Consider the following 144,179-nt stretch of genomic DNA (forward strand, 5'->3'; position numbering starts at 1 on the left):
GCTCTCTAAACAAATCGGTAAATGACTGAAAAACAGCAAATGATGTCAGAACGTGTTGGAAATTGATGACGTCGCTTTGAATGATGCATACTGAACGCAAAAATAGGCTAGAGTTCAAATAAGTTTAAAAACATTGAAGTGCCCGTGTAACAGATGAGTTCTCGTCCGAAACCCTGATACTCCGAAAGAGATTGTCTAGTTTGTACACGAGGTGCGTCCAGTTTTCGCCCTGACCCTCTCTACTCTTTTGCACATGCTATGCGGGTGAAATGATGATACCATGCCAAGTTCCAACATTTTCAGAGTTCATTTTGTAGTGATTTTCAATTTCACCATCATTTAGCTCTCTAAACAAATCGGTAAATGACTGAAAACAGCAAATGATGTCAGAACGTGTTGGAAATTGATGACGTCGCTTCGAATGATGCATACTGAACGCAAAAATAGGCTGGAGTTCAAATAAGTTTAAAAAACATTGAAGTGCCCGGGTAACAGATGAGTTCTCGTCCGAAACCCTGATACTCCGAAAGAGATTGTCCAGTTTGTACACGAGGTGCGTCCAGTTTTCGCCGTGACCCTCTCTACTCTTTTGCACATGCTATGCGGGTGAAATGATGATACCATGCCAAGTTCCAACATTTTCAGAGTTCCTTTTGTAGTGATTTTCAATTTCACCATCATTTAGCTCTCTAAACAAATCGGTAAATGACTGAAAAACAGCAAATGATGTCAGAACGTGTTGGAAATTGATGACGTCGCTTCGAATGATGCATACTGAACGCAAAAATAGGTTGGAGTTCAAATAAGTTTAAAAAACATTGAAGTGCCCGTGTAACAGATGAGTTCTCGTCTGAAACCCTGATACTCCGAAAGAGATTGTCCAGTTTGTACACGAGGTGGGTCCAGTTTTCGCCGTGACCCTCTCTACTCTTTTGCACATGCTATGCGGGTGAAATGATGATACCATGCCAAGTTCCAACATTTTCAGAGTTCATTTTGTAGTGATTTTCAATTTCACCGTCATTTAGCTCTCTAAACAAATCGGTAAATGACTGAAAAACAGCAAATGATGTCAGAACGTGTTGGAAATTGATGACGTCGCTTTGAATGATGCATACTGAACACAAAAATAGGCTAGAGTTCAAATAAGTTTAAAAACATTGAAGTGCCCGTGTAACAGATGAGTTCTCGTCCGAAACCCTGATACTCCGAAAGAGATTGTCTAGTTTGTACACGAGGTGCGTCCAGTTTTCGCCCTGACCCTCTCTACTCTTTGCACATGCGATGTGGGTGAAATGGTGATACCATGCCAAGTTCCAACATTTTCAGAGTTCATTTTGTAGTGATTTTCAATTTCACCGTCATTTAGCTCTCTAAACAAATCGGTAAATGACTGAAAACAGCAAATGATGTCAGAACGTGTTGGAAAATGATGATGTCGCTTTGAATGATGCATACCGAACACAAAAATAGGCTGGAGTTCAAATAAGTTTAAAAAACATTGAAGTGCCCGGGTAAGAGATGAGTTCTCGTCCGAAACCCTGATACTCCGAAAGAGATTGTCCAGTTTGTACACGAGGTGCGTCCAGTTTTCGCCGTGACCCTCTCTACTCTTTTGCACATGCTATGCGGGTGAAATGATGATACCATGCCAAGTTCCAACATTTTCAGAGTTCATTTTGTAGTGATTTTCAATTTCACCATCATTTAATACTCTAAACAAATCGGTAAATGACTGAAAAACAGCCAATGATGTCAGAACGTGTTGGAAATCGATGACGTCGCTTCGAATGATGCATACTGAACGCAAAAATAGGCTGGAGTTCAAATAAGTTTAGAAAACATTGAAGTGCCCGTGTAACAGATGAGTTCTCGTCCGAAACCCTGATACTCCGAAAGAGATTGTCCAGTTTGTACACGAGGTGCGTCCAGTTTTCGCCGTGACCCTCTCTACTCTTTTGCACATGCTATGTGGGTGAAATGATGATACCATGCCAAGTTCCAACAATTTCAGAGTTCATTTTGTAGTGATTTTCAATTTCACCGTCATTTAGCTCTCTAAACAAATCGGTAAATGACTGAAAACAGCAAATGATGTCAGAACGTGTTGGAAATTGATGACGTCGCTTTGAATGATGCATACCGAACACAAAAATAGGCTGGAGTTCAAATAATTTTAAAAAACATTGAAGTGCCCGGGTAACAGATCAGTTCTCGTCCGAAACCCTGATAATCCGAAAGAGATTGTCCAGTTTGTACACGAGGTGCGTCCAGTTTTCACCGTGACCCTCTCTACTCTTTTGCACATGCTATGCGGGTGAAATGATAATACCATGCCAAGTTCCAACATTTTCAGAGTTCATTTTGTAGTGATTTTCAATTTCACCGTCATTTAGCTCTCTAAACAAATCGGTAAATGACTGAAAACAGCAAATGATGTCAGAACGTGTTGGAAATTGATGACATCGCTTTGAATGATGCATACCGAACGCAAAAATAGGCTGGAGTTCAAATAAGTTTAAAAACATTGAAGTGCCCGTGTAACAGATGAGTTCTCGTCCGAAACCCTGATACTCCGAAAGAGATTGTCTAGATTGTACACGAGGTGCGTCCAGTTTTCGCCGTGACCCTCTCTACTCTTTTGCACATGCTATGCGGGTGAAATGATGATACCATGCCAAGTTCCAACATTTTCAGAGTTCATTTTGTAGTGATTTTCAATTTCACCGTCATTTAGCTCTCTAAACAAATCGGTAAATTACTGAAAAACAGCAAATGATGTCAGAACGTGTTGGAAATTGATGACGTCGCTTTGAATGATGCATACTGAACGCAAAAATAGGCTAGAGTTCAAATAAGTTTAAAAACATTGAAGTGCCCGTGTAACAGATGAGTTCTCGTCCGAAACCCTGATACTCCGAAAGAGATTGTGCAGTTTGTACACGAGGTGCGTCCAGTTTTCGCCGTGACCCTCTCTACTCTTTTGCACATGCGATGTGGGTGTAATGATGATACCATGCCAAGTTCCAACATTTTCAGAGTTCATTTTGTAGTGATTTTCAATTTCACCGTCATTTAGCTCTCTAAACAAATCGGTAAAATGACTGAAAAACAGCAAATGATGTCAGAACGTGTTGGAAATTGATGACGTCGCTTTGAATGATGCATACTGAACGCAAAAATAGGCTGGAGTTCAAATAAGTTTAAAAAACATTGAAGTTCCCGTGTAACAGATGAGTTCTCGTCCGAAACCCTGATACTCCTAAAGAGGTTGTCCAGTTTGTACATGAGGTGCGTCCAGTTTTCGCTGTGACCCTCTATACTCTTTTGCACATGCGATGTGGGTGAAATGATGATACCATGCCAAGTTCCAACATTTTCAGAATTCATTTTGTAGTGATTTTCAATTTCACCGTCATTTAGCTCTCTAAACAAATCGGTAAATGACTGAAAACAGCAAATGAAGTCAGAACGTGTTGGAAATTGATGACGTCGCTTTGAATGATGCATACCGAACACAAAAATAGGCTGGAGTGGAAATAAGTTTAAAAAACATTGAAGTGCCCGGGTAACAGATGAGTTCTCGTCCGAAACCCTGATACTCCGAAAGAGATTGTCCAGTTGGTACACGAGGTTCGTCCAGTTTTTGCCGTGACCCTCTCTACTCTTTTGCACATGCTATGTGGGTGAAATGATGATACCATGCCAAGTTCCAACATTTTCAGAGTTCGTTTTGTAGTGATTTTCAATTTCACCATCATTTAGCTCTCTAAACAAAATCGGTAAATGACTGAAAAAGCAAATGATGTCAGAACGTGTTGGAAATTGATGACGTCGCTTTGAATGATGCATACTGAATGCAAAAATAGGCTGGAGTTCAAATAAGTTTAAAAAACATTGAAGTGCCCGTGTAACAGATGAGTTCTCGTCCGAAACCCTGATACTCCGAAAGAGATTGTGCAGTTTGTACACGAGGTGCGTCCAGTTTTCGCCGTGACCCTCTCTACTCTGTTGCACATGCGATGTGGGTGAAATGATGATACCATGCCAAGTTCCAACATTTTCAGAGTTCATTTTGTAGTGATTTTCAATTTCACCGTCATTTAGCTCTCTAAACAAATCGGTAAATGACTGAAAACAGCAAATGATGTCAGAACGTGTTGGAAATTGATGACGTCGCTTTGAATGATGCATACCGAACGCTAAAATAGGCTGGAGTTCAAATAAGTTTAAAAAACATTGAAGTGCCCGGGTACCAGATGAGTTCTCGTCCGAAACCCTGATACTCCGAAAGAGATTGTCCAGTTTGTACACGAGGTGCGTCCAGTTTTCGCCGTGACCCTCTCTACTCTTTTGCACATGCTATGCAGGTGAAATGATGATACCATGCCAAGTTCCAATATTTTCAGAGTTCATTTTGTAGTGATTTTCAATTTCACCGTCATTTAGCTCTCTAAACAAATCGGTAAATGACCGAAAAACAGCAAATGATGTCAGAACGTGTTGGAAATTGATGACGTCGCTTTGAATGATGCATACTGAATGCAAAAATAGGCTGGAGATCAAATAAGTTTAAAAACATTGAAGTGCCCGTGTAACAGATGAGTTCTCGTCCGAAACCCTGATACTCCGAAAGAGATTGTCCAGTTTGTACACGAGGTGCGTCCAGTTTTCGCCGTGACCCTCTCTACTCTTTTGCACATGCGATGTGGGTGTAATGATGATACCATGCCAAGTTCCAACATTTTCAGAGTTCATTTTGTAGTGATTTTCAATTTCACCGTCATTTAGCTCTCTAAACAAATCGGTAAAATGACTGAAAAACAGCAAATGATGTCAGAACGTGTTGGAAATTGATGACGTCGCTTTGAATGATGCATACTGAACGCAAAAATAGGCTGGAGTTCAAATAAGTTTAAAAAACATTGAAGTTCCCGTGTAACAGATGAGTTCTCGTCCGAAACCCTGATACTCCTAAAGAGGTTGTCCAGTTTGTACATGAGGTGCGTCCAGTTTTCGCTGTGACCCTCTATACTCTTTTGCACATGCGATGTGGGTGAAATGATGATACCATGCCAAGTTCCAACATTTTCAGAATTCATTTTGTAGTGATTTTCAATTTCACCGTCATTTAGCTCTCTAAACAAATCGGTAAATGACTGAAAACAGCAAATGAAGTCAGAACGTGTTGGAAATTGATGACGTCGCTTTGAATGATGCATACCGAACACAAAAATAGGCTGGAGTGGAAATAAGTTTAAAAAACATTGAAGTGCCCGGGTAACAGATGAGTTCTCGTCCGAAACCCTGATACTCCGAAAGAGATTGTCCAGTTGGTACACGAGGTTCGTCCAGTTTTTGCCGTGACCCTCTCTACTCTTTTGCACATGCTATGTGGGTGAAATGATGATACCATGCCAAGTTCCAACATTTTCAGAGTTCGTTTTGTAGTGATTTTCAATTTCACCATCATTTAGCTCTCTAAACAAAATCGGTAAATGACTGAAAAAGCAAATGATGTCAGAACGTGTTGGAAATTGATGACGTCGCTTTGAATGATGCATACTGAATGCAAAAATAGGCTGGAGTTCAAATAAGTTTAAAAAACATTGAAGTGCCCGTGTAACAGATGAGTTCTCGTCCGAAACCCTGATACTCCGAAAGAGATTGTGCAGTTTGTACACGAGGTGCGTCCAGTTTTCGCCGTGACCCTCTCTACTCTGTTGCACATGCGATGTGGGTGAAATGATGATACCATGCCAAGTTCCAACATTTTCAGAGTTCATTTTGTAGTGATTTTCAATTTCACCGTCATTTAGCTCTCTAAACAAATCGGTAAATGACTGAAAACAGCAAATGATGTCAGAACGTGTTGGAAATTGATGACGTCGCTTTGAATGATGCATACCGAACGCTAAAATAGGCTGGAGTTCAAATAAGTTTAAAAAACATTGAAGTGCCCGGGTACCAGATGAGTTCTCGTCCGAAACCCTGATACTCCGAAAGAGATTGTCCAGTTTGTACACGAGGTGCGTCCAGTTTTCGCCGTGACCCTCTCTACTCTTTTGCACATGCTATGCAGGTGAAATGATGATACCATGCCAAGTTCCAATATTTTCAGAGTTCATTTTGTAGTGATTTTCAATTTCACCGTCATTTAGCTCTCTAAACAAATCGGTAAATGACCGAAAAACAGCAAATGATGTCAGAACGTGTTGGAAATTGATGACGTCGCTTTGAATGATGCATACTGAATGCAAAAATAGGCTGGAGATCAAATAAGTTTAAAAACATTGAAGTGCCCGTGTAACAGATGAGTTCTCGTCCGAAACCCTGATACTCCGAAAGAGATTGTCCAGTTTGTACACGAGGTGCGTCCAGTTTTCGCCGTGACCCTCTCTACTCTTTTGCACATGCGATGAGGGTGAAATGATGATACCATGCCAAGTTCCAACATTTTCAGAATTCATTATGTAGTGATTTGCAATTTCACCGTCATTTAGCTCTCTAAACAAATCGGTAAATGACTGAAAAACAGCAAATGATGTCAGAACGTGTTGGAAATTGATGACGTCGCTTTGAATGATGCATACTGAACGCAAAAATAGGCTGGAGTTCAAATAAGTTTAAAAAACATTGAAGTGCCCGTGTAACAGATGAGTTCTCGTCCGAAACCCTGATACTCCGAAAGAGATTGTCCAGGTTGTACACGAGGTGCGTCCAGTTTTCGCCGTGACCCTCTCTACTCTTTTGCACATGCTATGCGGGTGAAATGATGATACCATGCCAAGTTCCAACATTTTTAGAGTTCATTTTGTAGTGATTTTCAATTTCACCGTCATTTAGCTCCCTAAACAAATCGGTAAATGACTGAAAAACAGCAAATGATGTCAGAACATGTTGGAAATTGATGACGTCGCTTTGAATGATGCATACTGAATGCAAAAATAGGCTGGAGATCAAATAAGTTTAAAAACATTGAAGTGCCCGTGTAACAGATGAGTTCTCGTCCGAAACCCTGATACTCCGAAAGAGATTGTCCAGTTTGTACACGAGGTGCGTCCAGTATTCGCCGTGACCCTCTCTACTCTTTTGCACATGCGATGTGGGTGAAATGATGATACCATGCCAAGTTCCAACATTTTTAGAGTTCATTTTGTAGTGATTTTCAATTTCACCGTCATTTAGCTCCCTAAACAAATCGGTAAATGACTGAAAACAGCAAATGATGTTAGAACGTGTTGGAAATTGATGACGTCGCTTTGAATGATGCATACCGAACACAAAAATAGGCTGGAGTTCAAATAAGTTTAAAAAACATTGAAGTGCCCGGGTAACAGATGAGTTCTCGTCCGAAACCCTGATACTCCGAAAGAGATTGTCCAGTTTGTACACGAGGTGCGTCCAGTTTTCGCCGTGACCCTCTCTACTCTTTTGCACATGCTATGCGGGTGAAATGATGATACCATGCCAAGTTCCAACATTTTCAGAGTTCATTTTGTAGTGAATTTCAATTTCACCATCATTTAGCTCTCTAAACAAATCGGTAAATGACTGAAAAACAGCAAATGATGTCAGAACGTGTTGGAAATTGATGACGTCACTTTGAATGATGCATACTGAACACAAAAATAGGCTCGAGTTCAAATAAGTTTAAAAAACATTGAAGTGCCCGGGTAACAGATGAGTTCTCGTCCGAAACCCTGATACTCCGAAAAAGATTGTCCAGTTTGTACACGAGGTGCGTCCAGTTTTCGCCGTGACCCTCTCTACTCTTTTGCACATGCTATGCGGGTGAAATGATGATACCATGCCAAGTTCCAACATTTTCAGAGATCATTTTGTAGTGAATTTCAATTTCACCATCATTTAGCTCTCTAAACAAATCGGTAAATGACTGAAAACAGCAAATGATGTCAGAATGTGTTGGAAATTGATGACGTCGCTTTGAATGATGCATACCGAACACAAAAATAGGCTCGAGTTCAAATAAGTTTAAAAAACATTGAAGTGCCCGGGTAACAGATGAGTTCTCATCCGAAACCCTGATACTCCGAAAGAGATTGTCCAGTTTGTACACGAGGTGTGTCCAGTTTTCGCCGTGACCCTCTCTACTCTTTTGCACATGCTATGTGGGTGAAATGATGATACCATCCAAAGTTCCATCATTTTCAGAGTTCATTTTGTAGTGATTTTCAATTTCACCATCATTTAGCTCTCTAAACAAATCGGTAAATGACTGAAAAACAGCAAATGATGTCAGAACGTGTTGGAAATTGATGACGTCGCTTTGAATGATGCATACCGAACACAAAAATAGGCTGGAGTTCAAATAAGTTTAAAAAACATTGAAGTGCCCGGGTAACAGATGAGTTCTCGTCCGAAACCCTGATACTCCGAAAGAGATTGTCCAGTTTGTACACGAGGTGCGTCCAGTTTTTACCGTGACCCTCTCTACTCTTTTGCACATGCTATGCGGGTGAAATGATCATACCATGCCAAGTTCCAACATTTTCAGAGTTCATTTTGTAGTGATTTTCAATTTCACCGTCATTTAGCTCTCTAAACAAATCGGTAAATGACTGAAAAAAGCAAATGATGTCAGAACGTGTTGGAAATTGATGACGTCGCTTTGAATGATGCATACCGAACGCAAAAATAGGCTGGAGTTCAAATAAGTTTTAAAAACATTGAAGTGCCCGTGTAACAGATGAGTTCACTTCCGAAACCCTGATACTCCGAAAGAGATTGTCCAGTTTGTACACGAGGTGCGTCCAGTTTTCGCCGTGACCCTCTCTACTCTTTTGCACATGCGATGAGGGTGAAATGATGATACCATGCCAAGTTCCAACATTTTCGGAATTCATTTTGTAGTGATTTGCAATTTCACCGTCATTTAGCTCTCTAAACAAATCGGTAAATGACTGAAAACAACAAATGATGTCAGAACGTGTTGGAAATTGATGACGTCGCTTTGAATGATGCATACCGAACACAAAAATAGGCTGGAGTTCAAATAAGTTTAAAAAACATTGAAGTGCCCGGGTAACAGATGAGTTCTCGTCCGAAACCCTGATACTCCGAAAGAGATTGTCCAGTTTGTACACGAGGTGCGTCCAGTTTTCGCCGTGACCCTCTCTACTCTTTTGCACATGCTATGCGGGTGAAATGATAATACCATGCCAAGTTCCAACATTTTCAGAGTTCATTTTGTAGTGAATTTCAATTTCACCATCATTTAGCTCTCTAAACAAATCGGTAAATGACTGAAAAACAGCGAATGATGTCAGAACGTGTTCAAAATTGATGACGTCGCTTTGAATGATGCATACTAAACGATAAAATAGGCTGGAGTTCAAATAAGTTTAAAAAACATTGAAGTGCCCGGGTAACAGATGATTTCTCGTCTGAAACCCTGATACTCCGAAAGAGATTGTCCAGTTTGTACACGAGGTGCGTCCAGTTTTCGCCGTGACCCTCTCTACTCTTTTGCACATGCTATGCGGGTGAAATGATGATACCATGCCAAGTTCCAACATTTTCAGAGTTCATTTTGTAGTGATTTTCAATTTCACCATCATTTAGCTCTCTAAACAAATCGGTAAATGACTGAAAAATAGCAAATGATGTCAGAACGTGTTGGAAATTGATGACGTCGCTTTGAATGATGCATACTGAACGCAAAAATAAGCTGGAGTTCAAATAAGTTTAAAAAACATTGAAGTGCCCGTGTAACAGATGAGTTCTCGTCTGAAACCCTGATACTCCGAAAGAGATTGTCCAGTTTGTACACGAGGTGCGTCCAGTTTTCGCCGTGACCCTCTCTACTCTTTTGCACATGCTATGCGGGTGAAATGATGATACCATGCCAAGTTCCAATATTTTCAGAGTTCATTTTGTAGTGATTTTCAATTTCACCATCATTTAGCTCTCTAAACAAATCGGTAAATGACTGAAAAACAGCAAATGATGTCAGAACGTGTTGGAAATTGATGACGTCGCTTTGAATGATGCATACTGAATGCTAAAATAGGCTGGAGATCAAATAAGTTTAAAAACATTGAAGTGCCCGTGTAACAGATGAGTTCTCGTCTGAAACCCTGATACTCCGAAAGAGATTGTCCAGTTTGTACACGAGGTGCGTCCAGTTTTCGCCGTGACCCTCTCTACTCTTTTGCACATGCGATGTGGGTGAAATGATGATACCATGCCAGGTTCCAACATTTTCGGAATTCATTTTGTAGTGATTTGCAATTTCACCGTCATTTAGCTCTCTAAACAAATCGGTAAATGACTGAAAACAACAAATGATGTCAGAACGTGTTGGAAATTGATGACGTCGCTTTGAATGATGCATACCGAACAAAAAAATAGGCTGGAGTTCAAATAAGTTTAAAAAACATTGAAGTGCCCGGGTAACAGATGAGTTCTCGTCCGAAACCCTGATACTCCGAAAGAGATTGTCTAGTTTGTACACGAGGTGCGTCCAGTTTTCGCCGTGACCCTCTCTACTCTTTTGCACATGCTATGCGGGTGAAATGATGATACCATGCCAAGTTCCAACATTTTCAGAGTTCATTTTGTAGTGATTTTCAATTTCACCATCATTTAGCTCTCTAAACAAATCGGTAAATGACTGAAAAATAGCAAATGATGTCAGAACGTGTTGGAAATTGATGACGTCGCTTTGAATGATGCATACTTAACGCAAAAATAGGCTGGAGTTCAAATAAGTTTAAAAAACATTGAAGTGCCCGTGTAACAGATGAGTTCTCGTCTGAAACCCTGACACTCCGAAAGAGATTGTCCAGTTTGTACACGAGGTGCGTCCAGTTTTCGCCGTGACCCTCTCTACTCTTTTGCACATGCTATGCGGGTGAAATGATGATACCATGCCAAGTTCCAATATTTTCAGAGTTCATTTTGTAGTGATTTTCAATTTCACCGTCATTTAGCTCTCTAAACAAATCGGTAAATGACTGAAAAACAGCAAATGATGTCAGAACGTGTTGGAAATTGATGACGTCGCTTTGAATGATGCATACTGAATGCAAAAATAGGCTGGAGATCAAATAAGTTTAAAAACATTGAAGTGCCCGTGTAACAGATGAGTTCTCGTCTGAAACCCTGATACTCCGAAAGAGATTGTCCAGTTTGTACACGAGGTGCGTCCAGTTTTCGCCGTGACCCTCTCTACTCTTTTGCACATGCGATGTGGGTGAAATGATGATACCATGCCAAGTTCCAACATTTTCAGAATTCATTTTGTAGTGATTTGCAATTTCACCGTCATTTAGCTCTCTAAACAAATCGGTAAATGACTGAAAACAACAAATGATGTCAGAACGTGTTGGAAATTGATGACGTCACTTTGAATGATGCATACCGAACCCAAAAATATGCTGGAGTTCAAATAAGTTTAAAAAACATTGAAGTGCCCGGGTAACAGATGAGTTCTCGTCCGAAACCCTGATACTCCGAAAAAGATTGTCCAGTTTGTACACGAGGTGCGTCCAGTTTTCAGCGTGACCCTCTCTACTCTTTTGCACATGCTATGCGGGTGAAATGATCATACCATGCCAAGTTCCAACATTTTCAGAGTTCATTTTGTAGTGATTTTCAATTTCACCATCATTTAGCTCTCTAAACAAATCGGTAAATGACTGAAAAAAAGCAAATGATGTCAGAACGTGTTGGAAATTGATGACGTCGCTTTGAATGATGCATACCGAACGCAAAAATAGGCTGGAGTTCAAATAAGTTTTAAAAACATTGAAGTGCCCGTGTAACAGATGAGTTCTGGTCCGAAACCCTGATACTTCGAAAGAGATTGTCCAGTTTGTACACGAGGTGCGTCCAATTTTCGCCGTGACCCTCTCTACTCTTTTGCACATGCTATGTGGGTGAAATGATGATACCATGCCAAGTTCCAACATTTTCAGAGTTCATTTTGTAGTGATTTTCAATATCACCGTCATTTGGCTCTCTAAACAAATCGGTAAATGACTGAAAACAGCAAATGATGTCAGAACGTGTTGGAAATTGATGACGTCGCTTTGAATGATGCATACTGAATGCAAAAATAGGCTGGAGATCAAATAAGTTTAAAAACATTGAAGTGCCCGTGTAACAGATGAGTTCTCGTCCGAAACCCTGATACTCCGAAAGAGATTGTCCAGTTTGTACACGAGGTGCGTCCAGTTTTCGCCGTGACCCCCTCTACTCTTTTGCACATGCGATGTGGGTGAAATGATGATACCATGCCAAGTTCCAACATTTTCAGAATTCATTTTGTAGTGATTTGCAATTTCACCGTCATTTGGCTCTCTAAACAAATCGGTAAATGACTGAAAACAACAAATGATGTCAGAACGTGTTGGAAATTGATGACGTCGCTTTGAATGATGCATACCGAACACAAAAATATGCTGGAGTTCAAATAAGTTTAAAAAACATTGAAGTGCCCGGGTAACAGATGAGTTCTCGTCCGAAACCCTGATACTCCGAAAAAGATTGTCCAGTTTGTACACGAGGTGCATCCAGTTTTCGCCGTGACCCTCTCTACTCTTTTGCACATGCTATGCGGGTGAAATGATGATACCATGCCAAGTTCCAACATTTTCAGAGTTCATTTTGTAGTGAATTTCAATTTCACCATCATTTAGCTCTCTAAACAAATCGGTAAATGACTGAAAAACAGCAAATGATGTCAGAACGTGTTGGAAATTGATGACGTCGCTTTGAATGATGCATACTGAACGCAAAAATAGGCTGGAGTTCAAATAAGTTTAAAAAACATTGAAGTGCCCGTGTAACAGATGAGTTCTCGTCCGAAACCCTGATACTCCGAAAGAGATTGTCCAGTTTGTACACGAGGTGCGTCCAGTTTTCGCCGTGACCCTCTCTACTCTTTTGCACATGCTATGCGGGTGAAATGATGATACCATGCCATGTTCCAACATTTTTAGAGTTCATTTTGTAGTGATTTTCAATTTCACCGTCATTTAGCTCTCTAAACAAATCGGTAAATGACTGAAAAACAGCAAATGATGTCAGAACATGTTGGAAATTGATGACGTCGCTTTGAATGATGCATACTGAATGCAAAAATAGGCTGGAGATCAAATAACTTTAAAAACATTGAAGTGCCCGTGTAACAGATGAGTTCTCGTCCGAAACCTTGATACTCCGAAAGAGATTGTCCAGTTTGTACACGAGGTGCGTCCAGTTTTCACCGTGACCCTCTCTACTCTTTTGCACATGCTATGCGGGTGAAATGATCATACCATGCCAAGTTCCAACATTTTCAGAGTTCATTTTGTAGTGATTTTCAATTTCACCATCATTTAGCTCTCTAAACAAATCGGTAAATGACTGAAAAAAAGCAAATGATGTCAGAACGTGTTGGAAATTGATGACGTCGCTTTGAATGATGCATACCGAACGCAAAAATAGGCTGGAGTTCAAATAAGTTTTAAAAACATTGAAGTGCCCGTGTAACAGATGAGTTCTCGTCCGAAACCCTGATACTTCGAAAGAGATTGTCCAGTTTGTACACGAGGTGCGTCCAGTTTTCGCCGTGACCCTCTCTACTCTTTTGCACATGCTATGTGGGTGAAATGATGATACCATGCCAAGTTCCAACATTTTCAGAGTTCATTTTGTAGTGATTTTCAATATCACCGTCATTTGGCTCTCTAAACAAATCGGTAAATGACTGAAAACAGCAAATGATGTCAGAACGTGTTGGAAATTGATGACGTCGCTTTGAATGATGCATACTGAATGCAAAAATAGGCTGGAGATCAAATAAGTTTAAAAACATTGAAGTGCCCGTGTAACAGATGAGTTCTCGTCCAAAACCCTGATACTCCGAAAGAGATTGTCCAGTTTGTACACGAGGTGCGTCCAGTTTTCGCCGTGACCCTCTCTACTCTTTTGCACATGCGATGTGGGTGAAATGATGATACCATGCCAAGTTCCAACATTTTCAGAATTCATTTTGTAGTGATTTGCAATTTCACCGTCATTTGGCTCTCTAAACAAATCGGTAAATTACTGAAAACAACAAATGATGTCAGAACGTGTTGGAAATTGATGACGTCGCTTTGAATGATGCATACCGAACACAAAAATATGCTGGAGTTCAAATAAGTTTAAAAAACATTGAAGTGCCCGGGTAACAGATGAGTTCTCGTCCGAAACCCTGATACTCCGAAAAAGATTGTCCAGTTTGTACACGAGGTGCGTCCAGTTTTCGCCGTGACCCTCTCTACTCTTTTGCACATGCTATGCGGGTGAAATGATGATACCATGCCAAGTTCCAACATTTTCAGAGTTCATTTTGTAGTGAATTTCAATTTCACCATCATTTAGCTCTCTAAACAAATCGGTAAATGACTGAAAAACAGCAAATGATGTCAGAACATGTTGGAAATTGATGACGTCGCTTTGAATGATGCATACTGAACGCAAAAATAGGCTGGAGTTCAAATAAGTTTAAAAAACATTGAAGTGCCCGTGTAACAGATGAGTTCTCGTCCGAAACCCTGATACTCCGAAAGAGATTGTCCAGTTTGTACACGAGGTGCGTCCAGTTTTCGCCGTGACCCTCTCTACTCTTTTGCACATGCTATGCGGGTGAAATGATGATACCATGCCATGTTCCAACATTTTTAGAGTTCATTTTGTAGTGATTTTCAATTTCACCGTCATTTAGCTCTCTAAACAAATCGGTAAATGACTGAAAAACAGCAAATGATGTCAGAACGTGTTGGAAATTGATGACGTCGCTTTGAATGATGCATACCGAATGCAAAAATAGGCTGGAGATCAAATAAGTTTAAAAACATTGAAGTGCCCGTGTAACAGATGAGTTCTCGTCCGAAACCCTGATACTCCGAAAGAGATTGTCCAGTTTGTACACGAGGTGCGTCCAGTTTTCACCGTGACCCTCTCTACTCTTTTGCACATGCTATGCGGGTGAAATGATCATACCATGCCAAGTTCCAACATTTTCAGAGTTCCTTTTGTAGTGATTTTCAATTTCACCATCATTTAGCTCTCTAAACAAATAGGTAAATGACTGAAAAAAAGCAAATGATGTCAGAACGTGTTGGAAATTGATGACGTCGCTTTGAATGATGCATACCGAATGCAAAAATAGGCTGGAGTTCAAATAAGTTTTAAAAACATTGAAGTGCCCGTGTAACAGATGAGTTCTCGTCGGAATCCCTGATACTCCGAAAGAGATTGTCCAGTTTGTACACGAGGTGCGTCCAGTTTTCGCCGTGACCCTCTCTACTCTTTTGCACATGCTATGTGGGTGAAATGATGATACCATGCCAAGTTCCAACATTTTCAGAGTTCATTTTGTAGTGATTTTTAATATCACCGTCATTTGGCTCTCTAAACAAATCGGTAAATGACTGAAAACAGCAAATGATGTCAGAACGTGTTGGAAATTGATGACGTCGCTTTGAATGATGCATACTGAATGCAAAAATAGGCTGGAGATCAAATAAGTTTAAAAACATTGAAGTGCCCGTGTAACAGATGAGCTCTCGTCCGAAACCCTGATACTCCGAAAGAGATTGTCCAGTTTGTACACGAGGTGCGTCCAGTTTTCGCCGTGACCCTCTCTACTCTTTTGCACATGCGATGTGGGTGAAATGATGATACCATGCCAAGTTCCAACATTTTTAGAATTCATTTTGTAGTGATTTGCAATTTCACCGTCACTTGGCTCTCTAAACAAATCGGTAAATGACTGAAAACAACAAATGATGTCAGAACGTGTTGGAAATTGATGACGTCGCTTTGAATGATGCATACCGAACACAAAAATATGCTGGAGTTCAAATAAGTTTAAAAAACATTGAAGTGCCCGGGTAATAGATGAGTCCTCGTCCGAAACCCTGATACTCCGAAAAAGATTGTCCAGTTTGTACACGAGGTGCGTCCAGTTTTCGCCGTGACCCTCTCTACTCTTTTGCACATGCTATGCGGGTGAAATGATGATACCATGCCAAGTTCCAACATTTTCAGAGTTCATTTTGTAGTGAATTTCAATTTCACCATCATTTAGCTCTCTAAACAAATCGGTAAATGACTGAAAAACAGCAAATGATGTCAGAACGTGTTGGAAATTGATGACGTCGCTTTGAATGATGCATACTGAACGCAAAATAAGCTGGAGTTCAAATAAGTTTAAAAAACATTGAAGTGCCCGTGTAACAGATGAGTTCTCGTCCGAAACCCTGATACTCCGAAAGAGATTGTCCAGTTTGTACACGAGGTGCGTCCAGTTTTCGCCGTGACCCTCTCTACTCTTTTGCACATGCTATGCGGGTGAAATGATGATACCATGCCAAGTTCCAACATTTTCAGAGTTCATTTTGTAGTGAATTTCAATTTCACCATCATTTAGCTCTCTAAACAAATCGGTAAATGACTGAAAAACAGCAAATGATGTCAGAACGTGTTGGAAATTGATGACGTCACTTTGAATGATGCATACTGAACGCAAAATAAGCTGGAGTTCAAATAAGTTTAAAAAACATTGAAGTGCCCGTGTAACAGATGAGTTCTCGTCCGAAACCCTGATACTCCGAAAGAGATTGTCCAGTTTGTACACGAGGTGCGGCCAGTTTTCGCCGTGACCCTCTCTACTCTTTTGCACACGCTATGCGGGTGAAATGATGATACCATGCCATGTTCCAACATTTTTAGAGTTCATTTTGTAGTGATTTTCAATTTCACCGTCATTTAGCTCTCTAAACAAATCGGTAAATGACTGAAAAACAGCAAATGATGTCAGAACATGTTGGAAATTGATGACGTCGCTTTGAATGATGCATACTGAATGCAAAAATAGGCTGGAGATCAAATAAGTTTAAAAACATTGAAGTGCCCGTGTAACAGATGAGTTCTCGTCCGAAACCCTGATACTCCGAAAGAGATTGTCCAGTTTGTACACGAGGTGCGTCCAGTTTTCGCCGTGACCCTCTCTACTCTTTTGCACATGCTATGCGGGTGAAATGATAATACCATGCCAAGTTCCAACATTTTCAGAGTTCATTTTGTAGTGAATTTCAATTTCACCATCATTTAGCTCTCTAAACAAATCGTTAAATGACTGAAAAACAGCAAATGATGTCAGAACGTGTTGGAAATTGATGACGTCGCTTTGAATGATGCATACTGAACGATAAAATAGGCTGGAGTTCAAATAAGTTTAAAAAACATTGAAGTGCCCGGGTAACAGATGATTTCTCGTCCGAAACCCTGATACTCCGAAAGAGATTGTCCAGTTTGTACACGAGGTGCGTCCAGTTTTCGCCGTGACCCTCTCTACTCTTTTGCACATGCTATGTGGGTGAAATGATGATACCATCCCAAGTTCCATCATTTTCAGAGTTCATTTTGTAGTGATTTTTAATTTCACCGTCATTTAGCTCTCTAAACAAATCGGTAAATGACTGAAAACAGCAAATGATGTCAGAACGTGTTGGAAATTGATGACGTCGCTTTGAATGATGCATACCAAACACAAAAATAGCCTGGAGTTCAAATAAGTTTAAAAAACATTGAAGTGCCCGGGTAACAGATGAGTTCTCGTCCGAAACCCTGATACTCCGAAAGAGATTGTCCAGTTTGTACACGAGGTGCGTCCAGTTTTCACCGTGACCCTCTCTACTCTTTTGCACATGCTATGCGGGTGAAATGATTATACCATGCCAAGTTCCAACATTTTCAGAGTTCATTTTGTAGTGATTTTCAATTTCACCATCATTTAGCTCTCTAAACAAATCGGTAAATGACTGAAAAAAGCAAATGATGTCAGAACGTGTTGGAAATTGATGACGTCGCTTTGAATGATGCATACCGAACGCAAAAATAAGCTGGAGTTCAAATAAGTTTTAAAAACATTGAAGTGCCCGTGTAACAGATGAGTTCTCGTCCGAAACCCTGATACTCCGAAAGAGATTGCCCAGTTTGTACACGAGGTGCGTCCAGTTTTCGCCGTGACCCTCTCTACTCTTTTGCACATGCTATGTGGGTGAAATGATGATACCATGCCAAGTTCCAACATTTTCAGAGTTCATTTTGTAGTGATTTTCAATATCACCGTCATTTGGCTCTCTAAACAAATCGGTAAATGACTGAAAAAAGCAAATGATGTCAGAACGTGTTGGAAATTGATGACGTCGCTTTGAATGATGCATACCGAACACAAAAATAGGCTGGAGTTCAAATAAGTTTAAAAAACATTGAAGTGCCCGGGTAACAGATGAGTTCTCGTCCGAAACCCGGATACTCCGAAAGAGATTGTCCAGTTTGTACACGAGGTGCGTCTAGTTTTCGCCGTGACCCTCTCTACTCTTTTGCACATGCTATGCGGGTGAAATGATGATACCATGCCAAGTTCCAACATTTTCAGAGTTCATTTTGTAGTGATTTTCAATTTCACCATCATTTAGCTCTCTAAACAAATCGGTAAATGACTGAAAAATAGCAAATGATGTCAGAACATGTTGGAAATTGATGACGTCGCTTTGAATGATGCATACTGAACGCAAAAATAGGCTGGAGTTCAAATAAGTTTAAAAAACATTGAAGTGCCCGTGTAACAGATGAGTTCTCGTCTGAAACCCTGATACTCCGAAAGAGATTGTCCAGTTTGTACACGAGGTGCGTCCAATTTTCGCCGTGACCCTCTCTACTCTTTTGCACATGCTATGCGGGTGAAATGATGATACCATGCCAAGTTCCAATATTTTCAGAGTTCATTTTGTAGTAATTTTCAATTTCACCGTCATTTAGCTCTCTAAACAAATCGGTAAATGACTGAAAAACAGCAAATGATGTCAGAACGTGTTGGAAATTGATGACGTCGCTTTGAATGATGCATACTGAATGCAAAAATAGGCTGGAGATCAAATAAGTTTAAAAACATTGAAGTGCCCGTGTAACAGATGAGTTCTCGTCCGAAACCCTGATACTCCGAAAGAGATTGTCCAGTTTGTACACGAGGTGCGTCCAGTTTTCGCCGTGACCCTCTCTACTCTTTTGCACATGCGATGTGGGTGAAATGATGATACCATGCCAAGTTCCAACATTTTCAGAATTCATTTTGTAGTGATTTGCAATTTCACCGTCATTTAGCTCTCTAAACAAATCTGTAAATGACTGAAACCAACAAATGATGTCAGAACGGGTTGGAAATTGATGACGTCGCTCTGAATGATGCATACCGAACACAAAAATATGCTGGAGTTCAAATAAGTTTAAAAAACATTGAAGTGCCCGGGTAACAGATGAGTTCTCGTCCGAAACCCTGATACTCCGAAAAAGATTGTCCAGTTTGTACACGAGGTGCGTCCAGTTTTCGCCGTGACCCTCTCTACTCTTTTGCACATGCTATGCGGGTGAAATGATGATACCATGCCAAGTTCCAACATTTTCATAGTTCATTTTGTAGTGAATTTCAATTTCACCATCATTTAGCTCTCTAAACAAATCGGTAAATGACTGAAAAACAGCAAATGATGTCAGAACGTGTTGGAAATTGATGACGTCGCTTTGAATGATGCATACTGAACGCAAAAATAGGCTGGAGTTCAAATAAGTTTAAAAAACATTGAAGTGCCCGTGTAACAGATGAGTTCTCGTCCGAAACCCTGATACTCCGAAAGAGATTGTCCAGTTTGTACACGAGGTGCGTCCAGTTTTCGCCGTGACCCTCTCTACTCTTTTGCACATGCTATGCGGGTGAAATGATGATACCATGCCATGTTCCAACAATTTTAGAGTTCATTTTGTAGTGATTTTCAATTTTACCGTCATTTAGCTCTCTAAACAAATCGGTAAATGACTGAAAAACAGCAAATGATGTCAGAACATGTTGGAAATTGATGACGTCGCTTTGAATGATGCATACTGAATGCAAAAATAGGCTGGAGATCAAATAAGATTAAAAACATTGAAGTGCCCGTGTAACAGATGAGTTCTCGTCCGAAACCCTGATACTCCGAAAGAGATTGTCCTGTTTGTACACGAGGTGCGTCCAGTTTTCGCCGTGACCCTCTCTACTCTTTTGCACATGCGATGTGGGTGAAATGATGATACCATGCCAAGTTCCAACATTTTCAGAATTCATTTTGTAGTGATTTGCAATTTCACCGTCATTTAGCTCTCTAAACAAATCGGTAAATGACTGAAAACAGCAAATGATATCAGAACGTGTTGGAAATTGATGACGTCGCTTTGAATGATGCATACCGAACACAAAAATAGGCTGGAGTTCAAATAAGTTTAAAAAACATTGAAGTGCCCGTGTAACAGATGAGTTCTCGTCCGAAACCCTGATACTCCGAAAAAGATTGTCCAGTTTGTACACGAGGTGCGTCCAGTTTTTGCTGTGACCCTCTCTACTCTTTTGCACATGCTATGCGGGTGAAATGATGATACCATGCCAAGTTCCAACATTTTCAGAGTTCATTTTGTAGTGAATTTCAATTTCACCATCATTTAGCTCTCTAAACAAATCGGTAAATGACTGAAAACAGCAAATGATGTCAGAACGTGTTGGAAATTGATGACGTCGCTTTGAATGATGCATACTGAACGCTAAAATAGGCTGGAGTTCAAATAAGTTTAAAAAACATTGAAGTGCCCGGGTAACAGATGATTTCTCGTCCGAAACCCTGATACTCCGAAAGAGATTGTCCAGGTTGTACACGAGGTGCGTCCAGTTTTCGCCGTGACCCTCTCTACTCTTTTGCACATGCTATGTGGGTGAAATGATGATACCATGCCAAGTTCCCACATTTTCAGAGTTCATTTTGTAGTGATTTTCAATTTCACCATCATTTAGCTCTCTAAACAAATCGGTAAATGACTGAAAACAGCAAATGATGTCAGAACGTGTTGGAAATTGATGACGTCGCTTTGAATGATACATACCGAACACAAAAATAGGCTGGAGTTCAAATAAGTTTAAAAAACATTGAAGTGCCCGGGTAACAGATGAGTTCTCGTCCGAAACCTTGATACTCCGAAAGAGATTGTCCAGTTTGTACACGAGGTGCGTCCAGTTTTCACCGTGACCCTCTCTACTCTTTTGCACATGCTATGCGGGTGAAATGATCATACCATGCCAAGTTCCAACATTTTCAGAGTTCATTTTGTAGTGATTTTCAATTTCACCATCATTTAGCTCTCTAAACAAATCGGTAAATGACTGAAAAAAAGCAAATGATGTCAGAACGTGTTGGAAATTGATGACGTCGCTTTGAGTGATGCATACCGAACGCAAAAAATAGGCTGGAGTTCAAATAAGTTTTAAAAACATTGAAGTGCCCGTGTAACAGATGAGTTCTCGTCCGAAACCCTGATACTCCGAAAGAGATTGTCCAGTTTGTACACGAGGTGCGTCCAGTTTTCGCCGTGACCCTCTCTACTCTTTTGCACATGCTATGTGGGTGAAATGATGATACCATGCCAAGTTCCAATATTTTCAGAGTTCATTTTGTAGTGATTTTCAATATCACCGTCATTTGGCTCTCTAAACAAATCGGTAAATGACTGAAAACAGTAAATGATGTCAGAGCGTGTTGGAATTTGATGACGTTGCTTTGAATGATGCATACCGAACACAAAAATAGGCTGGAGTTCAAATAAGTTTAATAAACATTGAAGTGCCCGGGTAACGGATGAGTTCTCGTCCGAAACCCTGATACTCCGAAAGAGATTGTCCAGTTTGTACACGAGGTGCGTCCAGTTTTCGCCGTGACCCTCTCTACTCTTTTGCACATGCTATGCGGGTGAAATGATGATACCATGCCAAGTTCCAACATTTTCAGAGTTCATTTTGTAGTGATTTTCAATTTCACCATCATTTAGTTCTCTAAACAAATCGGTAAATGACTGAAAAACAGCAAATGATGTCAGAACGTGTTGGAAATTGATGACGTCGCTTTGAATGATGCATACTGAACGCAAAAATAGGCTGGAGTTCAAATAAGTTTAAAAATCATTGAAGTGCCCGTGTAACAGATGAGTTCTCGTCTGAAACCCTGATACTCCGAAAGAGATTGTCCAGTTTGTACACGAGGTGCGTCCAGTTTTCGCCGTGACCCTCTCTACTCTTTTGCACATGCTATGCGGGTGAAATGATGATACCATGCCAAGTTCCAATATTTTCAGAGTTCATTTTGTAGTGATTTTCAATTTCACTGTCATTTAGCTCTCTAAACAAATCGGTAAATGACTGAAAAACAGCAAATGATGTCAGAACGTGTTGGAAATTGATGACGTCGCTTTGAATGATGCATACTGAATGCAAAAATAGGCTGGAGATCAAATAAGTTTAAAAACATTGAAGTGCCCGTGTAACAGATGAGTTCTCGTCCGAAACCCTGATACTCCGAAAGAGATTGTCCAGTTTGTACACGAGGTGCGTCCAGTTTTCGCCGTGACCCTCTCTACTCTTTTGCACATGCGATGTGGGTGAAATGATGATACCATGCCAAGTTCCAACATTTTCAGAATTCATTTTTTAGTGATTTGCAATTTCACCATCATTTAGCTCTCTAAACAAATCGGTAAATGACTGAAAACAGCAAATGATGTCAGAACGTTTTGGAAATTGATGACGTCGCTTTGAATGATGCATACCGAACACAAAAATAGGCTGCAGTTCAAATAAGTTTAAAAAACATTGAAGTGCCCGGGTAACAGATGAGTTCTCGTCCGAAACCCTGATACTCCGAAAAAGATTGTCCAGTTTGTACACGAGGTGCGTCCAGTTTTCGCCGTGACCCTCTCTACTCTTTTGCACATGCTATGCGGGTGAAATGATGATACCATGCCAAGTTCCAACATTTTCAGAGTTCATTTTGTAGTGAATTTCAATTTCACCATCATTTAGCTCTCTAAACATATCGGTAAATGACTGAAAAACAGCAAATGATGTCAGAACGTGTTGGAAATTGATGACGTCGCTTTGAATGATGCATACTGAACGCAAAAATAGGCTGGAGTTCAAATAAGTTTAAAAAACATTGGAGTGCCCGTGTAACAGATGAGTTCTCGTCCGAAACCCTGATACTCCGAAAGAGATTGTCCAGTTTGTACACGAGGTGCGTCCAGTTTTCGCCGTGACCCTCTCTACTCTTTTGCACATGCTATGCGGGTGAAATGATGATACCATGCCAAGTTCCAACATTTTTGGAGTTCATTTTGTAGTGATTTTCAATTTCACCGTCATTTAGCTCTCTAAACAAATCGGTAAATGACTGAAAAACAGCAAATGATGTCAGAACATGTTGGAAATTGATGACGTCGCTTTGAATGATGCATACTGAATGCAAAAATAGGCTGGAGATCAAATAAGTTTAAAAACATTGAAGTGCCCGTGTAACAGATGAGTTCTCGTCCGAAACCCTGATACTCCGAAAAAGATTGTCCAGTTTGTACACGAGGTGCATCCAGTTTTCGCCGTGACCCTCTCTACTCTTTTGCACATGCTATGCGGGTGAAATGATGATACCATGCCAAGTTCCAACATTTTCAGAGTTCATTTTGTAGTGAATTTCAATTTCACCATCATTTAGCTCTCTAAACAAATCGGTAAATGACTGAAAAACAGCAAATGATGTCAGAACGTGTTGGAAATTGATGACGTCGCTTTGAATGATGCATACTGAACGAAAAAATAGGCTGGAGTTAAAATAAGTTTAAAAAACATTGAAGTGCCCGGGTAACAGATGAGTTCTCGTCCGAAACCCTGATACTCCGTAAAAGATTGTCCAGTTTGTACACGAGGTGCGTCCAGTTTTCGCCGTGACCCTCTCTACTCTTTTGCACATGCTATCCGGGTGAAATGATGATACCATGCCAAGTTCCAACATTTTCAAAGTTCATTTTGTAGTGAATTTCAATTTCACCATCATTTAGCTCTCTAAACAAATCGGTAAATGACTGAAAAACAGCAAATGATGTCAGAACGTGTTGGAAATTGATGACGACGCTTTGAATGATGCATACTGAACGCTAAAATAGGCTGGAGTTCAAATAAGTTTAAAAAACATTGAAGTGCCCGGGTAACAGATGAGTTCTCGTCCGAAACCCTGATACTCCAAAAAAGATTGTCCAGTTTGTACACGAGGTGCGTCAAGTTTTCGCCGTGACCCTCTCTACTCTTTTGCACATGCGATGTGGCTGAAATGATGATACCATGCCAAGTTCCAACATTTTCAGAATTCATTTTGTAGTGATTTGCAATTTCACCATCATTTAGCTCTCTAAACAAATCGGTAAATGACTGAAAACAGCAAATGATGTCAGAACGTGTTGGAAATTGATGACGTCGCTTTGAATGATGCATACCGAACACAAAAATAGGCTGCAGTTCAAATAAGTTTAAAAAACATTGAAGTGCCCGGGTAACAGATGAGTTCTCGTCCGAAACCCTGATACTCCGAAAAAGATTGTCCAGTTTGTACACGAGGTGCGTCCAGTTTTCGCCGTGACCCTCTCTACTCTTTTGCACATGCTATGCGGGTGAAATGATGATACCATGCCAAGTTCCAACATTTTCAGAGTTCATTTTGTAGTGAATTTCAATTTCACCATCATTTAGCTCTCTAAACATATCGGTAAATGACTGAAAAACAGCAAATGATGTCAGAACGTGTTGGAAATTGATGACGTCGCTTTGAATGATGCATACTGAACGCAAAAATAGGCTGGAGTTCAAATAAGTTTAAAAAACATTGAAGTGCCCGTGTAACAAATGAGTTCTCGTCCGAAACCCTGATACTCCGAAAGAGATTGTCCAGTTTGTACACGAGGTGCGTCTAGTTTTCGCCGTGACCCTCTCTACTCTTTTGCACATGCTATGCGGGTGAAATGATGATACCATGCCAAGTTCCAACATTTTTGGAGTTCATTTTGTAGTGATTTTCAATTTCACCGTCATTTAGCTCTCTAAACAAATCGGTAAATGACTGAAAAACAGCAAATGATGTCAGAACATGTTGGAAATTGATGACGTCGCTTTGAATGATGCATACTGAATGCAAAAATAGGCTGGAGATCAAATAAGTTTAAAAACATTGAAGTGCCCGTGTAACAGATGAGTTCTCGTCCGAAACCCTGATACTCCGAAAGAGATTGTCCAGTTTGTACACGAGGTGCGTCCAGTTTTCGCCGTGACCCTCTCTACTCTTTTGCACATGCGATGTGGGTGAAATGATGATACCATGCCAAGTTCCAACATTTTCAGAGTTCATTTTGTAGTGAATTTCAATTTCACCATCATTTAGCTCTCTAAACAAATCGGTAAATGACTGAAAAACAGCAAATGATGTCAGAACGTGTTGGAAATTGATGACGTCGCTTTGAATGATGCATACTGAACGAAAAAATAGGCTGGAGTTAAAATAAGTTTAAAAAACATTGAAGTGCCCGGGTAACAGATGAGTTCTCGTCCGAAACCCTGATACTCCGTAAAAGATTGTCCAGTTTGTACACGAGGTGCGTCCAGTTTTCGCCGTGACCCTCTCTACTCTTTTGCACATGCTATCCGGGTGAAATGATGATACCATGCCAAGTTCCAACATTTTCAGCGTTCATTTTGTAGTGAATTTCAATTTCACCATCATTTAGCTCTCTAAACAAATCGGTAAATGACTGAAAAACAGCAAATGATGTCAGAACGTGTTGGAAATTGATGACGTCGCTTTGAATGATGCATACTGAACGCTAAAATAGGCTGGAGTTCAAATAAGTTTAAAAAACATTGAAGTGCCCGGGTAACAGATGAGTTCTCGTCCGAAACCCGGATACTCCAAAAAAGATTGTCCAGTTTGTACACGAGGTGCGTCCAGTTTTCGCCGTGACCCTCTCTACTCTTTTGCACATGCTATGCGGGTGAAATCATGATACCATGCCAAGTTCCAACATTTTCAGAGTTCATTTTGTAGTGATTTTCAATTTCACCATCATTTAGTTCTCTAAACAAATCGGTAAATGACTGAAAAACAGCAAATGATGTCAGAACATGTTGGAAATTGATGACGTCGCTTTGAATGATGCATACTGAACGCAAAAATAGGCTGGAGTTCAAATAAGTTTAAAAAACATTGAAGTGCCCGTGTAACAGATGAGTTCTCGTCTGAAACCCTGATACTCCGAAAGAGATTGTCCAGTTTGTACACGAGGTGCGTCCAGTTTTCGCCGTGACCCTCTCTACTCTGTTGCACATGCTATGCGGGTGAAATGATGATACCATGCCAAGTTCCAATATTTTCAGAGTTCATTTTGTAGTGATTTTCAATTTCACCGTCATTTAGCTCTGTAAACAAATCGATAAATGACTGAAAAACAGCAAATGATGTCAGAACGTGTTGGAAATTGATGACGTCGCTTTGAATGATGCATACCGAACACAAAAATAGGCTGGAGTTCAAATAAGTTTAAAAAACATTGAAGTGCCCGGGTAACAGATGAGTTCTCGTCCGAAACCCTGATACTCCGAAAAAGATTGTCCAGTTTGTACACGAGGTGCGTCCAGTTTTCGCCGTGACCCTCTCTACTCTTTTGCACATGCTATGCGGGTGAAATGATGATACCATGCCAAGTTCAAACATTTTCAGAGTTCATTTTGTAGTGAATTTCAATTTCACCATCATTTAGCTCTCTAAACATATCGGTAAATGACTGAAAAACAGCAAATGATGTCAGAACGTGTTGGAAATTGATGACGTCGCTTTGAATGATGCATACTGAATGCAAAAATAGGCTGGAGTTCAAATAAGTTTAAAAAACATTGAAGTGCCCGTGTAACCGATGAGTTCTCGTCCGAAACCCTGATACTCCGAAAGAGATTGTCCAGTTTGTACACGAGGTGCGTCCAGTTTTCGCCGTGACCCTCTCTACTCTTTTGCACATGCTATGCGGATGAAATGATGATACCATGCCAAGTTCCAACATTTTTAGAGTTCATTTTGTAGTGATTTTCAATTTCACCGTCATTTAGCTCTCTAAACAAATCGGTAAATGACTGAAAAACAACAAATGATGTCAGAACATGTTGGAAATTGATGACGTCGCTTTGAATGATGCATACTGAACGCAAAAATAGGCTGGAGTTCAAATAAGTTTAAAAAACATTGAAGTGCCCGTGTAACAGATGAGTTCTCGTCCGAAACCCTGATACTCCGAAAGAGATTGTCCAGTTTGTACACGAGGTGCGTCTAGTTTTCGCCGTGACCCTCTCTACTCTTTTGCACATGCTATGCGGGTGAAATGATGATACCATGCCAAGTTCCAACATTTTTGGAGTTCATTTTGTAGTGATTTTCAATTTCACCATCATTTAGCTCTCTAAACAAATCGGTAAATGACTGAAAAACAGCAAATGATGTCAGAACATGTTGGAAATTGATGACGTCGCTTTGAATGATGCATACTGAATGCAAAAATAGGCTGGAGATCAAATAAGTTTAAAAACATTGAAGTGCCCGTGTAACAGATGAGTTCTCGTCCGAAACCCTGATACTCCGAAAGAGATTGTCCAGTTTGTACACGAGGTGCGTCCAGTTTTCGCCGTGACCCTCTCTACTCTTTTGCACATGCGATGTGGGTGAAATGATGATACCATGCCAAGTTCCAACATTTTCAGAGTTCATTTTGTAGTGAATTTCAATTTCACCATCATTTAGCTCTCTAAACAAATCGGTAAATGACTGAAAAACAGCAAATGATGTCAGAACGTGTTGGAAATTGATGACGTCGCTTTGAATGATGCATACTAAACGAAAAAATAGGCTGGAGTTAAAATAAGTTTAAAAAACATTGAAGTGCCCGGGTAACAGATGAGTTCTCGTCCGAAACCCTGATACTCCGTAAAAGATTGTCCAGTTTGTACACGAGGTGCGTCCAGTTTTCGCCGTGACCCTCTCTACTCTTTTGCACATGCTATCCGGGTGAAATGATGATACCATGCCAAGTTCCAACATTTTCAGAGTTCATTTTGTAGTGAATTTCAATTTCACCATCATTTAGCTCTCTAAACAAATCGGTAAATGACTGAAAAACAGCAAATGATGTCAGAACGTGTTGGAAATTGATGACGTCGCTTTGAATGATGCATACTGAACGCTAAAATAGGCTGGAGTTCAAATAAGTTTAAAAAACATTGAAGTGCCCGGGTAACAGATGAGTTCTCGTCCGAAACCCTGATACTCCAAAAAAGATTGTCCAGTTTGTACACGAGGTGCGTCCAGTTTTCGCCGTGACCCTCTCTACTCTTTTGCACATGCTATGCGGGTGAAATGATGATACCATGCCAAGTTCCAACATTTTCAGAGTTCATTTTGTAGTGATTTTCAATTTCACCATCATTTAGTTCTCTAAACAAATCGGTAAATGACTGAAAAACAGCAAATGATGTCAGAACATGTTGGAAATTGATGACGTCGCTTTGAATGATGCATACTGAACGCAAAAATAGGCTGGAGTTCAAATAAGTTTAAAAAACATTGAAGTGCCCGTGTAACAGATGAGTTCTCGTCTGAAACCCTGATACTCCGAAAGAGATTGTCCAGTTTGTACACGAGGTGCGTCCAGTTTTCGCCGTGACCCTCTCTACTCTTTTGCACATGCTATGCGGGTGAAATGATGATACCATGCCAAGTTCCAATATTTTCAGATTTCATTTTGTAGTTATTTTCAATTTCACCGTCATTTAGCTCTCTAAACAAATCGATAAATGACTGAAAAACAGCAAATGATGTCAGAACGTGTTGGAAATTGATGACGTCGCTTTGAATGATGCATACCGAACACAAAAATAGGCTGGAGTTCAAATAAGTTTAAAAAACATTGAAGTGCCCGGGTAACAGATGAGTTCTCGTCCGAAACCCTGATACTCCGAAAAAGATTGTCCAGTTTGTACACGAGGTGCGTCCAGTTTTCGCCGTGACCCTCTCTACTCTTTTGCACATGCTATGCGGGTGAAATGATGATACCATGCCAAGTTCAAACATTTTCAGAGTTCATTTTGTAGTGAATTTCAATTTCACCATCATTTAGCTCTCTAAACATATCGGTAAATGACTGAAAAACAGCAAATGATGTCAGAACGTGTTGGAAATTGATGACGTCGCTTTGAATGATGCATACTGAATGCAAAAATAGGCTGGAGTTCAAATAAGTTTAAAAAACATTGAAGTGCCCGTGTAACCGATGAGTTCTCGTCCGAAACCCTGATACTCCGAAAGAGATTGTCCAGTTTGTACACGAGGTGCGTCCAGTTTTCGCCGTGACCCTCTCTACTCTTTTGCACATGCTATGCGGGTGAAATGATGATACCATGCCAAGTTCCAACATTTTTAGAGTTCATTTTGTAGTGATTTTCAATTTCACCGTCATTTAGCTCTCTAAACAAATCGGTAAATGACTGAAAAACAACAAATGATGTCAGAACATGTTGGAAATTGATGACGTCGCTTTGAATGATGCATACTGAATGCAAAAATAGGCTGGAGATCAAATAAGTTTAAAAACATTGAAGTTCCCGTGTAACAGATGAGTTCTCGTCCGAAACCCTGATACTCCAAAAGAGATTGTCCAGTTTGTACACGAGGTGCGTCCAGTTTTCGCCGTGACCCTCTCTACTCTTTTGCACATGCGATGTGGGTGAAATGATGATACCATGCCAAGTTCCAACATTTTCAGAGTTCATTTTGTAGTGAATTTCAATTTCACCATCATTTAGCTCTCTTAACAAATCGGTAAATGACTAAAAAACAACAAATGATGTCAGAACGTGTTGGAAATTGATGACGTCGCTTTGAATGATGCATACCGAACACAAAAATAGCCTGGAGTTCAAATAAGTTTTAAAAACATTGAAGTGCCCGGGTAACAGATGAGTTCTCGTCCGAAACCCTGATACTCCGAAAGAGATTGTCCAGTTTGTACACGAGGTGCGTCCAGTTTTCACCGTGACCCTCTCTACTCTTTTGCACATGCTATGCGGGTGAAATGATCATACCATGCCAAGTTCCAACATTTTCAGAGTTCATTTTGTAGTGATTTTCAATTTCACCATCATTTAGCTCTCTAAAATCGGTAAATGACTGAAAAAAAGCAAATGATGTCAGGACGTGTTGGAAATTGATGACGTCGCTTTGAATGATGCATACCGAACGCAAAAATAGGCTGGAGTTCAAATAAGTTTTAAAAACATTGAAGTGCCCGTGTAACAGATGAGTTCTCGTCCGAAACCCTGATACTCCGAAAGAGATTGTCCAGTTTGTACACGAGGTGCGTCCAGTTTTCGCCGTGACCCTCTCTACTCTTTTGCACATGCTATGTGGGTGAAATGATGATACCATGCCAAGTTCCAACATTTTCAGAGTTCATTTTGTAGTGATTTTCAATATCACCGTCATTTAGCTCTCTAAACAAATCGGTAAATGACTGAAAACAGCAAATGATGTCAGAACGTGTTGGAAATTGATGACTTCGCTTTGAATGATGCATACCAAACACAAAATAAGGCTGGAGTTCAAATAAGTTTAAAAAACATTGAAGTGCCCGGGTAACAAATGAGTTCTCGTCCGAAACCCTGATACTCCGAAAGAGATTGTCCAGTTTGTACACGAGGTGCGTCCAGTTTTCGCCGTGACCCTCTCTACTCTTTTGCACATGCTATGCGGGTGAAATGATGACAACATGCCAAGTTCCAACATTTTCAGAGTTCATTTTGTAGTGATTTTCAATTTCACCATCATTTAGCTCTCTAAACAAATCGGTAAATGACTGAAAAACAGCAACTGATGTCTGAACGTGTTGGAAATTGATGACGTCGCTTTGAATGATGCATACTGAACGCAAAAATAGGCTGGAGTTCAAATAAGTTTAAAAAACATTGAAGTGCCCGTGTAACAGATGAGTTCTCGTCTGAAACCCTGATACTCAGAAAGAGATTGTCCAGTTTGTACACGAGGTGCGTCCCGTTTTCGCCGTGACCCTCTCTACTCTTTTGCACATGCTATGCGGGTGAAATGAGGATACCATGCCAAGTTCCAACATTTTTAGAGTTTATTTTGTAGTGATTTTCAATTTCACCATCATTTAGCTCTCTAAACAAATCGGTAAATGACTGAAAAACAGCAAATGATGTCAGAACGTGTTGGAAATTGATGACGTCGCTTTGAATGATGCATACTGAATGCAAAAATAGGCTGGAGATCAAATAAGTTTAAAAACATTGAAGTGCCCGTGTAACAGATGAGTTCTCGTCCGAAACCCTGATACTCCGAAAGAGATTGTCCAGTTTGTACACGAGGTGTGTCCAGTTTTCGCCGTGACCCTCTCTACTCTTTTGCACATGCGATGTGGGTGAAATGATGATACCATGCCATGTTCCAACATTTTCAGAATTCATTTTGTAGTGATTTGCAATTTCACCGTCATTTAGCTCTCTAAACAAATCGGTAAATGACTGAAAACAGCAAATGATGTCAGAACGTGTTGGAAATTGATGACGTCGCTTTGGATGATGCATACCGAACACAAAAATAGGCTGGAGTTCAAATAAGTTTAAAAAACATTGAAGTGCCCGGGTAACAGATGAGTTCTCGTCCGAAACCCTGATACTCCGAAAAAGATTGTCCAGTTTGTACACGAGGTGCATCCAGTTTTCACCGTGACCCTCTCTACTCTTTTGCACATGCTATGCGGGTGAAATGATGATACCATGCCAAGTTCCAACATTTTCAGAGTTCATTTTGTAGTGATTTTCAATTTCACCATCATTTAGCTCTCTAAATAAATCGGTAAATGACTGAAAAAAGCAAATGATGTCAGAACATGTTGGAAATTGATGACATCGCTTTGAATGATGCATACTGAATGCAAAAATAGGTTGGAGTTCAAATAAGTTTAAAAAACATTGAAGTGCCCGTGTAACAGATGAGTTCTCGTCCGAAACCCTGATACTCCGAAAGAGATTGTCCAGTTTGTACACGAGGTGCGTCCAGTTTTTGCCGTGACCCTCTCTACTCTTTTGCACATGCTATGTGGGCGAAATGATGATACCATGCCAAGTTCCAACTTTTTAGAGTTCATTTTGTAGTGATTTTCAATTTCGCCGTCATTTAGCTCTCTAAACAAATCGGTAAATGACTGAAAACAGCAAATGATGTCAGAACGTGTTGGAAATTGATGGCGTCGCTTTGAATGATGCATACCGAACACAAAAATAGGCTGGAGTTCAAATAAGTTTAAAAAACATTGAACTGCCCGGGTAACAGATGAGTTCTCGTCCGAAACCATGATACTCCGAAAGAGATTGTCCAGTTTGTACACGAGGTGCGTCCAGTTTTCACCGTGACCCTCTCTACTCTTTTGCACATGCTATGTGGGTGAAATGATCATACCATGCCAAGTTCCAACATTTTCAGAGTTCATTTTGTAGTGATTTTCTATTTCACCATCATTTAGCTCTCTAAACAAATCGGTAAATGACTGAAAAAAAGCAAATGATGTCAGAACGTGTTGGAAATTGATGACGTCACTTTGAATGATGCATACTAAACGCAAAAATAGGCTGGAGTTCAAATAAGTTTAAAAAACATTGAAGTGCCCGTGTAACAGATGAGTTCTCGTCGGAAACCCTGATACTCCGAAAGAGATTGTCCAGTTTGTACACGAGGTGCGTCCAGTTTTCGCCGTGACCCTCTCTACTCTTTTGCACATGCTATATGGGTGAAATGATGATACCATGCCAAGTTCCAACATTTCCAGAGTTCAATTTGTAGTGATTTTCAATTTCACCGTCATTTAGCTCTCTAAACAAATCGGTAAATGACTGAAAAACAGCAAATGATGTCAGAACATGTTGGAAATTGATGACGTCGCTTTGAATGATGCATACCGAACACAAAAATAGGCTGGAGTTCAAATAAGTTTAAAAAACATTGAAGTGCCCGGGTAACAGATGAGTTCTCGTCCGAAACCCTGATACTCCGAAAGAGATTGTCCAGTTTGTACACGAGGTGCGTCCAGTTTTCGCCGTGACCCTCTCTACTCTTTTGCACATGCTATGCGGGTGAAATGATGATACCATGCCAAGTTCCAACATTTTCAGAGTTCATTTTGTAGTGATTTTCAATTTCACCATCATTTAGCTCTCTAAACAAATCGATAAATGACTGAAAACAACAAATGATGTCGGAACGTGTCGGAAATTGATGACGTCCCTTTGAATGATGCATACTGAACGCAAAAATAGGCTGGAGTTCAAATAAGTTTAAAAAACATTGAAGTGCCCGTGTAACAGATGAGTTCTCGTCCGAAACCCTGATACTCCGAAAGAAATTGTCCAGTTTGTACACGAGGTGGGTCCAGTTCTCGCCGTGACCCTCTCTACTCTTTTGCAAATGCTATGCGGGTGAAATGATGATACCATGCCAAGTTCCAACATTTTCAGTGTTCAATTTGTAGTGATTTTGCATTTCACCGTCATTTAGCTCTCTAAACAAATCGGGAAATGACTGAAAAACAGCAAATGATGTCAGAACTTGTTGGACATTGTTGACGTCGCTTTGAATGATGCATACCGAACACAAAAATAGGCTGGACTTCAAATAAGTTTAAAAAACATTGAAGTGCCCGGGTAACAGATGAGTTCTCGTCCGAAACCCTGATACTCCGAAAGAGATTGTCCAGTTTGTACACGAGGTGCGTCCAGTTTTCGCCGTGACCCTCTCTACTCTTTTGCACATGCGATGTGGGTGAAATGATGATACGATGCCAAGTTCCAACATTTTCAGAGTTCATTTTGTAGTGATTTTCAATTTCACCGTCATTTAGCTCTCTAAACAAATCGGTAAATGAGTGAAAACAGCAAATGATGTCAGAACGTGTTGGAAATTGATGACGTCGCTTTGAATGATGCATACCGAACACAAAAATAGGCTGGAGTTCAAATAAGTTTAAAAAACATTGAAGTGCCCGTGTAACAGATGAGTTCTCGTCCGAAACCCTGATACTCCGAAAGAGATTGTCCAGTTTGTACACGAGGTGCGTCCAGTTTTCGCCGTGACCCTCTCTACTCTTTTGCACATGCTATATGGGTGAAATGATGATACCATGCCAAGTTCCAACATTTTCAGAGTTCAATTTGTAGTGATTTTCAATTTCACCGTCATTTAGCTCTCTAAACAAATCGGTAAATGACTGAAAAACAGCAAATGATGTCAGAACATGTTGGAAATTGATGACGTCGCTTTGAATGATGCATACCGAACACAAAAATAGGCTGGAGTTCAAATAAGTTTAAAAAACATTGAAGTGCCCGGGTAACAGATGAGTTCTCGTCCGAAACCCTGATACTCCGAAAGAGATTGTCCAGTTTGTACACGAGGTGCGTCCAGTTTTCGCCGTGACCCTCTCTACTCTTTTGCACATGCTATGCGGGTGAAATGATGATACCATGCCAAGTTCCAACATTTTCAGAGTTCATTTTGTAGTGATTTTCAATTTCACCATCATTTAGCTCTCTAAACAAATCGGTAAATGACTGAAAACAACAAATGATGTCGGAACGTGTCGGAAATTGATGACGTCCCTTTGAATGATGCATACTGAACGCAAAAATAGGCTGGAGTTTAAATAAGTTTAAAAAACATTGAAGTGCCCGTGTAACAGATGAGTTCTCGTCCGAAACCCTGATACTCCGAAAGAAATTGTCCAGTTTGTACACGAGGTGGGTCCAGTTCTCGCCGTGACCCTCTCTACTCTTTTGCAAATGCTATGCGGGTGAAATGATGATACCATGCTAAGTTCCAACATTTTCAGAGTTCATTTTGTAGTGATTTTCAATTTCACCGTCATTTAGCTCTCTAAACAAATCGGTAAATGACTGAAAAACAGAAAATGATGTCAGAACGTGTTGGAAATTGATGACGTCGCTTTGAATGATGCATACCGAACACAAAAATAGGCTGGAGTTCAAATAAGTTTAAAAAACATTGAAGTGCCCGGGTAACAGATGAGTTCTCGTCCGAAACCATGATACTCCGAAAGAGATTGTCCAGTTTGTACACGAGGTGCGTCCAGTTTTCACCGTGACCCTCTCTACTCTTTTGCACATGCTATGTGGGTGAAATGATCATACCATGCCAAGTTCCAACATTTTCAGAGTTCATTTTGTAGTGATTTTCTATTTCACCATCATTTAGCTCTCTAAACAAATCGGTAAATGACTGAAAAAAAGCAAATGATGTCAGAACGTGTTGGAAATTGATGACGTCACTTTGAATGATGCATACTAAACGCAAAAATAGGCTGGAGTTCAAATAAGTTTAAAAAACATTGAAGTGCCCGTGTAACAGATGAGTTCTCGTCCGAAACCCTGATACTCCGAAAGAGATTGTCCAGTTTGTACACGAGGTGCGTCCAGTTTTCGCCGTGACCCTCTCTACTCTTTTGCACATGCTATATGGGTGAAATGATGATACCATGCCAAGTTCCAACATTTTCAGTGTTCAATTTGTAGTGATTTTGCATTTCACCGTCATTTAGCTCTCTAAACAAATCGGGAAATGACTGAAAAACAGCAAATGATGTCAGAACGTGTTGGAAATTGATGACGTCACTTTGAATGATGCATACTGAACGCAAAAATAGGCTGGAGTTCAAATAAGTTTAAAAAACATTGAAGTGCCCGTGTAACAGATGAGTTCTCGTCCGAAACCCTGATACTCCGAAAGAGATTGTCCAGTTTGTACACGAGGTGCGTCCAGTTTTCGCCGTGACCCTCTCTACTCTTTTGCACATGCTATGCGGGTGAAATGATGGTACCATGCCAAGTTCCAACATTTTCAGAGTTCATTTTGTAGTGATTTTCAATTTCACCGTCATTTAGCTCTCTAAACAAATCGGTAAATGACTGAAAACAGCAAATGATGTCAGAACATGTTGGAAATTGATGACGTCGCTCTCAATGATGCATACTGAACGCAAAAATAGGCTGGAGTTCAAATAAGTTCAAAAAACATTGAAGTGCCCGTGTAATAGATGAGTTCTCGTCCCAAACCCTGATGCTCCGAAAGAGATTGTCCAGTTTGTACACGAGGTGCGTCCAGTTTTCGCCGTGACCCTCTCTACTCTTTTGCACATGCTATGCGGGTGAAATGATGATACCATGCCAAGTTCCAACATTTTCAGAGTTCATTTTGTAGTGATTTTCAATTTCACCATCATTTAGCTCTCTAAACAAATCGGTAAATGACTGAAAACAACAAATGATGTCGGAACGTGTCGGAAATTGATGACGTCCCTTTGAATGATGCATACCGAACACAAAAATAGGTTGGAGTTCAAATAAGTTTAAAAAACATTGAAATGCCCGGGTAACAGCTGAGTTCTCGTCCGAAACCCTGATACTCCGAAAGTGATTGTTTAGTTTGTCCACGTGGAGCGTCCAGTTTTTGCCATGACCCTCTCTACTCTTTTGCACATGCTATGCGGGTGAAATGATGATACCATGCCAAGTTCCAACATTTTCAGAGTTCATTTTGTAGTGATTTTCAATTTCACCATCATTTAGCTCTCTAAATAAATCGGTAAATGACTGAAAAAAGCAAATGATGTCAGAACATGTTGGAAATTGATGACATCGCTTTGAATGATGCATCCTGAATGCAAAAATAGGTTGGAGTTCAAATAAGTTTAAAAAACATTGAAGTGCCCGTGTAACAGATGAGTTCTCGTCCGAAACCCTGATACTCCGAAAGAGATTGTCCAGTTTGTACACGAGGTGCGTCCAGTTTTTGCCGTGACCCTCTCTACTCTTTTGCACATGCTATGTGGGTGAAATGATGATACCGTGCCAAGTTTCAACATTTTTAGAGTTCATTTTGTAGTGATTTTCAATTTCGCCGTCATTTAGCTCTCTAAACAAATCGGTAAATGACTGAAAAAAAGCAAATGATGTCAGAACGTGTTGGAAATTGATGACGTCACTTTGAATGATGCATACTAAACGCAAAAATAGGCTGGAGTTCAAATAAGTTTAAAAAACATTGAAGTGCCCGTGTAACAGATGAGTTCTCGTCCGAAACCCTGATACTCCGAAAGAGATTGTCCAGTTTGTACACGAGGTGCGTCCAGTTTTCGCCGTGACCCTCTCTACTCTTTTGCACATGCTATATGGGTGAAATGATGATACCATGCCAAGTTCCAACATTTTCAGAGTTCAATTTGTAGTGATTTTCAATTTCACCATCATTTAGCTCTCTAAACAAATCGGTAAATGACTGAAAAACAGCAAATGATGTCAGAACGTGTTGGAAATTGATGACGTCGCTTTGTATGATGCATACCGAACACAAAAATAGGCTGGAGTTCAAATAAGTTTAAAAAGCATTGAAGTGCCCGGGTAACAGATGAGTTCTCGTCCGAAACCCTGATACTCCGAAAGAGATTGTCCAGTTTGTACACGAGGTGCGTCCAGTTTTCGCCATGACCCTCTCTACTCTTTTGCACATGGGATGTGGGTGAAATGATGATACGATGCCAAGTTCCAACATTTTCAGAGTTCATTTTGTAGTGATTTTCAATTTCACCGTCATTTAGCTCTCTAAACAAATCGGTAAATGAGTGAAAACAGCAAATGATGTCAGAACGTGTTGGAAATTGATGACGTCGCTTTGAATGATGCATACCGAACACAAAAATAGGCTGGAGTTCAAATAAGTTTAAAAAACATTGAAGTGCCCGGGTAACAGATGAGTTCTCGTCCGAAACCCTGATACTCCGAAAGAGATTGTCCAGTTTGTACACGAGGTGCGTCCAGTTTTCGCCGTGACCCTCTCTACTCTTTTGCACATGCTATGCGGGTGAAATGATGATACCATGCCAAGTTCCAACATTTTCAGAGTTCATTTTGTAGTGATTTTCAATTTCACCATCATTTAGCTCTGTAAACAAATCGGTAAATGACTGAAAACAACAAATGATGTCGGAACGTGTCCGAAATTGATGAGGTCCCTTTGAATGATGCATACTGAACGCAAAAATAGGCTGGAGTTCAAATAAGTTTAAAAAACATTGAAGTGCCCGTGTAACAGATGAGTTCTCGTTCGAAACCCTGATACTCCGAAAGAAATTGTCCAGTTTGTACACGAGGTGGGTCCAGTTCTCGCCGTGACCCTCTCTACTCTTTTGCAAATGCTATGCGGGTGAAATGATGATACCATGCTAAGTTCCAACATTTTTAGAGTTCATTTTGTAGTGATTTTCAATTTCACCGTCATTTAGCTCTCTAAACAAATCGGTAAATGACTGAAAAACAGCAAATGATGTCAGAACGTGTTGGAAATTGATGACGTCGCTTTGAATGATGCATACCGAACACAAAAATAGGCTGGAGTTCAAATAAGTTTAAAAAATATTGAAGTGCCCGGGTAACAGATGAGTTCTCGTCCGAAACCATGATACTCCGAAAGAGATTGTCCAGTTTGTACACGAGGTGCGTCCAGTTTTCACCGTGACCCTCTCTACTCTTTTGCACATGCTATGTGGGTGAAATGATCATACCATGCCAGGTTCCAACATTTTCAGAGTTCATTTTGTAGTGATTTTCTATTTCACCATCATTTAGCTCTCTAAACAAATCGGTAAATGACTGAAAAAAAGCAAATGATGTCAGAACGTGTTGGAAATTGATGACGTCACTTTGAATGATGCATACTAAACACAAAAATAGGCTGGAGTTCAAATAAGTTTAAAAAACATTGAAGTGCCCGTGTAACAGATGAGCTCTCGTCCGAAACCCTGATACTCCGAAAGAGATTGTCCAGTTTGTACACGAGGTGCGTCCAGTTTTCGCCATGACCGTCTCTACTCTTTTGCACATGCTATATGGGTGAAATGATGATACCATGCCAAGTTCCAACATTTTCAGTGTTCAATTTGTAGTGATTTTCAATTTCACCGTCATTTAGCTCTCTAAACAAATCGGGAAATGACTGAAAAACAGTAAATGATGTCAGAACGTGTTGGAAATTGATGACGTCACTTTGAATGATGCATACCGAACACAAAAATAGGCTGGAGTTCAAATAAGTTTAAAAAACATTGAAGTGCCCGGGTAACAGATGAGTTCTCGTCCGAAACCCTGATACTCCGAAAGAGATTGTCCAGTTTGTACACGAGGTGCGTCCAGTTTTCGCCGTGACCCTCTCTACTCTTTTGCACATGCGATGTGGGTGAAATGATGATACGATGCCAAGTTCCAACATTTTCAGAGTTCATTTTGTAGTGATTTTCAATTTCACCGTCATTTAGCTCTCTAAACAAATCGGTAAATGAGTGAAAACAGCAAATGATGTCAGAACGTGTTGGAAATTGATGACGTCGCTTTGAATGATGCATACCGAACACAAAAATAGGCTGGAGTTCAAATAAGTTTAAAAAACATTGAAGTGCCCGGGTAACAGATGAGTTCTCGTCCGAAACCCTGATACTCCGAAAGAGATTGTCCAGATTGTACACGAGGTTCCTCCAGTTTTCGCCGTGACCCTCTCTACTCTTTTGCACATGCTATGCTGGTGAAATGATGATACCATGCCAAGTTCCAACATTTTCAGAGTTCATTTTGTAGTGATTTTCAATTTCACCGTCATTTAGCTCTCAAAACAAATCGGTAAATGACTGAAAAACAGCAAATGATGTCAGAACGTGTTGGAAATTGATGACATCGCTTTGAATGATGCATACTGAACGCAAAAAGAGGCTGGAGTTCAAATAAGTTTAAAAAACATTGAAGTGCCCGTGTAACAGATGAGCTCTCGTCCGAAACCCTGATACTCCGAAAGAGATTGTCCAGTTTGTACACGAGGTGCGTCCAGTTTTCGCCATGACCGTCTCTACTCTTTTGCACATGCTATATGGGTGAAATGATGATACCATGCCAAGTTCCAACATTTTCAGTGTTCAATTTGTAGTGATTTTCAATTTCACCGTCATTTAGCTCTCTAAACAAATCGGGAAATGACTGAAAAACAGCAAATGATGTCAGAACGTGTTGGAAATTGATGAGGTCGCTTTGAATGATGCATACCGAACACAAAAATAGGCTGGAGTTCAAATAAGTTTAAAAAACATTGAAGTGCCCGGGTAACAGATGAGTTCTCGTCCGAAACCCTGATACTCCGAAAGAGATTGTCCAGTTTGTACACGAGGTGCGTCCAGTTTTCGCCGTGACCCTCTCTACTCTTTTGCACATGCGATGTGGGTGAAATGATGATACCATGCCAAGTTCCAACATTTTCAGAGTTCATTTTGTAGTGATTTTCAATTTCACCGTCATTTAGCTCTCTAAACAAATCGGTAAATGAGTGAAAACAGCAAATGATGTCAGAACATGTTGGAAATTGATGACGTCGCTTTGAATGATGCATACCGAACACAAAAATAGGCTGGAGTTCAAATAAGTTTAAAAAACATTGAAGTGCCCGGGTAACAGATGAGTTCTCGTCCGAAACCATGATACTCCGAAAGAGATTGTCCAGTTTGTACACGAGGTGCGTCCAGTTTTCACCGTGACCCTCTCTACTCTTTTGCACATGCTATGTGGGTGAAATGATCATACCATGCCAAGTTCCAACATTTTCAGAGTTCATTTTGTAGTGATTTTCTATTTCACCATCATTTAGCTCTCTAAACAAATCGGTAAATGACTGAAAAAAAGCAAATGATGTCAGAACGTGTTGGAAATTGATGACGTCACTTTGAATGATGCATACTAAACGCAAAAATAGGCTGGAGATCAAATAAGTTTAAAAAACATTGAAGTGCCCGTGTAACAGATGAGTTCTCGTCCGAAACCCTGATACTCCGAAAGAGATTGTCCGGTTTGTACACGAGGTGCGTCCAGTTTTCGCCGTGACCCTCTCTACTATTTTGCACATGCGATGTGGGTGAAATGATGATACCATGCCAAGTTCCAACATTTTCAGAGTTCATTTTGTAGTGATTTTCAGTTTCACCGTCATATAGCTCTCTAAACAAATCGGTAAATGACTGAAAACAGCAAATGATGTCAGAACGTGTTGGAAATTGATGACGTCGCTTTGAATGATGCATACCGAACACAAAAATAGGCTGGAGTTCAAATAAGTTTAAAAAACATTGAAGTGCCCGGGTAACAGATGAGTTCTCGTCCGAAACCCTGATACTCCGAAAGAGATTGTCCAGTTTGTACACGAGGTGCGTCCAGTTTTCGCCGTGACCCTCTCTACTCTTTTGCACATGCTATGCGGGTGAAATGATGATACCATGCCAAGTTCCAACATTTTCAGAGTTCATTTTGTAGTGATTTTCAATTTCACCATCATTTAGCTCTGTAAACAAATCGGTAAATGACTGAAAACAACAAATGATGTCGGAACGTGTCCGAAATTGATGAGGTCCCTTTGAATGATGCATACTGAACGCAAAAATAGGCTGGAGTTCAAATAAGTTTAAAAAACATTGAAGTGCCCGTGTAACAGATGAGTTCTCGTTCGAAACCCTGATACTCCGAAAGAAATTGTCCAGTTTGTACACGAGGTGGGTCCAGTTCTCGCCGTGACCCTCTCTACTCTTTTGCAAATGCTATGCGGGTGAAATGATGATACCATGCTAAGTTCCAACATTTTTAGAGTTCATTTTGTAGTGATTTTCAATTTCACCGTCATTTAGCTCTCTAAACAAATCGGTAAATGACTGAAAAGCAGCAAATGATGTCAGAACGTGTTGGAAATTGATGACGTCGCTTTGAATGATGCATACCGAACACAAAAATAGGCTGGAGTTCAAATAAGTTTAAAAAATATTGAAGTGCCCGGGTAACAGATGAGTTCTCGTCCGAAACCATGATACTCCGAAAGAGATTGTCCAGTTTGTACACGAGGTGCGTCCAGTTTTCACCGTGACCCTCTCTACTCTTTTGCACATGCTATGTGGGTGAAATGATCATACCATGCCAAGTTCCAACATTTTCAGAGTTCATTTTGTAGTGATTTTCTATTTCACCATCATTTAGCTCTCTAAACAAATCGGTAAATGACTGAAAAAAAGCAAATGATGTCAGAATGTGTTGGAAATTGATGACGTCACTTTGAATGATGCATACTAAACACAAAAATAGGCTGGAGTTCAAATAAGTTTAAAAAACATTGAAGTGCCCGTGTAACAGATGAGCTCTCGTCCGAAACCCTGATACTCCGAAAGAGATTGTCCAGTTTGTACACGAGGTGCGTCCAGTTTTCGCCATGACCGTCTCTACTCTTTTGCACATGCTATATGGGTGAAATGATGATACCATGCCAAGTTCCAACATTTTCAGTGTTCAATTTGTAGTGATTTTCAATTTCACCGTCATTTAGCTCTCTAAACAAATCGGGAAATGACTGAAAAACAGTAAATGATGTCAGAACGTGTTGGAAATTGATGACGTCGCTTTGAATGATGCATACCGAACACAAAAATAGGCTGGAGTTCAAATAAGTTTAAAAAACATTGAAGTGCCCGTGTAACAGATGAGTTCTCGTCCGAAACCCTGATACTCCGAAAGAGATTGTCCAGTTTGTACACGAGGTGCGTCCAGTTTTCGCCGTGACCCTCTCTACTCTTTTGCACATGCTATGCGGGTGAAATGATGATACCATGCCAAGTTCCAACATTTTCAGAGTTCATTTTGTAGTGATTTTCAATTTCACCATCATTTAGCTCTGTAAACAAATCGGTAAATGACTGAAAACAACAAATGATGTCGGAACGTGTCCGAAATTGATGAGGTCCCTTTGAATGATGCATACTGAACGCAAAAATAGGCTGGAGTTCAAATAAGTTTAAAAAACATTGAAGTGCCCGTGTAACAGATGAGTTCTCGTTCGAAACCCTGATACTCCGAAAGAAATTGTCCAGTTTGTACACGAGGTGGGTCCAGTTCTCGCCGTGACCCTCTCTACTCTTTTGCAAATGCTATGCGGGTGAAATGATGATACCATGCTAAGTTCCAACATTTTTAGAGTTCATTTTGTAGTGATTTTCAATTTCACCGTCATTTAGCTCTCTAAACAAATCGGTAAATGACTGAAAAGCAGCAAATGATGTCAGAACGTGTTGGAAATTGATGACGTCGCTTTGAATGATGCATACCGAACACAAAAATAGGCTGGAGTTCAAATAAGTTTAAAAAATATTGAAGTGCCCGGGTAACAGATGAGTTCTCGTCCGAAACCATGATACTCCGAAAGAGATTGTCCAGTTTGTACACGAGGTGCGTCCAGTTTTCACCGTGACCCTCTCTACTCTTTTGCACATGCTATGTGGGTGAAATGATCATACCATGCCAAGTTCCAACATTTTCAGAGTTCATTTTGTAGTGATTTTCTATTTCACCATCATTTAGCTCTCTAAACAAATCGGTAAATGACTGAAAAAAAGCAAATGATGTCAGAATGTGTTGGAAATTGATGACGTCACTTTGAATGATGCATACTAAACACAAAAATAGGCTGGAGTTCAAATAAGTTTAAAAAACATTGAAGTGCCCGTGTAACAGATGAGCTCTCGTCCGAAACCCTGATACTCCGAAAGAGATTGTCCAGTTTGTACACGAGGTGCGTCCAGTTTTCGCCATGACCGTCTCTACTCTTTTGCACATGCTATATGGGTGAAATGATGATACCATGCCAAGTTCCAACATTTTCAGTGTTCAATTTGTAGTGATTTTCAATTTCACCGTCATTTAGCTCTCTAAACAAATCGGGAAATGACTGAAAAACAGTAAATGATGTCAGAACGTGTTGGAAATTGATGACGTCGCTTTGAATGATGCATACCGAACACAAAAATAGGCTGGAGTTCAAATAAGTTTAAAAAACATTGAAGTGCCCGGGTAACAGATGAGTTCTCGTCCGCAACCCTGATACTCCGAAAGAGATTGTCCAGTTTGTACACGAGGTGCGTCCAGTTTTCGCCGTGACCCTCTCTACTCTTTTGCACATGCGATGTGGGTGAAATGATGATACGATGCCAAGTTCCAACATTTTCAGAGTTCATTTTGTAGTGATTTTCAATTTCACCGTCATTTAGCTCTCTAAACAAATCGGTAAATGAGTGAAAACAGCAAATGATGTCAGAACGTGTTGGAAATTGATGACGTCGCTTTGAATGATGCATACCGAACACAAAAATAGGCTGGAGTTCAAATAAGTTTAAAAAACATTGAAGTGCCCGGGTAACAGATGAGTTCTCGTCCGAAACCCTGATACTCCGAAAGAGATTGTCCAGATTGTACACGAGGTTCCTCCAGTTTTCGCCGTGACCCTCTCTACTCTTTTGCACATGCTATGCTGGTGAAATGATGATACCATGCCAAGTTCCAACATTTTCAGAGTTCATTTTGTAGTGATTTTCAATTTCACCGTCATTTAGCTCTCAAAACAAATCGGTAAATGACTGAAAAACAGCAAATGATGTCAGAACGTGTTGGAAATTGATGACATCGCTTTGAATGATGCATACTGAACGCAAAAAGAGGCTGGAGTTCAAATAAGTTTAAAAAACATTGAAGTGCCCGTGTAACAGATGAGCTCTCGTCCGAAACCCTGATACTCCGAAAGAGATTGTCCAGTTTGTACACGAGGTGCGTCCAGTTTTCGCCATGACCGTCTCTACTCTTTTGCACATGCTATATGGGTGAAATGATGATACCATGCCAAGTTCCAACATTTTCAGTGTTCAATTTGTAGTGATTTTCAATTTCACCGTCATTTAGCTCTCTAAACAAATCGGGAAATGACTGAAAAACAGCAAATGATGTCAGAACGTGTTGGAAATTGATGACGTCGCTTTGAATGATGCATACCGAACACAAAAATAGGCTGGAGTTCAAATAAGTTTAAAAAACATTGAAGTGCCCGGGTAACAGATGAGTTCTCGTCCGAAACCCTGATACTCCGAAAGAGATTGTCCAGTTTGTACACGAGGTGCGTCCAGTTTTCGCCGTGACCCTCTCTACTCTTTTGCAAATGCGATGTGGGTGAAATGATGATACCATGCCAAGTTCCAACATTTTCAGAGTTCATTTTGTAGTGATTTTCAATTTCACCGTCATTTAGCTCTCTAAACAAATCGGTAAATGAGTGAAAACAGCAAATGATGTCAGAACATGTTGGAAATTGATGACGTCGCTTTGAATGATGCATACCGAACACAAAAATAGGCTGGAGTTCAAATAAGTTTAAAAAACATTGAAGTGCCCGGGTAACAGATGAGTTCTCGTCCGAAACCATGATACTCCGAAAGAGATTGTCCAGTTTGTACACGAGGTGCGTCCAGTTTTCACCGTGACCCTCTCTACTCTTTTGCACATGCTATGTGGGTGAAATGATCATACCATGCCAAGTTCCAACATTTTCAGAGTTCATTTTGTAGTGATTTTCTATTTCACCATCATTTAGCTCTCTAAACAAATCGGTAAATGACTGAAAAAAAGCAAATGATGTCAGAACGTGTTGGAAATTGATGACGTCACTTTGAATGATGCATACTAAACGCAAAAATAGGCTGGAGATCAAATAAGTTTAAAAAACATTGAAGTGCCCGTGTAACAGATGAGTTCTCGTCCGAAACCCTGATACTCCGAAAGAGATTGTCCGGTTTGTACACGAGGTGCGTCCAGTTTTCGCCGTGACCCTCTCTACTCTTTTGCACATGCGATGTGGGTGAAATGATGATACCATGCCAAGTTCCAACATTTTCAGAGTTCATTTTGTAGTGATTTTCAGTTTCACCGTCATATAGCTCTCTAAACAAATCGGTAAATGACTGAAAACAGCAAATGATGTCAGAACGTGTTGGAAATTGATGACGTCGCTTTGAATGATGCATACCGAACGCAAAAATAGGCTGGAGTTCAAATAAGTTTAAAAAACATTGAAGTGCCCGTGTAACAGATGAGTTCTCGTCCGAAACCCTGATACTGCGAAAGAGATTGTCCAGTTTGTACATGAGGTGCGTCCAGTTTTTGCCGTGACCCTCTCTACTCTTTTGCACATGCTATGCGGGTGAAATGATGATACCATGCCATGTTCCAACATTTTCAGAGTTCATTTTGTAGTGATTTTTAATTTCACCGTCATTTAGCTCTCTAAACAAATCGGTAAATGACTGAAAACAGCAAATGATGTCAGAACATGTTGAAAATTGGTGCTGTCGCTTTGAATGATGCATACTGAACGCAAAAATAGGCTGGAGTTCAAATAAGTTTAAAAACATTGAAGTGCCCGTGTAACAAATGAGTTCTCGTCCGAAACCCTGATACTCCGAAAGAGATTGTCCAGTTTGTACACGAGGTGCGTCTAGTTTTCGCTGTGACCCTCACTACTCTTTTGCACATGCTATGCGGGTGAAATGATGATACCATGGCAAGTTACAACATTTCCAGAGTCCATTTTGTAGTGATTTTCAATTTCACCATCATTTAGCTCTCTAAACAAATCGGTAAATGACTGAAAAAAGCACATGATGTCAGAACGTGTTGGAAATTGATGACGTCGCTTTGAATGATGCATACTGAACGCAAAAATAGGCTGGAGTTCAAATAAGTTTAAAATACATTGAAGTGCCCGTGTAACAGATGAGTTCTCGTCCGAAACCCTGATACTTCGAAAGAGATTGTCCAGTTTGTACACGAGGTGCGTCCAGTTTTCGCCATGACCCTCTCTACTCTTTTGCACATGCTATGTGGGTGAAATGATGATACCATGCCAAGTTCCAACATTTTCAGAGTTCATTTTGTAGTGATTTTCAGTTTCACCGTCATATAGCTCTCTAAACAAATCGGTAAATGACTGAAAACAGCAAATGATGTCAGAACGTGTTGGAAATTGATGACGTCGCTTTGAATGATGCATACCGAACGCAAAAATAGGCTGGAGTTCAAATAAGTTTAAAAAACATTGAAGTGCCCGGGTAACAGATGAGTTCTCGTCCGAAACCCTGATACTCCGAAAGAGATTGTCCAGTTTGTACACGAGGTGCGTCCAGTTTTCGCCGTGACCCTCTCTACTCTTTTGCACATGCGATGTGGGTGAAATGATGATACCATGCCAAGTTCCAACATTTTCAGAGTTCATTTTGTAGTGATTTTCAATTTCACCGTCATTTAGCTCTCTAAACAAATCGGTAAATGAGTGAAAACAGCAAATGATGTCAGAACGTGTTGGAAATTGATGACGTCGCTTTGAATGATGCATACCGAACACAAAAATAGGCTGGAGTTCAAATAAGTTTAAAAAACATTGAAGTGCCCGGGTAACAGATGAGTTCTCGTCCGAAACCCTGATACTCCGAAAGAGATTGTCCAGTTTGTACACGAGGTGCGTCCAGTTTTCGCCGTGACCCTCTCTACTCTTTTGCACATGCGATGTGGGTGAAATGATGATACCATGCCAAGTTCCAACATTTTCAGAGTTCATTTTGTAGTGATTTTCAATTTCACCGTCATTTAGCTCTCTAAACAAATCGGTAAATGAGTGAAAACAGCAAATGATGTCAGAACATGTTGGAAATTGATGACGTCGCTTTGAATGATGCATACCGAACACAAAAATAGGCTGGAGTTCAAATAAGTTTAAAAAACATTGAAGTGCCCGTGTAACAGATGAGTTCTCGTCCGAAACCCTGATACTCCGAAAGAGATTGTCCGGTTTGTACACGAGGTGCGTCCAGTTTTCGCCGTGACCCTCTCTACTCTTTTGCACATGCGATGTGGGTGAAATGATGATACCATGCCAAGTTCCAACATTTTCAGAGTTCATTTTGTAGTGATTTTCAGTTTCACCGTCATATAGCTCTCTAAACAAATCGGTAAATGACTGAAAACAGCAAATGATGTCAGAACGTGTTGGAAATTGATGACGTCGCTTTGAATGATGCATACCGAACGCAAAAATAGGCTGGAGTTCAAATAAGTTTAAAAAACATTGAAGTGCCCGTGTAACAGATGAGTTCTCGTCCGAAACCCTGATACTGCGAAAGAGATTGTCCAGTTTGTACATGAGGTGCGTCCAGTTTTTGCCGTGACCCTCTCTACTCTTTTGCACATGCTATGCGGGTGAAATGATGATACCATGCCATGTTCCAACATTTTCAGAGTTCATTTTGTAGTGATTTTTAATTTCACCGTCATTTAGCTCTCTAAACAAATCGGTAAATGACTGAAAACAGCAAATGATGTCAGAACATGTTGAAAATTGGTGCTGTCGCTTTGAATGATGCATACTGAACGCAAAAATAGGCTGGAGTTCAAATAAGTTTAAAAACATTGAAGTGCCCGTGTAACAAATGAGTTCTCGTCCGAAACCCTGATACTCCGAAAGAGATTGTCCAGTTTGTACACAAGGTGCGTCTAGTTTTCGCCGTGACCCTCACTACTCTTTTGCACATGCTATGCGGGTGAAATGATGATACCATGCCAAGTTCCAACATTTCCAGAGTCCATTTTGTAGTGATTTTCAATTTCACCATCATTTAGCTCTCTAAACAAATCGGTAAATGACTGAAAAAAGCACATGATGTCAGAACGTGTTGGAAATTGATGACGTCGCTTTGAATGATGCATACTGAACGCAAAAATAGGCTGGAGTTCAAATAAGTTTAAAAAACATTGAAGTGCCCGTGTAACAGATGAGTTCTCGTCCGAAACCCTGATACTTCGAAAGAGATTGTCCAGTTTGTACACGAGGTGCGTCCAGTTTTCGCCATGACCCTCTCTACTCTTTTGCACATGCTATGTGGGTGAAATGATGATACCATGCCAAGTTCCAACATTTTCAGAGTTCATTTTGTAGTGATTTTCAGTTTCACCGTCATATAGCTCTCTAAACAAATCGGTAAATGACTGAAAACAGCAAATGATGTCAGAACGTGTTGGAAACTGATGACGTCGCTTTGAATGATGCATACCGAACGCAAAAATAGGCTGGAGTTCAAATAAGTTTAAAAAACATTGAAGTGCCCGTGTAACAGATGAGTTCTCGTCCGAAACCCTGATACTGCGAAAGAGATTGTCCAGTTTGTACATGAGGTGCGTCCAGTTTTTGCCGTGACCCTCTCTACTCTTTTGCACATGCTATGCGGGTGAAATGATGATACCATGCCATGTTCCAACATTTTCAGAGTTCATTTTGTAGTGATTTTTAATTTCACCGTCATTTAGCTCTCTATACAAATCGGTAAATGACTGAAAACAGCAAATGATGTCAGAACATGTTGAAAATTGGTGCTGTCGCTTTGAATGATGCATACTGAACGCAAAAATAGGGTGGAGTTCAAATAAGTTTAAAAACATTGAAGTGCCCGTGTAACAAATGAATTCTCGTCCGAAACCCTGATACTCCGAAAGAGATTGTCCAGTTTGTACACGAGGTGCGTCTAGTTTTCGCCGTGACCCTCACTACTCTTTTGCACATGCTATGCGGGTGAAATGATGATACCATGCCAAGTTCCAACATTTCCACAGTCCATTTTGTAGTGATTTTCAATTTCACCATCATTTAGCTCTCTAAACAAATCGGTAAATGACTGAAAAAAGCACATGATGTCAGAACGTGTTGGAAATTGATGACGTCGCTTTGAATGATGCATACTGAACGCAAAAATAGGCTGGAGTTCAAATAAGTTTAAAAAACATTGAAGTGCCCGTGTAACAGATGAGTTCTCGTCCGAAACCCTGATACTTCGAAAGAGATTGTCCAGTTTGTACACGAGGTGCGTCCAGTTTTCGCCATGACCCTCTCTACTCTTTTGCACATGCTATGTGGGTGAAATGATGATACCATGCCAAGTTCCAACATTTTCAGAGTTCATTTTGTAGTGATTTTCAATTTCACCGTCATTTAGCTCTCTAAACAAATCGGTAAATGACTGAAAACAGCAAATGATGTCAGAACGTGTTGGAAATTGATGACGTCGCTTTGAATGATGCATACCGAACACAAAAATAGGTTGGAGTTCAAATAAGTTTAGAAAACATTGAACTGCCCGGGGAACAGATGAGTTCTCGTCCGAAACCCTGATACTACGAGAGAGATTGCCCAGTTTGTACACGATGTGGGTCCAGTTTTCGCCGTGACCCTCTCTACTCTTTTGCACATGCTATGCGGGTGAAATGATGATACCATGCCAAGTTCCAACATTTTCAGAGTTCATTTTGTAGTGATTTTCTATTTCACCATCATTTAGCTCTCTAAACAAATCGGTAAATGACTGAAAAAAAGCAAATGATGTCAGAACGTGTTGGAAATTGATGACGTCGCTTTGAATGATGCATACTGAACGCAAAAATAGGCTAGAGTTCAAATAAGTTTAAAAAACATTGAAGTGCCCGTGTAACAGATGAGTTCTCGTCTGAAACCCTGATACTCCGAAAGAGATTGTCCAGTTTGTACACGAGGTGCGTCCAGTTTTCGCCGTGACCCTCTCTACTCTTTTGCACATGCTATGCGGGTGAAATGATGATACCATGCCAAGTTCCAACATTTTCAGAGTTCAATTTGTAGTGATTTTCAATTTCACCGTCATTTAGCTCTCTAAACAAATCAGTAAATGACTGAAAAACAGCAAATGATGTCAGAACGTGTTGGAAATTGATGACGTCGCTTTGAATGATGCATACTGAACGCAAAAATAGGCTGGAGTTCAAATAAGTTTAAAAAACATTGAAGTGCCCGTGTAACAGATGAGTTCTCGTCCGAAACCCTGATCCTCCGAAAGAGATTGTCCAGTTTGTACACGAGGTGGGTCCAGTTTTCGCCGTGACCCTCTCTACTCTTTTGAACATGCTATGCTGGTGAAATGATGATACCATGCCAAGTTCCAACATTTTCAGAGTTCATTTTGTAGTGATTTTCAATTTCACCGTCATTTAGCTCTCAAAACAAATCGGTAAATGACTGAAAAACAGCAAATGATGTCAGAACGTGTTGGAAATTGATGACCTCGCTTTGAATGATGCATACTGAACGCAAAAATAGGCTGGAGTTCAAATAAGTTTAAAAAACATTGAAGTGCCCGGGTAACAGATGAGTTCTCGTCTGAAACCCTGATACTCCGAAAGAGATTGTCCAGTTTGTACACGAGGTGCGTCCAATTTTCGCCTTGACCCTCTCTACTCTTTTGCACATGCTATGCGGGTGAAATGATGATACCATGCCAAGTTCCAACATTTTCAGAGTTCATTTTGTAGTGATTTTCAATTTCACCGTCATTTAGCTCTCTTAACAAATCGGTAAATGAGTGAAAACAGCAAATGATGTCAGAACGTGTTGGAAATTGATGACGTCGCTTTGAATGATGCATACTAAACGCAAAAAAGGCTGGAGTTCAAATAAGTTTAAAAAACATTGAAGTGCCCGTGTAACAGATGAGTTCTCGTCCGAAACCCTGATACTCCGAAAGAGATTGTCCGGTTTGTACACGAGGTGCGTCCAGTTTTCGCCGTGACCCTCTCTACTCTTTTGCACATGCGATGTGGGTGAAATGATGATACCATGCCAAGTTCCAACATTTTCAGAGTTCATTTTGTAGTGATTTTCAGTTTCACCGTCATATAGCTCTCTAAACAAATCGGTAAATGACGGAAAACAGCAAATGATGTCAGAACGTGTTGGAAATTGATGACGTCGCTTTGAATTATGCATACCGAACGCAAAAATAGGCTGGAGTTCAAATAAGTTTAAAAAACATTGAAGTGCCCGTGTAACAGATGAGTTCTCGTCCGAAACCCTGATACTACGAAAGAGATTGTCCAGTTTGTACATGAGGTGCGTCCAGTTTTCGCCGTGACCCTCTCTACTCTTTTGCACATGCTATGCGGGTGAAATGATGATACCATGCCATGTTCCAACATTTTCAGAGTTCATTTTGTAGTGATTTTCAATTTCACCATCATTTAGCTCTCTAAACAAATCGGTAAATGACTGAAAACAGCAAATGATGTCAGAACATGTTGGAAATTGGTGCTGTCGCTTTGAATGATGCATACTGAACGCAAAAATAGGCTGGAGTTCAAATAAGTTTAAAAACATTGAAGTGCCCATGTAACAGATGAGTTCTCGTCCGAAACCCTGATACTCCGAAAGAGATTGTCCAGTTTGTACACGAGGTGCGTCTAGTTTTCGCCGTGACCCTCACTACTCTTTTGCACATGCTATGCGGGTGAAATGATGATACCATGCCAAGTTCCAACATTTCCAGAGTCCATTTTGTAGTGATTTTCAATTTCACCATCATTTAGCTCTCTAAACAAATCGGTAAATGACTGAAAAAAGCACATGATGTCAGAACGTGTTGGAAATTGATGACGTCGCTTTGAATGATGCATACTGAACGCAAAAATAGGCTGGAGTTCAAATAAGTTTAAAAAACATTGAAGTGCCCGTGTAACAGATTAGTTCTCGTCCGAAACCCTGATACTTCGAAAGAGATTGTCCAGTTTGTACACGAGGTGCGTCCAGTTTTCGCCATGACCCTCTCTACTCTTTGGCACATGCTATGTGGGTGAAATGATGATACCATGCCAAGTTCCAACATTTTCAGAGTTCATTTTGTAGTGATTTTCAATTTCACCGTCATTTAGCTCTCTAAACAAATCGGTAAATGACTGAAAACAGCAAATGATGTCAGAACGTGTTGGAAATTGATGACGTCGCTTTGAATGATGCATACCGAACACAAAAATAGGTTGGAGTTCAAATAAGTTTAGAAAACATTGAACTGCCCAGGGAACAGATGAGTTCTCGTCCGAAACCCTGATACTACGAGAGAGATTGCCCAGTTTGTACACGAGGTGCGTCCAGTTTTCGCCGTGACCCTCTCTACTCTTTTGCACATGCTATGCGGGTGAAATGATGATACCATGCCATGTTCCAACATTTTCAGAGTTCATTTTGTAGTGATTTTCAATTTCACCGTCATTTAGCTCTCTAAACAAATCGGTAAATGACTGAAAAATAGCAAATGATGTCAGAACGTGTTGGAAATTGATGACGTCGCTTTGAATGATGCATACTGAACGCAAAAATAGGCTGGAGTTCAAATAAGTTTAAAAAACATTGAAGTGCCCGTGTAACAGATGAGTTCTCGTCTGAAACCCTGATACTCCGAAAGAGATTGTCCAGTTTGTACACGAGGTGCGTCCAGTTTTCGCCGTGACCCTCTCTACTCTTTTGCACATGCTATGCGGGTGAAATGATGATACCATGCCAAGTTCCAACATTTTCAGAGTTCATTTTGTAGTGATTTTCAATTTCACCGTCATTTAGCTCTCTAAACAAATCAGTAAATGAATGAAAACAGCACATGATGTCAGAACGTGTTGGAAATTGATGACGTCGCTTTGAATGATGCATACTGAACGCAAAAATAGGCTGGAGTTCAAATAAGTTTAAAAAACATTGAAGTGCCCGTGTAACAGATGAGTTCTCGTCCGAAACCCTGATCCTCCGAAAGAGATTGTCCAGTTTGTACACGAGGTGGGTCCAGTTTTCGCCGTGACCCTCTCTACTCTTTTGCACATGCTATGCTGGTGAAATGATGATACCATGCCAAGTTCCAACATTTTCAGAGTTCATTTTGTAGTGATTTTCAATTTCACCGTCATTTAGCTCTCAAAACAAATCGGTAAATGACTGAAAAACAGCAAATGATGTCAGAACGTGTTGGAAATTGATGACCTCGCTTTGAATGATGCATACTGAACGCAAAAATAGGCTGGAGTTCAAATAAGTTTAAAAAACATTGAAGTGCCCGGGTAACAGATGAGTTCTCGTCTGAAACCCTGATACTCCGAAAGAGATTGTCCAGTTTGTACACGAGGTGCGTCCAGTTTTCGCCTTGACCCTCTCTACTCTTTTGCACATGCTATGCGGGTGAAATGATGATACCATGCCAAGTTCCAACATTTTCAGAGTTCATTTTTTAGTGATTTTCAATTTCACTGTCATTTAGCTCTCTAAACAAATCGGTAAATGAGTGAAAACAGCAAATGATGTCAGAACATGTTGGAAATTGATGACGTCGCTTTGAATGATGCATACTAAACGCAAAAAAGGCTGGAGTTCAAATAAGTTTAAAAAACATTGAAGTGCCCGTGTAACAGATGAGTTCTCGTCCGAAACCCTGATACTCCGAAAGAGATTGTCCGGTTTGTACACGAGGTGCGTCCAGTTTTCGCCGTGACCCTCTCTACTCTTTTGCACATGCGATGTGGGTGAAATGATGATACCATGCCAAGTTCCAACATTTTCAGAGTTCATTTTGTAGTGATTTTCAATTTCACCGTCATTTAGCTCTCTAAACAAATCGGTAAATGACTGAAAAATAGCAAATGATGTCAGAACGTGTTGGAAATTGATGACGTCGCTTTGAATGATGCATACTGAACGCGAAAATAGGCTGGAGTTCAAATAAGTTTAAAAAACATTGAAGTGCCCGTGTAACAGATGAGTTCTCGTCTGAAACCCTGATACTCCGAAAGAGATTGTCCAGTTTGTACACGAGGTGCGTCCAGTTTTCGCCGTGACCCTCTCTACTCTTTTGCACATGCTATGCGGGTGAAATGATGATACCATGCCAAGTTCCAACATTTTCAGAGTTCATTTTGTAGTGATTTTCAATTTCACCGTTATTTAGCTCTCTAAACAAATCAGTAAATGAATGAAAACAGCAAATGATGTCAGAACGTGTTGGAAATTGATGACCTTGCTTTGAATGATGCATACTGAACGCAAAAATAGGCTGGAGTTCAAATAAGTTTAAAAAACATTGAAGTGCCCGGGTAACAGATGAGTTCTCGTCGGAAACCCTGATACTCCGAAAGAGATTGTCCAGTTTGTACACGAGGTGCGTCCAGTTTTCGCCTTGACCCTCTCTACTCTTTTGCACATGCTATGCTGGTGAAATGATGATACCATGCCAAGTTCCAACATTTTCAGAGTTCATTTTGTAGTGATTTTCAATTTCACTGTCATTTAGCTCTCTAAACAAATCGGTAAATGAGTGAAAACAACAAATGATGTCAGAACATGTTGGAAATTGATGACGTCGCTTTGAATGATGCATACTAAACGCAAAAAAGGCTGGAGTTCAAATAAGTTTAAAAAACATTGAAGTGCCCGTGTAACAGATGAGTTCTCGTGCGAAACCCTGATACTCCGAAAGAGATTGTCCGGTTTGTACACGAGGTGCGTCCAGTTTTCGCCGTGACCCTCTCTACTCTTTTGCACATGCGATGTGGGTGAAATGATGATACCATGCCAAGTTCCAACATTTTCAGAGTTCATTTTGTAGTGATTTTCAGTTTCACCGTCATATAGCTCACTAAACAAATCGGTAAATGACTGAAAACAGCAAATGATGTCAGAACGTGTTGGAAATTGATGACGTCGCTTTGAATGATGCATACCGAACGCAAAAATAGGCTGGAGTTCAAATAAGTTTAAAAAACATTGAAGTGCCCGTGTAACAGATGAGTTCTCGTCCGAAACCCTGATACTGCGAAAGAGATTGTCCAGTTTGTACATGAGGTGCGTCCAGTTTTCGCCGTGACCCTCTCTACTCTTTTGCACATGCGATGTGGGTGAAATGATGATACCATGCCAAGTTCCAACATTTTCAGAGTTCATTTTGTAGTGATTTTCAGTTTCACCGTCATATAGCTCACTAAACAAATCGGTAAATGACTGAAAACAGCAAATGATGTCAGAACATGTTGGAAATTGGTGCTGTCGCTTTGAATGATGCATACCGAACGCAAAAATAGGCTGGAGTTCAAATAAGTTTAAAAACATTGAAGTGCCCGTGTAACAGATGAGTTCTCGTCCGAAACCCTGATACTCCGAAAGAGATTGTCCAGTTTGTACACGAGGTGCGTCTAGTTTTCGCCGTGACCCTCACTACTCTTTTGCACATGCTATGCGGGTGAAATGATTATACCATGCCAAGTTCCAACATTTCCAGAGTCCATTTTGTAGTGATTTTCAATTTCGCCATCATTTAGCTCTCTAAACAAATCGGTAAATGACTGAAAAAAGCACATGATGTCAGAACGTGTTGGAAATTGATGACGTCGCTTTGAATGATGCATACTGAACGCAAAAATAGGCTGGAGTTCAAATAAGTTTAAAAAACATTGAAGTGCCCGTGTAACAGATGAGTTCTCGTCCGAAACCCTGATATTTCGAAAAAGATTGTCCAGTTTGTACACGAGGTGCGTCCAGTTTTCGCCATGACCCTCTCTACTCTTTTGCACATGCTATGTGGGTGAAATGATGATACCATGCCAAGTTCCAACATTTTCAGAGTTCATTTTGTAGTGATTTTCAATTTCACCGTCATTTAGCTCTCTAAACAAATCGGTAAATGACTGAAAAATAGCAAATGAGGTCAGAACGTGTTGGAAATTGATGACGTCGCTTTGAATGATGCATACTGAACGCAAAAATAGGCTGGAGTTCAAATAAGTTTAAAAAACATTGAAGTGCCCGTGTAACAGATGAGTTCTCGTCTGAAACCCTGATACTCCGAAAGAGATTGTCCAGTTTGTACACGAGGTGCGTCCAGTTTTCGCCGTGACCCTCTCTACTCTTTTGCACATGCTATGCGGGTGAAATGATGATACCATGCCAAGTTCCAACATTTTCAGAGTTCATTTTGTAGTGATTTTCAATTTCACCGTCATTTAGCTCTCTAAACAAATCAGTAAATGAATGAAAACAGCACATGATGTCAGAACGTGTTGGAAATTGATGACGTCGCTTTGAATGATGCATACTGAACGCAAAAATAGGCTGGAGTTCAAATAAGTTTAAAAAACATTGAAGTGCCCGTGTAACAGATGAGTTCTCGTCCGAAACCCTGATCCTCCGAAAGAGATTGTCCAGTTTGTACACGAGGTGGGTCCAGTTTTCGCCGTGACCCTCTCTACTCTTTTGCACATGCTATGCTGGTGAAATGATGATACCATGCCAAGTTCCAACATTTTCAGAGTTCATTTTGTAGTGATTTTCAATTTCACCGTCATTTAGCTCTCAAAACAAATCGGTAAATGACTGAAAAACAGCAAATGATGTCAGAACGTGTTGGAAATTGATGACCTCGCTTTGAATGATGCATACTGAACGCAAAAATAGGCTGGAGTTCAAATAAGTTTAAAAAACATTGAAGTGCCCGGGTAACAGATGAGTTCTCGTCTGAAACCCTGATACTCCGAAAGAGATTGTCCAGTTTGTACACGAGGTGCGTCCAGTTTTCGCCTTGACCCTCTCTACTCTTTTGCACATGCTATGCGGGTGAAATGATGATACCATGCCAAGTTCCAACATTTTCAGAGTTCATTTTGTAGTGATTTTCAATTTCACCGTCATTTAGCTCTCTAAACAAATCGGTAAATGAGTGAAAACAGCAAATGATGTCAGAACATGTTGGAAATTGATGACGTCGCTTTGAATGATGCATACTAAACGCAAAAAAGGCTGGAGTTCAAATAAGTTTAAAATCATTGAAGGGCCCGTGTAACAGATGAGTTCTCGTCCGAAACCCTGATACTCCGAAAGAGATTGTCCGGTTTGTACACGAGGTGCGTCCAGTTTTCGCCGTGACCCTCTCTACTCTTTTGCACATGCGATGTGGGTGAAATGATGATACCATGCCAAGTTCCAACATTTTCAGAGTTCATTTTGTAGTGATTTTCAGTTTCACCGTCATATAGCTCTCTAAACAAATCGGTAAATGACTGAAAACAGCAAATGATGTCAGAACGTGTTGGAAATTGATGACGTCGCTTTGAATGATGCATACCGAACGCAAAAATAGGCTGGAGTTCAAATAAGTTTAAAAAACATTGAAGTGCCCGTGTAACAGATGAGTTCTCGTCCGAAACCCTGATACTGCGAAAGAGATTGTCCAGTTTGTACATGAGGTGCGTCCAGTTTTCGCCGTGACCCTCTCTACTCTTTTGCACATGCTATGCGGGTGAAATGATGATACCATGCCATGTTCCAACATTTTCAGAGTTCATTTTGTAGTGATTTTCAATTTCACCGTCATTTAGCTCTCTAAACAAATCGGTAAATGACTGAAAACAGCAAATGATGTCAGAACATGTTGGAAATTGGTGCTGTCGCTTTGAATGATGCATACTGAACGCAAAAATAGGCTGGAGTTCAAATAAGTTTAAAAACATTGAAGTGCCCGTGTAACAGATGAGTTCTCGTCTGAAACCCTGATACTCCGAAAGAGATTGTCCAGTTTGTACACGAGGTGCGTCTAGTTTTCGCCGTGACCCTCACTACTCTTTCGCACATGCTATGCGGGTGAAATGATGATACCATGCCAAGTTCCAACATTTCCAGAGTCCATTTTGTAGTGATTTTCAATTTCGCCATCATTTAGCTCTCTAAACAAATCGGTAAATGACTGAAAAAAGCACATGATGTCAGAACGTGTTGGAAATTGATGACGTCGCTTTGAATGATGCATACTGAACGCAAAAATAGGCTGGAGTTCAAATAAGTTTAAAAAACATTGAAGTGCCCGTGTAACAGATGAGTTCTCGTCCGAAACCCTGATACTTCGAAAAAGATTGTCCAGTTTGTACACGAGGTGCGTCCAGTTTTCGCCATGACCCTCTCTACTCTTTTGCACATGCTATGTGGGTGAAATGATGATACCATGCCAAGTTCCAACATTTTGAGAGTTCATTTTGTAGTGATTTTCAATTTCACCGTCATTTAGCTCTCTAAACAAATCGGTAAATGACTGAAAACAGCAAATGATGTCAGAACGTGTTGGAAATTGATGACGTCGCTTTGAATGATGCATACCGAACACAAAAATAGGTTGGAGTTCAAATAAGTTTAGAAAACATTGAACTGCCCGGGGAACAGATGAGTTCTCGTCCGAAACCCTGATACTACGAGAGAGATTGCCCAGTTTGTACACGAGGTGCGTCCAGTTTTCGCCGTGACCCTCTCTACTCTTTTGCACATGCTATGCGGGTGAAATGATGATACCATGCCAAGTTCCAACATTTTCAGAGTTCATTTTGTAGTGATTTTCAATTTCACCGTCATTTAGCTCTCTAAACAAATCGGTAAATGACTGAAAAATAGCAAATGATGTCAGAACGTGTTGGAAATTGATGACGTCGCTTTGAATGATGCATACTGAACGCAAAAATAGGCTGGAGTTCAAATAAGTTTAAAAAACATTGAAGTGCCCGTGTAACAGATGAGTTCTCGTCTGAAACCCTGATACTCCGAAAGAGATTGTCCAGTTTGTACACGAGGTGCGTCCAGTTTTCGCCGTGACCCTCTCTACTCTTTTGCACATGCTATGCGGGTGAAATGATGATACCATGCCAAGTTCCAACATTTTCAGAGTTCATTTTGTAGTGATTTTCAATTTCACCGACATTTAGCTCTCTAAACAAATCAGTAAATGAGTGAAAACAGCACATGATGTCAGAACGTGTTGGAAATTGATGACGTCGCTTTGAATGATGCATACTGAACGCAAAAATAGGCTGGAGTTCAAATAAGTTTAAAAAACATTGAAGTGCCCGTGTAACAGATGAGTTCTCGTCCGAAACCCTGATACTCCGAAAGAGATTGTCCAGTTTGTACATGAGGTGCGTCCAGTTTTCGCTGTGACCCTCTATACTCTTTTGCACATGCGATGTGGGTGAAATGATGATACCATGCCAAGTTCCAACATTTTCAGAGTTCATTTTGTAGTGATTTTCAGTTTCACCGTCATTTAGCTCTCTAAACAAATCGGTAAATGAGTGAAAACAGCAAATGATGTCAGAACGTGTTGGAAATTGATGACGTCGTTTTGAATGATGCATACCGAACACAAAAATAGGCTGGAGTTCAAATAAGTTTAAAAAACATTGAAGTGCCCGGGTAACAGATGAGTTCTCGTCCGAAACCCTGATACTCCGAAAGAGATTGTCCAGTTTGTACACGAGGTGCGTCCAGTTTTCGCCGTGACCCTCTCTACTCTTTTGCACATGCTATGCGGGTGAAATGATGATACCATGCCAAGTTCCAACATTTTCAGAGTTCATTTTGTAGTGATTTTCAATTTCACCGTCATTTAGCTCTCTAAACAAATCGGTAAATGACTGAAAAATAGCAAATGATGTCAGAACGTGTTGGAAATTGATGACGTCGCTTTGAGTGATGCATACTGAACGCAAAAATAGGCTGGAGTTCAAATAAGTTCAAAAAACATTGAAGTGCCCGTGTAACAGATGAGTTCTCGTCTGAAACCCTGATACTCCGAAAGAGATTGTCCAGTTTGTACACGAGGTGCGTCCAGTTTTCGCCGTGACCCTCTCTACTCTTTTGCACATGCTATGCGGGTGAAATGATGATACCATGCCAAGTTCCAACATTTTCAGAGTTCATTTTGTAGTGATTTTCAATTTCACCGTCATTTAGCTCTCTAAACAAATCAGTAAATGAGTGAAAACAGCACATGATGTCAGAACGTGTTGGAAATTGATGACGTCGCTTCGAATGATGCATACTGAACGCAAAAATAGGCTGGAGTTCAAATAAGTTTAAAAAACATTGAAGTGCCCGTGTAACAGATGAGTTCTCGTCCGAAACCCTGATACTCCGAAAGAGATTGTCCAGTTTGTACATGAGGTGCGTCCAGTTTTCGCTGTGACCCTCTATACTCTTTTGCACATGCGATGTGGGTGAAATGATGATACCATGCCAAGTTCCAACATTTTCAGAGTTCATTTTGTAGTGATTTTCAGTTTCACCGTCATTTAGCTCTCTAAACAAATCGGTAAATGAGTGAAAACAGCAAATGATGTCAGAACGTGTTGGAAATTGATGACGTTGCTTTGAATGATGCATACCGAACACAAAAATAGGCTGGAGTTCAAATAAGTTTAAAAAACATTGAAGTGCCCGGGTAACAGATGAGTTCTCGTCCGAAACCCTGATACTCCGAAAGAGATTGTCCAGTTTGTACACGAGGTGCGTCCAGTTTTCGCCGTGACCCTCTCTACTCTTTTGCACATGCTATGAGGGTGAAATGATGATATCATGCCAAGTTCCAACATTTTCAGAGTTCATTTTGTAGTGATTTTCAATTTCACCATCATTTAGCTCTCTAAACAAATCGGTAAATGACTGAAAAACAACAAATGATGTCGGAACGTGTCGGAAATTGATGACGTCCCTTTGAATGATGCATACTGAACGCAAAAATAGGCTGGAGTTCAAATAAGTTTAAAAAACATTGAAGTGCCCGTGTAACAGATGAGTTCTCGTCCGAAACCCTAATACTCCGAAAGAGATTGTCCAGTTTGTACACGAGGTGGGTCCAGTTTTCGCCGTGACCCTCTCTACTCTTTTGCACATGCTATGCGGGTGAAATGATGATACCATGCCAAGTTCCAACATTTTAAGAATTCATTTTGTAGTGATTTTCAATTTCGCCGTCATTTAGCTCTCTAAACAAATCGGTAAATGACTGAAAACAGCAAATGATGTCAGAACATGTTGGAAATTGATGGCGTTGCTTTGAATGATGCATACCGAACACAAAAATAGGCTGGAGTTCAAATAAGTTTAAAAAACATTGAAGTGCCCGGGTAACAGATGAGTTCTCGTCCGAAACCATGATACTCCGAAAGAGATTGTCCAGTTTGTACACGAGGTGCGTCCAGTTTTCACCGTGACCCTCTCTACTCTTTTGCACATGCTATGTGGGTGAAATGATCATACCATGCCAAGTTCCAACATTTTCAGAGTTCATTTTGTAGTGATTTTCTATTTCACCATCATTTAGCTCTCTAAACAAATCGGTAAATGACTGAAAAAAAGCAAATGATGTCAGAACGTGTTGGAAATTGATGACGTCACATTGAATGATGCATACTAAACGCAAAAATAGGCTGGAGTTCAAATAAGTTTAAAAAACATTGAAGTGCCCGTGTAACAGATGAGTTCTCGTCCGAAACCCTGATACTCCGAAAGAGATTGTCCAGTTTGTACACGAGGTGCGTCCAGTTTTCGCCGTGACCCTCTCTACTCTTTTGCACATGCTATATGGGTGAAATGATGATACCATGCCAAGTTCCAACATTTTCAGAGTTCAATTTGTAGTGATTTTCAATTTCACCGTCATTTAGCTCTCTAAACAAATCGGTAAATGACTGAAAAACAGCAAATGATGTCAGAACGTGTTGGAAATTGATGACGTCGCTTTGTATGATGCATACCAAACACAAAAATAGGCTGGATTTCAAATAAGTTTAAAAAACATTGAAGTGCCCGGGTAACAGATGAGTTCTCGTCCGAAACCCTGATACTCCGAAAGAGATTGTCCAGTTTGTACACGAGGTGCGTCCAGTTTTCGCCGTGACCCTCTCTACTCTTTTGCACATGCGATGTGGGTGAAATGATGATACGATGCCAAGTTCCAACATTTTCAGAGTTCATTTTGTAGTGATTTTCAATTTCACCGTCATTTAGCTCTCTAAACAAATCGGTAAATGAGTGAAAACAGCAAATGATGTCAGAACGTGTTGGAAATTGATGACGTCGCTTTGAATGATGCATACCGAACACAAAAATAGGCTGGAGTTCAAATAAGTTTAAAAAACATTGAAGTGCCCGGGTAACAGATGAGTTCTCGTCCGAAACCATGATACTCCGAAAGAGATTGTCCAGTTTGTACACGAGGTGCGTCCAGTTTTCACCGTGACCCTCTCTACTCTTTTGCACATGCTATGTGGGTGAAATGATCATACCATGCCAAGTTCCAACATTTTCAGAGTTCATTTTGTATTGATTTTCAATTTCACCGTCATTTAGGTCTCTAAACAAATCGGTAAATGACTGAAAAACAGCAAATGATGTCAGAACGTGTTGGAAATTGATGACGTCGCTTTGAATGATGCATACTGAACGCAAAAATAGGCTAGAGTTCAAATAAAGTTTAAAAAACATTGAAGTGCCCGTGTAACAGATGAGTTCTCGTCCGAAACCCTGATACTCCGAAAGAGATTGTCCAGTTTGTACACGAGGTGCGTCCAGTTTTCGCCGTGACCCTCTCTACTCTTTGTCACATGCTATGCGGGTGAAATGATGATACCATGCCAAGTTCCAACATTTTCAGAGTTCATTTTGTAGTGATTTTCAATTTCACCGTCATTTAGCTCTCTAAACAAATCGGTAAATGACTGAAAAACAGCAAATGATGTCAGAACGTGTTGGAAAATATGACGTCGCTTTGAATGATGCATACCGAACACAAAAATAGGCTGGAGTTCAAATAAGTTTAAAAACATTGAAGTGCCCGTGTAACAGATCAGTTCTCGTCCGAAACCCTGATATTCCGAAAGAGATTGTTCAGTTTGTACACGAGGTGCGTCCAGTTTTCGCCGTGACCCTCTCTACTCTTTTGCACATGCTATGCGGGTGAAATGATGATACCATGCCAAGTTCCAACATTTTCAGAGTTCATTTTGTAGTGATTTTCAATTTCACCGTCATTTAGCTCTCTAAACAAATCGGTAAATGACTGAAAAACAGCAAATGATGTCAGAACGTGTTGGAAATTGATGACGTCACTTTGAATGATGCATACCGAACGCAAAAATAGGCTGGAGTTCAAATAAGTTTAAAAAACCTGGAAGTGCCCGTGTAACAGATGAGTTCTCGTCCGAAACCCTGATACTCCGAAAGAGATTGTCCAGTTTGTAGACGAGGTGCGTCTAGTTTTCGCCGTGACCCTCTCTACTCTTTTGCACATGCGATGCGGGTGAAATGATGATACCATGCCAAGTTCCAACATTTTCAGAGTTCATTTTGTAGTGATTTTTAATTTCACCGTCATTTAGCTCTCCAAACAAATCTGTAAATGACTGAAAACAGCAAATGATGTCAGAACGTGTTGGAAATTGATGACGTCACTTTGAATGATGCATACCGAACACAAAAATAGGCTGGGGTTCAAATAAGTTTAAAAACATTGAAGTGCCCGTGTAACAGATGAGTTCTCGTCCGAAACCCTGATACTCTGAAAGAGATTGTCCAGTTTGTACACGAGGTGCGTCCAGTTTTCGCCGTGACCCTCTCTACTCTTTTGCACATGCTATGCGGGTGAAATGATGATACCATGCCAAGTTCCAGCATTTTTAGAGTTCATTTTGTAGTGATTTTCAATTTCACCGTAATTTAGCTCTCTAAACAAATCGGTAAATGACTGAAAAAAACACATGATGTCAGAACGTGTTGGAAATTGATGATGTCGCTTTCAATGATGCATACTGAACGCAAAAATTTGCTGGAGTTCGAATAAATTTAAAAAACATTGAAGTGCCCGCGTAACAGATGAGTTATCGTTCGAAACCCTGATACTCCGAAAGAGATTGTCCAGTTTGTACACGAGGTGCGTCCAGTTTTCGCCGTGACCCTCTCTACTCTTTTCCACATGCTATGCGGGTGAAATGATGATACCATACCAAGTTCCAACTATTTCAGAGTTCATTTTGTAGTGATTTTCAATTTCACCGTCATTTAGCTCTCTAAACAAATCGGTAAATGACTGAAAAACAGCAAATGATGTCAGAACGTGTTGGAAATTGATGACGTCGCTTTGAATGATGCATACTGAACGCAAAAATAGGCTGGAGTTCAAATAAGTTTAAAAAACATTGAAGTGCCCGTGTAACAGATGAGTTCTCGTCCAAAACCCTGATACTCCGAAAGAGATTGTCCAGTTTGTACACGAGGTGCGTCCAGTTTTCGCCGTGACCCTCTCTACTCTTTTGCACATGCTATGCGGGTGAAATGATGATACCATGCCAAGTTCCAACATTTTCAGAGTTCATTTTGTAGTGATTTTTAATTTCACCGTCATTTAGCTCTCTAAACAAATCGGTAAATGACTGAAAAACAGCAAATGATGTCAGAACGTGTTGGAAATTGATGCCGTCGCTTTGAATGATGCATATTGAACGCAAAAATAGGCTGGAGTTCAAATAAGTTGAAAAAACATTGAAGTGCCCGTGTAACAGATGAGTTCTTGTCCGAAACCCTGATACTCTGAAAGAGATTGTCCAGTTTGTACATGAGGTGCGTCCAGTTTTCGCCGTGACCCTCTCTACTCTTTTGCATATGCTATGCGGGTGAACTGATGATACCATGCCAAGTTCCAACATATTCGGAGTTCATTTTGTAGTGATTTTCAATTTCACCGTCATTTAGCTCTCTAAACAAATCGGTAAATGACTGAAAAACAGCAAATGATGTCAGAACGTGTTGGAAAATATGACGTCGCTTTGAATGATGCATACCGAACACAAAAATAGGCTGGAGTTCAAATAAGTTTAAAAACATTGAAGTGCCCGTGTAACAGATAAGTTCTCGTCCGAAACCCTGATACTCCGAAAGAGATTGTTCAGTTTGTACAGGAGGTGCGTCCAGTTTTCGCCGTGACCCTCTCTACTCTTTTGCACATGCGATGCGGGTGAAATGATGATACCATGCCAAGTTCCAACATTTTCAGAGTTCATTTTGTAGTGCTTTTCAATTTCACCGTCATTTAGCTCTCTAAACAAATCGGTAAATGACTGAAAACAGCAAATGATGTTAGAACGTGTTGGAAATTGATGACGTCACTTTGAATGATGCATACCGAACACAAAAATAGGCTGGAGTTCAAATAAGTTTAAAAACATTGAAGTGCCCGTGTAACAGATGAGTTCTCGTCCGAAACCCTGATACTCTGAAAGAGATTGTCCAGTTTGTACACGAGTTGCATCCAGTTTTCGCCGTGACCCTCTCTACTCTTTTGCACATGCTATGCGGGTGAAATGATGATACCATGCCAAGTTCCAGCATTTTTAGAGTTCATTTTGTAGTGATTTTCAATTTCACCGTAATTTAGCTCTCTAAACAAATCGGTAAATGACTGAAAAAACACATGATGTCAGAACGTGTTGGAAATTGATGATGTCGCTTTCAATGATGCATACTGAACGCAAAAATTTGCTGGAGTTCGAATAAATTTAAAAAACATTGAAGTGCCCGCGTAACAGATGAGTTATCGTCCGAAACCCTGATACTCCGAAAGAGATTGTCCAGTTTGTACACGAGGTGCGTCCAGTTTTCGCCGTGACCCTCTCTACTCTTTTGCACATGCTATGCGGGTGAAATGATGATACCATGCCAAGTTCCAACATTTTCAGAGTTCATTTTGTAGTGATTTTCAATTTCACCGTCATTTAGCTCTCTAAACAAATCGGTAAATGACTGAAAAACAGCAAATGATGTCAGAACGTGTTGGAAATTGACGACGTCACTTTGAATGATGCATACCGAACGCAAAAATAGGCTGGAGTTCAAATAAGTTTAAAAAACATTGAAGTGCCCGTGTAACAGATGAGTTCTCGTCCGAAACCCTGATACTCCGAAAGAGATTGTCCAGTTTGTAGACGAGGTGCGTCCAGTTTTCGCCATGACCCTCTCTACTCTTTTGCACATGCTATGCGGGTGAAATGATGATGCCATGCCAAGTTCCAACATTTTCAGAGTTCATTTTGTAGTGATTTTCAATTTCACCGTCATTTAGCTCTCTAAACAAATCGGTAAATGACTGAAAACAGCACATGATGTCAGAACGTGTTGGAAATTGATGACGTCGCTTTGAATGATGCATACTGAACGCAAAAATAGGCTGGAGTTCAAATAAGTTTAAAAAACATTGAAGTGCCCGTGTAACAGATGAGTTCTCGTCCGAAACCCTGATACTCCGAAAGAGATTGTCCAGTTTGTACACGAGGTGCGTCCAGTTTTCGCCGTGACCCTCTCTACTCTTTTCACATGCTATGCGGGTGAAATGATGATACCATGCCAAGTTCCAACATTTTCAGAGTTCATTTTGTAGTGATTTTCAACTTCACCGTCATTTAGCTCTCTAAACAAATCGGTAAATGACTGAAAAACAACAAATGATGTAAGAACGTGTTGGAAATTGATGACGTCGCTTTGAATGATGCATATTGAACGCAAAAATAGGCTGGAGTTCAAATAAGTTTAAAAAACATTGAAGTGCCCGTGTAACAGATGAGTTCTCGTCCGAAACCCTGATACTCCGAAAGAGATTGTCCAGTTTGTACACGAGGTGCGTCCAGTTTTCGCCGTGACCCTCTCTACTCTTTGTCACATGCTATGCAGGTGAAATGATGATACCATGCCAAGTTCCAACATTTTCAGAGTTCATTTTGTAGTGATTTTCAATTTCACCGTCATTTAGCTCTCTAAACAAATCGGTAAATGACTGAAAAACAGCAAATGATGTCAGAACGTGTTGGAAATTGATGACGTCGCTTTGAATGATGCATACTGAACGCAAAAATAGGCTGGAGTTCAAATAAGTTTAAAAAACATTGAAGTGCCCGTGTAACAGATGAGTTCTCGTCCAAAACCCGGATACTCCGAAAGAGATTGTCTAGTTTGTACACGAGGTGCGTCCAGTTTTCGCCGTGACCCTCTCTACTCTTTTGCACATGCTATGCGGGTGAAATGATGATACCATGCCAAGTTCCAACATTTTCAGAGTTCATTTTGTAGTGATTTTTAATTTCACCGTCATTTAGCTCTCTAAACAAATCGGTAAATGACTGAAAAACAGCAAATGATGTCAGAACGTGTTGGAAATTGATGACGTCGCTTTGAATGATGCATACTGAACGCAAAAATAGGCTGGAGTTCAAATAAGTTTAAAAAGCATTGAAGTGCCCGTGTAACAGATGAGTTCTCGTCCGAAACCCTGATACTCTGAAAGAGATTGTCCAGTTTGTACATGAGGTGCGTCCAGTTTTCGCCGTGACCCTCTCTACTCTTTTGCACATGCTATCCGGGTGAACTGATGATACCATGCCAAGTTCAACATATTCGGAGTTCATTTTGTAGTGATTTTCAATTTCACCGTCATTTAGCTCTCTAAACAAATCGGTAAATGACTGAAAAACAGCAAATGATGTCAGAACGTGTTGGAAATTGATGACGTCGCTTTGAATGATGCATCCTGAACGCAAAATTTTTCAATTTAGCTCTCTAAATAAATCGGTAAATGAGTGAAAACAGCACATGATGTCAGAACGTGTTGGAAATTGATGACGTCGCTTTGAATGATGCATACTGAACGCGAAAATAGGCTGGAGTTCAAATAAGTTTAAAAAACATTGAAGTGCCCGTGTAATAGATGAGTTCTCGTCCGAAACCCTGATACTCCGAAAGAGATTGTCCAGTTTGTACATGAGGTGCGTCCAGTTTTTGCCGTGACCCTCTCTACTCTTTGTCACATGCTATGCGGGTGATTTGATGATACCATGCCAAGTTCCAACATTTTCAGAGTTCATTTTGTAGTGATTTTGAATTTCACCGTCATTTAGCTCTCTAAACAAATCGGTAAATGAGTGAAAACAGCACATGATGTCAGAACGTGTTGGAAATTGATGACGTCGCTTTGAATGATGCATACTGAACGCAAATTTTTTCAATTTAGCTCTCTAAATAAATCGGTAAATGAGTGAAAACAACACATGATGTCAGAACGTGTTGGAAATTGATGACGTCGCTTTGAATGATGCATACTGAACGCAAAAATAGGCTGGAGTTCAAATAAGTTTAAAAAACATTGAAGTGCCCGTGTAAGAGATGAGTTCTCGTCCATAACCCGGATACTCCGAAAGAGATTGTCCAGTTTGTACACGAGGTGCGTCCAGTTTTCGCCGTGACCCTCTCTACTCTTTTGCACATGCTATGCGGGTGAAATGATGATACCATGCCAAGTTCCAACATTTTCAGAGTTCATTTTGTAGTGATTTTTAATTTCACCGTCATTTAGCTCTCTAAACAAATCGGTAAATGACTGAAAAACAGCAAATGATGTCAGAACGTGTTGGAAATTGATGACGTCGCTTTGAATGATGCATACTGAACGCAAAAATAGGCTGGAGTTCAAATAAGTTTAAAAAGCATTGAAGTGCCCGTGTAACAGATGAGTTCTCGTCCGAAACCCTGATACTCTGAAAGAGATTGTCCAGTTTGTACATGAGGTGCGTCCAGTTTTCGCCGTGACCCTCTCTACTCTTTTGCACATGCTATGCGGGTGAAATGATTATACCATGCCAAGTTCCAACATTTTCAGAATTCATTTTGTAGTGATTTTCAATTTCACCGTCATTTAGCTCTCTAAACAAATTGGTAAATGACTGAAAAACAGCAAATGATGTCAGAACGTGTTGGAAATTGATGACGTCGCTTTGAATAATGCATAATGAACGCAAAAATAGGTTGGAGTTATAATAAGTTTAAAAAACATTGAAGTGCCCGCGTAACAGATGAGTTATCGTCTGAAACCCTGATACTCCGAAAGAGATTGTCCAGTTTGTACACGAGGTGCGTCCAGTTTTCGCCGTGATCCTCTCTCCTCTTTTGCAGATGCTATGCGGGTGAAATGATGATACCATGCCAAGTTCCAACATTTTCAGAGTTCATTTTGTAGTGATTTTTAATTTCACCGTCATTTAGCTCTCTAAACAAATCGGTAAATGACTGAAAAACAGCAAATGATGTCAGAACGTGTTGGACATTGATGACGTCGCTTTGAATGATGCATACTGAACGCAAATTTTTTCAATTTAGCTCTCTAAACAAATGAGTAAATGACTGAAAAACAGCAAACGATGTCAGAACATGTTGGAAATTGATGACGTCGCTTTGAATGATGCATACTGAACGCAAAAATAGGCTGGAGTTCAAATAAGTTTAAAAAACATTGAAGTGCCCGTGTAACAGATGAGTTCTCGTCCAAAACCCTGATACTCTGAAAGAGATTGTCCAGTTTGTACACGAGGTGCGTCTAGTTTTCGCCGTGACCCTCTCTACTCTTTTGCACATGCTATGCGGGTGAAATGATTATACCATGCCAAGTTCCAACATTTTCAGAGTTCATTTTGTAGTGATTTTCAATTTCACCGTCATTTAGCTCTCTACAAATTGGTAAATAACTGAAAACAGCAAATAATGTCAGAACATGTTGGAAATTGATGACGTCGCTTTGAATGATGCATACTGAATGCAAAAATAGGCTGGAGTTCAAATAAGTTTAAAAAACATTGAAGTGCCCGTGTAACAGATGAGTTCTCGTTCGAAACCCTGATACTCTGAAAGAGATTGTCCAGTTTGTACACGAGGTGCGTCTAGTTTTCGCCGTGACCCTCTCTACTCTTTTGCACATGCTATGCGGGTGAAATGATAATACCATGCCAAGTTCCAACATTTTCAGAGTTCATTTTGTAGTGATTTTCAATTTCACCGTCATTTAGCTCTCTAAACAAATCGGTAAATGACTGAAAACAGCAAATGATGTCAGAACGTGTTGGAAATTAATGACGTCGCTTTGAATGATGCATACCGAACACAAAAATAGGCTGGAGTTCAAATAAGTTTAAAAAACATTGAAGTGCCCGTGTAACAGATGAGTTCTCGTCCGAAACCCTGATACTCTGAAAGAGATTGTCCAGTTTGTACATGAGGTGCGTCCAGTTTTTGCCGTGACCCTCTCTACTCTTTTGCACATGCTATGCGGGTGAACTGATGATACCATGCCAAGTTCCAACATATTCGGAGTTCATTTTGTAGTGATTTTCAATTCCACCGTCATTTAGCTCTCTAAACAAATCGGTAAATGACTGAAAAACAGCAAATGATGTCAGAACGTGTTGGAAATTGATGACGTCGCTTTGAATGATGCATACTGAACGCAAAATTTTTCAATTTAGCTCTCTAAACAAATCAGTAAATGACTGAAAAACAGCAAACGATGTCAGAACATGTTGGAAATTGATGACGTCGCTTTGAAGGATGCATACTGAACGCAAAAATAGGCTGGAGTTCAAATAAGTTTAAAAAACATTGAAGTGCCCGTGTCACAGATGAGTTCTCGTCGGAAACCCTGATACTCCGAAAGAGATTGTCCAGTTTGTACACGAGGTGCGGCTAGTTTTTGCTGTGACCCTCTCTACTCTTTTGCACATGCTATGCGGGTGAAATGATGATACCATGCCAAGTTCCAACATTTTCAGAGTTCATTTTGTAGTGATTTTCAATTCCACCGTCATTTAGCTCTCTAAACAAATGGGTAAATGACTGAAAAACAGCAAATGATGTCAGAACGTGTTGGAAATTGATGACGTCGCTTTGAATGATGCATACTGAACGCAAAAATAGGCTAGAGTTCAAATAAGTTTAAAAAACATTGAAGTGCCCGTCTAACAGATGAGTTCTCGTCCGAAACCCTGATACTCTGAAAGAGATTGTCCAGTTTGTACACGAGGTGCGTCTAGTTTTCGCCGTGACCCTCTCTACTCTTTTGCACATGCTATGCGGGTGAAATGATAATACCATGCCAAGTTCCAACATTTTCAGAGTTCATTTTGTAGTGATTTTCAATTTCACCGTCATTTAGCTCTCTAAACAAATCGGTAAATGACTGAAAACAGCAAATGATGTCAGAACGTGTTGGAAATTAATGACGTCGCTTTGAATGATGCATACCGAACACAAAAATAGGCTGGAGTTCAAATAAGTTTAAAAAAGATTGAAGTGCCCGTGTAACAGATGAGTTCTCGTCCGAAACCCTGATACTCTGAAAGAGATTGTCCAGTTTGTACATGAGGTGCGTCCAGTTTTTGCCGTGACCCTCTCTACTCTTTTGCACATGCTATGCGGGTGAACTGATGATACCATGCCAAGTTCCAACATATTCGGAGTTCATTTTGTAGTGATTTTCAATTCCACCGTCATTTAGCTCTCTAAACAAATCGGTAAATGACTGAAAAACAACAAATGATGTCAGAACGTGTTGGAAATTGATGACGTCGCTTTGAATGATGCATACTGAACGCAAAATTTTTCAATTTAGCTCTCTAAACAAATCAGTAAATGACTGAAAAACAGCAAACGATGTCAGAACATGTTGGAAATTGATGACGTCGCTTTGAAGGATGCATACTGAACGCAAAAATATGCTGGAGTTCAAATAAGTTTAAAAAACATTGAAGTGCCCGTGTCACAGATGAGTTCTCGTCGGAAACCCTGATACTCCGAAAGAGATTGTCCAGTTTGTACACGAGGTGCGGCTAGTTTTTGCTGTGACCCTCTCTACTCTTTTGCACATGCTATGCGGGTGAAATGATGATACCATGCCAAGTTCCAACATTTTCAGAGTTCATTTTGTAGTGATTTTCAATTCCACCGTCATTTAGCTCTCTAAACAAATGGGTAAATGACTGAAAAACAGCAAATGATGTCAGAACGTGTTGGAAATTGATGACGTCGCTTTGAATGATGCATACTGAACGCAAAAATAGGCTAGAGTTCAAATAAGTTTAAAAAACATTGAAGTGCCCGTCTAACAGATGAGTTCTCGTCCGAAACCCTGATACTCTGAAAGAGATTGTCCAGTTTGTACACGAGGTGCGTCTAGTTTTCGCCGTGACCCTCTCTACTCTTTTGCACATGCTATGCGGGTGAAATGATTATACCATGCCAAGTTCCAACATTTTCAGAGTTCATTTTGTAGTGATTTTCAATTTCACCGTCATTTAGCTCTCTACAAATTGGTAAATAACTGAAAACAGCAAATAATGTCAGAACATGTTGGAAATTGATGACGTCGCTTTGAATGATGCATACTGAACGCAAAAATAGGCTGGAGTTCAAATAAGTTTTAAAAAATTGAAGTGCCCGTGTAACAGATGAGTTCTCGTTCGAAACCCTGATACTCCGAAAGAGATTGTCCAGTTTGTACACGAGGTGCCTCCAGTTTTCGCCGTGACCCTCTCTACTCTTTTGCACATGCTATGCGGGTGAAATGATGATACCATGCCAAGTTCCAACATTTTCAGAGTTCATTTTGTAGTGATTTTCAATTTCACCGTCATTTAGCTCTCTAAACAAATTGGTAAATGACTGAAAAACAGCAAATGATGTCAGAACGTGTTGGAAATTGATGACGTCGCTTTGAATAATGCATACTGAACGCAAAAATAGGTTGGAGTTATAATAAGTTTAAAAAACATTGAAGTACCCGCGTAACAGATGAGTTATCGTCTGAAACCCTGATACTCCGAAAGAGATTGTCCAGTTTGTACATGAGGTGCGTCCAGTTTTCGCAGTGATCCTCTCTCCTCTTTTGCAGATGCTATGCGGGGGAAATGATGATACCATGCCAAGTTCCAACATTTTCAGAGTTCATTTTGTAGTGATTTTCAATTTCACCATCATTTAGCTCTCTAAACAAATCGATAAATGACTGGAAAACAGCAAATGATGTCAGAACATGTTGGAAATTGATGACGTCGCTTTGAATGATGCATACTGAACGCAAAAATAGGCTGGAGTTCAAATAAGTTTAAAAGACATTGAAGTGCCCGTGTAATAGATGAGTTCTCGTCCGAAACCCTGATACTCCGAAAGAGATTGTCCAGTTTGTAAATGAGGTGCATCCAGTTCTCGCCGTGACCCTCTCTACTCTTTTGCACATGTTGTGCGTGTGAAATGATGATACCATGCCAAGTTGCAACATTTTCAGAGTTCATTTTGTAGCGATTTTCAATATCACCGTCATTTAGCTCTCTAAACAAATCGGTAAATGACTGAAAAACAGCAAATGATGTCAGAATGTGTTGGAAATTGATGACGTTGCTTTGAATGATGCATACTGAACGCAAAAATAGGCTGGAGTTCAAATAAGTTTAAAAAACATTGAAGTGCCCGTGTAACAGATGAGTTCTCGTCCGAAACCCTGATACTCCGAAAGAGATTGTCCAGTTTGTATACGAGGTGCGTCCAGTTTTTGCCGTGACCCTCTCTACTCTTTTGCACATGCTATGCGGGTGAAATGATGATACCATGCCAAGTTCCAACATTTTCAGAGTTCATTTTGTAGTGATTTTCAATTTCACCGTCATTTAGCTCTCTAAACAAATCGGTAAATGAGTGAAAACAGCACATGATGTCAGAACGTGTTGGAAATTAATGACGTCGCTTTGAGTGATGCATACTGAACGCAAAAATAGGCTGGAGTTCAAACAAGTTTAAAAAACATTGAAGTGCCCGTGTAACAGATGAGTTCTCGTCCGAAACCCGGATACTCCGAAAGAGATTGTCCAGTTTGTACATGAGGTGCGTCTACTTTTCGCCGTGACCCTCTCTACTCTTTGGCACATGCTATGCGGGTGAACTGATGATACCGTGCCAAGTCCCAACATTTTCAGAGTTCATTTTGTAGTGATTTTCAATTTCACCGTCATTTAGCTCTCTAAACAAATCGGTAAATGAGTGAAAACAGCACATGATGTCAGAACGTGTTGGAAATTGATGACGTCGCTTTGAATGATGCATACTGAATGCAAAAATAGGCTGGAGTTCAAATAAGGTTAAAAAACATTGAAGTGCCCGTGTAACAGATGAGTTCTCGTCCGAAACCCTGATACTCCGAAAGAGATTGTCCAGTTTGTATACGAGGTGCGTCCAGTTTTTGCCGTGACCCTCTCTACTCTTTTGCACATGCTATGCGGGCGAAATGATGATACCATGCCAAGTTCCAACATTTTCAGAGTTCATTTTGTAGTGATTTTCAATTTCACCGTCATTTAGCTCTCTAAACAAATCGGTAAATGAGTGAAAACAGCACATGATGTCAGAACGTGTTGGAAATTAATGACGTCGCTTTGAGTGATGCATACTGAACGCAAAAATAGGCTGGAGTTCAAACAAGTTTAAAAAACATTGAAGTGCCCGTGTAACAGATGAGTTCTCGTCCGAAACCCTGATATTCCGAAAGAGATTGTCCAGTTTGTACATGAGGTGCGTCCAGTTTTCGCCGTGACCCTCTCTACTCTTTTGCACATGCTATGCGGGTGAAATGCTGATACCATGCCAAGTTCCAACATTTTCAGAGTTCATTTTGTAGTGATTTTCAATTTCACCGTCATTTAGCTCTCTAAACAAATCGGTCAATGACTGAAAACAGCAAATGATGTCAGAACGTGTTGTAAATTGGTGGCGTCGCTTTGAATGATGCATACTGAACGCAAAAATAGGCTAGAGTTCAAATAAGTTTAAAAACATTGAAGTGCCCAAGTAACAGTTGAATTCTCGTCCGAAACACTAATACTCCGAAAGAGATTGTCCAGTTTGTACACGAGGTGCGTCCAGTTTTCGCCGTAACCCTCTGTACTCTTTTGCACATGCTATGCGGGTGAAATGATGATACCATGCCAAGTTCCAACATTTTTAGAGTTCATTTTGTAGTGATTTTCAATTTCACCGTCATTTAGCTCTCTAAACAAATCGGTAAATGACTGAAAAACAGCAAATGATGTCAGAACGTGTTGGAAATTGATGACGTCGCTTTGAATGATGCATACTGAACGCAAAAATAGGCTGGAGTTCAAATAAGTTTGAAAACATTGAAGTGCCCATGTAACAGTTGAGTTCTCGTCCGAAACCCTGATACTCCGATAGGGATTGTCCAGTTTGTACATGAGGTGCGTGCAGTTTTCGCCGTGACCCTCTCTACTCTTTTGCACATGCTATGCAGGTGAAATGATGATACCATGCCAAGTTCCAATATTTTCAGAGTTCATTTTGTAGTGATTTTTGATTTCAATGTCATTTAGCTCTCTAAACAAATCGGTAAATGACTGAAAAACAGCAAATGATGTCAGAACGTGTTGGAAATTGATGACGTCGCTTTGAATGATGCATACTGAACGCAAAAATAGGCTGGAATTCAAATAAGTTTAAAAAACATTGAAGTGCCTGTGTAACAGATGAGTTCTCGTCCGAAACCCTGATACACTGAAAGAGATTGTCCAGTTTGTACATGAGGTGCGTCCAGTTTTCGCCCTGACCCTCTCTACTCTTTTGCACATGCTATGCGGGTGAACTGATGATACCATGCCAAGTTCAACCATTTTCAGAGTTCATTTTGTAGTGATTTTCAATTTCACCGTCATTTAGCTCTCTAAACAAATCGGTAAATGAGTGAAAACATCACATGATGTCAGAACGTGTTGGAAATTGGTGACATCGCTTTGAATGATGCATACTGAATGCAAAAATAGGCTGGAGTTCAAATAAGTTTAAATAACATTGATGTGCCCGTGTAACAGATGAGTCCTCGTCCGAAACCCTGATACTCCGAAAGAGATTGTCCAGTTTGTACACGAGGTGCGTCCAGTTTTCGCCGTGACCCTCTCTACTCTTTTGCACATGCTATGCGGGTGAAATGATGATACCATGCCAAGTTCCAACATTTTGAGAGTTCATTTTGTAGTGATTTTTAATTTCACCGTCATTTTGCTCTCTAAACAAATCGGTAAATGACTGAAAAACAGCAAATGATGTCAGAACGTGTTGGAAATTGATGACGTCGCTTTGAATGATGCATACTGAACGCAAAAATAGGCTGGAGTTCAAATAAGTTTAAAAAACATTGAAGTGCCCGTGTAACAGATGAGTTCTCGTCCGAAACCCTGATACACTGAAAGAGATTATCCAGTTTGTACATGAGGTGCGTCCAGTTTTCGCCGTGACCCTCTCTACACTTTCGCACATGCTATGCGGGTGAACTGATGATACCATGCCAAGTTCCAACATATTCAGAGTTCATTTTGTAGTGACTTTCAATTTCACTGTCATTTAGAGATTTAGCTCTCTAAACAAATCGGTAAATGAATGAAAACAGCACATGATGTCAGAACATGTTGGAAATTCATGACGTCGCTTTGAATGATGCATACTGAACGCAAAAATAGGCTGGAGTTCAAATAAGTTTAAAAAACATTGAAGTGCCCGTGTAACAGATGAATTCTCGTCCGAAACCCTGATACTCCGAAAGAGATTGTCCAGTTTGTACACGAGGTGCCTCCAGTTTTCGCCGTGACACTCTCTACTCTTTTGCACATGCTATGCGGGTGAAATGATGATACAATGCCAAGTTCCAAGATTTTCAGAGTTCATTTTGTAGTGATTTTCAATTTCACCGTCATTTAGCTCTCTAAACAAATCGGTAAATGACTGAAAAGAGCAAATGATGTCAGAACGTGTTGGAAATTGATGACGTCACTTTGAATGATGCATACTGAACGCAAAAATAGGCTGGAGTTCAAATAAGTTAAAAAACATTGAAGTGCTCGTGTAACAGTTGAGTTCTCGTCCGAAACCCTGATACTCCGAAAGAGATTGTCCAGTTTGTACACGAGGTGCGTCCAGTTTTCGCCGTGACCCTCTCTACTCTTTTGCACATGCTATGCGGGTGAAATGATGATACCATGCCAAGTTCCAACATTTTTAGAGTTCATTTTGTAGTGATTTTCAATTTCACCGTCATTTAGCTCTAAACAAATCGGTAAATGACTGAAAAACAGCAAATGATGTCAGAACGTGTTGGAAATTGATGACGTCGCTTCGAATGATGCATACTGAACACAAAAATAGGCTGGAGTTCAAATAAGTTTAAAAAACATTGAAGTGCCCGTGTAACAGATGCGTTCTCGTTCGAAACCCTGATACTCCGAAAGAGATTGTCCAGTTTGTACACGAGTTGCCTCCAGTTTTCGCCGTGACCCTCTCTAGTCCTTTGCACATGCTATGCGGGTGAAATTATGATACCATGACAGGTTCCAACATTTTCAGAGTTCATTTTGTACTGATTTTCAATTTCACCGTCATTTAGCTCTCCAAACAAATCGGTAAATGACTGAAAAACAGCAAATGATGTCGGAACGTGTTGGAAGTTGATGATGTCGCTTTGAATGATGCATACTGAACGCAAAAATAGGCTGGAGTTCAAATAAGTTTAAAAAACATTGATGTGCCCGTGTAACAGATGAGTCCTCGTCCGAAACCCTGATACTCCGGAAGAGATTGTCCAGTTTGTACACGAGGTGCGTCCAGTTTTCGCCGTGACCCTCTCTACTCTTTTGCACATGCTATGCGGGTGAAATGATGATACCATGCCAAGTTCGAACATTTTCAGAGTTCATTTTGTAGTGATTTTTAATTTCACCGTCATTTAGATCTCTAAACAAATCGGTAAATGACTGAAAAACAGCAAATGATGTCAGAACGTGTTGGAAATTGATGACGTCGCTTTGAATGATGCATACTGAACGCAAAAATAGGCTGGAGTTCAAATAAGTTTAAAAAACATTGAAGTGCCCGTGTAACAGATGAGTTCTCGTCCGAAACCCTGATACTCTGAAAGAGATTGTCCAGTTTGTACATGAGGTGCGTCCAGTTTTCGCCGTGACCCTCTCTACTCTTTTGCACATGCTATGCGGGTGAACTGATGATACATGCCAAGTCCCAACATATTCAGAGTTCATTTTGTAGTGATTTTCAATTTCACCGTCATTTAGCTCTCTAAACAAATCGGTAAATGAGTGAAAACAGCACATGATGTCAGAACGTGTTGGAAATTGATGACGTCGCTTTGAATGATGCATACTGAACGCAAAAATAGGCTGGAATTCAAATAAGTTTAAAAAACATTGAAGTGCCCGTGTAACAGATGAGTTCTCGTCCGAAACCCTGATACTCCGAAAGAGATTGTCCAGTTTGTACACGAGGTGCGTCCAGTTTTCGCCGTGACCCTCTCTACTCTTTTGCACATGCTATGCGGGTGAAATGATGATACCATGCCAAGTTCCAACATTTTCAGAGTTCATTTTGTAGTGATTTTCAATTTCACCGTCATTTAGCTCTCTAAACAAATCGGTAAATGACTGAGAAGAGCAAATGATGTCAGAACGTGTTGGAAATTGATGACGTCACTTTGAATGATGCATACTAAACGCAAAAATAGGCTGGAGTTCAAATAAGTTAAAAAACATTGAAGTGCTCGTGTAACAGTTGAGTTCTCGTCCGAAACCCTGATACTCCGAAAGAGATTGTCCAGTTTGTACACGAGGTGCGTCCAGTTTTCGCCGTGACCCTCTCTACTCTTTTGCACATGCTATGCGGGTGAAATGATGATACCATGCCAAGTTCCAACATTTTTAGAGTTCATTTTGTAGTGATTTTCAATTTCACCGTCATTTAGCTCTAAACAAATCGGTAAATGACTGAAAAACAGCAAATGATGTCAGAACGTGTTGGAAATTGATGACGTCGCTTCGAATGATGCATACTGAACACAAAAATAGGCTGGAGTTCAAATAAGTTTAAAAAACATTGAAGTGCCCGTGTAACAGATGCGTTCTCGTTCGAAACCCTGATACTCCGAAAGAGATTGTCCAGTTTGTACACGAGTTGCCTCCAGTTTTCGCCGTGACCCTCTCTAGTCCTTTGCACATGCTATGCGGGTGAAATTATGATACCATGCCAGGTTCCAACATTTTCAGAGTTCATTTTGTACTGATTTTCAATTTCACCGTCATTTAGCTCTCCAAACAAATCGGTAAATGACTGAAAAACAGCAAATGATGTCGGAACGTGTTGGAAGTTGATGATGTCGCTTTGAATGATGCATACTGAACGCAAAAATAGGCTGGAGTTCAAATAAGTTTAAAAAACATTGATGTGCCCGTGTAACAGATGAGTCCTCGTCCGAAACCCTGATACTCCGGAAGAGATTGTCCAGTTTGTACACGAGGTGCGTCCAGTTTTCGCCGTGACCCTCTCTACTCTTTTGCACATGCTATGCGGGTGAAATGATGATACCATGCCAAGTTCGAACATTTTCAGAGTTCATTTTGTAGTGATTTTTAATTTCACCGTCATTTAGATCTCTAAACAAATCGGTAAATGACTGAAAAACAGCAAATGATGTTAGAACGTGTTGGAAATTGATGACGTCGCTTTGAATGATGCATACTGAACGCAAAAATAGGCTGGAGTTCAAATAAGTTTAAAAAACATTGAAGTGCCCGTGTAACAGATGAGTTCTCGTCCGAAACCCTGATACTCTGAAAGAGATTGTCCAGTTTGTACATGAGGTGCGTCCAGTTTTCGCCGTGACCCTCTCTACTCTTTTGCACATGCTATGCGGGTGAACTGATGATACATGCCAAGTTCCAACATATTCAGAGTTCATTTTGTAGTGATTTTCAATTTCACCGTCATTTAGCTCTCTAAACAAATCGGTAAATGAGTGAAAACAGCACATGATGTCAGAACGTGTTGGAAATTCATGACGTCGCTTTGAATGATGCATACTGAACGCAAAAATAGGCTGGAATTCAAATAAGTTTAAAAAACATTGAAGTGCCCGTGTAACAGATGAGTTCTCGTCCGAAACCCTGATACTCCGAAAGAGATTGTCCAGTTTGTACACGAGGTGCGTCCAGTTTTCGCCGTGACCCTCTCTACTCTTTTGCACATGCTATGCGGGTGAAATGATGATACCATGCCAAGTTCCAACATTTTCAGAGTTCATTTTGTAGTGATTTTTAATTTCACCGTCATTTAGCTCTCTAAACAAATCGGTAAATGACTGAAAAACAGCAAATGATGTCAGAACGTGTTGGAAATTGATGACGTCGCTTTGAATGATGCATACTGAACGCAAGAATAGGCTGGAGTTCAAAGAAGTTTAAAAAACATTGAAGTGCCAGTGTAACAGATGAGTTCTCGTCCGAAACCCTGATACTCTGAAAGAGATTGTCCAGTTTGTACATGAGGTGCGTCCAGTTTTCGCCGTGACCCTCTCTACTCTTTTGCACATGCTATGCGGGTGAACTAATGATACCATGCCAAGTTCCAACATATTCAGAGTTAATTTTGTAGTGATTTTCAATTTCACCGTCATTTAGCTCTCTAAACAAATCGGTAAATGAGTGAAAACAACACATGATGTCAGAACGTGTTGGAAATTGATGACGTCGCTTTGAATGATGCATACTGAACGCAAAAATAGGCTGGAATTCAAATAAGTTTAAAAAACATTGAAGTGCCCGTGTAACAGATGAGTTCTCGTCCGAAACCCTGATACTCCGAAAGAGATTGTCCAGTTTGTACACGAGGTGCGTCCAGTTTTCGCCGTGACCCTCTCTACTCTTTTGCACATGCTATGCGGGTGAAATGATGATACCATGCCAAGTTCCAACATTTTCAGAGTTCATTTTGTAGTGATTTTTAATTTCACCGTCATTTAGCTCTCTAAACAAATCGGTAAATGACTGAAAAACAGCAAATGATGTCGGAACGTGTTGGAAGTTGATGATGTCGCTTTGAATGATGCATACTGAACGCGAAAATAGGCTGGATTTCAAATAAGTTTAAAAAACATTGAAGTGCCCGTGTAACAGATGAGTTCTCGTCCGAAACCCTGATATTCCGAAAGAGATTGTCCAGTTTGTACACGAGGTGCGTCCAGTTTTTGCCGTGACCCTCTCTACTCTTTTGCACATGCTATGCGGGTGAGATGATGATACCATGCCAAGTTCCAACATTTTCAGAGTTCATTTTGTAGTGATTTTTAATTTCACCGTCATTTAGCTCTCTAAACAAATCGGTAAATGACTGAAAAACAGCAAATGATGTCAGAACGTGTTGGAAATTGATGACGTCGCTTTGAATGATGCATACTGAACGCAAAAATAGGCTGGAGTTCAAAGAAGTTTAAAAAACATTGAAGTGCCCGTGTAACAGATGAGTTCTCGTCCGAAACCCTGATACTCTGAAAGAGATTGTCCAGTTTGTACATGAGGTGCGACCAGTTTTCGCCGTGACCCTCTCTACTCTTTTGCACATGCTATGCGGGTGAACTAATGATACCATGCCAAGTTCCAACATATTCAGAGTTAATTTTGTAGTGATTTTCAATTTCACCGTCATTTAGCTCTCTAAACAAATCGGTAAATGAGTGAAAACAGCAAATGATGTCTGAACGTGTTGGAAATTGATGACGTCGCTTTGAATGATGCATACTGAACGCAAAAATAGGCTGGAATTCAAATAAGTTTAAAAAACATTGAAGTGCCCGTGTAACAGATGAGTTCTCGTCCGAAACCCTGATACTCCGAAAGAGATTGTCCAGTTTGTACACGAGGTGCGTCCAGTTTTCGCCGTGACCCTCTCTACACTTTCGCACATGCTATGCGGGTGAACTGATGATACCATGCCAAGTTCCAACATATTCAGAGTTCATTTTGTAGTGATTTTCAATTTCACTGTAATTTAGAGATTAAGCTCTCTAAACAAATCGGTAAATGAGTGAAAACAACACATGATGTCAGAACGTGTTGGAAATTCATGACGTCGCTTTGAATGATGCATACTGAACGCAAAAATAGGCTGGAGTTCAAAGAAGTTTAAAAAACATTGAAGTGCCCGTGTAACAGATGAGTTCTCGTCCGAAACCCTGATACTCTGAAAGAGATTGTCCAGTTTGTACATGAGGTGCGACCAGTTTTCGCCGTGACCCTCTCTACTCTTTTGCACATGCTATGCGGGTGAACTAATGATACCATGCCAAGTTCCAACATATTCAGAGTTAATTTTGTAGTGATTTTCAATTTCACCGTCATTTAGCTCTCTAAACAAATCGGTAAATGAGTGAAAACAGCAAATGATGTCTGAACGTGTTGGAAATTGATGACGTCGCTTTGAATGATGCATACTGAACGCAAAAATAGGCTGGAATTCAAATAAGTTTAAAAAACATTGAAGTGCCCGTGTAACAGATGAGTTCTCGTCCGAAACCCTGATACTCCGAAAGAGATTGTCCAGTTTGTACACGAGGTGCGTCCAGTTTTCGCCGTGACCCTCTCTACACTTTCGCACATGCTATGCGGGTGAACTGATGATACCATGCCAAGTTCCAACATATTCAGAGTTCATTTTGTAGTGATTTTCAATTTCACTGTAATTTAGAGATTAAGCTCTCTAAACAAATCGGTAAATGAGTGAAAACAACACATGATGTCAGAACGTGTTGGAAATTCATGACGTCGCTTTGAATGATGCATACTGAACGCAAAAATAGGCTGGAGTTCAAATAAGTTTAAAAAACATTGAAGTGCCCGTGTAACAGATGAATTCTCGTCCGAAACCCTGATACTCCGAAAGAGATTGTCCAGTTTGTACACGAGGTGCCTCCAGTTTTCGCCGTGACACTCTCTACTCTTTTGCACATGCTATGCGGGTGAAATGATGATACAATGCCAAGTTCCAACATTTTCATAGTTCATTTTGTAGTGATTTTCAATTTCACCGTCATTTAGCTCTCTAAACAAATCGGTAAATGACTGAAAACAGCAAATGATGTCTGAACGTGTTGGAAATTGATGACGTCGCTTTGAATGATGCATACTGAACGCAAAAATAGGCTGGAGTTCAAATAAGTTAAAAAACATTGAAGTGCCCGTGTAACAGTTGAGTTCTCGTCCGAAACCCTGATACTCCGAAAGAGATTGTCCAGTTTGTACACGAGGTGCGTCCAGTTTTCGCCGTGACCCTCTCTACTCTTTTGCACATGCTATGCGGGTGAAATGATGATACCATGCCAAGTTCCAACATTTTTAGAGTTCATTTTGTAGTGATTTTCAATTTCACCGTCATTTAGCTCTAAACAAATCGGTAAATGACTGAAAAACAGCAAATGATGTCAGAACGTGTTGGAAATTGATGATGACGCTTCGAATGATGCATACTGAACACAAAAATAGGCTGGAGTTCAAATAAGTTTAAAAAACATTGAAGTGCCCGTGTAACAGATGCGTTCTCGTTCGAAACCCTGATACTCCGAAAGAGATTGTCCAGTTTGTACACGAGTTGCCTCCAGTTTTCGCCGTGACCCTCTCTAGTCCTTTGCACATGCTATGCGGGTGAAATTATGATACCATGCCAGGTTCCAACATTTTCAGAGTTCATTTTGTAGTGATTTTCAATTTCACCGTCATTTAGCTCTCCAAACAAATCGGTAAATGACTGAAAAACAGCAAATGATGTCGGAACGTGTTGGAAGTTGATGATGTCGCTATGAATGATGCATACTGAACGCAAAAATAGGCTGGAGTTCAAATAAGTTTAAAAAACATTGATGTGCCCGTGTAACAGATGAGTCCTCGTCCGAAACCCTGATACTCCGAAAGAGATTGTCCAGTTTGTACACGAGGTGCGTCCAGTTTTCGCCGTGACCCTCTCTACTCTTTTGCACATGCTATGCGGGTGAAATGATGATACCATGCCAAGTTCGAACATTTTCAGAGTTCATTTTGTAGTGATTTTTAATTTCACCGTCATTTAGATCTCTAAACAAATCGGTAAATGACTGAAAAACAGCAAATGATGTCGGAACGTGTTGGAAATTGATGACGTTGCTTTGAATGATGCATACTGAACGCAAAAATAGGCTGGAGTTCAAATAATTTTAAAAAACATTGAAGTGCCCGTGTAACAGATGAGTTCTCGTCCGAAACCCTGATACTCTGAAAGAGATTGTCCAGTTTGTACATGAGGTGCGTCCAGTTTTCGCCGTGACCCTCTCTACTCTTTTGCACATGCTATGCGGGTGAACTGATGATACATGCCAAGTTCCAACATATTCAGAGTTCATTTTGTAGTGATTTTCAATTTCACCGTCATTTAGCTCTCTAAACAAATCGGTAAATGAGTGAAAACAGCACATGATGTCAGAACGTGTTGGAAATTGATGACATCGCTTTGAATGATGCATACTGAACGCAAAAATAGGCTGGAATTCAAATAAGTTTAAAAAACATTGAAGTGCCTGTGTAACAGATGAGTTCTCGTCCGAAACCCTGATACTCCGAAAGAGATTGTCCAGTTTGTACACGAGGTGCGTCCAGTTTTCGCCGTGACCCTCTCTACTCTTTTGCACATGCTATGCGGGTGAAATGATGATACCATGCCAAGTTCCAACATTTTCAGAGTTCATTTTGTAGTGATTTTTAATTTCACCGTCATTTAGCTCTCTAAACAAATCGGTAAATGACTGAAAAACAGCAAATGATGTCAGAACGTGTTGGAAATTGATGACGTCGCTTTGAATGATGCATACTGAACGCAAAAATAGGCTGGAGTTCAAAGAAGTTTAAAAAACATTGAAGTGCCAGTGTAACAGATGAGTTCTCGTCCGAAACCCTGATACTCTGAAAGAGATTGTCCAGTTTGTACATGAGGTGCGTCCAGTTTTCGCCGTGACCCTCTCTACTCTTTTGCACATGCTATGCGGGTGAACTAATGATACCATGCCAAGTTCCAACATATTCAGAGTTAATTTTGTAGTGATTTTCAATTTCACCGTCATTTAGCTCTCTAAACAAATCGGTAAATGAGTGAAAACAGCACATGATGTCAGAACGTGTTGGAAATTGATGACGTCGCTTTGAATGATGCATACTGAACGCAAAAATAGGCTGGAATTCAAATAAGTTTAAAAAACATTGAAGTGCCCGTGTATCAGATGAGTTCTCGTCCGAAACCCTGATACTCCGAAAGAGATTGTCCAGTTTGTACACGAGGTGCGTCCAGTTTTCGCCGTGACCCTCTCTACTCTTTTGCACATGCTATGCGGGTGAAATGATGATACCATGCCAAGTTCCAACATTTTCAGAGTTCATTTTGTAGTGATTTTTAATTTCACCGTCATTTAGCTCTCTAAACAAATCGGTAAATGACTGAAAAACAGCAAATGATGTCGGAACGTGTTGGAAGTTGATGATGTCGCTTTGAATGATGCATACTGAACGCGAAAATAGGCTGGATTTCAAATAAGTTTAAAAAACATTGAAGTGCCCGTGTAACAGATGAGTTCTCGTCCGAAACCCTGATACTCCGAAAGAGATTGTCCAGTTTGTACACGAGGTGCGTCCAGTTTTCGCCGTGACCCTCTCTACTCTTTTGCACATGCTATGCGGGTGAGATGATGATACCATGCCAAGCTCCAATATTTTCAGAGTTCATTTTGTAGTGATTTTTAATTTCACCGTCATTTAGCTCTCTAAACAAATCGGTAAATGACTGAAAAACAGCAAATGATGTCAGAACGTGTTGGAAATTGATGACATTGCTTTGAATGATGCATACTGAACGCAAAAATAGGCTGGAGTTCAAAGAAGTTTAAAAAACATTGAAGTGCCCGTGTAACAGATGAGTTCTCGTCCGAAACCCTGTTACTCTGAAAGAGATTGTCCAGTTTGTACATGAGGTGCGTCCAGTTTTCGCCGTGACCCTCTCTACTCTTTTTCACATGCTATGCGGGTGAACTAATGATACCATGCCAAGTTCCAACATATTCAGAGTTAATTTTGTAGTGATTTTCAATTTCACCGTCATTTAGCTCTCTAAACAAATCGGTAAATGAGTGAAAACAGCACATGATGTCAGAACGTGTTGGAAATTGATGACGTCGCTTTGAATGATGCATACTGAACGCAAAAATAGGCTGGAATTCAAATAAGTTTAAAAAACATTGAAGTGCCCGTGTAACAGATGAGTTCTCGTCCGAAACCCTGATACTCCGAAAGAGATTGTCCAGTTTGTACACGAGGTGCGTCCAGTTTTCGCCGTGACCCTCTCTACTCTTTTGCACATGCTATGCGGGTGAAATGATGATACCATGCCAAGTTCCAACATTTTCAGAGTTCATTTTGTAGTGATTTTTAATTTCACCGTCATTTAGCTCTCTAAACAAATCGGTAAATGACTGAAAAACAGCAAATGATGTGAGAACGTGTTGGAAATTGATGACGCCGCTTTTAATGATGCATACTGAACGCAAAAATAGGCTGGAGTTCAAATAAGTTTAAAAAACATTGAAGTGCCCGTGTAACAGATGAGTTCTCGTCCGAAACCCTGATACTCTGAAAGAGATTGTCCAGTTTGTACATGAGGTGCGTCCAGTTTTCGCCGTGACCCTCTCTACTCTTTTGCACATGCTATGCGGGTGAACTGATGATACCATGCCAAGTTCCAACATATTCAGAGTTCATTTTGTAGTGATTTTCAATTTCACCGTCATTTAGCTCTCTAAACAAATCGGTAAATGAGTGAAAACAGCACATGATGTTTGAACATGTTGGAAATTGATGACGTCGCTTTGAATGATGCATACTGAACGAAAAAATAGGCTGGAGTTCAAATAAGTTCAAAAAACATTGAAGTGCCCGTGTAACAGATGAGTTCTCGTCCCAAACCCTGATGCTCCGAAAGAGATTGTCCAGATTGTACACGAGGTGCGTCCAGTTTTCGCCGTGACTCTCTCTACTCTTTTGCACATGCTATGCGGGTGAACTGATGATACATGCCAAGTTCCAACATATTCAGAGTTCATTTTGTAGTGATTTTCAATTTCACCGTCATTTAGCTCTCTAAACAAATCGGTAAATGAGTGAAAACAGCACATGATGTCAGAACGTGTTGGAAATTGATGACGTCGCTTTGAATGATGCATACTGAACGCAAAAATAGGCTGGAGTTCAAATAAGTTTAAAAAACATTGAAGTGCCCGTGTAACAGATGAGTTCTCATCCAAAACCCTGATACTCCGAAAGAGATTGTCCAGTTTGTACACGTGGTGCGTCCAGTTTTCGCCGTGACCCTGTCTACTCTTTTGCACATGCTATGCGGGTGAAATGATGATACCATGCCAAGTTCCAACATTTTCATAGTTCATTTTGTAGTGATTTTCAATTTCACCGTCATTTAGCTCTCTAAACAAATCGGTAAATGACTGAAAAACAGCAAATGATGTCAGAACATGTTGGAAGTTGATGACGTCGCTTTGAATGATGCATACTGAACGCAAAAATAGGCTGGAGTTCAAATAAGTTTAAAAAACATTGAAGTGCCCGTGTAACAGATGAGTTCTCGTCCGAAACCCTGATACTCCGAAAGAGATTGTCCAGTTTGTACACGAGGTGCGTCCAGTTTTCGCTGTGACCCTCTCTACTCTTTTGCACATGCTATGCGGGTGAACTGATGATACCATGCCAAGTTCCAACATATTCAGAGTTCATTTTGTAGTGATTTTCAATTTCACCGTCATTTAGCTCTCTAAACAAATCGGTAAATGAGTGAAAACAGCACATGATGTTTGAACATGTTGGAAATTGATGATGTCGCTTTGAATGATGCATACTGAACGCAAAAATAGGCTGGAGTTCAAATAAGTTCAAAAAACATTGAAGTGCCCGTGTAACAGATGAGTTCTCGTCCCAAACCCTGATGCTCCGAAAGAGATTGTCCAGTTTGTACACGAGGTGCGTCCAGTTTTCGCCGTGACCCTCTCTACTCTTTTGCACATGCTATGCCGGTGAAATGATGATACCATGCCAAGTTCCAACATTTTCAGAGTTCATTTTGTAGTGATTTTTAATTTCACCGTCATTTAGCTCTATAAACAAATCGGTAAATGACTGAAAAACAACAAATGATGTCAGAACGTGTTGGAAATTGATGATGTCGCTTTGAATGATGCATACTGAACACAAAAATAGGTTGGAGTTCAAATAAATTTAAAAAACATTGAAGTGCCCGTGTAACAGATGAGTTCTCGTCCGAAACCCTGATACTCCGAAAGAGATTGTCCAGTTTGTACACGAGGTGCGTCCAGTTTTCGCCGTGACCCTCTCTACTCTTTTGCACATGCTATGCGGGTGAGATGATGATACCATGCCAAGCTCCAATATTTTCAGAGTTCATTTTGTATTGATTTTTAATTTCACCGTCATTTAGCTCTCTAAACAAATCGGTAAATGACTGAAAAACAGCAAATGATGTCAGAACGTGTTGGAAATTGATGACGTTGCTTTGAATGATGCATACTGAACGCAAAAATAGGCTGGAGTTCAAAGAAGTTTAAAAAACATTGAAGTGCCCGTGTAACAGATGAGTTCTCGTCCGAAACCCTGTTACTCTGAAAGAGATTGTCCAGTTTGTACATGAGGTGCGTCCAGTTTTCGCCGTGACCCTCTCTACTCTTTTGCACATGCTATGCGGGTGAACTAATGATACCATGCCAAGTTCCAACATATTCAGAGTTAATTTTGTAGTGATTTTCAATTTCACCGTCATTTAGCTCTCTAAACAAATCGGTAAATGAGTGAAAACAGCACATGATGTCAGAACCTGTTGGAAATTGATGACGTCGCTTTGAATGATGCATACTGAACGCAAAAATAGGCTGGAATTCAAATAAGTTTAAAAAACATTGAAGTGCCCGTGTAACAGATGAGTTCTCGTCCGAAACCCTGATACTCCGAAAGAGATTGTCCAGTTTGTACACGAGGTGCGTCCAGTTTTCGCCGTGACCCTCTCTACTCTTTTGCACATGCTATGCGGGTGAAATGATGATACCATGCCAAGTTCCAACATTTTCAGAGTTCATTTTGTAGTGATTTTTAATTTCACCGTCATTTAGCTCTCTAAACAAATCGGTAAATGACTGAAAAACAGCAAATGATGTGAGAACGTGTTGGAAATTGATGACGCCGCTTTTAATGATGCATACTGAACGCAAAAATAGGCTGGAGTTCAAATAAGTTTAAAAAACATTGAAGTGCCCGTGTAACAGATGAGTTCTCGTCCGAAACCCTGATACTCTGAAAGAGATTGTCCAGTTTGTACATGAGGTGCGTCCAGTTTTCGCCGTGACCCTCTCTACTCTTTTGCACATGCTATGCGGGTGAACTGATGATACCATGCCAAGTTCCAACATATTCAGAGTTCATTTTGTAGTGATTTTCAATTTCACCGTCATTTAGCTCTCTAAACAAATCGGTAAATGAGTGAAAACAGCACATGATGTTTGAACATGTTGGAAATTGATGACGTCGCTTTGAATGATGCATACTGAACGAAAAAATAGGCTGGAGTTCAAATAAGTTCAAAAAACATTGAAGTGCCCGTGTAACAGATGAGTTCTCGTCCCAAACCCTGATGCTCCGAAAGAGATTGTCCAGATTGTACACGAGGTGCGTCCAGTTTTCGCCGTGACTCTCTCTACTCTTTTGCACATGCTATGCGGGTGAACTGATGATACATGCCAAGTTCCAACATATTCAGAGTTCATTTTGTAGTGATTTTCAATTTCACCGTCATTTAGCTCTCTAAACAAATCGGTAAATGAGTGAAAACAGCACATGATGTCAGAACGTGTTGGAAATTGATGACGTCGCTTTGAATGATGCATACTGAACGCAAAAATAGGCTGGAGTTCAAATAAGTTTAAAAAACATTGAAGTGCCCGTGTAACAGATGAGTTCTCGTCCGAAACCCTGATACTCCGAAAGAGATTGTCCAGTTTGTACACGAGGTGCGTCCAGTTTTCGCCGTGACCCTCTCTACTCTTTTGCACATGCTATGCGGGTGAACTGATGATACCATGCCAAGTTCCAACATATTCAGAGTTCATTTTGTAGTGATTTTCAATTTCACCGTCATTTAGCTCTCTAAACAAATCGGTAAATGAGTGAAAACAGCACATGATGTTTGAACATGTTGGAAATTGATGACGTCGCTTTGAATGATGCATACTGAACGAAAAAATAGGCTGGAGTTCAAATAAGTTCAAAAAACATTGAAGTGCCCGTGTAACAGATGAGTTCTCGTCCCAAACCCTGATGCTCCGAAAGAGATTGTCCAGATTGTACACGAGGTGCGTCCAGTTTTCGCCGTGACTCTCTCTACTCTTTTGCACATGCTATGCGGGTGAACTGATGATACATGCCAAGTTCCAACATATTCAGAGTTCATTTTGTAGTGATTTTCAATTTCACCGTCATTTAGCTCTCTAAACAAATTGGTAAATGAGTGAAAACAGCACATGATGTCAGAACGTGTTGGAAATTGATGACGTCGCTTTGAATGATGCATACTGAACGCAAAAATAGGCTGGAGTTCAAATAAGTTTAAAAAACATTGAAGTGCCCGTGTAACAGATGAGTTCTCATCCAAAACCCTGATACTCCGAAAGAGATTGTCCAGTTTGTACACGTGGTGCGTCCAGTTTTCGCCGTGACCCTGTCTACTCTTTTGCACATGCTATGCGGGTGAAATGATGATACCATGCCAAGTTCCAACATTTTCATAGTTCATTTTGTAGTGATTTTCAATTTCACCGTCATTTAGCTCTCTAAACAAATCGGTAAATGACTGAAAAACAGCAAATGATGTCAGAACATGTTGGAAGTTGATGACGTCGCTTTGAATGATGCATACTGAACGCAAAAATAGGCTGGAGTTCAAATAAGTTTAAAAAACATTGAAGTGCCCGTGTAACAGATGAGTTCTCGTCCGAAACCCTGATACTCCGAAAGAGATTGTCCAGTTTGTACACGAGGTGCGTCCAGTTTTCGCCGTGACCCTCTCTACTCTTTTGCACATGCTATGCGGGTGAACTGATGATACCATGCCAAGTTCCAACATATTCAGAGTTCATTTTGTAGTGATTTTCAATTTCACCGTCATTTAGCTCTCTAAACAAATCGGTAAATGAGTGAAAACAGCACATGATGTTTGAACATGTTGGAAAAGTATGATGTCGCTTTGAATGATGCATACTGAACGCAAAAATAGGCTGGAGTTCAAATAAGTTCAAAAAACATTGAAGTGCCCGTGTAACAGATGAGTTCTCGTCCCAAACCCTGATGCTCCGAAAGAGATTGTCCAGTTTGTACACGAGGTGCGTCCAGTTTTCGCCGTGACCCTCTCTACTCTTTTGCACATGCTATGCCGGTGAAATGATGATACCATGCCAAGTTCCAACATTTTCAGAGTTCATTTTGTAGTGATTTTTAATTTCACCGTCATTTAGCTCTATAAACAAATCGGTAAATGACTGAAAAACAACAAATGATGTCAGAACGTGTTGGAAATTGATGATGTCGCTTTGAATGATGCATACTGAACACAAAAATAGGTTGGAGTTCAAATAAGTTTAAAAAACATTGAAGTGCCCGTGTAACAGATGAGTTCTCGTTCGAAAACCTGATACTCCGAAAGAGATTGTCCAGATTGTACACGAGGTGCCTCCAGTTTTTGCCGTGACCCTCTCTACTCTTTTGCACATGCTATGCGGGTGAAATGATGATACCATGCCAAGTTCCAACATTTTCAGAGTTCATTTTGTAGTAATTTTCAATTTCACCGTCATTTAGCTCTCTAAACAAATCGGTAAATGACTGAAAAACAGCAAATGATGTCAGAACATGTTGGAAATTGATGACGTCGCTTTGAATGATGCATACTGAACGCAAAAATAGGCTGGAGTTCAAATAAGTTTAAAAAACATTGAAGTGCCCGTGTAACAGATGAGTTCTCGTCCGAAACCCTGATACTCCGAAAGAGATTGTCCAGTTTGTACACGAGGTGCGTCCAGTTTTCGCCGTGACCCTCTCTACTCTTTTGCACATGCTATGCGGGTGAAATGATGGTACCATGCCAAGTTCCAACATTTTCAGAGTTCATTTTGTAGTGATTTTCAATTTCACCGTCATTTAGCTCTCTAAACAAATCGGTAAATGACTGAAAATCAGCAAATGATGTCAGAACGTGTTTGAAATTGATGACGTCGCTCTGAATGATGCATACTGAACGCAAAAATAGGCTGGAGTTCAAATAAGTTTAAAAAACATTGAAGTGCCCGTGTAACAAATGAGTTCTCGTACGAAACCATGATACTCCGAAAGAGATTGTCCAGTTTGTACACGAGGTGCCTCCAGTTTTCGCCGTGACCCTCTCTACTCTTTTGCACATGCTATGCGGGTGAAATGATGATACCATGCCAAGTTCCAACATTTTCAGAGTTCATTTTGTAGTGATTTTCAATTTCACCGTCATTTAGCTCTCTAAACAAATCGGTAAATGAGTGAAAACAGCACATGATGTTTGAACATGTTGGAAATTGATGACGTCGCTTTGAATGATGCATACTGAACGAAAAAATAGGCTGGAGTTCAAATAAGTTCAAAAAACATTGAAGTGCCCGTGTAACAGATGAGTTCTCGTCCCAAACCCTGATGCTCCGAAAGAGATTGTCCAGATTGTACACGAGGTGCGTCCAGTTTTCGCCCTGACCCTCTCTACTCTTTTGCACATGCTATGCGGGTGAACTGATGATACATGCCAAGTTCCAACATATTCAGAGTTCATTTTGTAGTGATTTTCAATTTCACCGTCATTTAGCTCTCTAAACAAATCGGTAAATGAGTGATAACAGCACATGATGTCAGAACGTGTTGGAAATTGATGACGTCGCTTTGAATGATGCATACTGAACGCAAAAATAGGCTGGAGTTCAAATAAGTTTAAAAAACATTGAAGTGCCCGTGTAACAGATGAGTTCTCATCCAAAACCCTGATACTCCGAAAGAGATTGTCCAGTTTGTACACGAGGTGCGTCCAGTTTTCGCCGTGACCCTCTCTACTCTTTTGCTCATGCTATGCGGGTGAAATGATGATACCATGCCAAGTTCCAACATTTTCAGAGTTCATTTTGTAGTGATTTTCAATTTCACCGTCATTTATCTCTCTATACAAATCGGTAAATGACTGAAAACAGCAAATGATGTCAGAACGTGTTGGAAATTGATGACGTCGCTTTGAATGATGCATACTGAACGCAAAAATAGGCTGGAGTTCAAATAAGTTTAAAAAACATTGAAGTGCCCGTGTAACAGATGAGTTCTCGTCCGAAACCCTGATCCTCTGAAAGAGATTGTCCAGTTTGTACATGAGGTGCGTCCAGTTTTCGCCGTGACCCTCTCTACTCTTTTGCACATGCTATGCGGGTGAACTGATGATACCATGCCAAGTTCCAACGTATTCAGAGTTCATTTTGTAGTGATTTTCAATTTCACCGTCATTTAGCTCTCTAAACTAATCGGTAAATGAGTGAAAACAGCACATGATGTTTGAACATGTTGGAAATTGATGACGTCGCTTTGAATGATGCATACTGAACGAAAAAATAGGCTGGAGTTCAAATAAGTTCAAAAAACATTGAAGTGCCCGTGTAACAGATGAGTTCTCGTCCCAAACCATGATGCTCCGAAAGAGATTGTCCAGATTGTACACGAGGTGCCTCCAGTTTTCGCCGTGACCCTCTCTACTCTTTTGCACATGCTATGCGGGTGAAATGATGATACCATGCCAAGTTCCAACATTTTCAGTGTTCATTTTGTAGTGATTTTCAATTTCACCGTCATTTAGCTCTCTAAACAAATCGGTAAATGACTGAAAAACAGCAAATGATGTCAGAACATGTTGGAAGTTGATGACGTCGCTTTGAATGATGCATACTGAACGCAAAAATAGGCTGGAGTTCAAATAAGTTTAAAAAACATTGAAGTGCCCGTGTAACAGATGAGTTCTCGTCCGAAACCCTGATACTCCGAAAGAGATTGTCCAGTTTGTACACGAGGTGCGTCCAGTTTTCGCCGTGACCCTCACTACTCTTTTGCACATGCTATGCGGGTGAACTGATGATACCATGCCAAGTTCCAACATATTCAGAGTTCATTTTGTAGTGATTTTCAATTTCACCGTCATTTAGCTCTCTAAACAAATCGGTAAATGAGTGAAAACAGCACATGATGTTTGAACATGTTGGAAATTGATGATGTCGCTTTGAATGATGCATACTGAACGCAAAAATAGGCTGGAGTTCAAATAAGTTCAAAAAACATTGAAGTGCCCGTGTAACAGATGAGTTCTCGTCCCAAACCCTGATGCTCCGAAAGAGATTGTCCAGTTTGTACACGAGGTGCGTCCAGTTTTCGCCGTGACCCTCTCTACTCTTTTGCACATGCTATGCCGGTGAAATGATGATACCATGCCAAGTTCCAACATTTTCAGAGTTCATTTTGTAGTGATTTTTAATTTCACCGTCATTTAGCTCTATAAACAAATCGGTAAATGACTGAAAAACAACAAATGATGTCAGAACGTGTTGGAAATTGATGATGTCGCTTTGAATGATGCATACTGAACACAAAAATAGGTTGGAGTTCAAATAAGTTTAAAAAACATTGAAGTGCCCGTGTAACAGATGAGTTCTCGTTCGAAAACCTGATACTCCGAAAGAGATTGTCCAGATTGTACACGAGGTGCCTCCAGTTTTCGCCGTGACCCTCTCTACTCTTTTGCACATGCTATGCGGGTGAAATGATGATACCATGCCAAGTTCCAACATTTTCAGAGTTCATTTTGTAGTAATTTTCAATTTCACCGTCATTTAGCTCTCTAAACAAATCGGTAAATGACTGAAAAACAGCAAATGATGTCAGAACATGTTGGAAATTGATGACGTCACTTTGAATGATGCATACTGAACGCAAAAATAGGCTGGAGTTCAAATAAGTTTAAAAAACATTGAAGTGCCCGTGTAACAGATGAGTTCTCGTCCGAAACCCTGATACTCCGAAAGAGATTGTCCAGTTTGTACACGAGGTGCGTCCAGTTTTCGCCGTGACCCTCTCTACTCTTTTGCACATGCTATGCGGGTGAAATGATGGTACCATGCCAAGTTCCAACATTTTCAGAGTTCATTTTGTAGTGATTTTCAATTTCACCGTCATTTAGCTCTCTAAACAAATCGGTAAATGACTGAAAACAGCAAATGATGTCAGAACATGTTGGAAATTGATGACGTCGCTCTCAATGATGCATACTGAACGCAAAAATAGGCTGGAGTTCAAATAAGTTCAAAAAACATTGAAGTGCCCGTGTAATAGATGAGTTCTCGTCCCAAACCCTGATGCTCCGAAAGAGATTGTCCAGTTTGTACACGAGGTGCGTCCAGTTTTCGCCGTGACCCTCTCTACTCTTTTGCACATGCTATGCGGGTGAAATGATGATACCATGCCAAGTTCCAACATTTTCAGAGTTCATTTTGTAGTGATTTTCAATTTCACCGTCATTTAGCTCTCTAAACAAATCGGTAAATGACTGAAAACAGCAAATGATGTCAGAACGTGTTGGAAATTGATGACGTCGCTTTGAATGATGCATGCTGAACGCAAAAATAGGCTGGAGTTCAAAGAAGTTTAAAAACATTGAAGTGCCCGTGTAACAGTTGAGTTCTCGTCCGAAACCCTGATACTCCGAAAGAGATTGTCCAGTTTGTACACGAGGTGCGTCCAGTTTTCGCCGTGACCCTCTCTACTCTTTTGCACATGCTATGCCAGTGAAATGATGATACCATGCCAAGTTCCAACATTTTCAGAGTTCATTTTGTAGTGATTTTTAATTTCACCGTCATTTAGCTCTCTAAACAAATCGGTAAATGACTGAAAAACAGCAAATGATGTCAGAACGTGTTGGAAAGTGATGATGTCGCTTTGAATGATGCATACTGAACGCAAAAATAGGTTGGAGTTCAAATAAGTTTAAATAACATTGAAGTGCCCGTGTAACAGATGAGTTCTCGTTCGAAACCCTGATACTCCGAAAGAGATTGTCCAGATTGTACACGAGGTGCCTCCAGTTTTCGCCGTGACCCTCTCTACTCTTTTGCACATGCTATGCGGGTGAACTGATGATACCATGCCAAGTTCCAACATTTTCAGAGTTCATTTTGTAGTGATTTTCAATTTCACCGTCATTTAGCTCTCTAAACAAATCGGTAAATGAGTGAAAAACAGCACATGATGTCAGAACGTGTTGGAAATTGATGACGTCGCTTTGAATGATGCATACTGAACGCAAAAATAGGCTGGAGTTCAAATAAGTTTAAAAAACATTGAAGTGCCCGTGTAACAGATGAGTTCTCGTCGGAAACCCTGATGCTCCGAAAGAGATTGTCCAGTTTGTACACGAGGTGCGTCCAGTTTTCGCCGTGACCCTCTCTACTCTTTTGCACATGCTATGCGGGTGAACTGATGATACCATGCCAAGTTCCAACATATTCAGAGTTCATTTTGTAGTGATTTTCAATTTCACCGTCATTTAGCTCTCTAAACAAATCGGTAAATGAGTGAAAACAGCACATGACGTTTGAACATGTTGGAAATTGATGACGTCGCTTTGAAATGATGCATACTGAACGAAAAAATAGGCTGGAGTTCAAATAAGTTCAAAAAACATTGAAGTGCCCGTGTAACAGATGAGTTCTCGTCCCAAACCCTGATGCTCCGAAAGAGATTGTCCAGTTTGTACACGAGGTGCGTCCAGTTTTTGCCGTGACCCTCTCTACTCTTTTGCACATGCTATGCCGGTGAAATGATGATACCATGCCAAGTTCCAACATTTTCATAGTTCATTTTGTAGTGATTTTTAATTTCACCGTCATTTAGCTCTCTAAACAAATCGGTAAATGACTGAAAACAACAAATGATGTCAGAACGTGTTGGAAATTGATGATGTCGCTTTGAATGATGCATACTGAACACAAAAATAGGTTGGAGTTCAAATAAGTTTAAAAAACATTGAAGTGCCCGTGTAACAGATAAGTTCTCGTTCGAAAACCTGATACTCCGAAAGAGATTGTCCAGATTGTACACGAGGTGCGTCCAGTTTTCGCCGTGACCCTCTCTACTCTTTTGCACATGCTGTGCGGGTGAAATGATGATACCATGCCAAGTTCCAACATTTTCAGAGTTCTTTTTGTAGTGATTTTCAATTTCACCGTCATTTAGCTCTCTAAACAAATCGGTAAATGACTGAAAAACAGCAAATGATGTCAGAACGTGTTGGAAATTGATGACGTCGCTTTGAATGATGCATACTGAACGCAAAAATAGGCTGGAGTTCAAATAAGTTTAAAAAACATTGAAGTGCCCGTGTAACAGATGAGTTCTCGTCCGGAACCCTGATACTCCGAAAGAGATTGTCCAGTTTGTACATGAGGTGCATCCAGTTTTCGCCGTGACCCTCTCTACTCTTTTGCACATGCCATGTGGGTGAACTGATGATACCATGCCAAGTTCCAACATATTCAGAGTTCATTTTGTTGTGATTTTCAATTTCACCGTCATTTAGCTCTCTAAACAAATCGGTAAATGACTGAAAACAGCACATGATGTCAGAACGTGTTGGAAATTGATGACGTCGCTTTGAATGATGCATACTGAACGCAAAAATAGGCTGGAGTTCAAATAAGTTTAAAAAACATTGAAGTGCCCGTGTAACAGATGAGTTCTCGTCGGAAACCCTGATACTCCGAAAGAGATTGTCCAGTTTGTACACGAGGTGCGTCCAGTTTTCGCCGTGACCCTCTCTACTCTTTTGCACATGCTATGCGGGTGAACTGATGATACCATGCCTAGTTCCAACATATTCAGAGTTCATTTTGTAGTGATTTTCAATTTCACCGTCATTTAGCTCTCTAAACAAATCGGTAAATGAGTGAAAACAGCACATGATGTTTGAACATGTTGGAAATTGATGACGTCGCTTTGAAATGATGCATACTGAACGAAAAAATAGGCTGGAGTTCAAATAAGTTCAAAAAACATTGAAGTGCCCGTGTAACAGATGAGTTCTCGTCCCAAACCCTGATGCTCCGAAAGAGATTGTCCAGTTTGTACACGAGGTGCGTCCAGTTTTCGCCGTGACCCTCTCTACTCTTTTGCACATGCTATGCCGGTGAAATGATGATACCATGCCAAGTTCCAACATTTTCAGAGTTCATTTTGTAGTGATTTTTAATTTCACCGTCATTTAGCTCTCTAAACAAATCGGTAAATGACTGAAAACAACAAATGATGTCAGAACGTGTTCGAAATTGATGATGTCGCTTTGAATGATGAATACTGAACACAAAAATAGGTTGGAGTTCAAATAAGTTTAAAAAACATTGAAGTGCCCGTGTAACAGATAAGTTCTCGTTCGAAAACCTGATACTCCGAAAGAGATTGTCCAGATTGTACACGAGGTGCGTCCAGTTTTCGCCGTGACCCTCTCTACTCTTTTGCACATGCTGTGCGGGTGAAGTGATGATACCATGCCAAGTTCCAACATTTTCAGAGTTCATTTTGTAGTGATTTTCAATTTCACCGTCATTTAGCTCTCTAAACAAATCGGTAAATGACTGAAAAACAGCAAATGATGTCAGAACGTGTTGGAAATTGATGACGTCGCTTTGAATGATGCATACTGAACGCAAAAATAGGCTGGAGTTCAAATAAGTTTAAAAAACATTGAAGTGCCCGTGTAACAGATGAGTTCTCGTCGGAAACCCTGATGCTCCGAAAGAGATTGTCCAGTTTGTACACGAGGTGCGTCCAGTTTTCGCCGTGACCCTCTCTACTCTTTTGCACATGCTATGTGGGTGAACTGATGATACCATGCCAAGTTCCAACATATTCAGAGTTCATTTTGTTGTGATTTTCAATTTCACCGTCATTTAGCTCTCTAAACAAATCGGTAAATGACTGAAAACAGCACATGATGTCAGAACGTGTTGGAAATTGATGACGTCGCTTTGAATGATGCATACTGAACGCAAAAATAGGCTGGAGTTCAAATAAGTTTAAAAAACATTGAAGTGCCCGTGTAACAGATGAGTTCTCGTCGGAAACCCTGATACTCCGAAAGAGATTGTCCAGTTTGTACACGAGGTGCGTCCAGTTTTCGCCGTGACCCTCTCTACTCTTTTGCACATGCTATGCGGGTGAACTGATGATACCATGCCTAGTTCCAACATATTCAGAGTTCATTTTGTAGTGATTTTCAATTTCACCGTCATTTAGCTCTCTAAACAAATCGGTAAATGAGTGAAAACAGCACATGATGTTTGAACATGTTGGAAATTGATGACGTCGCTTTGAAATGATGCATACTGAACGAAAAAATAGGCTGGAGTTCAAATAAGTTCAAAAAACATTGAAGTGCCCGTGTAACAGATGAGTTCTCGTCCCAAACCCTGATGCTCCGAAAGAGATTGTCCAGTTTGTACACGAGGTGCGTCCAGTTTTCGCCGTGACCCTCTCTACTCTTTTGCACATGCTATGCCGGTGAAATGATGATACCATGCCAAGTTCCAACATTTTCAGAGTTCATTTTGTAGTGATTTTTAATTTCACCGTCATTTAGCTCTCTAAACAAATCGGTAAATGACTGAAAACAACAAATGATGTCAGAACGTGTTCGAAATTGATGATGTCGCTTTGAATGATGCATACTGAACACAAAAATAGGTTGGAGTTCAAATAAGTTTAAAAAACATTGAAGTGCCCGTGTAACAGATAAGTTCTCGTTCGAAAACCTGATACTCCGAAAGAGATTGTCCAGATTGTACACGAGGTGCGTCCAGTTTTCGCCGTGACCCTCTCTACTCTTTTGCACATGCTGTGCGGGTGAAATGATGATACCATGCCAAGTTCCAACATTTTCAGAGTTCTTTTTGTAGTGATTTTCAATTTCACCGTCATTTAGCTCTCTAAACAAATCGGTAAATGACTGAAAAACAGCAAATGATGTCAGAACGTGTTGGAAATTGATGACGTCGCTTTGAATGATGCATACTGAACGCAAAAATAGGCTGGAGTTCAAATAAGTTTAAAAAACATTGAAGTGCCCGTGTAACAGATGAGTTCTCGTCCGGAACCCTGATACTCCGAAAGAGATTGTCCAGTTTGTACACGAGGTGCATCCAGTTTTCGCCGTGACCCTCTCTACTCTTTTGCACATGCCATGTGGGTGAACTGATGATACCATGCCAAGTTCCAACATATTCAGAGTTCATTTTGTTGTGATTTACAATTTCACCGTCATTTAGCTCTCTAAACAAATCGGTAAATGACTGAAAACAGCACATGATGTCAGAACGTGTTGGAAATTGATGACGTCGCTTTGAATGATGCATACTGAACGCAAAAATAGGCTGGAGTTCCAATAAGTTTAAAAAACATTGAAGTGCCCGTGTAACAGATGAGTTCTCGTCGGAAACCCTGATACTCCGAAAGAGATTGTCCAGTTTGTACACGAGGTGCGTCCAGTTTTCGCCGTGACCCTCTCTACTCTTTTGCACATGCTATGCGGGTGAACTGATGATACCATGCCTAGTTCCAACATATTCAGAGTTCATTTTGTAGTGATTTTCAATTTCACCGTCATTTAGCTCTCTAAACAAATCGGTAAATGAGTGAAAACAGCACATGATGTTTGAACATGTTGGAAATTGATGACGTCGCTTTGAAATGATGCATACTAAACGAAAAAATAGGCTGGAGTTCAAATAAGTTCACAAAACATTGAAGTGCCCGTGTAACAGATGAGTTCTCGTCCCAAACCCTGATGCTCCGAAAGAGATTGTCCAGTTTGTACACGAGGTGCGTCCAGTTTTCGCCGTGACCCTCTCTACTCTTTTGCACATGCTATGCCGGTGAAATGATGATACCATGCCAAGTTCCAACATTTTCAGAGTTCATTTTGTAGTGATTTTTAATTTCACCGTCATTTAGCTCTCTAAACAAATCGGTAAATGACTGAAAACAACAAATGATGTCAGAACGTGTTCGAAATTGATGATGTCGCTTTGAATGATGCATACTGAACACAAAAATAGGTTGGAGTTCAAATAAGTTTAAAAAACATTGAAGTGCCCGTGTAACAGATAAGTTCTCGTTCGAAAACCTGATACTCCGAAAGAGATTGTCCAGATTGTACACGAGGTGCGTCCAGTTTTCGCCGTGACCCTCTCTACACTTTTGCACATGCTGTGCGGGTGAAATGATGATACCATGCCAAGTTCCAACATTTTCAGAGTTCTTTTTGTAGTGATTTTCAATTTCACCGTCATTTAGCTCTCTAAACAAATCGGTAAATGACTGAAAAACAGCAAATGATGTCAGAACGTGTTGGAAATTGATGACGTCGCTTTGAATGATGCATACTGAACGCAAAAATAGGCTGGAGTTCAAATAAGTTTAAAAAACATTGAAGTGCCCGTGTAACAGATGAGTTCTCGTCCGGAACCCTGATACTCCGAAAGAGATTGTCCAGTTTGTACACGAGGTGCATCCAGTTTTCGCCGTGACCCTCTCTACTCTTTTGCACATGCCATGTGGGTGAACTGATGATACCATGCCAAGTTCCAACATATTCAGAGTTCATTTTGTTGTGATTTTCAATTTCACCGTCATTTAGCTCTCTAAACAAATCGGTAAATGACTGAAAACAGCACATGATGTCAGAACGTGTTGGAAATTGATGACGTCGCTTTGAATGATGCATACTGAACGCAAAAATAGGCTGGAGTTCAAATAAGTTTAAAAAACATTGAAGTGCCCGTGTAACAGATGAGTTCTCGTCGGAAACCCTGATACTCCGAAAGAGATTGTCCAGTTTGTACACGAGGTGCGTCCAGTTTTCGCCGTGACCCTCTCTACTCTTTTGCACATGCTATGCGGGTGAACTGATGATACCATGCCTAGTTCCAACATATTCAGAGTTCATTTTGTAGTGATTTTCAATTTCACCGTCATTTAGCTCTCTAAACAAATCGGTAAATGAGTGAAAACAGCACATGATGTTTGAACATGTTGGAAATTGATGACGTCGCTTTGAAATGATGCATACTGAACGAAAAAATAGGCTGGAGTTCAAATAAGTTCAAAAAACATTGAAGTGCCCGTGTAACAGATGAGTTCTCGTCCCAAACCCTGATGCTCCGAAAGAGATTGTCCAGTATGTACACGAGGTGCGTCCAGTTTTCGCCGTGACCCTCTCTACTCTTTTGCACATGCTATGCCGGTGAAATGATGATACCATGCCAAGTTCCAACATTTTCAGAGTTCATTTTGTAGTGATTTTTAATTTCACCGTCATTTAGCTCTCTAAACAAATCGGTAAATGACTGAAAACAACAAATGATGTCAGAACGTGTTCGAAATTGATGATGTCGCTTTGAATGATGCATACTGAACACAAAAATAGGTTGGAGTTCAAATAAGTTTAAAAAACATTGAAGTGCCCGTGTAACAGATAAGTTCTCGTTCGAAAACCTGATACTCCGAAAGAGATTGTCCAGATTGTACACGAGGTGCGTCCAGTTTTCGCCGTGACCCTCTCTACTCTTTTGCACATGCTGTGCGGGTGAAGTGATGATACCATGCCAAGTTCCAACATTTTCAGAGTTCATTTTGTAGTGATTTTCAATTTCACCGTCATTTAGCTCTCTAAACAAATCGGTAAATGACTGAAAAACAGCAAATGATGTCAGAACGTGTTGGAAATTGATGACGTCGCTTTGAATGATGCATACTGAACGCAAAAATAGGCTGGAGTTCAAATAAGTTTAAAAAACATTGAAGTGCCCGTGTAACAGATGAGTTCTCGTCGGAAACCCTGATACTCCGAAAGAGATTGTCCAGTTTGTACACGAGGTGCGTCCAGTTTTCGCCGTGACCCTCTCTACTCTTTTGCACATGCTATGCGGGTGAACTGATGATACCATGCCAAGTTCCAACATATCCAGAGTTCATTTTGTAGTGATTTTCAATTTCACCGTCATTTAGCTCTCTAAACAAATCGGTAAATGACTGAAAACAGCACATGATGTCAGAACGTGTTGGAAATTGATGACGTCGCTTTGAATGATGCATACTGAACGCAAAAATAGGCTGGAGTTCAAATAAGTTTAAAAAACATTGAAGTGCCCGTGTAACAGATGAGTTCTCGTCGGAAACCCTGATACTCCGAAAGAGATTGTCCAGTTTGTACACGAGGTGCGTCCAGTTTTCGCCGTGACCCTCTCTACTCTTTTGCACATGCTATGCGGGTGAACTGATGATACCATGCCAAGTTCCAACATATTCAGAGTTCATTTTGTAGTGATTTTCAATTTCACCGTCATTTAGCTCTCTAAACAAATCGGTAAATGACTGAAAACAGCACATGATGTCAGAACGTGTTGGAAATTGATGACGTCGCTTTGAATGATGCATACTGAACGCAAAAATAGGCTGGAGTTCAAATAAGTTTAAAAAACATTGAAGTGCCCGTGTAACAGATGAGTTCTCGTCGGAAACCCTGATACTCCGAAAGAGATTGTCCAGTTTGTACACGAGGTGCGTCCAGTTTTCGCCGTGACCCTCTCTACTCTTTTGCACATGCTATGCGGGTGAACTGATGATACCATGCCAAGTTCCAACATATTCAGAGTTCATTTTGTAGTGATTTTCAATTTCACCGTCATTTAGCTCTCTAAACAAATCGGTAAATGACTGAAAATCAGCACATGATGTCAGAACGTGTTGGAAATTGATGACGTCGCTTTGAATGATGCATACTGAACGCAAAAATAGGCTGGAGTTCAAATAAGTTTAAAAAACATTGAAGTGCCCGTGTAACAGATGAGTTCTCGTCGGAAACCCTGATACTCCGAAAGAGATTGTCCAGTTTGTACACGAGGTGCGTCCAGTTTTCGCCGTGACCCTCTCTACTCTTTTGCACATGCTATGCGGGTGAACTGATGATACCATGCCTAGTTCCAACATATTCAGAGTTCATTTTGTAGTGATTTTCAATTTCACCGTCATTTAGCTCTCTAAACAAATCGGTAAATGAGTGAAAACAGCACATGATGTTTGAACATGTTGGAAATTGATGACGTCGCTTTGAAATGATGCATACTGAACGAAAAAATAGGCTGGAGTTCAAATAAGTTCAAAAAACATTGAAGTGCCCGTGTAACAGATGAGTTCTCGTCCCAAACCCTGATGCTCCGAAAGAGATTGTCCAGTTTGTACACGAGGTGCGTCCAGTTTTCGCCGTGACCCTCTCTACTCTTTTGCACATGCTATGCCGGTGAAATGATGATACCATGCCAAGTTCCAACATTTTCAGAGTTCATTTTGTAGTGATTTTTAATTTCACCGTCATTTAGCTCTCTAAACAAATCGGTAAATGACTGAAAACAACAAATGATGTCAGAACGTGTTCGAAATTGATGATGTCGCTTTGAATGATGCATACTGAACACAAAAATAGGTTGGAGTTCAAATAAGTTTAAAAAACATTGAAGTGCCCGTGTAACAGATAAATTCTCGTTCGAAAACCTGATACTCCGAAAGAGATTGTCCAGATTGTACACGAGGTGCGTCCAGTTTTCGCCGTGACCCTCTCTACTCTTTTGCACATGCTGTGCGGGTGAAATGATGATACCATGCCAAGTTCCAACATTTTCAGAGTTCATTTTGTAGTGATTATCAATTTCACCGTCATTTAGCTCTCTAAACAAATCGGTAAATGACTGAAAAACAGCAAATGATGTCAGAACGTGTTGGAAATTGATGACGTCGCTTTGAATGATGCATACTGAACGCAAAAATAGGCTGGAGTTCAAATAAGTTTAAAAAACATTGAAGTGCCCGTGTAACAGATGAGTTCTCGTCGGAAACCCTGATACTCCGAAAGAGATTGTCCAGTTTGTACACGAGGTGCGTCCAGTTTTCGCCGTGACCCTCTCTACTCTTTTGCACATGCTATGCGGGTGAACTGATGATACCATGCCAAGTTCCAACATATCCAGAGTTCATTTTGTAGTGATTTTCAATTTCACCGTCATTTAGCTCTCTAAACAAATCGGTAAATGACTGAAAAACAGCAAATGATGTCAGAACGTGTTGGAAATTGATGACGTCGCTTTGAATGATGCATACTGAACGCAAAAATAGGCTGGAGTTCAAATAAGTTTAAAAAACATTGAAGTGCCCGTGTAACAAATGAGTTCTCGTCCGAAACCCTGATACTCCGAAAGAGATTGTCCAGTTTGTACACGAGGTGCGTCCAGTTTTCGCCGTGACCCTCTCTACTCTTTTGCACATGCTGTGTGGGTGAACTGATGATACCATGCCAAGTTCCAACATATTCAGAGTTCATTTTGTTGTGATTTTCAATTTCACCGTCATTTAGCTCTCTAAACAAATCGGTAAATGAGTGAAAACAGCACATGATGTCAGAACGTGTTGGAAATTGATGACGTCGCTTTGAATGATGCATACTGAACGCAAAAATAGGCTGGAGTTCAAATAAGTTTAAAAAACATTGAAGTGCCCGTGTAACAGATGAGTTCTCGTCGGAAACCCTGATACTCCGAAAGAGATTGTCCAGTTTGTACACGAGGTGCGTCCAGTTTTCGCCGTGACCCTCTCTACTCTTTTGCACATGCTGTGCGGGTGAAGTGATGATACCATGCCAAGTTCCAACATTTTCAGAGTTCATTTTGTAGTGATTTTCAATTTCACCGTCATTTAGCTCTCTAAACAAATCGGTAAATGACTGAAAAACAGCAAATGATGTCAGAACGTGTTGGAAATTGATGACGTCGCTTTGAATGATGCATACTGAACGCAAAAATAGGCTGGAGTTCAAATAAGTTTAAAAAACATTGAAGTGCCCGTGTAACAGATGAGTTCTCGTCGGAAACCCTGATACTCCGAAAGAGATTGTCCAGTTTGTACACGAGGTGCGTCCAGTTTTCGCCGTGACCCTCTCTACTCTTTTGCACATGCTATGCGGGTGAACTGATGATACCATGCCAAGTTCCAACATATCCAGAGTTCATTTTGTTGTGATTTTCAATTTCACCGTCATTTAGCTCTCTAAACAAATCGGTAAATGACTGAAAACAGCACATGATGTCAGAACGTGTTGGAAATTGATGACGTCGCTTTGAATGATGCATACTGAACGCAAAAATAGGCTGGAGTTCAAATAAGTTTAAAAAACATTGAAGTGCCCGTGTAACAGATGAGTTCTCGTCGGAAACCCTGATACTCCGAAAGAGATTGTCCAGTTTGTACACGAGGTGCGTCCAGTTTTCGCCGTGACCCTCTCTACTCTTTTGCACATGCTATGCGGGTGAACTGATGATACCATGCCAAGTTCCAACATATTCAGAGTTCATTTTGTAGTGATTTTCAATTTCACCGTCATTTAGCTCTCTAAACAAATCGGTAAATGACTGAAAATCAGCACATGATGTCAGAACGTGTTGGAAATTGATGACGTCGCTTTGAATGATGCATACTGAACGCAAAAATAGGCTGGAGTTCAAATAAGTTTAAAAAACATTGAAGTGCCCGTGTAACAGATGAGTTCTCGTCGGAAACCCTGATACTCCGAAAGAGATTGTCCAGTTTGTACACGAGGTGCGTCCAGTTTTCGCCGTGACCCTCTCTACTCTTTTGCACATGCTATGCGGGTGAACTGATGATACCATGCCTAGTTCCAACATATTCAGAGTTCATTTTGTAGTGATTTTCAATTTCACCGTCATTTAGCTCTCTAAACAAATCGGTAAATGAGTGAAAACAGCACATGATGTTTGAACATGTTGGAAATTGATGACGTCGCTTTGAAATGATGCATACTGAACGAAAAAATAGGCTGGAGTTCAAATAAGTTCAAAAAACATTGAAGTGCCCGTGTAACAGATGAGTTCTCGTCCCAAACCCTGATGCTCCGAAAGAGATTGTCCAGTTTGTACACGAGGTGCGTCCAGTTTTCGCCGTGACCCTCTCTACTCTTTTGCACATGCTATGCCGGTGAAATGATGATACCATGCCAAGTTCCAACATTTTCAGAGTTCATTTTGTAGTGATTTTTAATTTCACCGTCATTTAGCTCTCTAAACAAATCGGTAAATGACTGAAAACAACAAATGATGTCAGAACGTGTTCGAAATTGATGATGTCGCTTTGAATGATGCATACTGAACACAAAAATAGGTTGGAGTTCAAATAAGTTTAAAAAACATTGAAGTGCCCGTGTAACAGATAAGTTCTCGTTCGAAAACCTGATACTCCGAAAGAGATTGTCCAGATTGTACACGAGGTGCGTCCAGTTTTCGCCGTGACCCTCTCTACTCTTTTGCACATGCTGTGCGGGTGAAATGATGATACCATGCCAAGTTCCAACATTTTCAGAGTTCATTTTGTAGTGATTATCAATTTCACCGTCATTTAGCTCTCTAAACAAATCGGTAAATGACTGAAAAACAGCAAATGATGTCAGAACGTGTTGGAAATTGATGACGTCGCTTTGAATGATGCATACTGAACGCAAAAATAGGCTGGAGTTCAAATAAGTTTAAAAAACATTGAAGTGCCCGTGTAACAGATGAGTTCTCGTCGGAAACCCTGATACTCCGAAAGAGATTGTCCAGTTTGTACACGAGGTGCGTCCAGTTTTCGCCGTGACCCTCTCTACTCTTTTGCACATGCTATGCGGGTGAACTGATGATACCATGCCAAGTTCCAACATATCCAGAGTTCATTTTGTAGTGATTTTCAATTTCACCGTCATTTAGCTCTCTAAACAAAACGGTAAATGACTGAAAAACAGCAAATGATGTCAGAACGTGTTGGAAATTGATGACGTCGCTTTGAATGATGCATACTGAACGCAAAAATAGGCTGGAGTTCAAATAAGTTTAAAAAACATTGAAGTGCCCGTGTAACAAATGAGTTCTCGTCCGAAACCCTGATACTCCGAAAGAGATTGTCCAGTTTGTACACGAGGTGCGTCCAGTTTTCGCCGTGACCCTCTCTACTCTTTTGCACATGCTATGCGGGTGAACTGATGATACCATGCCTAGTTCCAACATATTCAGAGTTCATTTTGTAGTGATTTTCAATTTCACCGTCATTTAGCTCTCTAAACAAATCGGTAAATGAGTGAAAACAGCACATGATGTTTGAACATGTTGGAAATTGATGACGTCGCTTTGAAATGATGCATACTGAACGAAAAAATAGGCTGGAGTTCAAATAAGTTCAAAAAACATTGAAGTGCCCGTGTAACAGATGAGTTCTCGTCCCAAACCCTGATGCTCCGAAAGAGATTGTCCAGTTTGTACACGAGGTGCGTCCAGTTTTCGCCGTGACCCTCTCTACTCTTTTGCACATGCTATGCCGGTGAAATGATGATACCATGCCAAGTTCCAACATTTTCAGAGTTCATTTTGTAGTGATTTTTAATTTCACCGTCATTTAGCTCTCTAAACAAATCGGTAAATGACTGAAAACAACAAATGATGTCAGAACGTGTTCGAAATTGATGATGTCGCTTTGAATGATGCATACTGAACACAAAAATAGGTTGGAGTTCAAATAAGTTTAAAAAACATTGAAGTGCCCGTGTAACAGATAAGTTCTCGTTCGAAAACCTGATACTCCGAAAGAGATTGTCCAGATTGTACACGAGGTGCGTCCAGTTTTCGCCGTGACCCTCTCTACTCTTTTGCACATGCTGTGCGGGTGAAATGATGATACCATGCCAAGTTCCAACATTTTCAGAGTTCATTTTGTAGTGATTATCAATTTCACCGTCATTTAGCTCTCTAAACAAATCGGTAAATGACTGAAAAACAGCAAATGATGTCAGAACGTGTTGGAAATTGATGACGTCGCTTTGAATGATGCATACTGAACGCAAAAATAGGCTGGAGTTCAAATAAGTTTAAAAAACATTGAAGTGCCCGTGTAACAGATGAGTTCTCGTCGGAAACCCTGATACTCCGAAAGAGATTGTCCAGTTTGTACACGAGGTGCGTCCAGTTTTCGCCGTGACCCTCTCTACTCTTTTGCACATGCTATGCGGGTGAACTGATGATACCATGCCAAGTTCCAACATATCCAGAGTTCATTTTGTAGTGATTTTCAATTTCACCGTCATTTAGCTCTCTAAACAAAACGGTAAATGACTGAAAAACAGCAAATGATGTCAGAACGTGTTGGAAATTGATGACGTCGCTTTGAATGATGCATACTGAACGCAAAAATAGGCTGGAGTTCAAATAAGTTTAAAAAACATTGAAGTGCCCGTGTAACAAATGAGTTCTCGTCCGAAACCCTGATACTCCGAAAGAGATTGTCCAGTTTGTACACGAGGTGCGTCCAGTTTTCGCCGTGACCCTCTCTACTCTTTTGCACATGCTATGTGGGTGAACTGATGATACCATGCCAAGTTCCAACATATTCAGAGTTCATTTTGTTGTGATTTTCAATTTCACCGTCATTTAGCTCTCTAAACAAATCGGTAAATGAGTGAAAACAGCACATGATGTCAGAACGTGTTGGAAATTGATGACGTCGCTTTGAATGATGCATACTGAACGCAAAAATAGGCTGGAGTTCAAATAAGTTTAAAAAACATTGAAGTGCCCGTGTAACAGATGAGTTCTCGTCGGAAACCCTGATACTCCGAAAGAGATTGTCCAGTTTGTACACGAGGTGCGTCCAGTTTTCGCCGTGACCCTCTCTACTCTTTTGCACATGCTATGCGGGTGAACTGATGATACCATGCCAAGTTCCAACATATTCAGAGTTCATTTTGTAGTGATTTTCAATTTCACCGTCATTTAGCTCTCTAAACAAATCGGTAAATGACTGAAAATCAGCAAATGATGTCAGAACGTGTTGGAAATTGATGACGTCGCTCTGAATGATGCATACTGAACGCAAAAATAGGCTGGAGTTCAAATAAGTTTAAAAAACATTGAAGTGCCCGTGTAACAGATGAGTTCTCGTTCGAAACCCTGATATTCCGAAAGAGATTGTCCAGTTTGTACACGAGGTGCGTCCAGTTTTCGCCGTGACCCTCTCTACTCTTTTGCACATGCTATGCGGGTGAAATGATGATACCATGCCAAGTTCCAACATTTTCAGAGTTCATTTGTTAGTGATTTTCAATTTCACCGTCATTTAGCTCTCTAAACAAATCGGTAAATGACTGAAAAACAACAAATGATGTCAGAACGTGTTGGAAATTGATGATGTCGCTTTGAATGACGCATACTGAACAAAAAAATAGGCTGGAGTTCAAATAAGTTTAAAAAACATTGAAATGCCCGTGTAACAGATGAGTTCTCGTTCGAAACCCTGATACTCCGAAAGAGATTGTCCAGATTGTACACGAGGTGCGTCCAGTTTTCGCCGTGACCCTCTCTACGCTTTTGCACATGCTATGCGGGTGAAATGATGATACCATGCCAAGTTCCAACATTTTCAGAGTTCATTTTGTAGTGATTTTCAATTTCACCGTCATTTAGCTCTCTAAACAAATCAGTAAATGACTGAAAAACAACAAATGATGTCAGAACGTGTTGGAAATTGATGACGTCGCTGTGAATGATGCATACTGAACGCAAAAATAGGCTGGAGTTCAAATAAGTTTAAAAAACATTGAAGTGCCCGTGTAACAGATGAGTTCTCGTCGGAAACCCTGATACTCCGAAAGAGATTGTCCAGATTGTACACGAGGTGCGTCCAGTTTTCGCCGTGACCCTCTCTACTCTTTTGCACATGCTGTGCGGGTGAAATGATGATACCATGCCAAGTTCCAACATTTTCAGAGTTCTTTTTGTAGTGATTTTCAATTTCACCGTCATTTAGCTCTCTAAACAAATCGGTAAATGACTGAAAAACAGCAAATGATGTCAGAACGTGTTGGAAATTGATGACGTCGCTTTGAATGATGCATACTGAACGCAAAAATAGGCTGGAGTTCAAATAAGTTTAAAAAACATTGAAGTGCCCGTGTAACAGATGAGTTCTCGTCCGAAACCCTGATACTCCGAAAGAGATTGTCCAGTTTGTACACGAGGTGCGTCCAGTTTTCGCCGTGACCCTCTCTACTCTTTTGCACATGCTATGTGGGTGAACTGATGATACCATGCCAAGTTCCAACATATTCAGAGTTCATTTTGTAGTGATTTTCAATTTCACCGTCATTTGGCTCTCTAAACAAATCGGTAAATGACTGAAAACAGCACATGATGTCAGAACGTGTTGGAAATTGATGACGTCGCTTTGAATGATGCATACTGAACACAAAAATAGGCTGGAGTTCAAATAAGTTTAAAAAACATTGAAGTGCCCGTGTAACAGATGAGTTCTCGTCCGAAACCCTGATACTCCGAAAGAGATTGTCCAGTTTGTACACGAGGTGCGTCCAGTTTTCGCCGTGACCCTCTCTAATCTTTTGCACATGCTATGCGGGTGAACTGATGATACCATGCCAAGTTCCAACATATTCAGAGTTCATTTTGTAGTGATTTTCAATTTCACCGTCATTTAGCTCTCTAAACAAATCGGTAAATGAGTGAAAACAGCACATGATGTTTGAACATGTTGGAAATTGATGACGTCGCTTTGAATGATGCATACTGAACGCAAAAATAGGCTGGAGTTCAAATAAGTTCAAAAAACATTGAAGTGCCCGTGTAACAGATGAGTTCTCGTCCCAAACCCTGATGCTCCGAAAGAGATTGTCCAGTTTGTACACGAGGTGCGTCCAGTTTTCGCCGTGACCCTCTCTACTCTTTTGCACATGCTATGCCGGTGAAATGATGATACCATGCCAAGTTCCAACATTTTCAGAGTTCATTTTGTAGTGATTTTCAATTTCACCGTCATTTAGCTCTCTAAACAAATCGGTAAATGACTGAAAAACAACAAATGATGTCAGAACGTGTTGGAAATTGATGATGTCGCTTTTAATGATGCATACTGAACACAAAAATAGGTTGGAGTTCAAATAAGTTTAAAAAACATTGAAGTGCCCGTATAATAGATGAGTTCTCGTTCGAAAACCTGATACTACGAAAGAGATTGTCCAGATTGTACACGAGGTGCCTCCAGTTTTCGCCGTGACCCTCTCTACTCTTTTGCACATGCTATGCGGGTGAAATGATGATACCATACCAAGTTCCAACATATTCAGAGTTCATTTTGTAGTGATTTTCAATTTCACCGTCATTTAGGTCTCTAAACAAATCGGTAAATGAGTGAAAACAGCACATGATGTTTGAACATGTTGGAAATTGACGACGTCGCTTTGAATGATGCATACTGAACGCAAAAATAGGCTGGAGTTCAAATAAGTTCAAAAAACATTGAAGTGCCCGTGTAACAGATGAGTTCTCGTCCCAAACCCTGATGCTCCGAAATAGATTGTCCAGTTTGTACACGAGGTGCGTCCAGTTTTCGCCGTGACCCTCTCTACTCTTTTGCACATGCTATGCGGGTGAACTGATGATACCATGCCAAGTTCCAACATATTCAGAGTTCATTTTGTAGTGATTTTCAATTTCACCGTCATTTAGCTCTCTAAACAAATCGGTAAATGACTGAAAACAGCACATGATGTCAGAACGTGTTGGAAATTGATGACGTCGCTTTGAATGATGCATACTGAACGCAAAAATAGGCTGGAGTTCAAATAAGTTTAAAAAACATTGAAGTGCCCGTGTAACAGATGAGTTCTCGTCCGAAACCCTGATACTCCGAAAGAGATTGTCCGGTTTGTACACGAGGTGCGTCCAGTTTTCGCCGTGACCCTCTCTACTCTTTTGCACATGCTATGTGGGTGAACTGATGATACCATGCCAAGTTCCAACATATTCAGAGTTCATTTTGTAGTGATTTTCAATTTCACCGTCATTTAGCTCTCTAAACAAATCGGTAAATGACTGAAAACAGCACATGATGTCAGAACGTGTTGGAAATTGATGACGTCGCTTTGAATGATGCATACTGAACGCAAAAATAGGCTAGAGTTCAAATAAGTTTAAAAAACATTGAAGTGCCCGTGTAACAGATGAGTTCTCGTCCGAAACCCTGATACTCCGAAAGAGATTGTCCAGTTTGTACACGAGGTGCGTCCAGTTTTCGCCGTGACCCTCTCTACTCTTTTGCACATGCTATGCGGGTGAACTGATGATACCATGCCAAGTTCCAACATATTCAGAGTTCATTTTGTAGTGATTTTCAATTTCACCGTCATTTAGCTCTCTAAACAAATCGGTAAATGAGTGAAAACAGCACATGATGTTTGAACATGTTGGAAATTGATGACGTCGCTTTGAATGATGCATACTGAACGCAAAAATAGGCTGGAGTTCAAATAAGTTCAAAAACATTGAAGTGCCCTTGTAACAGATGAGTTCTCGTTCGAAAACCTGATACTCCGAAAGAGATTGTCCAGATTGTACATAAGGTGCGTCCAGTTTTCGCCGTGACCCTCTCTACTCTTTTGCACATGCTATGCGGGTGAAATGATGATACCATGCCAAGTTCCAACATTTTCAGAGTTCATTTTGTAGTGATTTTCAATTTCACCGTCATTTAGCTCTCTAAACAAATCGGTAAATGACTGAAAAACAGCAAATGATGTCAGAACGTGTTGGAAATTGATGACATCGCTTTGAATGATGCATACTGAACGCAAAAATAGGCTGGAGTTCAAATAAGTTTAAAAAACATTGAAGTGCCCGTGTAACAGATGAGTTCTCGTCCGAAACCCTGATACTCCGAAAGAGATTGTCCAGTTTGTACACGAGGTGCGTCCAGTTTTCGCCGTGACCCTCTCTACTCTTTTGCACATGCTATGCGGGTGAAATGATGATACCATGCCAAGTTCCAACATATTCAGAGTTCATTTTGTAGTGATTTGCAATTTCACCGTCATTTAGCTCTCTAAACACATCGGTAAATGACTGAAAACAGCACATGATGTCAGAACGTGTTGGAAATTGATGACGTCACTTTGAATGATGCATACTGAACGCAAAAATAGGCTGGAGTTCAAATAAGTTTAAAAAACATTGAAGTGCCCGTGTAACAGATGAGTTCTCGTCCGAAACCCTGATACTCCGAAAGAGATTGTCCAGTTTGTACACGAGGTGCGTCCAGTTTTCGCCGTGACCCTCTCTACTCTTTTGCACATGCTATGCGGGTGAACTGATGATACCATGCCAAGTTCCAACATATTCAGAGTTCATTTTGTAGTGATTTTCAATTTCACCGTCATTTAGCTCTCTAAACAAATCGGTAAATGACTGAAAAACAGCAAATGATGTCAGAACGTGTTGGAAATTGATGACGTCGCTTTGAATGATGCATACTGAACGCAAAAATAGGCTAGAGTTCAAATAAGTTCAAAAAACATTGAAGTGCCCGTGTAACAGATGAGTTCTCGTCCCAAACCCTGATGCTTCGAAATAGATTGTCCAGTTTGTACACGAGGTGCGTCCAGTTTTCGCCGTGACCCTCTCTACTCTTTTGCACATGCTATGCGGGTGAACTGATGATACCATGCCAAGTTCCAACATATTCAGAGTTCATTTTGTAGTGATTTTCAATTTCACCGTCATTTAGCTCTCTAAACAAATCGGTAAATGAGTGAAAACAGCACATGATGTCAGAACGTGTTGGAAATTTATGACGTCGCTTTGAATGATGCATACTGAACGCAAAAATAGGCTGGAGTTCAAATAAGTTTAAAAAACATTGAAGTGCCCGTGTAACAGATGAGTTCTCGTCCGAAACCCTGATACTCCGAAAGAGATTGTCCAGTTTGTACACGAGGTGCGTCCAGTTTTCGCCGTGACCCTCTCTACTCTTTTGCACATGCTATGTGGGTGAACTGATGATACCATGCCAAGTTCCAACATATTCAGAGTTCATTTTGTAGTGATTTTCAATTTCACCGTCATTTAGCTCTCTAAACAAATCGGTAAATGACTGAAAACAGCACATGATGTCAGAACGTGTTGGAAATTGATGACGTCGCTTTGAATGATGCATACTGAACGCAAAAATAGGCTGGAGTTCAAATAAGTTTAAAAAACATTGAAGTGCCCGTGTAACAGATGAGTTCTCGTCCGAAACCCTGATACTCCGAAAGAGATTGTCCAGTTCCAACATTTTCAGAGTTCATTTTGTAGTGATTTTCAATTTCACCGTCATTTAGCTCTCTAAACAAATCGGTAAATGACTGAAAAATAGCAAATGATGTCAGAACGTGTTGGAAATTGATGACATCGCTTTGAATGATGCATACTGAACGCAAAAATAGGCTGGAGTTCAAATAAGTTTAAAAAACATTGAAGTGCCCGTGTAACAGATGAGTTCTCGTCCGAAACCCTGATACTCCGAAAGAGATTGTCTAGTTTGTACACGAGGTGCGTCCAGTTTTCGCCGTGACCCTCTCTACTCTTTTGCACATGCTATGCGGGTGAAATGATGATACCATGCCAAGTTCCAACATATTCAGAGTTCATTTTGTAGTGATTTTCAATTTCACCGTCATTTAGCTCTCTAAACAAATCGGTAAATGACTGAAAACAGCACATGATGTCAGAACGTGTTGGAAATTGATGACGTCACTTTGAATGATGCATACTGAACGCAAAAATAGGCTGGAGTTCAAATAAGTTTAAAAAACATTGAAGTGCCCGTGTAACTGATGAGTTCTCGTCCGAAACCCTGATACTCCGAAAGAGATTGTCCCGTTTGTACACGAGGTGCGTCCAGTTTTCGCCGTGACCCTCTCTACTCTTTTGCACATGCTATGCGGGTGAACTGATGATACCATGCCAAGTTCCAACATCTTCAGATTTCATTTTGTAGTGATTTTCAATTTCACCGTCATTTAGCTCTCTAAACAAATCGGTAAATGAGTGAAAACAGCACGTGATGTTTGAACATGTTGGAAATTGATGACGTCGCTTTGAATGATGCATACTGAACGCAAAAATAGGCTGGAGTTCAAATAAGTTTAAAAAACATTGAAGTGCCCGTGTAACCGATGAGTTCTCGTCCCAAACCCTGATGCTCCGAAAGAGATTGTCCAGTTTGTACACGAGGTGCGTCCAGTTTTCGCCGTGACCCTCTCTACTCTTTTGCACATGCTATGCCAGTGAAATGATGATACCATGCCATGTTCAAACATTTTCAGAGTTCATTTTGTAGTGATTTTCAATTTCACCGTCATTTAGCTCTCTAAACAAATCGGTAAATGGCTGAAAAACAACAAATGATGTCAGAACGTGTTGGAAATTGATGACGTCGCTTTGAATGATGCATACTGAACACAAAAATAGGCTGGACTTCAAATAAGTTTAAAAAACATTGAAGTGCCCGTGTAACAGATGAGTTCTCGTCCCAAACCCTGATACTTCGAAAGAGATTGTCCAGTTTGTACACGAGGTGCGTCCAGTTTTCGCCGTGACCCTCTCTACGCTTTTGCACATGCTATGCGGGTGAAATGATGATACCATGCCACGTTCCAACATTTTCAGAGTTCATTTTGTAGTGATTTTCAATTTCACCGTCATTTAGCTCTCTAAACAAATCGGTAAATGACTGAAAAACAACAAACGATGTCAGAACATGTTGGAAATTGATGACGTCGCTGTGAATGATGCATACTGAACGCAAAAATAGGCTGGAGTTCAAATAAGTTTAAAAAACATTGAAGTGCCCGTGTAACAGATGAGTTCTCGTCCGAAACCCTGATACTCCGAAAGAGATTGTCCAGTTTGTACACGAGGTGCGTCCAGTTTTCGCCGTGACCCTCTCTACTCTTTTGCACATGCTATGTGGGTGAACTGATGATACCATGCCAAGTTTCAACATATTCAGAGTTCATTTTGTAGTGATTTTCAATTTCACCGTCATTTAGCTCTCTAAACAAATCGGTAAATGACTGAAAACACCACATGATGTCAGAACGTGTTGGAAATTGATGACGTCGCTTTGAATGATGCATACTGAACGCAAAAATAGGCTGGAGTTCAAATAAGTTCAAAAATCATTGAAGTGCCCGTGTAACAGATGAGTTCTTGTCCCAAACCCTGATGCTCTGAAAGAGATTGTCCAGTTTGTACACGAGGTGCGTCCAGTTTTCGCCGTGACCCTCTCTACTCTTTTGCACATGCTATGCGGGTGAAATGATGATACCATGCTAGGTTCCAACATTTTCAGAGTTCATTTTGTAGTGATTTTCAATTTCACCGTCATTTAGCTCTCTAAACAAATCGGTAAATGACTGAAAACAGCAAATGATGTCAGAACGTGTTGGAAATTGATGGCGTCGCTTTGAATGATGCATACTGAACGCAAAAATAGGCTGGAGTTCAAATAAGTTTAAAAAACATTGAAGTGCCCGTGTAACAGATGAGTTCTTGTCCCAAACCCTGATGCTCTGAAAGAGATTGTCCAGTTTGTACACGAGGTGCGTCCAGTTTTTGCCGTGACCCTCTCTACTCTTTTGCACATGCTATGCGGGTGAAATGATGATACCATGCCAGGTTCCAACATTTTCAGAGTTCATTTTGTAGTGATTTTCAATTTCACCGTCATTTAGCTCTCTAAACAAATCGGTAAATGACTGAAAACAGCAAATGATGTCAGAACGTGTTGGAAATTGATAACGTCGCTTTTAATGATGCATACTGAACGCAAAAATAGGCTGGAGTTCAAATAAGTTTAAAAACATTGAAGTGCCCGTGTAACAGTTTTGTTCTCGTCCGAAACCTTGATACTCCGAAAGAGATTGTCCAGTTTGTACACGAGGTGCGTCCAGTTTTCGCCGTGACCCTCTCTACTCTTTTGCACATGCTATGCTGGTGAAATGATGATACCATGCCAAGTTCCAACATTTTCAGAGTTCATTTTGTAGTGATTTTTAATTTCACCGTCATTTAGCTCTCTAAACAAATCGGTAAATGACTGAAAAACAGCAAATGATGTCAGAACGTGTTGGAAATTGATGATGTCGCTTTGAATGATGCATACTGAACGCAAAAATAGGCTGGAGTTCAAATAAGTTTAAAAACATTGAAGTGCCCGTGTAACAGTTTTGTTCTCGTCCGAAACCTTGATACTCCGAAAGAGATTGTCCAGTTTGTACACGAGGTGCGTCCAGTTTTCGCCGTGACCCTCTCTACTCTTTTCCACATCTATGCTGGTGAAATGATGATACCATGCCAAGTTCCAACATTTTCAGAGTTCATTTTGTAGTGATTTTTAATTTCACCGTCATTTAGCTCTCTAAACAAATCGGTAAATGACTGAAAAACAGCAAATGATGTCAGAACGTGTTGGAAATTGATGATGTCGCTTTGAATGATGCATACTGAACGCAAAAATAGGTTGGAGTTCAAATAAGTTTAAAAAACATTGAAGTGCCCGTGTAACAGATGAGTTCTCGTTCGAAACCCTGATACTCCGAAAGAGATTGTCCAGATTGTACACGAGGTGCGTCCAGTTTTCGCCGTGACCCTCTCTACTCTTTTGCACATGCTATGCGGGTGAACTGATGATACCATGCCAAGTTCCAGCATACTCAGAGTTCATTTTGTAGTGATTTTCAATTTCACCGTCATTTAGCTCTCTAAACAAATCGGTAAATGAGTGAAAACAGCACATGATGTTTGAACATGTTGGAAATTGATGACGTCGCTTTGAATGATGCATACTGAACGCAAAAATAGGCTGGAGTTCAAATAAGTTCAAAAAACATTGAAGTGCCCGTGTAACAGATGAGTTCTCGTCCCAAACCCTGATGCTCCGAAATAGATTGTCCAGTTTGTACACGAGGTGCGTCCAGTTTTCGCCGTGACCCTCTCTACTCTTTTGCACATGCTATGCGGGTGAACTGATGATACCATGCCAAGTTCCAACATATTCAGAGTTCATTTTGTAGTGATTTTCAATTTCACCGTCATTTAGCTCTCTAAACAAATCGGTAAATGAGTGAAAACAGCACATGATGTTTGAACATGTTGGAAATTGATGACGTCGCTTTGAATGATGCATACTGAACGCAAAAATAGGCTGGAGTTCAAATAAGTTCAAAAAACATTGAAGTGCCCGTGTAACAGATGAGTTCTCGTCCCAAACCCTGATGCTCTGAAATAGATTGTCCAGTTTGTACACGAGGTGCGTCCAGTTTTCGCCGTGACCCTCTCTACTCTTTTGCACATGCTATGCGGGTGAAATGATGATACCATGCCAAGTTCCAACATTTTCAGAGTTCATTTTGTAGTGATTTTCAATTTCACCGTCATTTAGCTCTCTAAACAAATCGGTAAATGACTGAAAACAGCAAATGATGTCAGAACGTGTTGGAAATTGATGACGTCGCTTTGAATGATGCATACTGAACGCAAAAATAGGCTGGAGTTCAAATAAGTTTAAAAATGATTGAAGTGCCCGTGTAACAGATGAGTTCTCGTCCGAAACCCTGATACTCCGAAAGAGATTGTCCAGTTCGTACACGAGGTGCGTCCAGTTTTCGCCGTGACCCTCTCTACTCTTTTGCACATGCTATGCGGGTGAACTGATGATACCATGCCAAGTTCCAACATATTCAGAGTTCATTTTGTAGTGATTTTCAATTTCACCGTCATTTAGCTCTCTAAACAAATTGGTAAATGAGTGAAAACAGCACATGATGTTTGAACATGTTGGAAATTGATGACGTTGCTTTGAATGATGCATACTGAACGCAAAAATAGGCTGGAGTTCAAATAAGTTCAAAAAACATTGAAGTGCCCGTGTAACAGATGAGTTCTCGTCCCAAACCCTGATGCTCCGAAAGAGATTGTCCAGTTTGTACACGAGGTGCGTCCAGTTTTCGCCGTGACCCTCTCTACTCTTTTGCACATGCTATGCCAGTGAAATGATGATACCATGCCATGTTCCAACATTTTCAGAGTTCATTTTGTAGTGATTTTCAATTTCACCGTCATTTAGCTCTCTAAACAAATCGGTAAATGACTGAAAAACAACAACCGATGTCAGAACGTGTTGGAAATTGATGACGTCGCTTTGAATGATGCATACTGAACACAAAAATAGGCTGGAGTTCAAATAAGTTTAAAAAACATTGAAGTGCCCGTGTAACAGATGAGTTCTCGTCCGAAACCCTGATACTCCGAAAGAGATTGTCCAGTTTGTACACGAGGTGCGTCCAGTTTTCGCCGTGACCCTCTCTACGCTTTTGCACATGCTATGCGGGTGAAATGATGATACCATGCCACGTTCCAACATTTTCAGAGTTCATTTTGTAGTGATTTTCAATTTCACCGTCATTTAGCTCTCTAAACAAATCGGTAAATGACTGAAAAACAACAAACGATGTCAGAACGTGTTGGAAATTGATGACGTCGCTTTGAATGATGCATACTGAACGCAAAAATAGGCTGGAGTTCAAATAAGTTCAAAAATCATTGAAGTGCCCGTGTAACAGATGAGTTCTTGTCCCAAACCCTGATGCTCTGAAAGAGATTGTCCAGTTTGTACACGAGGTGCGTCCAGTTTTCGCCGTGACCCTCTCTACTCTTTTGCACATGCTATGCGGGTGAAATGATGATACCATGCCAGGTTCCAACATTTTCAGAGTTCATTTTGTAGTGATTTTCAATTTCACCGTCATTTAGCTCTCTAAACAAATCGGTAAATGACTGAAAACAACAAATGATGTCAGAACGTGTTGGAAATTGATGACGTCGCTTTGAATGATGCATACTGAACGCAAAAATAGGCTGGAGTTCAAATAAGTTTAAAAAACATTGAAGTGCCCGTGTAACAGATGAGTTCTTGTCCCAAACCCTGATGCTTTGAAAGAGATTGTCCAGTTTGTACACGAGGTGCGTCCAGTTTTCGCCGTGACCCTCTCTACTCTTTTGCACATGCTATGCGGGTGAAATGATGATACCATGCCAGGTTCCAACATTTTCAGAGTTCATTTTGTAGTGATTTTCAATTTCACCGTCATTTAGCTCTCTAAACAAATCGGTAAATGACTGAAAACAGCAAATGATGTCAGAACGTGTTGGAAATTGATAACGTCGCTTTTAATGATGCATACTGAACGCAAAAATAGGCTGGAGTTCAAATAAGTTTAAAAACATTGAAGTGCCCGTGTAACAGTTTTGTTCTCGTCCGAAACCTTGATACTCCGAAAGAGATTGTCCAGTTTGTACACGAGGTGCGTCCAGTTTTCGCCGTGACCCTCTCTACTCTTTTGCACATGCTATGCTGGTGAAATGATGATACCATGCCAAGTTCCAACATTTTCAGAGTTCATTTTGTAGTGATTTTTAATTTCACCGTCCTTTAGCTCTCTAAACAAATCGGTAAATGACTGAAAAACAGCAAATGATGTCAGAACGTGTTGGAAATTGATGATGTCGCTTTGAATGATGCATACTGAACGCAAAAATAGGCTGGAGTTCAAATAAGTTTAAAAACATTGAAGTGCCCGTGTAACAGTTTTGTTCTCGTCCGAAACCTTGATACTCCGAAAGAGATTGTCCAGTTTGTACACGAGGTGCGTCCAGTTTTCGCCGTGACCCTCTCTACTCTTTTGCACATGCTATGCTGGTGAAATGATGATACCATGCCAAGTTCCAACATTTTCAGAGTTCATTTTGTAGTGATTTTTAATTTCACCGTCATTTAGCTCTCTAAACAAATCGGTAAATGACTGAAAAACAGCAAATGATGTCAGAACGTGTTGGAAATTGATGATGTCGCTTTGAATGATGCATACTGAACGCAAAAATAGGTTGGAGTTCAAATAAGTTTAAAAAACATTGAAGTGCCCGTGTAACAGATGAGTTCTCGTTCGAAACCCTGATACTCCGAAAGAGATTGTCCAGATTGTACACGAGGTGCGTCCAGTTTTCGCCGTGACCCTCTCTACTCTTTTGCACATGCTATGCGGGTGAACTGATGATACCATGCCAAGTTCCAACATATTCAGAGTTCATTTTGTAGTGATTTTCAATTTCACCGTCATTTAGCTCTCTAAACAAATCGGTAAATGAGTGAAAACAGCACATGATGTTTGAACATGTTGGAAATTGATGACGTCGCTTTGAATGATGCATACTGAACGCAAAAATAGGCTGGAGTTCAAATAAGTTCAAAAAACATTGAAGTGCCCGTGTAACAGATGAGTTCTCGTCCCAAACCCTGATGCTCCGAAATAGATTGTCCAGTTTGTACACGAGGTGCGTCCAGTTTTCGCCGTGACCCTCTCTACTCTTTTGCACATGCTATGCGGGTGAACTGATGATACCATGCCAAGTTCCAACATATTCAGAGTTCATTTTGTAGTGATTTTCAATTTCACCGTCATTTAGCTCTCTAAACAAATCGGTAAATCAGTGAAAACAGCACATGATGTTTGAACATGTTGGAAATTGATGACGTCGCTTTGAATGATGCATACTGAACGCAAAAATAGGCTGGAGTTCAAATAAGTTTAAAAACATTGAAGTGCCCGTGTAACAGTTTTGTTCTCGTCCGAAACCTTGATACTCCGAAAGAGATTGTCCAGTTTGTACACGAGGTGCGTCCAGTTTTCGCCGTGACCCTCTCTACTCTTTTGCACATGCTATGCTGGTGAAATGATGATACCATGCCAAGTTCCAACATTTTCAGAGTTCATTTTGTAGTGATTTTTAATTTCACCGTCATTTAGCTCTCTAAACAAATCGGTAAATGACTGAAAAACAGCAAATGATGTCAGAACGTGTTGGAAATTGATGATGTCGCTTTGAATGATGCATACTGAACGCAAAAATAGGTTGGAGTTCAAATAAGTTTAAAAAACATTGAAGTGCCCGTGTAACAGATGAGTTCTCGTTCGAAACCCTGATACTCCGAAAGAGATTGTCCAGATTGTACACGAGGTGCGTCCAGTTTTCGCCGTGACCCTCTCTACTCTTTTGCACATGCTATGCGGGTGAACTGATGATACCATGCCAAGTTCCAACATATTCAGAGTTCATTTTGTAGTGATTTTCAATTTCACCGTCATTTAGCTCTCTAAACAAATCGGTAAATGAGTGAAAACAGCACATGATGTTTGAACATGTTGGAAATTGATGACGTCGCTTTGAATGATGCATACTGAACGCAAAAATAGGCTGGAGTTCAAATAAGTTCAAAAAACATTGAAGTGCCCGTGTAACAGATGAGTTCTCGTCCAAAACCCTGATACTCCGAAAGAGATTGTCCAGTTTGTACACGAGGTGCGTCCAGTTTTCGCCGTGACCCTCTCTACTCTTTTGCACATGCTATGTGGGTGAACTGATGATACCATGCCAAGTTCCAACATATTCAGAGTTCATTTTGTAGTGATTTTCAATTTCACCGTCATTTAGCTCTCTAAACAAATCGGTAAATGAGTGAAAACAGCACATGATGTCAGAACGTGTTGGAAATTGATGACGTCGCTTTGAATGATTCATACTGAACGCAAAAATAGGCTGGAGTTCAAATAAGTTCAAAAAACATTGAAGTGCCCGTGTAACAGATGAGTTCTCTTCCGAAACCCTGATGCTCCGAAATAGATTGTCCAGTTTGTACACCAGGTGCGTCCAGTTTTCGCCGTGACCCTCTCTACTCTTTTGCACATGCTATGCCGGTGAAATGATGATACCATGCCAAGTTCCAACATTTTCAGAGTTCATTTTGTAGTGATTTTTAATTTCACCGTCATTTAGCTCTCTAAACAAATCGGTAAATGACTGAAAAACAACAAATGATGTCAGAACATGTTGGAAATTGATGATGTCGCTTTGAATGATGCATACCGAACACAAAAATAGGTTGGAGTTCAAATAAGTTTAAAAAACATTGAAGTGCCCATGTAACAGATGAGTTCTCGTTCGAAAACCTGGTACTCCGAAAGAGATTGTCCAGATTGTACACGAGGTGCCTCCAGTTTTCGCCGTGACCCTCTCTACTCTTTTGCACATGCTATGCGGGTGAAATGATGATACCATGCCAAGTTCCAACATTTTCAGAGTTCATTTTGTAGTGATTTTCAATTTCACCGTCATTTAGCTCTCTAAACAAATCGGTAAATGACTGAAAAACAACAAATGATGTCAGAACGTGTTGGAAATTGATGACGTCGCTTTGAATGATGCATACTGAACGCAAAAATAGGCTGGAGTTCAAATAAGTTTAAAAACATTGAAGTGCCCGTGTAACAGTTGAGTTCTCGTCCGAAACCTTGATACTCCGAAAGAGATTGTCCAGTTTGTACACGAGGTGCGTCCAGTTTTCGCCCTGACCCTCTCTACTCTTTTGCACATGCTATGCTGGTGAAATGATGATACCATGCCAAGTTCCAACATTTTCAGAGTTCATTTTGTAGTGATTTTTAATTTCACCGTCATTTAGCTCTCTAAACAAATCGGTAAATGACTGAAAAACAGCAAATGATGTCAGAACATGTTGGAAATTGATGATGTCGCTTTGAATGATGCATACTGAACGCAAAAATAGGTTGGAGTTCAAATAAGTTTAAAAAACATTGAAGTGCCCGTGTAACAGATGAGTTCTCGTTCGAAACCCTGATACTCCGAAAGAGATTGTCCAGATTGTACACGAGGTGCGTCCAGTTTTCGCCGTGACCCTACCTACTCTTTTGCACATGCTATGCGGGTGAAATGATGATACCATGCCAAGTTCCAACATTTTCAGAGTTCATTTTGTAGTGATTTTCAATTTCACCGTCATTTAGCTCTCTAAACAAATCGGTAAATGACTGAAAAACAGCAAATGAAGTCAGAACGTGTTGGAAATTGATGACGTCGCTTTGAATGATGCATACTGAACGCAAAAATAGGCTGGAGTTCAAATAAGTTTAAAAAACATTGAAGTGCCCGTGTAACAGATGAGTTCTCGTCCGAAACCCTGATACTCCGAAAGAGATTGTCCAGTTTGTACACGAGGTGCGTCCAGTTTTCGCCGTGACCCTCTCTACTCTTTTGCAAATGCTATGCGGGTGAACTGATGATACCATGCCAAGTTCCAACATATTCAGAGTTCATTTTGTAGTGATTTTCAATTTCACCGTCATTTAGCTCTCTAAACAAATCGGTAAATGAGTGAAAACAGCACATGATGTTTGAACATGTTGGAAATTGATGACGTCGCTTTCAATGATGCATACTGAACGCAAAAATAGGCTGGAGTTCAAATAAGTTCAAAAAACATTGAAGTGCCCGTGTAACAGATGATTTCTCGTCCCAAACCCTGATGCTCCGAAAGAGATTGTCCAGTTTGTACACGAGGTGCGTCCAGTTTTCGCCGTGACCCTCTCTACTCTTTTGCACATGCTATGTGGGTGAAATGATGATACCATGCCAAGTTCCAACATTTTCAGAGTTCATTTTGTAGTGATTTTCAATTTCACCGTCATTTAGCTCTCTAAACAAATCGGTAAATGACTGAAAACAGCAAATGATGTCAGAACGTGTTGGAAATTGATGACGTCGCTTTGAATGATGCATACTGAACGCAAAAATAGGCTGGAGTTCAAATAAGTTTAAAAAACATTGAAGTGCCCGTGTAACAGATGAGTTCTCGTCCGAAACCCTGATACTCCGAAAGAGATTGTCCAGTTTGTACACGAGGTGCGTCTAGTTTTCGCCGTGACCCTCTCTACTCGTTTGCACATGCTATGCGGGTGAACTGATGATACCATGCCAAGTTCCAAAATATTCAGAGTTCATTTTGTAGTGATTTGCAACTTCACCGTCATTTAGCTCTCTAAACAAATCGGTAAATGACTGAAAAACAGCAAATGATGTCAGAACGTGTTGGAATTGATGACGTCGCTTTGAATGATGCATACTGAACGCAAAAATAGGCTGGAGTTCAAATAAGTTTAAAAAACATTGAAGTGCCCGTGTAACAGATGAGTTCTCGTCCGAAACCCTGATACTCCGAAAGAGATTGTCCAGTTTGTACACGAGGTGCGTCCAGTTTTCGCCGTGACCCTCTCTACTCTTTTGCAAATGCTATGCGGGTGAACTGATGATACCATGCCAAGTTCCAACATATTCAGAGTTCATTTTGTAGTGATTTTCAATTTCACCGTCATTTAGCTCTCTAAACAAATCGGTAAATGAGTGAAAACAGCACATGATGTTTGAACATGTTGGAAATTGATGACGTCGCTTTCAATGATGCATACTGAACGCAAAAATAGGCTGGAGTTCAAATAAGTTCAAAAAACATTGAAGTGCCCGTGTAACAGATGATTTCTCGTCCCAAACCCTGATGCTCCGAAAGAGATTGTCCAGTTTGTACACGAGGTGCGTCCAGTTTTCGCCGTGACCCTCTCTACTCTTTTGCACATGCTATGCCGGTGAAATGATGATACCATGCCAAGTTCCAACATATTCAGAGTTCATTTTGTAGTGATTTTCAATTTCACCGTCATTTAGCTCTCTAAACAAATCGGTAAATGAGTGAAAACAGCACATGATGTCAGAACGTGTTGGAAATTGATGACGTCGCTTTGAATGATTCATACTGAACGCAAAAATAGGCTGGAGTTCAAATAAGTTCAAAAAACATTGAAGTGCCCGTGTAACAGATGAGTTCTCGTCCCAAACCCTGATGCTCCGAAAGAGATTGTCCAGTTTGTACACGAGGTGCGTCCAGTTTTCGCCGTGACCCTCTCTACTCTTTTGCACATGCTATGCGGGTGAAATGATGATACCATGCCAAGTTCCAACATTTTCAGAGTTCATTTTGTAGTGATTTTCAATTTCACCGTCATTTAGCTCTCTAAACAAATCGGTAAATGACTTAAAACAGCAAATGATGTCAGAACGTGTTGGAAATTGATGACGTCGCTTTGAATGATGCATACTGAATGCAAAAATAGGCTGGAGTTCAAATAAGTTTAAAAAACATTGAAGTGCCCATGTAACAGATGAGTTCTCGTCCGAAACCCTGATACTCCGAAAGAGATTGTCCAGTTTGTACACGAGGTGCGTCCAGTTTTCGCCGTGACCCTCTCTACTCTTTTGCACATGCTATGCGGGTGAACTGATGACACCATGCCAAGTTCCAAAATATTCAGAGTTCATTTTGTAGTGATTTTCAATTTCACCGTCATTTAGCTCTCTAAACAAATCGGTAAATGAGTGAAAACAGCACGTGATGTCAGAACATGTTGGAAATTGATGATGTCGCTTTGAATGATGCATACTGAATGCAAAAATGGGCTGGAGTTCAAATAAGTTTAAAAAACATTGCAGTGCCCGTGTAACAGATGAGTTCTCGTCCGAAACCCTGATACTCCGAAAGAGATTGTCCAGTTTGTACACGAGGTGCGTCCAGTTTTCGCCGTGACCCTCTCTACTCTTTTGCACATGCTATGTGGGTGAACTGATGATACCATGCCAAGTTCCAACATATTCAGAGTTCATTTTGTAGTGATTTTCAATTTCACCGTCATTTAGCTCTCTAAACAAATCGGTAAATGAGTGAAAACAGCACATGATGTCAGAACGTGTTGGAAATTGATGACGTCGCTTTGAATGATGCATACTGAACGCAAAAATAGGCTGGAGTTCAAATAAGTTCAAAAAACATTGAAGTGCCCGTGTAACAGATGAGTTCTCGTCCCAAACCCTGATGCTCCGAAAGAGATTGTCCAGTTTGTACACGAGGTGCGTCCAGTTTTCGCCGTGACCCTCTCTACTCTTTTGCACATGCTATGCGGGTGAAATGATGATACCATGCCAAGTTCCAACATTTTCAGAGTTCATTTTGTAGTGATTTTCAATTTCACCGTCATTTAGCTCTCTAAACAAATCGGTAAATGACTGAAAACAGCAAATGATGTCAGAACGTGTTGGAAATTGATGACGTCGCTTTGAATGATGCATACTGAACGCAAAAATAGGCTGGAGTTCAAATAAGTTTAAAAAACATTGAAGTGCCCGTGTAACAGATGAGTTCTCGTCCGAAACCCTGATACTCCGAAAGAGATTGTCCAGTTTGTACACGAGGTGCGTCTAGTTTTCGCCGTGACCCTCTCTACTCGTTTGCACATGCTATGCGGGTGAACTGATGATACCATGCCAAGTTCCAAAATATTCAGAGTTCATTTTGTAGTGATTTGCAACTTCACCGTCATTTAGCTCTCTAAACAAATCGGTAAATGACTGAAAAACAGCAAATGATGTCAGAACGTGTTGGAATTGATGACGTCGCTTTGAATGATGCATATTGAACGCAAAAATAGGCTGGAGTTCAAATAAGTTTAAAAAACATTGAAGTGCCCGTGTAACAGATGAGTTCTCTTCCGAAACCCTGATACTCCGAAAGAGATTGTCCAGTTTGTACACGAGGTGCGTCCAGTTTTCGCCGTGACCCTCTCTACTCTTTTGCACATGCTATGTGGGTGAACTGATGATACCATGCCAAGTTCCAACATATTCAGAGTTCATTTTGTAGTGATTTTCAATTTCACCGTCATTTAGCTCTCTAAACAAATCGGTAAATGAGTGAAAACAGCACATGATGTCAGAACGTGTTGGAAATTGATGACGTCGCTTTGAATGATTCATACTGAACGCAAAAATAGGCTGGAGTTCAAATAAGTTCAAAAAACATTGAAGTGCCCGTGTAACAGATGAGTTCTCGTCCCAAACCCTGATGCTCCGAAAGAGATTGTCCAGTTTGTACACGAGGTGCGTCCAGTTTTCGCCGTGACCCTCTCTACTCTTTTGCACATGCTATGCGGGTGAAATGATGATACCATGCCAAGTTCCAACATTTTCAGAGTTCATTTTGTAGTGATTTTCAATTTCACCGTCATTTAGCTCTCTAAACAAATCGGTAAATGACTTAAAACAGCAAATGATGTCAGAACGTGTTGGAAATTGATGACGTCGCTTTGAATGATGCATACTGAATGCAAAAATAGGCTGGAGTTCAAATAAGTTTAAAAAACATTGAAGTGCCCATGTAACAGATGAGTTCTCGTCCGAAACCCTGATACTCCGAAAGAGATTGTCCAGTTTGTACACGAGGTGCGTCCAGTTTTCGCCGTGACCCTCTCTACTCTTTTGCACATGCTATGCGGGTGAACTGATGACACCATGCCAAGTTCCAAAATATTCAGAGTTCATTTTGTAGTGATTTTCAATTTCACCGTCATTTAGCTCTCTAAACAAATCGGTAAATGAGTGAAAACAGCACATGATGTCAGAACATGTTGGAAATTGATGATGTCGCTTTGAATGATGCATACTGAATGCAAAAATGGGCTGGAGTTCAAATAAGTTTAAAAAACATTGCAGTGCCCGTGTAACAGATGAGTTCTCGTCCGAAACCCTGATACTCCGAAAGAGATTGTCCAGTTTGTACACGAGGTGCGTCCAGTTTTCGCCGTGACCCTCTCTACTCTTTTGCACATGCTATGTGGGTGAACTGATGATACCATGCCAAGTTCCAACATATTCAGAGTTCATTTTGTAGTGATTTTCAATTTCACCGTCATTTAGCTCTCTAAACAAATCGGTAAATGAGTGAAAACAGCACATGATGTCAGAACGTGTTGGAAATTGATGACGTCGCTTTGAATGATGCATACTGAACGCAAAAATAGGCTGGAGTTCAAATAAGTTCAAAAAACATTGAAGTGCCCGTGTAACAGATGAGTTCTCGTCCCAAACCCTGATGCTCCGAAAGAGATTGTCCAGTTTGTACACGAGGTGCGTCCAGTTTTCGCCGTGACCCTCTCTACTCTTTTGCACATGCTATGCGGGTGAAATGATGATACCATGCCAAGTTCCAACATTTTCAGAGTTCATTTTGTAGTGATTTTCAATTTCACCGTCATTTAGCTCTCTAAACAAATCGGTAAATGACTGAAAACAGCAAATGATGTCAGAACGTGTTGGAAATTGATGACGTCGCTTTGAATGATGCATACTGAACGCAAAAATAGGCTGGAGTTCAAATAAGTTTAAAAAACATTGAAGTGCCCGTGTAACAGATGAGTTCTCGTCCGAAACCCTGATACTCCGAAAGAGATTGTCCAGTTTGTACACGAGGTGCGTCTAGTTTTCGCCGTGACCCTCTCTACTCGTTTGCACATGCTATACGGGTGAACTGATGATACCATGCCAAGTTCCAAAATATTCAGAGTTCATTTTGTAGTGATTTGCAACTTCACCGTCATTTAGCTCTCTAAACAAATCGGTAAATGACTGAAAAACAGCAAATGATGTCAGAACGTGTTGGAATTGATGACGTCGCTTTGAATGATGCATATTGAACGCAAAAATAGGCTGGAGTTCAAATAAGTTTAAAAAACATTGAAGTGCCCGTGTAACAGATGAGTTCTCTTCCGAAACCCTGATACTCCGAAAGAGATTGTCCAGTTTGTACACGAGGTGCGTCCAGTTTTCGCCGTGACCCTCTCTACTCTTTTGCACATGCTATGTGGGTGAACTGATGATACCATGCCAAGTTCCAACATATTCAGAGTTCATTTTGTAGTGATTTTCACTTTCACCGTCATTTAGCTCTCTAAACAAATCGGTAAATGAGTGAAAACAGCACATGATGTCAGAACATGTTGGAAATTGATGATGTCGCTTTGAATGATGCATACTGAATGCAAAAATGGGCTGGAGTTCAAATAAGTTTAAAAAACATTGCAGTGCCCGTGTAACAGATGAGTTCTCGTCCGAAACCCTGATACTCCGAAAGAGATTGTCCAGTTTGTACACGAGGTGCGTCCTGTTTTCGCCGTGACCCTCTCTACTCTTTTGCACATGCTATGTGGGTGAACTGATGATACCATGCCAAGTTCCATCATATTCAGAGTTCATTTTGTAGTGATTTTCAATTTCACCGTCATTTAGCTCTCTAAACAAATCGGTAAATGAGTGAAAACAGCACATGATGTCAGAACGTGTTGGAAATTGATGACGTCGCTTTGAATGATTCATACTGAACGCAAAAATAGGCTGGAGTTCAAATAAGTTCAAAAAACATTGAAGTGCCCGTGTAACAGATGAGTTCTCGTCCCAAACCCTGATGCTCCGAAAGAGATTGTCCAGTTTGTACACGAGGTGCGTCCAGTTTTCGCCGTGACCCTCTCTACTCTTTTGCACATGCTATGCGGGTGAAATGATGATACCATGCCAAGTTCCAACATTTTCAGAGTTCATTTTGTAGTGATTTTCAATTTCACCGTCATTTAGCTCTCTAAACAAATCGGTAAATGACTTAAAACAGCAAATGATGTCAGAACGTGTTGGAAATTGATGACGTCGCTTTGAATGATGCATACTGAATGCAAAAATAGGCTGGAGTTCAAATAAGTTTAAAAAACATTGAAGTGCCCATGTAACAGATGAGTTCTCGTCCGAAACCCTGATACTCCGAAAGAGATTGTCCAGTTTGTACACGAGGTGCGTCCAGTTTTCGCCGTGACCCTCTCTACTCTTTTGCACATGCTATGCGGGTGAACTGATGACACCATGCCAAGTTCCAAAATATTCAGAGTTCATTTTGTAGTGATTTTCAATTTCACCGTCATTTAGCTCTCTAAACAAATCGGTAAATGAGTGAAAACAGCACATGATGTCAGAACATGTTGGAAATTGATGATGTCGCTTTGAATGATGCATACTGAATGCAAAAATGGGCTGGAGTTCAAATAAGTTTAAAAAACATTGCAGTGCCCGTGTAACAGATGAGTTCTCGTCCGAAACCCTGATACTCCGAAAGAGATTGTCCAGTTTGTACACGAGGTGCGTCCAGTTTTCGCCGTGACCCTCTCTACTCTTTTGCACATGCTATGTGGGTGAACTGATGATACCATGCCAAGTTCCAACATATTCAGAGTTCATTTTGTAGTGATTTTCAATTTCACCGTCATTTAGCTCTCTAAACAAATCGGTAAATGAGTGAAAACAGCACATGATGTCAGAACGTGTTGGAAATTGATGACGTCGCTTTGAATGATGCATACTGAACGCAAAAATAGGCTGGAGTTCAAATAAGTTCAAAAAACATTGAAGTGCCCGTGTAACAGATGAGTTCTCGTCCCAAACCCTGATGCTCCGAAAGAGATTGTCCAGTTTGTACACGAGGTGCGTCCAGTTTTCGCCGTGACCCTCTCTACTCTTTTGCACATGCTATGCGGGTGAAATGATGATACCATGCCAAGTTCCAACATTTTCAGAGTTCATTTTGTAGTGATTTTCAATTTCACCGTCATTTAGCTCTCTAAACAAATCGGTAAATGACTGAAAACAGCAAATGATGTCAGAACGTGTTGGAAATTGATGACGTCGCTTTGAATGATGCATACTGAACGCAAAAATAGGCTGGAGTTCAAATAAGTTTAAAAAACATTGAAGTGCCCGTGTAACAGATGAGTTCTCGTCCGAAACCCTGATACTCCGAAAGAGATTGTCCAGTTTGTACACGAGGTGCGTCTAGTTTTCGCCGTGACCCTCTCTACTCGTTTGCACATGCTATGCGGGTGAACTGATGATACCATGCCAAGTTCCAAAATATTCAGAGTTCATTTTGTAGTGATTTGCAACTTCACCGTCATTTAGCTCTCTAAACAAATCGGTAAATGACTGAAAAACAGCAAATGATGTCAGAACGTGTTGGAATTGATGACGTCGCTTTGAATGATGCATATTGAACGCAAAAATAGGCTGGAGTTCAAATAAGTTTAAAAAACATTGAAGTGCCCGTGTAACAGATGAGTTCTCTTCCGAAACCCTGATACTCCGAAAGAGATTGTCCAGTTTGTACACGAGGTGCGTCCAGTTTTCGCCGTGACCCTCTCTACTCTTTTGCACATGCTATGTGGGTGAACTGATGATACCATGCCAAGTTCCAACATATTCAGAGTTCATTTTGTAGTGATTTTCAATTTCACCGTCATTTAGCTCTCTAAACAAATCGGTAAATGAGTGAAAACAGCACATGATGTCAGAACGTGTTGGAAATTGATGACGTCGCTTTGAATGATTCATACTGAACGCAAAAATAGGCTGGAGTTCAAATAAGTTCAAAAAACATTGAAGTGCCCGTGTAACAGATGAGTTCTCGTCCCAAACCCTGATGCTCCGAAAGAGATTGTCCAGTTTGTACACGAGGTGCGTCCAGTTTTCGCCGTGACCCTCTCTACTCTTTTGCACATGCTATGCGGGTGAAATGATGATACCATGCCAAGTTCCAACATTTTCAGAGTTCATTTTGTAGTGATTTTCAATTTCACCGTCATTTAGCTCTCTAAACAAATCGGTAAATGACTTAAAACAGCAAATGATGTCAGAACGTGTTGGAAATTGATGACGTCGCTTTGAATGATGCATACTGAATGCAAAAATAGGCTGGAGTTCAAATAAGTTTAAAAAACATTGAAGTGCCCATGTAACAGATGAGTTCTCGTCCGAAACCCTGATACTCCGAAAGAGATTGTCCAGTTTGTACACGAGGTGCGTCCAGTTTTCGCCGTGACCCTCTCTACTCTTTTGCACATGCTATGCGGGTGAACTGATGACACCATGCCAAGTTCCAAAATATTCAGAGTTCATTTTGTAGTGATTTTCAATTTCACCGTCATTTAGCTCTCTAAACAAATCGGTAAATGAGTGAAAACAGCACATGATGTCAGAACATGTTGGAAATTGATGATGTCGCTTTGAATGATGCATACTGAATGCAAAAATGGGCTGGAGTTCAAATAAGTTTAAAAAACATTGCAGTGCCCGTGTAACAGATGAGTTCTCGTCCGAAACCCTGATACTCCGAAAGAGATTGTCCAGTTTGTACACGAGGTGCGTCCAGTTTTCGCCGTGACCCTCTCTACTCTTTTGCACATGCTATGTGGGTGAACTGATGATACCATGCCAAGTTCCAACATATTCAGAGTTCATTTTGTAGTGATTTTCAATTTCACCGTCATTTAGCTCTCTAAACAAATCGGTAAATGAGTGAAAACAGCACATGATGTCAGAACGTGTTGGAAATTGATGACGTCGCTTTGAATGATGCATACTGAACGCAAAAATAGGCTGGAGTTCAAATAAGTTCAAAAAACATTGAAGTGCCCGTGTAACAGATGAGTTCTCGTCCCAAACCCTGATGCTCCGAAAGAGATTGTCCAGTTTGTACACGAGGTGCGTCCAGTTTTCGCCGTGACCCTCTCTACTCTTTTGCACATGCTATGCGGGTGAAATGATGATACCATGCCAAGTTCCAACATTTTCAGAGTTCATTTTGTAGTGATTTTCAATTTCACCGTCATTTAGCTCTCTAAACAAATCGGTAAATGACTGAAAACAGCAAATGATGTCAGAACGTGTTGGAAATTGATGACGTCGCTTTGAATGATGCATACTGAACGCAAAAATAGGCTGGAGTTCAAATAAGTTTAAAAAACATTGAAGTGCCCGTGTAACAGATGAGTTCTCGTCCGAAACCCTGATACTCCGAAAGAGATTGTCCAGTTTGTACACGAGGTGCGTCTAGTTTTCGCCGTGACCCTCTCTACTCGTTTGCACATGCTATACGGGTGAACTGATGATACCATGCCAAGTTCCAAAATATTCAGAGTTCATTTTGTAGTGATTTGCAACTTCACCGTCATTTAGCTCTCTAAACAAATCGGTAAATGACTGAAAAACAGCAAATGATGTCAGAACGTGTTGGAATTGATGACGTCGCTTTGAATGATGCATATTGAACGCAAAAATAGGCTGGAGTTCAAATAAGTTTAAAAAACATTGAAGTGCCCGTGTAACAGATGAGTTCTCTTCCGAAACCCTGATACTCCGAAAGAGATTGTCCAGTTTGTACACGAGGTGCGTCCAGTTTTCGCCGTGACCCTCTCTACTCTTTTGCACATGCTATGTGGGTGAACTGATGATACCATGCCAAGTTCCAACATATTCAGAGTTCATTTTGTAGTGATTTTCACTTTCACCGTCATTTAGCTCTCTAAACAAATCGGTAAATGAGTGAAAACAGCACATGATGTCAGAACATGTTGGAAATTGATGATGTCGCTTTGAATGATGCATACTGAATGCAAAAATGGGCTGGAGTTCAAATAAGTTTAAAAAACATTGCAGTGCCCGTGTAACAGATGAGTTCTCGTCCGAAACCCTGATACTCCGAAAGAGATTGTCCAGTTTGTACACGAGGTGCGTCCAGTTTTCGCCGTGACCCTCTCTACTCTTTTGCACATGCTATGTGGGTGAACTGATGATACCATGCCAAGTTCCATCATATTCAGAGTTCATTTTGTAGTGATTTTCAATTTCACCGTCATTTAGCTCTCTAAACAAATCGGTAAATGAGTGAAAACAGCACATGATGTCAGAACGTGTTGGAAATTGATGACGTCGCTTTGAATGATGCATACTGAACGCAAAAATAGGCTGGAGTTCAAATAAGTTCAAAAAACATTGAAGTGCCCGTGTAACAGATGAGTTCTCGTCCCAAACCCTGATGCTCCGAAAGAGATTGTCCAGTTTGTACACGAGGTGCGTCCAGTTTTCGCCGTGACCCTCTCTACTCTTTTGCACATGCTATGCGGGTGAAATGATGATACCATGCCAAGTTCCAACATTTTCAGAGTTCATTTTGTAGTGATTTTCAATTTCACCGTCATTTAGCTCTCTAAACAAATCGGTAAATGACTGAAAACAACAAATGATGTCAGAACATGTTGGAAATTGATGACGTCGCTTTGAATGATGCATACTGAACGCAAAAATAGGCTGGAGTTCAAATAAGTTTAAAAAACATTGAAGTGCCCGTGTAACAGATGAGTTCTCGTCCGAAACCCTGATACTCCGAAAGAGATTGTCCAGTTTGTACACGAGGTGCGTCTAGTTTTCGCCGTGACCCTCTCTACTCGTTTGCACATGCTATGCGGGTGAACTGATGATACCATGCCAAGTTCCAAAATATTCAGAGTTCATTTTGTAGTGATTTGCAACTTCACCGTCATTTAGCTCTCTAAACAAATCGGTAAATGACTGAAAAACAGCAAATGATGTCAGAACGTGTTGGAATTGATGACGTCGCTTTGAATGATGCATATTGAACGCAAAAATAGGCTGGAGTTCAAATAAGTTTAAAAAACATTGAAGTGCCCGTGTAACAGATGAGTTCTCTTCCGAAACCCTGATACTCCGAAAGAGATTGTCCAGTTTGTACACGAGGTGCGTCCAGTTTTCGCCGTGACCCTCTCTACTCTTTTGCACATGCTATGTGGGTGAACTGATGATACCATGCCAAGTTCCAACATATTCAGAGTTCATTTTGTAGTGATTTTCATTTTCACCGTCATTTAGCTCTCTAAACAAATCGGTAAATGAGTGAAAACAGCACATGATGTCAGAACGTGTTGGAAATTGATGACGTCGCTTTGAATGATGCATACTGAACGCAAAAATAGGCTGGAGTTCAAATAAGTTCAAAAAACATTGAAGTGCCCGTGTAACAGATGAGTTCTCGTCCCAAACCCTGATGCTCCGAAAGAGATTGTCCAGTTTGTACACGAGGTGCGTCCAGTTTTCGCCGTGACCCTCTCTACTCTTTTGCACATGCTATGCGGGTGAAATGATGATACCATGCCAAGTTCCAACATTTTCAGAGTTCATTTTGTAGTGATTTTCAATTTCACCGTCATTTAGCTCTCTAAACAAATCGGTAAATGACTTAAAACAGCAAATGATGTCAGAACGTGTTGGAAATTGATGACGTCGCTTTGAATGATGCATACTGAATGCAAAAATAGGCTGGAGTTCAAATAAGTTTAAAAAACATTGAAGTGCCCATGTAACAGATGAGTTCTCGTCCGAAACCCTGATACTCCGAAAGAGATTGTCCAGTTTGTACACGAGGTGCGTCCAGTTTTCGCCGTGACCCTCTCTACTCTTTTGCACATGCTATGCGGGTGAACTGATGACACCATGCCAAGTTCCAAAATATTCAGAGTTCATTTTGTAGTGATTTTCAATTTCACCGTCATTTAGCTCTCTAAACAAATCGGTAAATGAGTGAAAACAGCACATGATGTCAGAACATGTTGGAAATTGATGATGTCGCTTTGAATGATGCATACTGAATGCAAAAATGGGCTGGAGTTCAAATAAGTTTAAAAAACATTGCAGTGCCCGTGTAACAGATGAGTTCTCGTCCCAAACCCTGATGCTCCGAAAGAGATTGTCCAGTTTGTACACGAGGTGCGTCCAGTTTTCGCCGTGACCCTCTCTACTCTTTTGCACATGCTATGCGGGTGAAATGATGATACCATGCCAAGTTCCAACATTTTCAGAGTTCATTTTGTAGTGATTTTCAATTTCACCGTCATTTAGCTCTCTAAACAAATCGGTAAATGACTGAAAACAGGAAATGATGTCAGAACGTGTTGGAAATTGATGACGTCACTTTGAATGATGCATACTGAACGCAAAAATAGGCTGGAGTTCAAATAAGTTTAAAAAACATTGAAGTGCCCGTGTAACAGATGAGTTCTCGTCCGAAACCCTGATACTCCGAAAGAGATTGTCCAGTTTGTACACGAGGTGCGTCCAGTTTTCGCCGTGACCCTCTCTACTCTTTTGCACATGCTATGCGGGTGAACTGATGATACCATGCCAAGTTCCAAAATATTCAGAGTTCATTTTGTAGTGATTTTCAATTTCACCGTCATTTAGCTCTCTAAACAAATCGGTAAATGAGTGAAAACAGCACATGATGTCAGAACATGTTGGAAATTGATGATGTCGCTTTGAATGATGCATACTGAATGCTAAAATGGGCTGGAGTTCAAATAAGTTTAAAAAACATTGCAGTGCCCGTGTAACAGATGAGTTCTCGTCCGAAACCCTGATACTCCGAAAGAGATTGTCCAGTTTATACACGAGGTGCGTCTAGTTTTCGCCGTGACCCTCTCTACTCTTTTGCACATGCTATGCGGGTGAACTGATGATACCATGCCAAGTTCCAACATATTCAGAGTTCATTTTGTAGTGATTTTCAATTTCACCGTCATTTAGCTCTCTAAACAAATCGGTAAATGAGTGAAAACAGCACATGATGTCAGAACATGTTGGAAATTGATGACGTCGCTTTGAATGATGCATACTGATCGCAAAAATAGGCTGGAGTTCAAATAAGTTTGAAAAACATTGAAGTGCCCGTGTAACAGATGAGTTCTTGTCCCAAACCCTGATGCTCCGAAAGAGATTGTCCATTTTGTACACGAGGTGCGTCCAGTTTTCGCCGTGACCCTCTCTACTCTTTTGAACATGCTATGCGGGTGAAATGATGATACCATGCCAAGTTCCAACATTTTCAGAGTTCATTTTGTAGTGATTTTCAATTTCACCGTCATTTAGCTCTCTAAACAAATCGGTAAATGACTGAAAAACAGCAAATGATGTCAGAACGTGTTGGAAATTCATGACGTCGCTTTGAATGATGCATACTGAACGCAAAAATAGGCTGGAGTTCAAATAAGTTTAAAAAACATTGAAGTGCCCGTGTAACAGATGAGTTCTCGTCCGAAACCCTGATACTCCGAAAGAGATTGTCCAGTTTTTACACGAGGTGCGTCCAGTTCTCGCCGTGACCCTCTCTACTCTTTTGCACATGCTATGCGGGTGAACTGATGATACCATGCCAAGTTCCAACATATTCAGAGTTCATTTTGTAGTGATTTTCAATTTCACCGTCATTTAGCTCTCTAAACAAATCGGTAAATGAGTGAAAACAGCACATGATATCTAGAACGTGTTGGAAATTGATGACGTCGCTTTGAATGATGCATACTGAACGCAAAAATAGGCTGGAGTTCAAATAAGTTCAAAAAACATTGAAGTGCCCGTGTAACAGTTGAGTTCTCGTCCCAAACCCTGATGCTCCGAAAGAGATTGTCCAGTTTGTACACGAGGTGCGTCCAGTTTTCGCCGTGACCCTTTCTACTCTTTTGCACATGCTATGCCGGTGAAATGATGATACCACGCCAAGTTCCAACATTTTCAGAGTTCATTTTGTAGTGATTTTTAATTTCACCGTCATTTAGCTCTCTAAACAAATCGGTAAATGACTGAAAAACAGCAAATGATGTCAGAACCTGTTGGAAATTGATGACGTCGCTTTGAATGATGCATACTGAACGCAAAAATAGGTTGGAGTTCAACTAAATTTAAAAAATATTGAAGTGCCCGTGTAACAGATGAGTTCTCGTTCGAAACCCTGATACTCCGAAAGAGATTGTCCAGATTGTACACGAGGTGCCTCCAGTTTTCGCCGTGACCCTCTCTACTCTTTTGCACATGCTATGCGGGTGAAATGATGATACCATGCCAAGTTCCAACATTTTTCAGAGTTCATTTTGTAGTGATTTTCAATTTCACCGTCATTTAGCTCCCTAAACAAATCGGTAAATGACAGAAAAACAGCAAATGATGTCAGATCGTGTTGGAAATTGATGACGTCGCTTTGAATGATGCATACTGAACGCAAAAATAGGCTGGAGTTCAAATAAGTTTAAAAAACATTAAAGTGCCCGTGTAACAGATGAGTTCTCGTCCGAAACCCTGATACTCCGAAAGAGATTGTCCAGTTTGTACACGAGGTGCGTCCAGTTTTCGCCGTGACCCTCTCTACTCTTTTGCACATGCTATGCGGGTGAACTGATGATACCATGCCAAGTTCCAACATATTCAGAGTTCATTTTGTAGTGATTTTCAATTTCACCGTCATTTAGCTCTCTAAACAAATCGGTAAATGAGTGAAAACAGCACATGATGTCAGAACGTGTTGGAAATTGATGACGTTGCTTTGAATGATGCATACTGAACGCAAAAATAGGCTGGAGTTCAAATAAGTTCAAAAAACATTGAAGTTCCCGTGTAACAGATGAGTTCTCGTCCCAAACCCTGATGCTCCGAAAGAGATTGTCCAGTTTGTACACGAGGTGCGTCCAGTTTTCGCCGTGACCCTCTCTACTCTTTTGCGCATGTTATGCGGGTGAAATGATGATACCATGCCAAGTTCCAACATTTTCAGAGTTCATTTTGTAGTGATTTTCAACTTCACCGTCATTTAGCTCTCTAAACAAATCGGTAAATGACTGAAAACAGCAAATGATTCCAGAACGTGTTGGAAATTGATGACGTCGCTTTGAATGATGCATACTGAACGCAAAAATAGGCTGGAGTTCAAATAAGTTTAAAAAACGTTGAAGTGCCCGTGTAACAGATGAGTTCTCGTCCGAAACCCTGATACTCCAAAAGAGATTGTCCAGTTTGTACACGAGGTGCCTCCAGTTTTCGCCGTGACCCTCTCTACTCTTTTGCACATGCTATACGGGTGAACTGATGATACCATGCCAAGTTCCAAAATAGTCAGAGTTCATTTTGTAGTGATTTTCAATTTCATAGTCATTTAGCTCTCTAAACAAATCGGTAAATGAGTGAAAACAACACATGATGTCAGAACATGTTGGAAATTGATGACGTCGCTTTGAATGATGCATACTGAACGCAAAAATAGGCTGGAGTTCAAATAAGTTCAAAAAACATTGAAGTGCCCGTGTAACAGATGAGTTCTCGTCCGAAACCGTGATGTTCCGAAAGAGATTGTCCAGTTTGTACACGTGGTGCGTCCAGTTTTCGCCGTGACCCTCTCTACTCTTTTGCACATGCTATGCGGGTGAAATGATGATACCATGCCAAGTTCCAACATTTTCAGAGTTCATTTTGTAGTGATTTTCAATTTCACCGTCATTTAGCTCTCTAAACAAATCGGTAAATGACTGAAAACAGCAAATGATGTCAGAACGTGTTGGAAATTGATGACGTCGCTTTGAATGATGCATACTGAACGCAAAAATAGGCTGGAGTTCAAATAAGTTTAAAAAACATTGAAGTGCCCGTGTAACAGATGAGTTCTCGTCCCAAACCCTGATGCTCCGAAAGAGATTGTCCAGTTTGTACACGAGGTGCGTCCAGTGTTCGCCGTGACCCTCTCTACTCTTTTGCACATAATATGCGGGTGAACTGATGATACCATGCCAAGTTCCAAAATATTCAGAGTTCATTTTGTAGTGATTTTCAATTTCACCGTCATTTAGCTCTCTAAACAAATCGGTAAATGAGTGAAAACAGCACATGATGTCAGAACATGTTGGAAATTGATGATGTCGCTTTGAATGATGCATACTGAATGCAAAAATGGGCTGGAGTTCAAATAAGTTTAAAAAACATTGCAGTGCCCGTGTAACAGATGAGTTCTTGTCCGAAACCCTGATACTCCGAAAGAGATTGTCCAGTTTGTACACGAGGTGCGTCCAGTTTTCGCCGTGACCCTCTCTACTCTTTTGCACATGCTATGCGGGTGAACTGATGATACCATGCCAAGTTCCAACATATTCAGAGTTCATTTTGTAGTGATTTTCAATTTCACCGTCATTTAGCTCTCTAAACAAATCGGTAAATGAGTGAAAATAGCACATGATGTCAGAACATGTTGGAAATTGATGACGTCGCTTTGAATGATGCATACTGATCGCAAAAATAGGCTGGAGTTCAAATAAGTTCGAAAAACATTGAAGTTCCCGTGTAACAGATGGGTTCTCGTCCCAAACTCTGATGCTCCGAAAGAGATTGTCCAGTTTGTACACGAGGTGCGTCCAGTTTTCGCCGTGACCCTCTCTACTCTTTTGCACATGCTATGCGGGTGAAATGATGATACCATGCCAAGTTCCAACATTTTCAGAGTTCATTTTGTAGTGATTTTCAATTTCACCGTCATTTAGCTCTCTAAACAAATCGGTAAATGACTGAAAACAGCAAATGATGTCAGAACGTGTTGGAAATTGATGACGTCGCTTTTAATGATGCATACTGAACGCAAAAATAGGCTGGAGTTCAAATAAGTTTAAAAACATTGAAGTGCCCGTTTAACAGTTGAGTTCTCGTCCGAAACCCTGATACTCCGAAAGAGATTGTCCAGTTTGTACACGAGGTGCGTCCAGTTTTCGCCGTGACCCTCTCTACTCTTTTGCACATGCTATGCCGGTGAAATGATGATACCATGCCAAGTTCCAACATTTTCAGAGTTCATTTTGTAGTGATTTTTAATTTCACCGTCATTTAGCTCTCTAAACAAATCGGTAAATGACTGAAAAACAGCAAATGATGTCAGAACGTGTTGGAAATTGATGATGTCGCTTTGAATGATGCATACTGAATGCAAAAATAGGTTGGAGTTCAAATAAGTTTAAAAAACATTGAAGTGCCCGTGTAACAGATGAGTTCTCGTTCGAAACCCTGATACTCCGAAAGAGATTGTCCAGATTGTACACGAGGTGCCTCCAGTTTTCGCCGTGACCCTCTCTACTCTTTTGCACATGCTATGAGGGTGAAATGATGATATCATGCCAAGTTCCAACATTTTCCAGAGTTCATTTTGTAGTGATTTTCAATTTCACCGTCATTTAGCTCTCTAAACAAATCGGTAAATGACTGAAAAACAGCAAATGATGTCAGAACGTGTTGGAAATTGATGACGTCGCTTTGAATGAGGCATACTGAACGCAAAAATAGGCTGGAGTTCAAATAAGTTTAAAAAACATTGAAGTGCCCGTGTAACAGATGAGTTCTCGTCCGAAACCCTGATACTCCGAAAGAGATTGTCCAGTTTTTACACGAGGTGCGTCCAGTTTTCGCCGTGACCCTCTCTACTCTTTTGCACATGCTATGCGGGTGAACTGATGATACCATGCCAAGTTCCAACATATTCAGAGTTCATTTTGTAGTGATTTTCAATTTCACCGTCATTTAGCTCTCTAAACAAATCGGTAAATGAGTGAAAACAGCACATGATATCTAGAACGTGTTGGAAATTGATGACGTCGCTTTGAATGATGCATACTGAACGCAAAAATAGGGTGGAGTTCAAATAAGTTCAAAAAACATTGAAGTGCCCGTGTAACAGTTGAGTTCTCGTCCCAAACCCTGATGCTCTGAAAGAGATTGTCCAGTTTGTACACGAGGTGCGTCCAGTTTTCGCCGTGACCCTTTCTACTCTTTTGCACATGCTATGCCGGTGAAATGATGATACCACGCCAAGTTCCAACATTTTCAGAGTTCATTTTGTAGTGATTTTTAATTTCACCGTCATTTAGCTCTCTAAACAAATCGGTAAATGACTGAAAAACAGCAAATGATGTCAGAACCTGTTGGAAATTGATGATGTCGCTTTGAATGATGCATACTGAACGCAAAAATAGGTTGGAGTTCAAATATATTTAAAAAATATTGAAGTTCCCGTGTAACAGATGAGTTCTCGTTCGAAACCCTGATACTCCGAAAGAGATTGTCCAGATTGTACACGAGGTGCCTCCAGTTTTCGCCGTGACCCTCTCTACTCTTTTGCACAT

This window comes from Aegilops tauschii, chromosome 7 (genome assembly GCF_002575655.3).
Source record: "Aegilops tauschii subsp. strangulata cultivar AL8/78 chromosome 7, Aet v6.0, whole genome shotgun sequence".
Taxonomy (NCBI): Eukaryota; Viridiplantae; Streptophyta; class Magnoliopsida; order Poales; family Poaceae; genus Aegilops; species Aegilops tauschii.